General features: G+C 34.9%; 5 protein-coding genes and 2 pseudogenes across 5 annotated transcripts; 6 read left to right on the top strand and 1 right to left on the bottom strand.

The window, feature by feature from the left end:
- Positions 1–15306: 15306 nt before the first annotated feature.
- Positions 15307–16268, top strand: LOC131409063 (olfactory receptor 52A1-like; annotated as a pseudogene).
- Positions 16269–16391: 123 nt separating this feature from the next.
- On the top strand, positions 16392–39309 carry LOC131409062 (olfactory receptor 52A1-like). The gene is made up of 2 exons (XM_058546263.1): positions 16392–16462; positions 38343–39309. Exons 1-2 carry the CDS (start codon positions 16392–16394, stop codon positions 39307–39309), a joined length of 1038 nt encoding a protein of 345 aa, XP_058402246.1.
- Positions 39310–54721: 15412 nt separating this feature from the next.
- Positions 54722–55686, top strand: LOC131408028 (olfactory receptor 52A5-like; annotated as a pseudogene).
- A 7099-nt stretch (positions 55687–62785) lies between these two features.
- LOC131409061 (olfactory receptor 51V1-like) lies at positions 62786–63742 on the bottom strand. Its single transcript, XM_058546262.1, has one exon. The coding sequence runs from the start codon at positions 63740–63742 to the stop codon at positions 62786–62788; it is 957 nt and encodes a 318-aa protein (XP_058402245.1).
- Positions 63743–79343: 15601 nt separating this feature from the next.
- LOC131408027 (olfactory receptor 51V1-like) lies at positions 79344–80288 on the top strand. The gene has a single exon (XM_058544597.1). It carries the CDS (start codon positions 79344–79346, stop codon positions 80286–80288), a length of 945 nt encoding a protein of 314 aa, XP_058400580.1.
- An 11888-nt stretch (positions 80289–92176) lies between these two features.
- LOC131408025 (olfactory receptor 52P1-like) lies at positions 92177–93129 on the top strand. Its single transcript, XM_058544596.1, is given in 2 exon segments — positions 92177–92891; positions 92894–93129. Coding segments are annotated over 2 exon segments (951 nt in total).
- An 11996-nt stretch (positions 93130–105125) lies between these two features.
- Positions 105126–106079, top strand: LOC131408024 (olfactory receptor 52P1-like). Its single transcript, XM_058544595.1, has one exon. The coding sequence runs from the start codon at positions 105126–105128 to the stop codon at positions 106077–106079; it is 954 nt and encodes a 317-aa protein (XP_058400578.1).
- Positions 106080–109871: the final 3792 nt, after the last annotated feature.

The raw sequence follows: 109871 nt of genomic DNA, 5'->3' as shown, positions 1-109871 counted from the left end.
TAGAGCTTGCTTTCTGGCAACTTTTGGACCTACATAGAAACAAAATTGCAGAAAACAACACTTGATTCCAGGTAACTTCCATGGACCATGTAACACTTCAATATTGTTAACTGCTAATCCAACCAACAGCTATAATTCTGGCTCTGTCTCGTTTTCCAACATATGCTGGCGAATATATATTTTGACTTATTTGAAATCACTTATAATCTTTTGTCTACTTTCTCTGAAATACAAATGCATATAAAAGTTATATAACATCAGTAATACCAATATCAGCAACACAAAAGTATATGACATAAACCAAAGTTTATAAACATTGAGCAATTTGATTAGGAAAGAATACACAAAAAGATTGCTAGAAAAGAATTAGGCATATCACAGGTAAACTTTTTTAGCCAACAAAAATTGATCAGAACTTAAATAGAAAACGTTTTTTCAGAGACACATTTTAACGATATTACCCAATTTGAGTTTTACCCAAATTTGGAGGTTTAAGTTCCAGAATTGAACACATAGACAAATAAATCCCTGCATTTAGAAATTGCCTAGTGTGAGTATCTCTACTACAGGACCTGTGCCTTATCTACACTTGTATCAATGTTATATTACACAATGCCTAAGACTTCTTAGGACCTCACTAAAAATGAAATTGAACAATGAACAATTCATATATTTCTTTGCTGTTTTTCATTGGTATTCAAAAGCAGAACATCTGGAAATTTTAAGCTAATAATGAAGCATCAACTTACAGAAAATCTGCATAGTAGAGATTACCCCAATTTACCCCAATATTATTAAGTAGATGAGTTGAATGAATCATTCCATAATCTTGAAATAAAGAATGAGCCAAACATAAAACTAGAGTATGAGAAACTAACTCCTAAAACAAGGATTTCAGATCTTTCTTCACTCTTTTCTGTTCTTCTGCTCACACACTTTTATCCTCTTCTAGGGTGCTGCATCAATAGAGATCAAGTTTACATTTTGCTCATCTAAACTTCAAGTCCAATATGATGATTCTTAAAAAGAACAAATTATACAGGGAGAGACAACTTAATCTCTAATTTTGGCCTGATGCACAGTCAGGGAAAGAAATAACCTGAGAAAACATCTGACTACAAAAAAAGAAAGATGCTGTATCAATCAAATGTAGAGGTAGAAGATAATTTTGGAAAAGAGAATCTCGTTGAATAAAGCATGAGTCATAATATCCATAGTTTTCAATAAAATTTATGTAAGCATCAACTATATGATGTAATATGTGAAAAATATGATGAAAGAAGAAATAAATCAACATGTTAATGAATAGTCAGATATATGTAAAATATATAAGTGGCTGAGTAGAAAATAAAAGACCCAAATATATATTTTCTACACAAATTCACAATAGGTTTAAGGACACACGTAGACTGAAAGTTAAGAGACAGAAAAAGGTATTCTGTGACAATGGTAGATAAAAGAGAGTAGGAGTGGCCATATTTATAACAAGAAAAACCCAGACTTTTAGTCAAAACGGTCACAAAAAGCAAAGAAGGATATTATATAATATTTAAAGGAAGAATTTACCAGAAAAATATAATAATTATAAACATGTATATCACATAGAAGAGCACCTGAATATAAGAAGTAAATATTAATAAAAATAAAGGGAGAAACAGACAGCAACAGAAAAATAGTAGGAGAGTTCAATACCCTGCTTTCAATAACGGATAGAACACCCAGACAGAAGGTGAATGGGAAACTGAGGACTGGAACATTATAGACCAAATGGACCTTACAGACATATACAGAACATTCCACCCAACAGCATCAGAATATACATTTTTTTCAAGCATATGGGAAACATTTTCCAGGACAGATAAGATCTGTGGTCACAGAACAAATTATAAAAATTTAAAAACTGAAATAATAGCAAATATCTTTTCTGACTACATTTGAATCAAGGTAAAAATAAATAGCAGAAGAAAATCTAGAATAGTCACAAATATATGGAAATTAAACAACACACTCTTGAAGGTTAAATGAGCACGCTTCGCTGTTGGCAGCCTGGGGTTCTGATCCCGGACACGCACCGACGCACTGCTTGTCAGGCCATGCTGTGGCGGGGTCCCACATAAAGTGGAGGAAGATGGGCATGGATGTTAGCTCAGGGCCAGTCTTCCTCAGCAAGAAAGAGGAGGATTGGCATGGATGTTAGCTCTGGGCTGATCTTCCTCGCAAAAAATATATATATATATATTCCTTAAAAAAAAAAAAAGAAAAGAAAAAATCAAAAGGGCAATTGGACAATCTCTTGAGACTACTGAAATGAAAACATAACATACTAAATCCTGTGTGATGCAGGAAAAGCAGTACTAAGACAAAAGTTTACAGCAATAAAAGTCAGTACTAAAAAATAAAAAAAATCTCAAAAGATAATCTAACTTTGCACCATGGAATTAGAAATACGAGAATGAACTAACCCCAAATTAGCAGAAGATGAAATAAGAGTAGAGCATAAATAAACAACATAGAGAATAGAAAAACTATAGAAAAATTCAACAGAAATAAGATTTGATTTTTGAAAAGATTAACAAAGCTGACATAACTTTAACTAAACTAAAAAAAAATAGGGAGAAGATTCAAGTAAATAAAATCACAAATGAAAGAGGAGACATTACAAATGATACAACAGAGACACAAAGAATCACAAGAGACTACGATGAACAATTATATGCCAACAAATTTGATAGCCTACAAGAAATGGATAAATTCCTATAAACACACAACCTACCAAAACTGAATCATGAAGTAATAGAATATCTGAAGAGGTCTATTAATTATAAGGAGATTGAATTAGTAGTCAAATCCACCTAACAAAGGAAAACACAGGACCAGATGGTGAATTCTACGAAGCATTTAAAGAATTGACTCCAATTCTTCTCCAACTCTTCCAAAAAATTGAAGAGGGAACTCTTCCAAACTCATTTATGAAGCCAGCATTACCCTAAAACCAAGACACTACAAGAAAAGAAAATTACAGGCCAATATCCATGATGAACAGAGATACAAAAATCCTCAACAATACATACACGAATTCAACAGCACATTAAAAATATCTTGCGGCATGACCAAGTGTGATTCATCCCTGGGCTGTAAGGAGGGTTCATCTTACACAAATCAATAAATGTGATACACTAAATTAACAGAATGGAGGTAAAAAATCACATGCAACAGAAGCAGAGAAATCATTTGACAAAATTCAACATCATTTCATGAAAAAAACTCTCAACAAATTAGTTATAGAAGGAATGCACTTCACTATAATAAAGCATTATATGAGAAGCCCTCAGCTAACATCATACTCAATGGTAAAAAAATGAAAAGCTCTTTTCCACAAAGATTGAGAACAAGAAAAGGATGCCCACTCTTGCCACTTACATGCAACATAGTGCTAGAAGTCCTATGTAGAGCAATTTAGCAAGAAATATAAATAAAAGGAATCCAAATCAAAAAGAAAGAAGTAAAATTATCTCTATGCACAGATGACATAATCTTATATGTAGAAAATCCTGAAGATTCCACAAAACAAACTGTTGGAACTAATAAACAAATTCTGCAAAGTCGCAAGATATAAACTCATCCTACAAAAATCAGTTGTGTTTCTATATGCTAAAAACAAACAATCTGAAAAAGAAATTTAAAAAATGGCCATTTACAACAGCATCAAAAAGAATAAAAGTCTTAGGAATAAACTTAATCAAGGAGTGAAAAGACTTGTACACTAACACTATAAAACATTTCTGAAAGAAATTGAATTATACACAAATAAAGAAGAAAAAAAATCTCATGTTCATGGATTGGAAGAATTAATATTCTTAAAATGTCCATACTTTCCAAAGTAACCTGTAGATTCAATGCTATCCCTATCAAAATCCCAAGTGAATTTTTGCAAAATTGAATAAACTATCCTAAAATTCCTATGGAACCACGAATGACCCTGAATAGCTAAAGCATTCCTGACAATGAAGAACAAGGTGGAAACATCACACTTTGTGACTTCAAAACATATTATAAAACTACAGTAGTAAAAACTATGTACCATGGGCATAAGGACAGACATATAGACCAATAGAACAGAATAGAGAGCACAGAAATAAACCCATGTATATAAGGTCAAATGTCCTTTAACAACAGTGCTAGGGCTACACAATTGTGAAAAGATAGTTTCTTCAACATATGGTGTTAGGAAAACTGAATAGCCACAGGCAAAAAAATGAAATCGAACATTTATCTTATACCAAACATAAAACTCCACTCAAAATAGATTAAAGACAAACTCAAAACCTGAAACAATAGAACTTCTAGGAGAAAAGCTTCATAACAATCGTCTTGTCAATGAGTTCTTGGATGTGAACCTAAAAGCAAAAAAAACAAACAAAAAATCTGATTAAAAACTGGCCAAAGAACTTGAATAGACATTTCTCTAAAGAAGACATACAGATGACTAACAGATGTATGAAAAGATGCTAAACATCACTAATCATCAGGTAAATGCAAATCAAACTCACAATGAGATAACGCGCATCCCTTAGTGTGGTCACTATAGAAAAAGAAAAAGAAAAAAAAGAAAACAAAAGAAAAAAACAAACAAGTAACAAGTGTTGGCAAGAAAATGGAGAAATTGGAACTCTTGCGCACTGTTGATGGATATGTGTTCTGGTGCATATTATTATTGTATATCACATTATTGTTATATTATATATCATACATTATGATATGTAATGTACATATACATCATATCAGTGTACATATTAAATATCCTATACATTAGTGTACATATTATATGTTAGTGAGTGTACATATTAGTTAGTGTACATATTATATATATTATTATATATCATATTATTCAGCAATAGCACTTCTGGGTTTTTATCCAAAAGAATTGAAAATAGAATCTCAAAGAGATTTTGCATTCTCATGTTCCTTGCAGCATTATTCACAACAAACAATAGAGGGAAACAACCTAAATAACCATGAAGAGATGAACACATAAAGAAAATGTGGTATATACATACAATGGAATATGATTCAGCCTTAAAAAAGACGCATAGTCTGTCATATGCTGATATATAGTTGAATCTTTAGGATGTTATAGTAAACAATATCAGCCAATCAGAGAAGCTTGATTCCACTTAGATGAGGTATATCCAGTAGTCACATTCAAAGAAACAGAAAGTAGAATGACACATACCAGAAGATGGAGGGTGAGAGAAAAAAGGAGTTGTTTTTGTATGAGTATAGAGATTCAGTCATGCAAGATGAGACAGTGGTAGAGATCTGCTGTACAACAATGTGCATATAGTTAACCATACAAAACAGTAGACTTAATATTTTGCTAAAAAGGTTGATTTTATGTTATATGTTTTTTTTTTACCACATTAAAAAAAGAAGTGAGGATAGTCATTTCCCTTGAAGAAATAACAGAGGTAAAACCAATGAATCATCAAAATAGTAATTAGTAATTTTATTGGGCACACACCCATAGATAGTTTGCACACCAGGAGCACTGAAACCAAAAGATGAAATGAGGCCCCGGGGAATGTTATGATACAGCAGTTTACATAGTGAGAAAGCACTGGCTGTATATTCTTCACAGTGATTGGTTATAATATTAGAATTCTCTTAAATGATGGGGAATTGGTCAGTGGTTACCTCATATCAACTTTGGAAAAGAGTTCAAGTTTTGCTTATGATTTCCAGAGGCATAAGGAAGAAATGGTCAAGCTGGTCCTGCAAAATAAGCTAAACAAAGCTTTGTTTGCATGACTAAATTGTTTTTGTCTTCTCAGAGAACTTCTTTCAAGGTGGGTCTCTCTTTGTTTTTTATTTTAATGACTATAAAGGAATATGGGCGGAGGAGGTTGCTGCTAGGGTGAAGGTAATATTATATTCCTCAATGAGGTGGTTACATATTTCTGTCTACCTGTAAAAATTATCTGAGCTGTACAACATGTGATTTTGCATGTATACTAGGCTTCAATAAAACTTTTTAAAATGTTGGGTAAATAATTGCTCAAAAACAAAATAAAAAGAGAAAAGAAAAAAAATACTGAGGAGCTGTGGCTTATTAAATCATTCCGAAGAGACGTGATTGTTAAATGCACTGCGTGATCCTGATTGGATTCTGGGCAAGAAAAAACGTAGCTGGAAAATTCATTCTTTGGACTATTGTCTAACTTTGAATATGGACTGTAGATCAGGTTATACTATTATTTCAATGCCAAGTGTTCTGGTCTGGTTATGATAAGACAGTTAGGCAATAGAATATATTTTTGTTGGTAAATATACATGGAAATGTTTAGGAGTAAAGGGACATATTTTCAACTTATTCATAAACACGTCAGAAAAAAATTATCTATCTATATATCAAATGATAAAGCAAAATGGGCAAAATCCAGTGTAAACAATTAGTGAATATGAGTCAATGTTATAAACTGGTTACTTGAACTATTCTGCAAAATTCTGTACATTTAAAATTATATCCATAAAAATGTTTTTTTAAATGTACTCTTCTTAGGGGCCGGCCCCATAGCTCAGCAGTTAAGTGTGCAGGATCCGCTACTGGCGGCCCGGGTTCGGATCCCGGGCGTGCACCAACTCACCGCTTGTCTGGCCATGTTGAGGCGGCATCCCACATACAGCAACTAGAAGGATGTGCAACTATGACATACAACTATCTACTGGGGCTTTGGGGAGAAAAAGGAGAAGGATTGGCAATAGATGTTAGCTCAGGGCTGATCTTCCTCACAAAAAAAAAAAAGTACTCTTCTTAAAAATATCCTAAATTCAGAAAAGGATACAATTATTCACTTATTGACCAATCTAAATATATAGTCATTTACTTTTGATTGGCCAGTACTATATACCAACTCAATCACTGACTCCTAGTCATTATCTTCAATAATTCTCAAATATGATCCCTCTACTCTATTTGTTATTACTTATTTCCATTTTCAATATTTCATCAGAAATTATGAGAAATAAAATAGATTTTCCATCTTTCATTTATTAGAATTTCTTATATATGTCTTACTTCAGAAATCTACTAAAGTTAGTATTCTAAATTTAAAACTTAGTATCTCATTTCCATATATTATGTTATTTGTTTTCAGAGTGCTTTAAATTTCTTGCATTTTCTACAGAGGACCTGCTTAATATATCTGTATACTGTTCTTTTCATTATTTATACAAACACATGTACGGTTTTGCTTTCTTAACTGCTATCCAGCTTTTAGAATTTAGTAAGTTATGTCCTTTAACTTACAAACTTTGGCCATTTCCCTTGTTTTTTCTACACCTCTCTTAAAAGCTTTCATGGCAGGTATCACATGTCCTCCCATTTTTTCCTTATGTAACTGTTTCCTCCACATGGACCACATGTTTAATTTAGCTGTATGCTCATCACCTACATAGTACATGACATATTTTAATGATCAATATATATGGAATGAAAGAATGAGAGGATAAATACATACGAAAATTTTTACCAAAATTTGTATAATAAGCATTCATTCTAACAATAGGATTATTTACGTATATTCTAAATTAGAGAGACATATGGAAGAAGACGTGTTCCAAGTTCAAATAACTTAATCATGCAATATTTTAATATTTCTAGAATAAATTTCACAGACCCTGATAGTAATAGCTGAATATCCTAATTTTAAGTTCAAAAAGATCAATATTTAAAGTCATCAATCTATTTGACAAAGCTGTATACAGTGTAACATACTAAGTGATTTACCTAGATTAGGAGAATTTCACCCAGAGAGCAAATATATGAAACCATTATCAGTATTCTCTACATGGTGCAGATATGGAAATGGAAACATAGAGAAGTCAAGGATCATGCCCCAAATCACAGAGTAAATCAGTGGCAGAATCTGGATTCAAAACCATACAATTCAATTCAAAACTCATTCTTTAATCAACTGTGTTATAAGTGGTCCCATAATTTAAAATTCAAATCCAACTTCAAAATTGGAATACAAAGAATATCAGGCAATTACATAAACCATTTTCTTCTTTGAGATTCATAAGGACACAATTTTCTTACCTCTATTTTCTCTAATTCTAGTCATGTAATGATGATATCTAAATATTTCTTCAAGAGAATCTTCATGAAACGAGTCTCCACTTGACATCAGTCTAGTTGTGAGGACATTGTCTTCTACTTAACCCACACCCATCAGAAATATCATTTAAGATCCTGTGGGTCAAAATTTGTTTCCTATGGATATTATACAAAAATGTTAAAAACAGCAACTAAATTTTATTTGTTGTATTTTATGACATATTATTCATTTTAAGTTTAGTTCTTAGATGTGATGCCTTAAATCCACTCTTAGGATCTCACCAAGAATCGGCCTCACCTCATCATTATTTTTGTATACAGCAGTTTAGACTAGTTTATGCTGCAATAACGAATAGCCCTCAAGTCTCAGTGGACTAAAACATAAAATTTCTCTCTCTTTCGTGCTACTTTTACAATGCGGGTGGAAGATGGATGGAGTTATGCTCCCTACAATTATCACAGAGAGAAGTTAAAAGAGCGTCTTACTATTTCAATGTGAAGGTCTTAGATTAGACACTGCAAGTAGAAAAAAATATAGAGAATGAATACCAGAATTTTAATGCTTCTACCTATAAGTGACACATCAATTATGCTTACATTTACTTATGCAAAGGAAGTTAAAAAGCCACAGATTTAGAGATGTAAAGAAGAGAACAGAAGAGAAGGAAACAAAGAAATGCTGATAAAGAGCAGCAATTTGTCACACAGGTTTAGAGTCACTCTGCTATCTTGTCACCAGAATACAGCCTGACTAGATAGAACTCTGAATATGATGTGATATTTCAAGCTATCATTCCTGTTATCTCTGCTTTACCTCCAATTTGGTCAGTACTGTTCTTCCAGTGAAACTGGACGCATGACAATTAAGTAGTCCCAGTATCTTATTCATTGATTGTTCTAAGCATGAGTGCAAGTATTCCATCAATTTCCAGCAGGAAAAGAGAAAATACTATGTCAGAAATTCATTGAATTTGAGTGCAAAATGAGATGCTATCAGTGGCACAGGGAGAACATGATGCCAAAATAATGTTTATCATCCAAATCTGAAAGGCTCAGGAAAAAAAAATCTAAAATGCTTTAGGGTCAAAATATTACAAAAAATGAAACAAACTAAATATTAATCAAAAGAGGCTAGGAAAGACTGAAGCAAACAAAGAGACTTGTTTGAAGAAGGTAGGGACTATGCAGGTCTAGCCAACTTTTATCTTTTAGGAATAACATCCACTGTTACTGTATTTTCAAAAGAAACCAGATATCCAAAATCTTAGCCTATTTTGAACAATACCGTTAGGATTGGGTAAAAATCTTGCATAGGCTAACGTTTTTATATCTCTTGGGTAAATACGAGGAGCGAGATTGCAGGATCATATGCTATATGTAAGGTTAATGTAAAGTCCATACCATTTTACATTCCTGTCAGTAGTATATGAGGGTTCTAGATATTCTTCATTATCACCAATAATTTACAATCTCAGTCTTTAAATTCCATGTATTGTAATTAGTGTGTAGTTACATCTCATTGCAATTTTGTTTTGTATTCTCTAACGACTAAAGACGCTGAAACTCTTCTCATGTGCTTACACTTCATTTGTATTTTTTTTTATATTTATGGGAAGTAACTACAAATATTTCATGCATTTTTTTTAGAAATATTCCCAAATATTTCTGTATACACTAAGCGTTTCTGGCTCTATATGTATTTTAGTTAATTTTTCCGTCAAAGTTTTCCAGTTTGGGATGATAAGCATAATTTTAGAATTATGCTGTCTTCCATGCCATTGATATCATCTCATGGTAGGCAAAAGATTTGAAGAGTTAATAAACAAAAATTTTAGAAATACATTGAATTTGTCTTTTTTATTGTTATAACTTATTTTATACATTGTAGATATAAATAATTGACTAGATATATGTTTTACAAATATTTTCTCTCAGTCTGTGGCTTTATTTTAATCTTCTTAATATCATCTTTGAAGAACAAATATTTTTGTGTGGTGAAGTCTAATTTATCAATTTATTTTTCTTGGTTTATGCTGATTGGTCGTTTCCAAGATATCTTTGCCTAATACCAGGTCAGAAAAAACCGTTGTGTTTTCTTTCACTGATTTTACAATTTTAGATCTTACATTTAGGTCTATAATCCATTTCAAGTTAATTTTTCTTTAGGAACAAGGATGATTTTTTTTAAAATGTATATCCAGTTGTTTCAACACTATTTATGGAAGAGACTATTCTTTCTCCATTGAATTACCTTAACATTGTTCTTGAGAATCAATTGATTTTATATGTGGGCATTAATTTCTTAACTCTATATTCCCTGTGATTTGTCAGTGAATGCTACATTCACTGACATGTGATTTTCTTAATGTGAGTCATTTCATGACTGTGGTTTTGTTAAAATAAGAGATGGACAGAAAATAGGTCTAATTGATTTTACTCTGCTAAAGGCCGAGATTGCCAGATTGATGCATGCTTCGTAATGAATATTTATCTAAATGTTTGGTAAACAAATTAGAATTGATGACATTTACTTTGGAAAATATTCAGTAGTCTAATGAAAAAAAGAAAGACCGAAAAAAAGAAAAGAAATAAGAAAATATGTAGGTATTAATCTAGGTAGGAGTTATTTCCAAATGTTACAATAAAGTGGAAAAAACATTGTTTACCCATCCTGGAGCTAGATGAAGTGCTCCAAGAAAGTTCAGTAGACAGAATTACAAGCAAGTCTGTATAGATTTGTAAGTGCTGGCTCTCCAGGACCAGTTCAACTGACCTCGTCTTATTAGACGAGTAATGAAGAATTGCCTTTCAGAAAATCTGCACAGTCATATAGCCAGAGCATGTGCAGAGGTAGAAATCTTGACCTAAAATGATAATGGAACCAAAGATTCTCCTGCTCACAGAACCAAAGGACAGGGACATGAACGGAACTTACAAGTCGGACTCCTATCAGAATCAAGGGGTCCATCGTTACGCAAGATTCAGTGTTAAAATTCCTTCTGCACCTTACCATAAATGCTCAGAACCTCAGCATAGGTGTTTGGAACCCCATCATAAATGTTTAGAACCTTACCATAAATGCTTGAAGCCCACCCATCAAAACCTGTCTCCCCAGCATTTCCGCATTCTAGCCTGTTCTTCCTAACCTCTTAAATTTTGCCTCGAATCCTGAATCTGGGAGACTGATCTGAGAGCACATGCCCCCTGTCTCCCTGAAGACTGATCTCACAGTATAAAGCTGATCTATTTTCCCAAAGGGTGATGCCGTAATTAATTGTCTTGTCTTTGCACATTGGGCAAGAGAACCTCCATGTTGTGCGGTAACAGATTGAGGGTGAAAAGGAACCAAGGAAACATTTAGGAGCACCAAAATTTAAATACAACCAATGGAAGAGAAAAAGAGAAAGGAAATAAAATGGAAATCTAGTCCAAAATGTTAGTGAGTCGAGAATAGGCTGAAGGTTGACTCAGATGCCAAGCTGACCCCTGAATCAATTCTATTTGACATGAATTGTTACCGTTGTTTCTCTCTCCTTCACAGAGGAAATTCTGGAAAGGGTACTTAGGATCCCTTTTCTTTTCAACCTTATCTCTTATTCACCTGAAGTCCATTGTGAACGTACTCCATCTCACTGAATGTGTTTTTCCTAAAATTGCCAAGGTTTCAACACTATAATAAGTACCTCTTAAAGTTATCTATGTTCAAGAAAGTCTGGAAATCAGGTGAAAAATGTCAAGGAGTAAGGTATCATATGCATAAGCCTTTCTTAGAACTTATCATTTGTTCTCATGGTAAAAGATACACTAATTCATCTCCTCATTTCTAAAAGTTAGAAGGCATACATATATCATTTATTGTCTTTCCATGAAGAGAACGTGGCAAAATTTCTTCACATATATGAAGCATATAACAACTGCTTTTAAAAGGAACAGAGGAAGAAAAGAAAAAAAAAGGGAGAAAAATATAAAGGGAGAGAGGGAGAAATATTAGTCAAATGAGCAACAACTTGCTCAAAGCTCAATATAGTAGGATTTAGAAATGTCCATCCAAATTGGTCATTCTAAGAATTTTACTGAATTTACAAAAATAGCTTCAAGGAAATAAAAAACTGAAGAATGAGACTATGTAGAAATTATATGTAAATGTGTGATAAAAGAGCAATTTTGAATACAATTTTTCTTTCCAGATGTGTCTTAGTGAAAGGAAAGGCAAAAGGATATTTATTTAAATAGAATTCATTGGCAGAGGAACATGTCTATTTTTAAGATGACTTCAGTTTTTTGCAAATGAGGACAGCAGAAAAGGAACTCAGCTTATAAAAAGAAAACTTGTGTATATTAATTTCTCTGCACTTAGCCTGTGGGGAAAGAGAAAAGAGAAGAGAAAGGAGATTTCTGTAACTGTAGAAAAGATTTCAGAGATATTAGATGTGGATGAACCTGAGAGGGCTTAATTAAAATCTGCTGGGTCCCTGGTGTTTTGACTAATGGCTGGGAAATCACTCTTTTTTGTTCATAACTCCTCCTTCTCCACACATTCGCCAGGGAACATTAAAACTGGTGGATAGCAGCTTTCTTCTCCAATTCGAGCTCAATAAATTTATCTGTGCCACAGAATAATACAGACCTTCCTGTGAGTTTTATTGGAGGATGAAAACACAAACATAATCTCAGACAGACTTACAGAAAAACGTGTCTGTATTGCAGAGACAGACAATAAAATGCTATCCCAGAGACATCCATATATTGGCAGATGGTCCCACCTCTAAATAGATGAAGGTTCCTGCATTGACTGGGTGCTGTTATACAGGGTGCAGACAGAAGAAGAGGCATTGCAGAACACAAAATGCAAAGGAGTGAGACTGGAATCTCAGGAGGAGAAAAGAGTTGATGAGCGATAAACGATGAGTGTTTGTGATATGAAGAAATGACTGTCATCTTCAGGTTCCCTGTAAGAGCAGAACCGGCTCTCGGTAACAATTGGCAAGTAAGTTTCATTATCCCAAGTTTACCCCCACAATGTTTTATTACCAGCTTTACCCTCAATAATCACTCCATCCCATCAGCCCTGTATTCACTGATGTACTTCCACCTCTATCCCACTATCTACGCCTGTGGGATAATGTTCAAATGTCAGCTCCTTACTCTTGAATAAGTCACACACTGTGATTGTTCTTAGATGATTCTTATTCTAATTCTGATTTTTTTTTATTGATGTTTTAATGGTTTCTAACATTGTGAAATTTTGGGTTGTACATTTTTGTTTGTCCATCACCATATATATGACTCCCTTCACCCCTTGTGCCCACCCCCCACCCCCACTGCCCCTGGTAACCACAGTCCAGTTTTCTCTGTCCATGTTTTGGTTTATATTCCACATATGAGTGAGATCATACAGTGTTTGTCTTTCTCTTTCTGGCTTAACTAATTCTGATTATTTTTGAAGAAGAAAAACTTTACTCCTATTAGAGCCAGCGATCTATTGATTGGGGAGTCACATAATCAAGCCTGGGGAGCAAACCTGTGGAAACCAAAGAATTCGTTGCCTGACTTGTCTATCCTAAATAAGTCAGCTGATAGAGCCTTCCTGTCATGAAATGACCCCTGCTGATCTGACTATTTCACTTGAGGTTTAGCAGCATAAACCACAGCTGCTTCCTGAGTTACTGGCATATTTGGTGACATTCAGTATATGTTTAGCTGATCATGACCTTGCTGACATAAAGCAACTTTCTTGATGAGTCTATGGAAGAATGAAATAACCCAACCCTTTTTTCACTGACACACAAACATTTGTCTAAAGTACAGCTTGAGAATTTTTTGCTTCAATATTTCAATTATTAAAAAGTAATGATTTTGATTAGATCAACTTTCATATAAGGCATAAGAGCCTTAGTTTACAAAAAATTCAGTCCTCAGTGAATTGAGAGGTGATTAAATTTTCTTCATATGCAACAAAGCCCTCTCCTAAATCATTTCTGGTATTCCAAGGTCTGTCCTCTGTCTTCTCTTTCTAGTTCTATATTTGACTCCTTTTAAGGGACCTGTCCTTTCACCCTTTATTTTCTATTAATTTCTTATGTCTGAGCTTACAAACTTATCCAAGTGTTCCAGGTGATCTATAGTGCATTAAAGATTAATGAGCCTAAATGGGCCAAATCTCATCCTAATTGGACCTCTGAACAGTTTAAACACAAGAAACTAGTCTATATTCTGCTAAGTTACCCATTTACCCATTTTTCTATGTCCTGTAGTCATCACAAATGGATCCTTTTGCCCCCTAGGCATAACTGCTGCCTCCTAGAGATCCCTCCCTTTTAGGTACTCTGTAATGTGTATTACAGAATTTCAGCTATTTTGTGGACACAACTAATTTTCAGGATTTCAGCCGTTAGAAATATAGGCAAAATAAAATACGGCTTTACCAGAAGTGTAAAAAGTAGCAAGGAAGTTTGACCCAGATCAGCAAAAGTACATGCATTTGAATGATATTTTTGGAAGCTCTTCCTTCACATTCTTTCAAAAGGATATCCAGTCTAACATAGATATATAGATACATATATATATATAATGTATATATATTATGTTACATAGATCATATAGATATATAAATATTTAATCCTCATCGAAGTTGACAATTTCTGTCTCTATTCTCTTTCACAGGGAGTCTTGTATACTAATATACTGGTCAGACGCTAAGAATGTGGCAGTCCAAACCTATAGTTCTTGACATAGAAACAATTAGGAATAATAGCATACAAGAGGAGTAGCTGGAATGGGGAATATGGAGAGATTCACCCAACTCTGATTAAAATGCAATTTCCAAGAAAAATAAACAAGTCTAATAATTTGGACCATAGATCCACAAGAGAGATAACAGAGGGGTCAGCAGTTAATTCCCTTACCCAGGTGATGTTGCTGGTTCTAATGCAGTAGACCTGCCATACACAGAACATCCTATTGTGGTACAAGGCTTGTGAATACTCTTCCAGAAAACAGTGAAGTGTCTCTAAAGACCTCTATTCCTTTCAAAATAAGAATGAGATGGATAATATAGTCTTAGAGTTCTACCAAAATCAGATAGACTCAATATAATGACTTTGGAGAAAAATATGTGTTAGAAGAGGAACAGTAGCACTGACTATGTAACTTCTTTCATTGGGATCAGGAGGCCCAAAGACACTATATCCATGTCCAACATCGCAGTCTTCATGCCTTCTGTGCTGACACTAATCGGGATCCCAGGCCTAGAGTCTGTGCAGTGCTGGATTGGGATCCTATTCTCTGTCATGTATCTCATTGCTATGACTGGAAATTCCTTGCTTCTGATCATCATTATGTCAGAGCCCAGCATCCATGAGCCCATGTACATTTTCCTAGGCCTGCTAGGAATAACGGATATTGCACTTAGTAGCAGCATTGTGACCAAGATGCTTGGAATCTTCTGGTTTCATATTGCAGAGATTCATTTTGATTCCTGCTTGATTCAAATGTGCTTCATCCACACATTTCAGGGCATGGAGTCAGGCATCCTGCTGGCCATGGCTCTGGACCTTTATGTGGCCATCTGTTACCCACTAAGACATGCTTCCATCTTCACCCACCAATTAGTCGCCCAAATAGGGGCTGTAGTGACACTCAGGGCTATCATTCTAGTAGCCCCAAGCCTACTATTGATAAATAAGTGTCGTTTTCAATTTTATCACACAACAGTCATCTCCCACTCCTACTGTGAGCACATGGCCATTGTGAAACTGGCTGCAGGAAACGTCCAGGTCAACAAAATCTGTGGTTTGTTTGTAGCCTTCACTGTTGCAGGTTTCGACCTTATTTTGATCACCTTGTTCTATGTACAGATATTTGTCACAGTTTTTCGTTTGCCCCAGAAGGAAGTCAGGTTGAAAGCCTTCAGTACTTGCATTGCTCACATCTGTATCTTCCTCCAGTTCCACCTCCTTGCCTTCTTCTCCTTCTTCACACACAGGTTTGGTTCTCATGTCCTCCCTTTTATCCATATCCTCTTTTCCAGCTTCTACTTGCTGGGGGCGTGGGGGTCCCTCCATTTGTCAATCCACTCGTCTATGGTGCAAAGACCAAGCAAATCTGTGTATGTATAGTAAAAAATTCTGTTCATAAAATCCACTTTGATTAATATCTCCATGCCTTCCTCTTTATGCAATAGCAACAGTCTCTCAAAACTAAATGAAATTTTAAAAATTCACGTTATTCGAGATGCTTGAGTTTCCTATTTAATTGTTTCGTGAAATTTTCCAGCATGTTCAGTGATTTTCAGTTTATCATAGCCCATGATAACTATCAGTCAATGGGGTTGTGGATCCTATCTTGGTAATGAGATTGAGAACGGCAGAAAGAGCAAAATAGTGAACATACATCCTTTCCTTTTCTCTTTCGTTTTTTAGTCCATCATTGAGCTTCCTCATCTAAGAATCCTTCTCCAGAAGGTCACAATTTACTATGTGTCTCTCAACAAATGTAAATGCACCCAAGGCTTATTGTTCTAGATGTCTAGGTAATCAATGAAGACTAGTGTTGAATGTGTTTCTTGATGTTCCGAGCATCTTAAAAAAATAAATCATTCCGCCGTCCCCGTGGCTTAGTGGTTAGGTGCACACACTCTGCTGCTGGTGGCTTGGGTTCGGATCCCCGGTGCACACTGACGCACCGCTTGTCCTGCTATGCTGAGGCGGCGTCCCACATACAGCAACTAGAAGGATGTGCAACTATGACATATAACTATCTACTGGGGGCTTGGGCTTGGGGGAGAAAAAAGGGAAAAAAAGGAGGAGGATTGGCAATAGATGTTAGCTCAGGGCCGGTCTTCCTCAGCAAAAAGAGGAGGATTGGCGTGGATGTTAGCTCAGGGCTGATCTTCCTCACAAAACAATAAATAAATAAATAAATAAATCAGAGGAAGAGTATCTTAATCATATTTTATCCTTTAGGTTTTTCTAAACCCCCAAAACTAGAAATTCCTTTAGTGATCTAATGTAACAATAAAATCTAAAAATTTCACTACATTTCCAGGGTCATTCAGGGAGTTACAGGCACAAAAATCACGAAAACTCAGTGTTCCATTTTACACATCAATACTTTTTCTGCTAGCTCCTCCATTTTCTTCTTTATTCATTCATCATGTGTTGTCACAAACCTATAATATTATAAATATTATGCTAGAAAATAGCGGCATAGTGGTAGATTTGACACACTGGTTAAGTTCATGAGTTTTAGCCTTATATTTCTGAAAAAGAGAGTCAGGAAAATGAGACAGATGTATTGTGGTATGCATGGACTTTTGAGGTTAGCAAAGAGAATGAAGCACTGAATCTAACTGAAAGCAGCAGTCAAGAGACATATTTGTTTTGTTTCCTATTTTCGTTAGGAAGTCTGAATCTTGAGGAATGGTGAATGAGTGATCAAGTAAGTAAGGACCCACCATGCCAGGTAGGCTATAGAGGAGATTTAAACTGGAGAATGTGGTTTTAGGTGACTGCACAGTTTTTTGGTTTTTCTTTCAATGTGAGGTACAATACGGAAAGACAAGGAAAATACGAATAACAAGAATGGCCACGGACGCTGTGCAAAGTTGTTGAACGTTATTCTGAAAGCTATATTATGTCACTGGGGAATTTTTCTATATAAGAAAGGCATGGGTTGTTTTTGAGTGTGTGTGTGTGTGTGTGTGTGTGTGTGTGTTTCTGTGTATGTATGTATCTACTTGGGCATGAGGCAGCATATCTTCTCAGTAGATACTATAGACATATAGCATAGACATTATGTTTTTAAATAAGTTAAGGCTATTATATTAATGAAGAGATGTGGAGTTTTCTCTAAGATTAATGACTTGAGAACTTAAGGATAGGAAATTGCTTCTAAAAACCTCAGATCATAGATCACGTATTTAAAGAATTGCGGAAAAGATGCAAACATGTGCAGATGTCCATACTTTGAGTTCTGAGATTAAATCACTGTGTAAGAAATATTGGACTGCATGTGAAATAGATGATGGGTACTCTGGCTGGTTTTATGAACTGTGCTTTATTACATATCTATGACTGCTGAGGATGACTAATTGTAAATCTGGACAATATCTTGGGGCATCTTTTGAGACTGTTTTAAATATCAATATTTATTAGATACAATTAGATTGGATTACTAATAGGGGTTCTTGTTCTTAGATAATATACTTTTGGGGAGACTAAAGCTAAAATAGTGTCAGAGGTAATTTCTTATTGTTCTAACCAGGGTTATGCAAACTTTTATGTAAAGGGCCAAACAAATAGCCATGCTGTCTATCCTCCCAGATGCACATCTGAGGTGAACAACTCTGATGCATCTCGATAGAGCAACAGTGTAACTTGTTTCTCACAGTGAGCTTCTTTGACCAGGCTATTTGAGATGGAATCAACCAACATCTAAGAATAAGAGTAGTCACTACACACGAGAGAAGAGCCCAATGCAGGCGAAGTTCTATCTGAATATCTGAGGATTGCCCATGAATAATAAATATTTATATTTGAATAAACTAACTCTAAAATAATGGTAAAAACATGGGATTCGGATTCAAATGCCTAAGCTGATAGTCCCTCTCCAACCCAAATTTATGAATTTATGAATTTATGAAAGTTGCAGAACTTGCTGAGCCTCTGTGTAATCATCACTAAATTGGTATCTCATGAGTGGCTATGAGGATAAGACATGATAATGCAAATGCAGGGCTTGTATTTTTCTTATATAGTTATCATTAATTTTTACTTTACATCCTAATAACATTAGATCCCATGAATTATTTTAAAGCTTTTAGGAGGATGAGGAGGAAAATAAAACAAAGATGAGGAGGCAACTTTTAAGGAAATACTTGATAGACTAACTTGTGATCAGTAATTTTACCTTTTACTGTACATACTGCCCATCTGCTGGATGGCTCTGTTCTCCACTCCTACACTTGGCTTCCCAGTGTGTTTTTTTTTTTTCAAGCAGCACATGATTTTTAGTATAATTTTCCTTTTTTTATTAAAATCAATATTACTATGTGACATTTATCTAAATTGCTTTGTCCATAGAAATCACTGAGACTAATTGTTTTTCAAAATGTATATCTCTTTTTACGATGTTGCTATAAATGAGAAAATCACAAAGACAGACCACAAAATTTCACATAAAAACAAATTTAGTACTAAGAAAGGTGTCTTATGTCTTAATGTTTATACCTCAAACCACTTGTAAAGCCCTAGAATAACAGAAAATACTTTCACTTAAATAAACATTGAAAGCAAACTTATCTTTTGAAATATTTAAGTAAAAATATTTTTTTTCAATCAACTATAGTAAGAAAATCAGAAAAGCCACAAATACATGGAGATTAAACAAAATGCTACTGAACAACGACTGAGTTAACGAAGAAACCAAAGAAGAAATCAAAAAATACCTGGAGACAAATGAAAATGAAAATACGACATGCCAGAATTTATGGGATACAGCAAAAGCGGTTCTAAGAGGGAAGTTTATAGCGATACAGGCCTATCTCAACAAACAAGAAAAATCTCAAATAAACAATCTAACAATGCGCCTAAAGGAACTAGAAAAAGAAGAACAAACAAAGCCCAAAATCAGTAGAAGAAGGGAAATAATAAAAAACAGAGCAAAAATAAATGAAATAGAGACCAAAAAAACAATAGAAAAAATTAATAAAACCAAGAGCTGGTTCCTTGAAAAGATCAATAAAATAGACAAACCTTTAGCTAGACTCACCAAGAAAAAAAGAGAGAAGGCACAAATAAGTAAAATCAGAAATGAAAGAGGAGAAGTTGCAACAGACACCTCAGAAATACAAAAGATTATAAGAGAATACTATGAAAAGCTATATGCCAACCAATTCGACAATCTGGAAGAAATGGATAAATTCTTAGAATCATACAACCTTCCAAAACTGGATCAAGAAGAAGTAGAGAATTTGAATAGACCAATCACCAGTAAGGAGATCGAAACAGTAATCAAAAACCTCCCCAAAAATAAAAGTCCAGGACCAGACGGCTTCCCTGGTGAATTCTACCAAACATTCAAAGAAGACTTAATACCTATCCTTCTCAAACTCTTCCAAAAATTTGAGGAGAGGGGGAAACTCCCTAACTCATTCTACAAAGCTGACATTACCCTGATACCAAAACCAGACAAGGACAAGAAAAAAAAGAAAATTACAGGCCAATATCACTGATGAACATCGATGCGAAAATCCTCAACAAAATACTAGCAAATCGCATACAACAATACGTTAAAAAGATTATACACCATGATCAAGTGGGATTTATTCCAGGTATGCAGGGATGGTTTAACATTCGCAAATCAATCAACGTAATACACCACATTAATAAAATGAAGAATAAAAATCACATGATCATCTCAATAGATGCAGAGAAAGCATGTGACAAGATACAGCATCCATTTATGATAAAAACTCTGAATAAAATGGGTATAGAAGGAAAGTAACTCAACATAATAAAGACCATATATGACAAACCCACAGCTAATATCATCCTCAATGGTGAAAAACTGAAAGCTATCCCTCTAAGAACAGGAACCAGACAAGGATGCCCACTGTCACCACTCCTATTTAACATAGTATTGGAAGTCCTAGCCAGAGCAATCAAGCAAGAGAAAGAAATAAAAGGGATCCAAATTGGAAAGGAAGAAGTGAAACTGTCACTATTTGCAGATGACATGATTTTATTTATAGAAAATCCTAAAGAATCCACCAGAAAACTTTTAGAAGTAATAAACGAATATGGTAAAGTTGCAGGATACAAAATCAACATACAAAAATCTGTTGCATTTCTGTACACTAACAACGAAGTAGCAGAAAGAGAAATTAAGAATACCATCCCATTTACAATTGCAAAAAAAAGAATGAAATACCTAGGAATAAACTTAACCAAAGACGTGAAAGATCTGTACACCGAAAACTATAAAACATTTCTGAAAGAAATTGAAGAAGACACAAAGAAATGGAAAGATATTCCGTGCTCTTGGATTGGAAGAATTAACATAGTTCAGATGTCCATACTTACTAAAGCCTAAATCCCTAAAGGGATTCAATGCAATCCCTATCAAAGTTCCAACAACATTTTTCACAGAAATAGAACAAAGAATCCTAAAATTTATATGGAACAACAAAAGACCCCGAATAGCTAAAGGAATCCTGAGAAAAAAGAACAAAGCTGGAGCTATCACACTTCCTGATTTCAAAATATACTACAAAGCTATAGTAACCAAAACAGCATGGTACTGGCACAAAAACAGACACACAGATCAATGGAATAGAATCGAAAGCCCAGAAATAAACCCACACATCTATGGACAGCTAATCTTTGACAAAGGAGCCAAAACATACAATGGGGAAAAGAATGTCTCTTCAACAAATGGTGTTGGGAAAACTGGATAGCCACATGAAAAAAAATGAAAGTAGACCCTTACCTTACACCATGCACAAAAATTAACTCCAAATGGATTAAAGACTTGAATGTAAGACCTGAAACTATGAAACTTCTAGAAGAAAACATAGGCAGTTCGCTCTTCCACATCGGTCTTAGCAACATCTTTTCAAACACCACATCTGACCGGGCAAGAGAAACAATAGAAAAAATAAACAAATGGGACTACATCATACTAAAAAGCTTCTGCACAGCAAAGGAAACCATCAACAAAACGAAAAGACAACCTAACAATTGGGAGAAGATATTTGCAAACCATACATCTGATAAGGGCTTAATCTCCAAAATATATAAAGAACTCATGCATCTCAACATCAAATAAACTACCAACCCAATTAAAAAATGGGCAAAAGACCTGAACAGACATTTCTCCAAAGAAGATATACAGATGGCCAACAGACACATGAAAAGATGTTCAAAATCACTAACTATCAGGGAAATGCAAATCAAAACTACAATGAGATATCACCTCATGCCCGTCAGAATGGCTATAATTAACAAGACAGGAAACAATATGTGTTGGAGAGGATGTGGAGAAAAGAGAACTCTCATACACTGCTGGTGAGAGTGCAAACTGGTGCAGCCACTATGGAAAACAGTATGGAGATTCCTCAAAAAATCAAGGATAGAACTACCATATGATCCAGCTATTCCACTGCTGGGTATTTATCCAAAGAACTTGAAAACACCAATTTGCAAAGGTACATGCACCCCTGTGTTCATTGCAGCGTTATTCACAATAGCCAAGACTTGGAAGCAACCTAAGTACCCATCAAGGGACGAATGGATAAAGAAGCTGTGGTATATATACACAATGGAATACTACTCAGCCATAAGAAACGATGAAATCCAGCCATTTGTGACAACATGGATGGACATTGAGGGTATAATGCAAAGTGAAATAAGTCAGAGGGAGAAGGTCAAATACCGTATGATTTCCTTCATTAAGTAGTAGATAATAACGACAATAAACAAACACATAGGGACAGAGAGTGGATTGGTGGTTACCAGAGGGGAAGGGGGGAGGGAGGAGGGTGAAAGGGATAATTCGGCTCATGTGTGTGGGGATCGGTTGTAATTAGTATTTTGGTGGTGAACATGATGTAGTCCATGCAGAAATAGAAGTACAATGATGTACACCTGAAATTTTTACAATGTTATAAACCAATGTTACTGCAATAAACAAAAAATTAAAAAAAAAAAGAAATAGAAAAAAAACAATGAAGTATAGTTCATGTGACAACATGGATTAACCTTGAAAGCATTACACTGAGTGAAAGAAGCCAGACACAGGCCACATATTGTATGATTCCATTTATATGAAATGTCCAGAAAAGGTGAATCTATAAAGACGTTAAGTACACTAGTGGTTGCCTAGGCCTGGGGGGAGGGGAGAATGGAGAGTGACTGATAATGGGTATGAGGTTTCTATTTGTAGTGATGAAAATATTCTTAACTTAGATTGTGGCAATGACTATACAACTCTGAATATACTGAAAACTAATGACATGTACACTTGAAATGGAAGAATTTTATGGCATGTGAATTATATCTCAATAAAAATGTTTAAAAACATTAAAAAAATAAATAAATAAATAAAATAAAAAATATATATATTTTTTTTCAAATTTTCGTTACAGTCTAGCCTTTTAATTAGTTATTTTATATGAAAAGGCAACTCTGAGAAAGTAATGTATACACTTGCTATACATTGAAATGTGTCCCCCCAAAATTTATATGTTGAAACCTTGACTCCCATTGTGATGGTAATTGGAGATGGAACCTTTGAAGGAAAATTAGGTTTAGGTGAGTTCATAAGAGTAGGGCCCACAAGATAGGATTAGTGACCTCATAAAAGGAGACACCAGAGAGCTTTCTCTCTCTTTTCCTACCATGTGAGGACACAGCAAGAAGGTGGATATTTATAAGGCAAAATGAGAGCTGTCACCAGAAACTGACCATGTTGGCACCTTCATTTTGGACTTCTAGACTTCAGAACTATTACAAAATAAATTTCTGTGTTTAAGCCCCACCTAACTGATGGTATTTTGTTATAGCAGCCAGAGCCACCTAAAAAATCTACATACTTTTATTGTAAACAAAAAATACTGAGAATATTGCAATAAATGCATGCATTGTTACAAAAATAAAGGCATACTAAATTGAATGGCAAAACAAAAGAAAGAACCAGAGGAGGGATAATAACAAGAAGCAGAATAGGAAGCCCCAGACCCTTCTTACTCTCACACTGACACTGACTCAACAATCCCTGAATCTAAGTGCTGACAGCAAAGGTTGCCAGGTTGGGAGCCACTGATAACAAAAGCAATGGTTGGGACCAGCATGGACTCTCTCTCCTGTGTCCTCCCCCACCCCAATTCAGTTTGGAAGGAGCTGGAGAAAACCCAAACTCCTTTCTTCTCTCCAATAGAGGCAAAGTATTGGTGACAGTGTCCAGGATATGGATTTTTGGGAGACTTCCAAAGGCACTGGTTTCTGTCTCACTTCTTTTGGAGCCCTGATGGAAGCTGGTATAGTCAAGATGCCTGGGGACTGCAGAGAAAAAAAGAGCTCAGTAGCTTTCTGCTGCTCCAGAGAACCTGCAGTACCACACATTTGCCAGATGGAAAGGAGATTATAAATTCCTGACAAAAGAAACACTCTAATCCCTCTGAGTATTTACATCTAGAAATACAGAGAAGACATATCCACAGAAACATTTGAGAGGCCCCCAGAATCCTTAACCAGGCTGATTGGTGAAGATTATTCCCAGTACAAAGCCAGTCCATAAAGATTGGAAGAGATGGCTGTGTTTTTCAAGGGCATAGATCCCAGCACAAAGTCACAAGTCACATAGAGAAACAGAAAAGCCTGTCTCGATCAAAGGAAGAAAACAAATCTCCAAAAATCAATCCTAAAGAGTCAGGGTTTTATGAATTAGCTTACAAAGAGTTGAAAATAACCGTCATAAAAATGCTTGATGACCTAACAACACACAAGCAACACGAGAACACTAGCAGAGATAGAAAATATAAAACAATATCAAACAAGGGGCCTCCGAGTGGCATAGTGGTTAAGTGGGTGTCCTCTGCTGCGGCGGCCAGGGTTTTGGATCCTGGGCTCGCACCGACACACCGCTTGTCAAGCCATGCTGTGGCGGCCTCCTATATAAAGTGGAGGAAAATGGGCATGGATGTTAGCCCAGGGCCAGTCTTCCTCAGCAAAAAGAGGAGGATTGGCAACAGATGTTAGTGCAGGACTAATCTTCCTCACACACACAAAAAAATATATCAAACAGAAATTTTGGAGCTAAAGAGTATAGTAACTGAGTTGAAAAAATTCACTACAGGAGTTTAACATCTCACTTGATCAAACATAAGAGAAAATCACTGAACTCAAAAAAAGTCTATTTTTTTTCAATCGAGATATAATTTACATAACATAAATTTCACCCTTTAAAGTATACAAGTCCCTGTTTTTTAGTATATTCAAAAATTGTGTAACCATCACTACTACCTAATTCCAGAACACTTACAGCACCTCGATAAAGATATCCCATGGACATGAGCAGTCACTCCAGATTCTGTTCTTTGCCCTGTTTATGATAACCATTAATCTGCTTTCTGTCTCTATCCATTTGACTATTTTAGTGGTTTCATGAAAGTGGATCTTACAATACTTGGACTTTTATGTCTGACTTCTTTCACATAGCATAAAATTTTCAATATTCATCCATGTTGCAGAGGAACTTCATTGCAGATGTACAATCAGAACTTCATTTCTTTGCATATCTGTATGATATTCCATTGCATGAATGTACCTGAGTCTACTCTGACACCTGGCAGGTCAGACTATGGCCATATGAGCTTTTTCATGATCCTTCTCTTCTCTGCATGGTAAGGACTCTCACCTTAATTCAGACAATTCTACAAATAATATAGGTATGGCCAGGCACTTCTATTTTATATTTTCCACTTTCATTTACAAATATTTCTTGTTGCTTGATGAATTCTATCAACCATTTTGAAGATTGAATTCAAGAAGATTGAAAAATACAAAGTATCTTTTCTGGTTACAATACAATGAAATAAATAAATAGCAGAAGAAATCAATAGTAGAAGAAAAACTAGAATAGTCACAAATATGTGGAAATTCAACAACACGCTCTTGAAGAACTAACGAGTCATGGTTCAAAGAAAAAATTAAAAGGGTAATTGGAAAATCTCTTGAGACCACTGAAATGAAAAGACAACATACTAAACCCTATGGGATGCAGCAAAAGCAGTAGTAAGACAGAAGTTTACAGTAATAAATATTTGCATTAAAAAAGAAAAAAATCTCAAAAAATAATCTAACTTGGCACCAAGGAATTAGAAAAAGGATGACAAACTAACCCCAAACTAGCAGAAGATGAAATAAGAGTAGAGCAGACATAAACAACATACAGAATAGATAAACAATAGAAAAATTCAACAGAAGTAATATTGATTTCTGAAAAGATTCACAAAGTTGACAAACCTTTAGCTAAATGGAAAAAAATAGAGAGAAGATTCAAACAAATAAAATCACAAATCAAAGAGAAAGCATTACAACTCATACCACAGAAACAAAGAATTGTAAAAGACTATGATAAATAATTATATGCCAACACATATGATAACCTACAAGAAAGGGATAAATTCCTAGATACACACAACCTACCAAGACAGAATCATGAAGTAATAGAATATCTGAAAAGGTCTATTAACTATAGGGAGATTGAATTAGTCATCAAATCCACCCAACAAAGAAAAACACAGGACCAGATGGATTCAATTGTGAATTCTACCAAGCATTTAAAGAATTGACTCCAATTCTTCTCAAATTCTTCCAAACAGTTTAAGAGGGACCTCTTCCAAATTAATTTATGAGGCCAGCATTACCCCGAAACCAAGGCACTACAAGAAAAGAAAATTACAGGCCAATATCCATAGTGAATATAGATACAAAAATCCTCAACATTATATAAGTAAATTGAATTCAAGAGCAAGTTAAAAAGATCATGCACCATGATCAAGAGTGATTCATCTGTGGGTTGCAAGGAGGAGTCAACGTACACAAATCAATAAATGTGATACACTATATTAACAGAACGAAAGGAAAAAATCATATGATCATCTCAACAGAAGCAGAGAAAGCATTTGACAAAGTTCAACATCATTTCATGATAAAAACTCGCAACAAATTAGTTATAGAAGGAATGAACGTCACTATAATAAAGCCTTAGACGTGAAGCCCACAGCTAACATCATACTCAACGGTAATAAAATGAAAAGCTTTTTTTCACTAAGATCAAGAACAAGACAAAAACTCCCCCTTTTCTCATTTACATGCAACATAATGCTGTTAGACCTAAGTAGAGCAATTTGGCAAGAAATATAAATAAGAAGCATCCAAATGAAAAAGAAAAAAGTAAAATTATCTCTGTGCACAGATGACATGATCTTATATGTAGAAAATCCTGAAGATTCCACAAAACAAACTGTTAGAACTAATAAACAAATTCTGCAATGTCACAAGATATAAACTCATCCTACCAAACGCAGTTGTGTTTCTATATGCTAAAAACAAATTATATGAAGAAGAAATTTTAAAAAATCCCATTTACAATAGCATCAAAAAGAATACAAGTCTTAGGAACAAACTTAACAATGGACTCAAAAGACCTGTACGCTAAAACTACAAAACATTTCTGAAAGAAATTAAATCATACACAAATAAAGAAGAAAAAATCTCATGTTCATGGACTGGAATAATTCATATTCTTAAAATGTCCATACATTTCAAAGTAATCTACAGATTCAATGCAATCTCTATCAAAATGTCAAGTGAATTTTTTGCAAAATTGAATAAACTATCCTAAAATTCTTATGGAACCACAAATGACCCTGAATAGCTAAGACATTTTGACAATGAAGAACAAGCTGGGGGCATCACACTTTGTGACTTCAAAACACATTACAAAGCTACAGTGATTGAAACTATATGGCACTGACATAAAGACAGACATATAGACCAATGGAACAGAATAGAGAGCCCAAAAGTAAACCCATGTGTATAATGTCAAATGGTCTTTAACAATGGTACTAAGGCTACTCAATTGGGAAAAGACAGTCTCTTCAACATATTGTGCTATGAAAACTGAATAGCCACAGGCAAAATAATGAAATTGGACACCTATTTTACACTATACAAAAAATTCCACTCAAAATAGGTTAAACTTTAAATGTAAAACCTGGAACTACAAAACTCCTAAGAGAAATTATAGAGGAAATCTTCATAACAATAGTCTTGGCAGTGATTTCGTTGATATGACATCAAAAGCACAAGCAACAAAAGGAGAAATAGACTACTGAGACTACATCAAACTAAAAAGTTTTCGCACAGCAAAGGAAAAAGTCAATGGAGTGAAAAGACAATCCACAGAATGGGAGTAAATACATGCAAACCAAATATTTGAGAAATGGTTAGTATAAAAAATATATAAGGAACTACTACAAGTTAATAGCAAAAAACACAGATAAAAACTGGACCAAGGACTTGAATTTCTGTAAAGAAGGCATACCAATGACCAACAGATATATGAAAAGATGCTAAATATCCCTAATCATCAGAGAAATGCAAATTAAACTCACAATGAACTACCTCACATCTGTTAAGATGGTCATTATAAAATAAAAAAAAAAAAGCAAACAAATACAAGGAAGAAGTAAAAGTGTGGCCAGGAATATGGAGAAATCAGAACCCTTGTGGACTGTTGAAAGAAATGTTTTCTGCTACAGTTCCCATGGAAAGCAGCATGGAGTTTCCTCAAAAAATTAAAAATAGAAATATCATATTATTCCACAATAGTACTTCTGGGTATTTATCCAAAAGAATTGAAAACAGGATCTCAAAGATATATTGCATTCCCATGTTCACTGCAACATTATTCACAATAGCCAATAAGTGGAAACAACATAAATAACCATGAAGAGATTAATGAATAAAGAAAATGTGGTATATGTATACAATGGTATATCATTGAGCCTTTAAAAAGAAGGAAATCCTGTCACACGCTACAATATATATATGAATCTTTAGGACATTATTGGAGATGAAATCAGCCAAGTAGAGAAGCATGATTCCACTTATATGAGGTATCTAAAGTAGTTCAATTCATAGAAACAGAAAGTAGAATGGTCGTTACCAGAAGATGGACGGAGAGAGAAAAATGTCGTTGTTTTTCTGTGAGAATAGAGATTCAATTAAGCAAGACGAAAAAGAGATCTGCTGTACAACAATGTGCATATGGTTAAGAATACTGTACAGTACACATAATTTTGTTAAGAAGGTAGTATTTATGTTGTGTGTGTGTGTGTGTTTTTTTACCACAGTAAGAAAAGAAGTGAGGATAGTCATTTCCCTTGAAGAAATTATGACTGTGTCAAAATTACAGACATAACAGAAATAAAACCAACGAATCACTGAAATAATAATTAGTAAAAGTCTATTGGGCACACAGCAAAACACAGTTTACAATCCAGGAGCACTCAATCCAAAACATGGAATGAGGTTTAGAGGTATATTGTTATAAAGCATTTTATATAGTGAGAAACCACTATTTATGCTCCACAGTGATTGGTTACGATATTAGAATTTTCTTAAACGACAGAGAATTGGTCAGTGGTTATCTCACATCATCTTGGAAAGAAGTTCAAGTTTTGCTTACAATTTCCAGGGCATAAGCAGAAAATGACCAGGTGAAGTTGGTCTTGAAAAATAAGCTAAATAAAGCTTTATTTGTATGACTAAATTGGTTTTGTCTGCTCAGGGAACTTTCAAGGTTAGTCTCTCTTTGTTTTTGATTTCAACAGCTGTAAAGCAATATGGGCAGAGGAGGTTGCCACTAGGGTGCAAGTAATGCTATGTTCCTCAATGAGGTGGTTACATATTTATGTCTACCTTATGAAAATTAGTTAATCTGTACAACATGTGATTTTTTAATGTGTTAGACTTCAATAAAAGTTTTTAAAATATTATTTAGTAATTGCTCAGAAACAAAACAAAAAAGAAAGAGAGAAGAAAAAGAAATACTAGGGAGCCGTTACAGATTAAAAGTTTCTGGGCTGGCCCCGTGGCTTAGCGGTTAAGTGCGCGCGCTCCGCTGCTGGCGGCCCAGGTTCGGAACCGGGCGTTCACCGACGCGCCGCTTCTCCGGCCATGCTGAGGCTGCGTCCCACATACAGCAACTAGAAGGATGTGCAGCTATGACATACAACTATCTACTGGGGCTTTGGGGGAAAAAAATAAATAAGTAAAGTTAAAAAAAAAAAAAAGAATCATAATTTAAGTTCAAAAAAAAAAAAGTTTCTGAAGAGACATGAATATTAAATGCACTGCATGATCCTGGATTGGATTCCTGGCAAGAAAAAACGAAGCCAAGAATTCCTTTGTTGAGTATTGTCTAACTTTGGACTGTAGATAAAGTTATAATATTATTTCAATGCTAAGTATCCTGATCTTGGTTACAACAAGATAGTTATGCAGTAGAATATCCTTTTCCTTGGTAAATACACATACAGATATTTAGGAGTAAAGGGGCACCATGTCTTCACCTTACTCATAAACAGTTCAGAAAGAAAATTATCATTTATTGAACGATAAAGCAAAATGGTCAAAACCCAGTATACACAATTTGTGAATATGGGTCAATGTTATAAAGGGGTTTCTTGAGCTATTCTTAGAGAGTTCTGTACATTTAAACATATATTCATATAAAAAGTATTTTAAAAAGTACTGTTCTTGCAAATTTTCTCAGAAAGGGTTAAATTATTCACTCACTTGACCAATCCAAAAATATAGCCATCTGCTTCTGATTGGCCAGCACTCTACACCAACTCAATCACCAAGTCATAGTGATTGTGTCCAATAGTTCCCAAATATGATCATTCTTCTCTATTAGTTATTACTTATTCCCATTGTCTATCTTTCATAAGAATTTATGATGAATAAAATATATTTTCCACCCTTCATTTATTAGCATTTCTTTTATATGTTCTACTTCAGAAAGTTACTGAAGTTAGCATTTTAAATTTAAAACACAGTCTCTCACCACCATATATTATGTGTTGTTTTCAGAGTGCTTTACATTTCTTGCATTTTCTACAGAAAATAAGCTGCTCGATGCATGTGTATACTGTTCTTTCTATTATGTACACAATCATGTGTACTGTTTTGCTTGTCTAACTGCTATTCTGCTGTTAGAATTTACTTAGGTGTGTCCTTTAATTAAGGAACATTGGCCATTACCCTCATTTTTTCTATACCCCTCCTAAAAGCTTTCATAGCACGTATGACACTACCACCCACTTTTTCTTTAGGTAACTGCTTCCTCCACGTGGATCACATGTCTCTTTTATCTGTGTGCTCACGACCTACATAGGACATGACATATTTTCACAATAAATATATATGGAATGAAGGAATGAGAGGATAAATACTTACAAAAATTTTGACCCAAATTTGTATAATAAGTATTCCTCCTCACAATAGGATTATTTACATATTTTCTAAATTAAAAGGACGTATGGAAGAAGAGGTGTTCCAAGCTCACATAACTTAATCACATAATATTTTAATATTCCCAGAAATAGTTTCTCAACACCTCATATTAATAGCTTGATATTCTGAGTTCAAAACCTCAATGATTAAAGTTATAAACTTATGTGACAAGAGCTCTATACAGTGTACTATACTAAGTGATTTAAACAGATTATGATCATTTCATGCATAGACCAAATATATGAAGCCACTATCAGTATTTTCTACGTGGTGCTGATATGGAAATGGAAACAGTGAGAAATCAAGTATCACGCCCCGAATCACCAAGTTAGTGACAGAATCTGGATTCAAAACTAGACAATCCAATGTAAAAACTCATTTTTTAATCAACCATATTATAAGTGGTCCCATAACTTAAAAATTCAAATCCAATTTCAAAATTGAAATCTGAAGAATCTCAGGCAATTATATAAACAATTTTCTTCTTTGGGAATCATAATGACACAATTTTTTTACCTCTGATTCCTCTAATTCTAGTCAGGTAATGATGATATCTAATTGTTTCTTCTGAGAATCTTTGTAAAATGCGTGTCCACTTGACACCAGTCTAGCTACAAAGAGATTATCTTCTACTTGACTGCCATAGCATCAGAAATATCATCTAAGATCCTGTGGGTCAAAATTGGTTTCTCATGGTTTTGAGAAAGAAATACTAAAAACAGCAACTAAATATTATTTATTGCATTATATGACGTATTATTCATTCTAACTTTAGTTTCTAGATGTGATGGACTGAATCTCCTCTTAGGATCTCACCAAGAATCTGCCTCATCTCCTTGTTGTTGTTGTATACAGCAGTTTAGGCTAGTTTACACTGCAGTAACAAATAGCCCTCAAATCTCAATGGATTAAAACATAAAATTTCTCTTTCGCTACATTTACAATGTGGGTAGAGGGTGGAGGTTGGAGTTATGCTCCATAAACGTATCACAGGGAGAAGTTGACAGAGCATCTCACCATTTCAATATGAAGCTCTCAGATTAGATACTGCAAGTGAAAGAAAAAACATGGAGAATAAATACTAGAATTTGAATGTTTCCACCTACGAGTGACACATCAATTCTGCTTACATCTACTCATGCAAATAATGTTAAAAAGCCACAAATTTATAGATGTAAAGAAGAGAACAGAAGAGCAGGGAACCAAGAAAATACTGATAAACAGCACCAAGGTTTATCACACAGGTTTAGAGTCAGCCAGCTGTTATCATCAGAGTACAGCCTGATCAGATAAAAATCTCTGAATAGATATGACATTTCAAGCTATCATTCCTGTTATCTCTGTTTTTTCTCTGATTCAATCAGTACTATTCTTCCTATGAAACTGGAAGTGTTACTACCCAACATGGGGCCTTCTGCTCGCCGCAAGACATGCCAATAGTCAAGAGGCAAGGTGGTAGAAGAAAAAGGACTTTTTTACCACAGCTTGCTAGCAAGAGGGAAGATGACCAACTCATGTCCAAAAGAACCATCTTAAGGGGGCATGAAATCTTACAGCAGTTATATAGGCCATTGGGTTATTGGGGAGGCGGTTGGGAATGTGGATCTTCTGGTGTTACAGACTGGAAGTACTGCACCAGTTCTTTCAGTTTTCACTGATGATGGCTATCAGCATAGACTCTCTGTTCAGGAGTTATCACATTCGTGAGGAACTCAGAAAAACAAAATTATCATCTTATCGCAGCTGGGATGTACATGCACAAGCAGGGGTCGTAAAATCTGCAAAGCAGTTAGATCTCCTGGGAGGGTGCATATCCAGTTCTGTTAGTTTGTCAGAGGTCAAACAAAGTTACAATAGAGTTTTTCTTTTCTACAATATGGCTTGAGCCTTTATCAGAAGCATGACAATTAAATAGTGTCAGTCTCTTATTTATTGATTAGTCTATTCATGGGTGCACATACTCTATCAATTTCTGACAGGAAAAGAGGAAACACTGCTTCAGAAATTCGTCAGAATTGATTGCAACATGAGATGCTATCAGTGGTACAGGGACAACATGAGGCCAAAATTATGTTTTTCATCCAAATCTGAAAAGCCAGGAGAAAAAATAAATCTAAAATACTTATAGGGCCAGAAATATTACAAAAACAAAACAAACTAGATATTAACCAACAGAAACTAATGAAGGCTGAAGCAAACCAAAGAGAGTTTTCCCTATATGATGAAGACAGAAATTGTGCAGCTCCCGCCAATTTATATCTTTTAGGAATAGAAGTCTAGTGTTACGCTATTTTCAAAAGAAATCGCTTATCTAAAATTTTAGGCAATTATGAAAATACTTTTATGATTATTGGGGTAAAAATCTTGCATAGGCTCACATTTTTATTTCTCTTGGATAAATACTCAGAGTGAGATTGCTGGGTCGTGTGCTATGTGTAAGGTTAACTTTTAAACCAAATTTCAAACTGCTCTCTAAAGTGGCCATACAATTTTACATTCCTATCAGCAGTGCATGAGAGTTCTAGATGTTCCTCATTATCACTAATAATTGACAATCTCAGTCTGTAAATTTCATCTATTGTAGTTGGTGTGTGGTTACATCTGATTATGATTTTAATTTGCATTCTCTAATGACTAAAGATGCTGAGACTCTTTTCATGTGCTTATGCTCCATTTGTATCTTTTTTTGTATGTATATTAAGTAACCTCTGATCTTTCACACATTGTTTTAGAACTATTTCTAAATCACCTAATTATTTCTGGCTCTTTATGTATTTTTTATTTTGTGAAGTTTAATTTGTCAATTTGTTTTGCTTGGTTTATGCTTTTTGGAACTTTCTAAGAAATCTTTGCCTAATACAAGCTCACAAAAAATGTGATTTTTTTTCTAGCTATTTTATACTTTTAGATCTTACATTTAGGTTTCTAATCCATTTCAAGTTATTTTTTTTTTTTTTTGGTGGGGGAAAGGTTGATTTTTTAAAAATAGATATCCAGTTGTGTCAGCATTGCTTGGAGAAAGGACTTTTCTTTCTCCATCGAGTTACCTTGATATTGTTTTTGAGAATCAGTAGATTTTATATGTGGGCATTACTTTCTTGACTATATTCCCTACGATTTGTCAGTAGATGTAGCAGTCACTGACATGTGATTCTCGTAACATGAGTCGCTTTATGATTGGAACTTTGTTAAAATAAGAGAGGGACAGAAAATAAGTCTAATTGATTTTACTCTACTAAGACCTAGATTGCCAGACTGATGTATGCTTCATAATTAATACATATCTATATTTTTGGTAAAGAAATTACAAGTGATTGATTGCCTTCTACTTGAACAATATTTAGTAGCCTAATTAAAAAAAGAAAGAAAGGAAAAACTAAAATAAATAAAGGAAATATGTAGGTATTGATCTAGGTATGAAGATATTATCAAATGTTACAACGAAGTGGAAAAAAATTGGTTACCCATCCTGGAGCTAAATGAAGTGACCAGAGAGAGTTCAGTAGATAGAATTACACACAAATCCACATAGTTTGAGGGTGAAAAGGACCCAGGATAGAACTTTGGGGGGCACCAAAATTTAAATACAGTCAGTGGAAGAGAAGAAGGGGAGGGAACCAAAATGGTAAACTAGTCTAAGTTGTTTGCTGGTGACTCAAGAATAAACTGAAGATTAGCTTAGATGCCAATCCAACCTCTGAATCAATTCCATTCCATATGAATCAGTACTATTGTTTCTCTCTCCTTCACAGAAGAAATTCTGGGAAGAGTATTTAGAGTCTCGTCTTTTCATCCTTATCTCATATTCTCCTAAAATTCATTGTGAATGCCTTTCTCCATCTCACTGAAAATATTTTTCCTGAAATTGCCAATGTCTCAACATTACATCCAGTACCTCTTAAGGGTAGCTACATACGAGAAATCTGGAAATCAGGTGAAAAATGTCAAAGAAAAGGGTACCAAATTCATAAGTCATTCTTAGAAGTTATCATTTGTTCTCATGATAAAATATATACTAACTCGTGTCCCCAAATTTCTAAATATTTGTAGGCATACATATATCATATCAATTTCTGTCTTTCCATCAAGAGCAAGTGGCAAAATTTCTTCACACATATGAGGCTTATGACAACTGCTTTTAGAAGGAAAAGAGGAAGAGAAGAAAAGAAAAGGAAGAGAAGTATAAAGGGAGGGAGGGAGAAATATTATTAAATGTGCAACAACTTGCTCAAAGCCCAATATGGTAAGATTCAGAAATGTCCATTCTAATTGATCATTCTGAGAATATTATTGAATTTACAAAAGTAGCTTCAATGAAATAAAAAGCTAAAGAATGAGGCTACAGGAAAATGAGATGTAACTGTGTGATAAAAGAGTAACTTTGAATACAGAGTTTTCTGTCCAGAAGTGTCTTAGTGAAGGGTAAGGACACAAAGATATTTATTTAAATAGAATTCATTGACAGAGGAACATGTCTACCTTCAAGAGGACTAGATTTTTTTGCAAATGGGGACAGCAGACAAGGAACTCAGCTTATAAAAGAAAACATGCATATATTAATTTCTCTGCATTTGGCCTGTAGAGGAATGGAAAGGAGGAGAGAAAGGAGATTTCGGTAAATTGTGAAAAAGATTTCAGACATGTTAGGCGTGGATGAACCTATGAGGGCTTAATTAAAATATCCTGAATGCCTGGTGTGTTTGGCTACTGGTGAGGAAATCACTCCTTCCATGTCGATAACTCCTCCTTCTCCACATATTCACCAGGGAACATTAAAACTGGTGGCTAGCAGATTTCTTCTCCAATTTGAGCTCAATAAATTGACCTGTGCCCCATTTCTGTGAGTTTTGTTGGAGGATGAAGGCACAAACATAATCTCAGACAGACTTACAGAAGAAAGTGTCTATATTGCAGAGACAGACAACAAAAGGCTATCCCAGAGGGTCCATATATTGGCAGATGGCCCCAGCACCAAATGGCTTAGGGTTCATGCATTGACTGGGTGCTGTTACACAGGGTGCAGATAGAGGAGAGCATTGCAGAACAAAAAGTGCAAAGAAATGAGACTGGAACCTCAGGAGGAGAAAAGAGTTGATAAGTGATGAGTGATGAGTATTAGTGATATGAAGAACTGATAATCCTCTTCAGGTATCCTGTAAGAGCAGAGCTGGCTCCCAACAACAATTGGTGAGTAAGTCTAATTATTCCCAAGTTTACCCCATAATGTTTTATCACCAGCTTTTGCAACAATAATTACTCCATCCCACCAGCGCTGTGCTCACTGATGTACTTCCAGCTCCATCCCACAATCTATACCTGTGGGATAATGCTCACATGTCAGCTCCTTACTCTTGTATAAGTCAGACACTGTGATTGTTCTTCAAGGATTTCTATTCTAACTCTGATTATCTTTGACGAAGTAAAACTTTACCCCTATTAGAAAGAGTCGCTGATCTATGGGTTGGGGAGTCACAGAATTAAGCATGGGGAGCAAACCTGTAGAAATCAAAGAACTTTGTTGACTGACTGGTCTCTCCTACATGTGTCAGTTTATAGAGCATTCCTGTCATGAAATGACCCCTGCTGAGTTGGTTCTTTCACTTGAGGTTTAGCAGCATAAATCACAGCTGCTTCCTGCATTACAGGCATACTTGGTGACATTCAGTATATGTTTAGCTGACAATGACCTTAAAGACATAAAGCAACTTTCTCAGAGCGTCTATGAAAGAATAAAATAACCTAACCCTATTTTACTGAAAAACAACCATTTCTCTAATGTACAGCTTGAGAATTTTTTGCTTTAATATTTTAATTATTGTAAATAATAATTTTGATCAGAGAAGAGCATTCAGATATGGCATAAGAGCCCAGGTTTTCAGAAAATTCAGTTCTCAGTGATGTGAGAGGTGATTTAATTTTCTTCAGTTGCCAGATAGCCCTCTCCAGAATCATTTGTGATATCCCAAGGTCTATCCTCTATCTTCTGTTTCTATTCTATACCTGACACTTTTTAAGCAACCTGTCGTTTCACATTTTATTTTCTATTAATTTCTTATGCCTAAGTTCACAAAAGGATTCAAACGTTCCAGATGATCTATAGTTCATTAAGGATTAATAAGCCTAAATGGGCCAAATCTCATCTAATGGTAGCTCTGAACAGTTTAAACCCAAGAAACTAACCTCTATTCTGACTAAGTCACTCTTTTATCCATTTTCTTACGTCCTATAGTCATCACGAATGTGTCCTCTTGATGCTAGGCATTGATGCTGAAGATTTCCTTGCCTCACAGAAATCCCCGTTCTCTACGTTTTCTGTCTCGTGTATTACAGAAATTCAGCTATTTTATGCACACAACTAATTTTAAGAATTTCAGCTGTTAGAAACACAGGCAAATTAAAATACAGTTTCACTAGAAAAATAAAATTAGCAAGGAACTTTGACCCAGATCATCAAAAGTACTTGGATTTGAATGATCTTTTCTGAAAGTTCTTCCTTCACATTCTTTTGAAAGAGCAACATCTTACACAGATATTTAGATACATATAGTAATCATGTATATATATTATGTTATATAGGTTATATATATATATATTATGATCTTTAGTGTCAATTGTTTTTATTTCTATTCTCTCTCACAGGGAGACTTTTACTAATAAACTGGTCAGACCTAAGAATTTCCTGGTCCAAACTGACACCTCCTGACTTAGAGACTATTGGAAATAATGGCATACCGGAGGAGTAGCCGGAAGGTGGGATTTGAAGAGATTTATCAAACTTTGATTAAAATACAATTTCCAAACAAAATAAACAAGTCTAAATTTTCGTCCACAGCTCTAGAAAGGAAATAACAGACAGGTCAGCAGTTAATTCTCTTACTCAGGTGATTTTGTTGGTTCTAATGCAGTTGGCCTGCCGTGCACATAGCATTTTATTGTGGTACAGTGCTTGGGGATGCCTTTCCTGAAAACACTGATATGTTTCTATGGATCTCTTTTCCCTTCAAAACACGAATGAGATGGATAATATAATCTTAGAGTTCTACCAAAATCAGATAGACTGAATATAACTACTTTGGAGAAAAACAGGAAGTAGAAGAGGAGCAATAGCCCCAATTTTGTAACTTTTTCATTTGCATCAGGAGGTCCAAAGACTCTATATCCATGTCCAACCTCACAGTCTTCATGCCTTCTGTGTTGACACTAATAGGGATCCCAGGCCTAGAGTCTGTGCAGTGCTGGGTTGGGATCCCATTCTGTGTCATGTATCTCATTGCTATGATTGGAAATTCCTTGGTTCTGTTGATCATTATGTCAGAGTGCAGCCTCCATGAACCCATGTACATTTTCCTAGGCCTGCTGGGAATAACGGATATTGTACTTAGTAGCAGCATTGTGCCCAAGATGCTTGGAATCTTCTGGTTTCATATTGCAGAGATTTATTTTGATTCTTGCTTGATTCAAATGTGCTTCATCCACACATTTCAGTGCATGGAGTCAGGCATTCTGCTGGCCATGGCTCTGGACCGTTATGTGGCCATCTGTTATCCACTAAGACATGCTTCCATCTTCACCCACCAGTTAGTCGCCCAAATAGGGGCTGTAGTGACACTCAGGGCTATCATTCTAGTAGCTCCAAACCTACTATTGATAAAGTGCCGTTTTCAATTTTATCACACAACAGTCATCTCCCACTCCTACTGTGAGCACATGGCCATTGTGAAATTGGCCGCAGAAAATGTCCAGGTCAACAAAATCTATGGTTTGTTTGTGGCCTTCACTGTTGCAGGGTTCGATGTCATATTCATCACCTTGTCCTATGTACAGATATTTATCACAGTTTTTCATTTGCCCCAGAAGGAAGCTAGGTTGAAAGCTTTCAATACTTGCATTGCTCACATCTGTGTCTTCCTCCAGTTGTATCTACTTTCCTTCTTCTCCTTCTTCACACACAGGTTTGGTTCTCAAATCCCTCCTTATATCCATATCCTCTTTTCCAGCTTATACTTGCTGGTCCCTCCATTTCTCAATCCAATTATCTGTGGTGCAAAGACCAAGCAGATCCGTGTTCATATGGTCAAAATGTTCTCTTCAGAAAATCCACCTTGATTAATACCTTCATGCCTTCCTATTTATGTGATAGCAACAGTCTCTCAAAACTAAATAAAATAACAAAAATTCCACATTATTTTATATGCTTGAGTTTTCTATTTAATTGTTTGCGAAATTTGCCTGCACGTTAGGTTATTTTCAGATCACCATAGCCCATGACAACTGTCAGTCAATGCGGTTGTGGATCCTACCTGTGTAATGAGAATGAGAAAGGTACTAAGAGCAAAATAGTGAACATATGTTGTTTCCTTTTGTTGTTTATTTTTCAGTCCCCAGTTGTGCTTCCTCCTTTAAGAATTCCTCTCCAGAACGATTCATGAATTAATATGCATCTCTCACTGAATTTAAATGTACCTAAGACTTATTGTTCTAGGTGTTCCAGGTACTCTTGAAAACAGGTTATTGACTGTTTTTCTTCATCCCCAAGTCATCTTAAAAAAAAAATCAAGTGAAGTGCATCTTAAACATGTTCTATCCAAAAAACAGAAAAACAAACAAACAAAAGCCTTTACGTATCTAATGAGACAATAAAGTCTAACAATTTCAGTACCTTTCCAGGGTCATTCAGGGAGTTACAGACACAAGAATCATGAAAAATCAAGCGTTCCATTTTACACATCAATACTTTTTCTGCTACCTCCACCATTTACTTCTTTATTAATTCATCAAGTGTTATCAAAAACCTACAATATTACAAATATTATGCTAAAGAATAGTGGTATAGGGCTAAATTTGACACATTGCTTAAGTTTCATGAGTTTTTAGCCTTATATTTCTGAAAAGAGAGTCAAGAAAATGAGAGAGAAGTGTAGTGGTATCCATGGATTGTGGACTTAGCAAAGAAAATGAAGCATGAAATCTAACTGAGAGCAGCAGTCAGAGAGTTATATTTGTTTTGCTTCTATTTTAATTAGGAAGTCTGATTCTTGAGAAATGATGAATGAGTGGTCAAGTAAGTAAGGACATGCCGTGCCAGGTAGATAATAGAGGAGACTTAAACTACAGAATGTGGTTTAAGGCAACTGCATAGTTTTTTTTTTTTTCCTTCAATGTAAGGTACAACTTGGTGAGACAAGGAAAATACTAAGAATGACCATGGACATTATGCAAAGTCGTTGAACTTTGTGCAGAAAGCGATAATGTGTCACTGGAGAGTTTGTCTCTATAGGAAATGTGCGTGTTCCTTGTGTGCGTGCATGTGTGTATCTACTTGGTCACGTTGCAGCATATCTTCTCAGTGGATCTAAAACATGCTGCTTTTAAATAAGTCAAAGCTATTACATTAATGAAGAAGTGCAGTGTTTTGTCTAAGATTAATGACTGGAGAACTTAAGGCTAGTGGATTGTTCCTGAAAACCTCAGCTCATAGATCATTTTTTAAATGATTATGCAAAATATGCATATACGTGAAGACATCCATACTATGACTCATGAGATTAAAATCACTGCATATGTAAGAAATATTGCACTGCATGTCTCATAGATGGTGGACATTGTCGATGGTTTTATGGACTGGGCCTTATCACATATTTATGACTGCTGAGAATCACTATTTATAAATCCAGAGTTAACCTGAGACATCTTCTGAGACTCTTTTAAATGTCGATATTTATTAGATATGATTAGATTGGATTACCAATAGAGGTTGTTATTCTTAGATAACAATTTACTCAGGAATAAAACTACAAAGCATCGGAGGTAGTTTCTTAGTCTTTTAGTCAGAGTTCAGCAAACTTTCGTGTAAAGGGCCAAACAAATAGCTTATGATTTGTGGGCAAAGAGGCAATTCAAGAATATTATGGAGATATTTATATTACAAGAGAGAAATCATAAAAATTTTGATGAAATTAAATAAATAATAAAATTAATAATCATAATCATAAATGTGTAGTTTTTCTGTGAAGGTCGACTAATTAGAAGAATGGAATTCATTTTTTTCTGGAGGATAACATTCTGCTTAAGTGGGGCTGAAAGTCAGATTTTCCATATCATCAAATTTATTGCAAAAGTTCATCTGTACAAACCATTCTTAGCTAGTGGGCTATACAAAAATAGGCAGCAGGCCAGCTTAAGGTGGTCCACTATAATTCTAAGCTTATTTGGAGAAGTTTGAAATATGTCTAAAAATTACTAGTTCTTGCAGTCATCCTGAAAATATATGGGAATGCCAAACCAGAATGGAGACATGATGTGAAACTAGAAAGTATTTACACCATCTTCAATTGTCAACATCCCATAAGACATCTCGTCTAGAGTTGAGATTATTCAAACACTGTGGTCTTCAAATTACTAAAACCAGTTCCCAACTGAGACCTACAGATGGAAAATAGAAAAAAAAGTGTCATTGTAAGTACAAGAGGATAACCAGGACTCTCTACACTCCCCCACACTTGGACCGAGACATCAATAAAATAAATTCTTGAACATAACATTTCTTACAGAAAATATATTTTGTAAATTATAATTTTAATGATTTCCAGAAGTTTCAAAATTAATCTTCAAAGATATTGCATCAATTTCAACAATGACTAATATCACTTGTTTGAATTCTCAAAACGCTGGTTAATATTGACGTTTTTACTTTTGACAGTCTGATAGGTGAACTATCATTCTCCTTATAATTAGCATTTAACAGAATGAAATAATTTTGCTGACTTTTTTCCATTTGTATATCCATTCTGTGAAGTATTTTATTCTTTTTCTTTGATCATTTTTCTAATTCGTGTCCATTTTATTTTATTTGAGTTTAAAATCTCATGATAAACATTGACGTAATATTTCCAAGGGCTTTATTCCCTTTATTCCTCAGGACTTCACAAGAGATCTAGAATAGTCCGTGAGTATTTTCTAGCAGTAATGATTTTAGACAACGAAAGAGGTCTTCAAGATAATGAGTTTTGACCCATCAGGGCTGCAGTTGATTCTTGTCACTCTCGATGTTGGATTTCAGGTGAAGGAGCAACAATGCATTGACTCTTCTGGCTTTTTGCAGCCCGTTACCTAAAGGTTCAATTTGGGAAGAATAACTTGCAACATCTAGAACATCTCCACTCTTTTTCTTCTTGGTAGAAAATTGCCCGTAGGCTGCAGGCTTTTTGTGTTGACTCTCCTGGAATAGTCTCTACTCCTATATGGGAATGCTGTTCTGACATCCGCATTACACTCACATGATGGTTAAATCAGCCTCATTTGAGATTTAGTTAGCAGTCTCATTTGGCTTTCATACTAAGGTATTTTCTTACATTTGAACGGTATTAAAAATATAGATGACCTTTTGTCTTCTATCTACTACTGCTAAGTATAATTTCTAAAATTTACTAGAATCTGTATTAGTCAGAATTCTCTAGATAAAAAATAGAAACAATAGGATGTATATATACAAGTCTTTCTCTCTCTCCTCCCAATAGTAATAGTAATAAACCTAAATATAGAACTAAATAAAAGCTTCTAGGAAGAAAAAAATGGAATATCTGTATGACTTAAGGATAGGCGAATATCTCCTTAGACAGAAAACTAGAGACATCATCTTTTTAACAATTTTTAATTCAACAAAAGTATAGTTTTGAGAAAATTAATAAGCAATACACAGACTGTGAGATGCTTCTATATGTATACTGACAAAAGATGTGAATCTAAATTATATAAATAACCTTTACAAGTCCATAAAAAAAGGCAAAAAATAATAAAATATTTGATCAAACACCCAATAAATCTTTAAATATCAAAAACATTTTGGTGACTAAAATAAGCTGAACAGTTCATACTTTAATGATTATATTTATAAGATGCTCTAGAAGAGACAAAATCAATCTAAGGAGATAAATATGAAAAAGGGATTTCTTCTTCAGCAGGGGCGGGAGGTGGCAAACATTGATTGAGGAGGGGCATGATGAGGGAACTTAGTGGAGTGATGGAAATGCTCTACATCTTGGTAGAATTGCAAGTAACACATTTGTCAAAGTAGAAGCTTAACATTTACACATTTCACTGTATGTAAACCTTTCTTTAGGAAAAATGTATAGTATGAACAAATATTGAACATCTGTTATATTTACTTTTCATAGTGATATCGAAATTTGGAGACTACTTATTGTATGCTTTAGGCTTAAATAAATGAGAAAAAATAATGAGGATGATGGAAGATAGTTTTCATACTGTTGAAGAAAACAGTTGCTGATACGGAAATAGAAGAGACTAGAATGAGCATTGAGGGTGTGGATTCTGATTGGAATTACGAGTATGGATTCATTATTTTTAGGAGAAAGATACATGCCTATGTACAAATAAACATAACTATACAATTGTATATTTCTGTGTGTGTGTACACACTTATTTCTCTACATATATTTTCGAGCTCTGTCCACTGATACGAACCAAAAGCTATGACAAATCAGTAGCAATGATAACTCTTATGCCTAGAGCTTGGTTTCTCAATAACTTTGTTCAGTAAGAGAGACCAGCTCTCTTTGGAAAAATTTCTGCTTCTAGGGCTTGAGCTGGGAAAGGATAAAATAAGTTGAGACCATAACATTGTGCTAGAAAGTAAGGAAGTGTTCAAATATGATTGGGACATATCAAAATGACACAAGATCTGGTTTTGAAAAGGCTCTCTCAGGCCAAATTTAAGAAGTATTAAGCATTAAAATAAATAATAATAGTAATAGATTATAACTCATTGGATAAATCAGATTCTGTGAGTCCACATAGATATGAATAAAGCAACACATGATTTACGGGTTGAAGGGAAAGTTCTTCCTTATAGTACAATGTCAATAAATAAATATAAAAAGTATGATAGATTTAGACATCAAAATAATGATAAAACTAAGAGGTGAAAGTTTGATGAGGAGCAGGTTATTTACACAGTGTCAAAGTATCTCCTCACAAATTATTATGAATCACAAAAGGAAAATAGAAAAATTACAATGAAGAAACCAGGATGACATCCCATTAACCCAGTGAGTAGAAGTAACCTCATTTGTATTAGAACACACAGGCATCATATGCTTCCTGATAAGTGAACAAAGAAAGTCCATATTATCTGTGTAATTTTAAACACAAGCAACTAAAAAAATGCACATTACCTGAAATTAATAATGAGGAAACATCAAAAAAAACAAAGATGATTATTCTAAATAATAAACATCTAGTCTTTCAAAAGTTTCACAATGAAGAAAGAACAAAAGTCAAAAACGCAAAAACGCCGTGGCAGGCAGCCTCCTGGCAGAATTTTGCCTGCAGGCAACCAGTTGGAGCTTCTGCTGACAATAATCGATTTGGAGCAGCAGTGCTCCTGGTTGAGTCAAGCAGAGTAAGTTCACAACAAAATGTACAGCCAAGTTGTTGGGTAAAAATATTGGGCATATTCACTATTTGAATGTTGAAATTCATCAACCAAGAAAATTTATTTTAGCTCTCTTAATGATAGCAGACATTCAGGAGGAGGTAGTCCTCTAATTCTCTTTGTCTTTTTTTTTTAACAAAAGGATATTCATCCACTTAATCAAAATAATCATAATAATGATCCCATTATTGGTTTATGTTGATAACAAGAGAAAGTAAAACATAATCTCTTTTATCTCCATCTGAAATGGATCAAAATACCATCTTATCCATCATGTTTCTGGCAGGAATATTGTGAAGAATCCATATGCATTAGAAAGGTACCTGACTCATCTTGGTTTTTTAAACGCCTTAATTTAGCCATTCTTCAATATGAACTCCCTTACTGATTGATAGACAGCAGTATTGGGGAACCAAATCAATTTAAGGGAGAAATGATTGATTTCAATCTTACTTAAAGGTCAAAGCAAATATTTCCAGAAAAATGACCCATGGGGAAATGATCTTTCAGAATGGCTTTCTATGGCTCAATTTTTTGCAGAGCTGACTGCAGCATTTAATTTTTTCTACAATATTAAATTAACAAATGGGTTTTAAACACGTGATATTTTAAAAACTGTAAAGATTTTCTTCAAATTGGATTAAAATAAATCCTAGCCAAGTTAGCACACATTGATGCTTCTATACTACCCCTTAAAAATAAATAGGTAATTAGCTAAATAAGTAAATTTGCAGGAAAAGAAAAACATCTGTTAACATAGAACTTTCCTTATCCTCACCATTACCTCTACTTAAATTTTTTTGCAAGAGTCTAGACCAATGCTGTTCAATACCATAGTTACTAGACACATGGCACTATCTAAATTTAAATACAAATTTATTGAAATTAAATAAAATTAAAATTAAAATATCTGTTCCTCAGTGTCTTATAAGCCATATCTCAAGTGTTCAACAGCCACATGTGTTAATGGATATAGTGTTGGACTGCACATGCACAGAACATTTCTTTTTCTGAGGGGGATCATATTGGCTTACAACATTTGTAAATATCAGGTTTACATCACTATATTTCAGTTTCTGTATAGACTGTATCATGCTCAACATCAACACTCCAGTTTTTATCTGTTACCACATATATGTGCCCCTTTACCCCTTTCGCCCACCCCCCACCCTCTTCTCCTCTAGTAACCACTAATCTATTTTCCTTCTCTCTGTTTGGTTATCTTCCACATCTTAGTGAATTCTTATGGTATTTTTCTTTCTTTATCTGACTTATTTGGCTCAGCATAATACTTTCAAGGTCCATCCATGTTGTAAATGAAACAATTTTGTCTTTTTCACGGCTGGGTGGTATTCCGTTGTATACATATACCATATCTTCCTCATCTATTCACTGATTGTTGGGCACTTGGGTTGCTTCCATGTCTCGGCTATTGGGAATAATGCTGTGAACATAGTGGTGCATATATCGTTTTGAATTATTGACTTCAAATTCTTTGGATAAATACTCAGCAGTGGGATAGCTGAATCTTGTGGTATCTTTGTTTTTAATTTTTTGAGAAATTGCCATACTGTTTTCCACAGTGGCTGCACAAGTTTGCATTCCCACCAGCAGTGTATGAGGATTCCCTTTCCTTTACATCCTCTCTAACACATGTTATTTCTTATCTTGTTAATTATAGCCATTTGGATGGGTGTGATGTGATATCTCATTGTAGTTTTGATTTGCATTTCCCTAATAATTAGTGATGTTGAACATCTCTTCATATGCCTGTTGGCCATCTGTATTATCTTCTTTGGAAAAATGATGGTTCATTATCCTCTGTCCCTTTTCTGATTGGACTGTTCGTTTATTTGTTGTAGGGCTGTATGAGTTCTTTATATATTTTCAAATTAACCCTTTGTTGGATATGTGGTATGTAAATGTTTTCTCCTAGTTGGTGGGCTGTCTTTTGTTTTGTTGATGGTTTCCTTTGCCTTGCAGAAGCCTTATAGTCTGAGGTAGTCCCATTTGTTTATTTTTTCCTTTATTTCCCTTGCCAGAGTAGACATGGGATGCAGGGATGGTTCAACATCCACAAATTAATCAACGTGATACACCACATTAACAAAATGAAGAATAAAAATCACATGATTATCTCAATAGATGCAGAGAAAGATACAGCATCCATTTATGATAAAAGTTTGTGATAAAAACTTTAAATAAAATGGATATAGAAGGAAAACACCTCAACATAATAAAGGCCATATATGACAAACCCACAGCTAATATCATTCTCAATGGTGAAAAACTGAAAGCTAGCCCTTTAAGAACAGGAATTTGACAAGGATGCCCACTTTCACCACTTCTATTTAACATAGTATTAGAAGTCCTAACCAGAGCAATCAGGCAAGAAAAAGAAATAAAAGGGATCCAAATTGGAAAGGAGGAAGTGAAACTGTCACTATCTGCAGATGACCTGATTTTATATATAGAAAACCCTAAAGAAGCCACTAAAAAATTTTTAGAAATAACCAATGAATACAGTAAATTTGCAGGATACAAAATAAACATACAAAAATCAGTTGCGTTTCTATACACTAATGAGGAAGCAGCAGAAAGAGAAACCAAGGATACAATCCCACTTACAATTGCAACAAAAAGAATAAAATACCTGGGAATAAATTTAACCAAAGAGGTGAAAGATCTGTACATGGTAAACTATAAGACATTGTTGAAAGAAATCGAAGAAGACACAAAGAAATGGAGATATATTCCATGCTCTTGGATTGGAAGAATTAACATAGTTAAGATGTCCATACTTCCTAAAGCAATCTATAGATCCAATACAATGCCTATCAAAGTTCCAACAACATTTTTCACAGAAATAGAACAAAGAACTTTTTGTTCTATAAATCTAAAATCTATATGGAACAACAAAAGACCCCGAATAGCTAAAGGAATCCTGAGAAAAAAGAACAAAGCTGGAGGTATCACACTCCCTGATTTCAAAATATACTATAAAGCTATAGTAACCAAAACAGCATGGAACTGGAACAAAACCAGACACAGAGCTCAATGGAATAGAATCGAGAGCCCAGAAATAAACCAACATATCTATGGACAGCTAATTTTTGACAAAGGAGCCAAGAACATACAATAGAGAAAGGAAAGTCTCTTCAACTAATGGTGCCCAGAAAACTGGACAGCCACATGCAAAAAAAATGATAGCAGACCATTATCTTACACTATTCATGAAAATTAACTCCAAATGGATTAAAGACTTGAATGTAAGACCTGAAACTATGAAACGTCTAGAAGAAAACATAGGAAGTGCGCTCTTCAACATTGACCTTAGCAACATATTTTCAACTACCGGATCTGATTAGGCAGGAGAGACTATAGAATAAATAAACAAAGGGACTACATCAAACTAAAAAGCTACTGCACAGCAAAAGAAACCATCAACAAAATGAAAAGACAACCTAACAATCGGGAGAAGATATTTGCAAACCATACATCTCATAAGGGGTTAATCTCCAAAATTTATAAAGAACTCATACATCTCAACAACAAATAAACTAACAATCCAATTAAAAAATGGGCAAAAGATCTGAACACACATATCTCCAAAGAAGATATACAGATGGCCAAGAGGCACATGAAAAGATGTTCAACATCATTAATTCTCAGGGAAATGCAAATCAAAACTACAATGAGATATCACCTCACGCCCGTCAGAATGGCTATAACCAACAAAACAGGAAGCAGCAGGTGTTGGAGAGGATGTGGAGAGAAGTGAACTCTCATACACTGCTGGTGGGAGTGCAAACTGGTGCAGCCACTATGCGGAACAGTATGGGGATTCCTCAAAAATTAAGGATAGAACTACCATACGATGCAGCTATTCCACCGCTGGGTATTTATCCAAAGAACATGAAAACACGAATGGGTAAAGATACATGCACCCCTGTGTTCATTGCAGCGTTATTCACAATAGCAGAGAATTGGAAGCAACCTAAGTGCCCATCAACGGACTAATGGATAAAGATGTGGTATATATACACAATGGAATACTACTCAGCCATAAGAAATAATGGAATCCAGCCATTTGCGACAACATAGGTGGACATTGAGGGTATTAGGCTAAGCTAAATAAGTCAGAGGGAGAAGGTCAAATACCATACGATCTCACTCATAATTAGAAGAAAAAAACAACAAGAAATAAACACAGTGAGACAGAGATTGGATTGATGGTTACCAGAGAGGAAGGGGGAGGGAGGAGGGCAAAAGAGATGATTAGGTACATGTGTGTGGTGATGGATTGTAATTAGTATTTGGGTGGTGAACATGATGTAATCTATGAAGAAATAGAAGTATAATGATGTACACCTGAAATTTATAGAATATTGTAAACCAGTGTTACCTCAATTAAAAAAAAGGGAAAAAAGAGTCAATCATATATCCAATTTTTTGAATTGTCAAGGGTTGCCTATGGGACCAGTTTCTGTCTTGCCTGAATCCAAGTGCTGACAGGAAAGGTGCCAAGTTGGGGGCCACTGAGAACAAAAGCCATGGTTTGGACTAGCAAGCACTCACTCTCCATGGTATCCCCCCCACCAATAATTCAGTGTGGAAAGAGCAGGAGGCTTGTGTTCTTACTTATATCTAAATCTGCCTTCACTATCTCTAGAGATGGTTTTTCAGAGCACAACACTATCCCTCCTGTCCTCTCTGCTGAACAAACCCTGCCAGTCTACTGTAATAACCTTCATATGAGTGGGAGAACCTGGTCCAGCTGATTTCCGGCCAGTTCCCAGTCAGCACCTAGATCTATTTGGCATTTTGGTTGCCTTTTGGTATCCTTTCTAGGACAAATTTTTTCCATGCTACAGATCCAGGAACATGTAAACTTTTTAAGATATAAAGAAGGCCTGTCCCAAAATTGAGGCTACGTACACAGTCACTGAGGATCTGTTCCACTCCCAGGTTTCAAGTCCCCTTCAACTGGGGGCTCCAGCAAATTAGATAGAGTCCAGTGTAGCAAGTAACCTCCTGTAGCAACTAGGAGGTTGAGATATGTGTCACATTGACATATGCCCTCTCTATGAGGCAATGAACATTTCTAAATGAGAGACTTACTCCAAGAGGCTTGAAATGGGAGCTTGCAGGAATTGCCTTAGTTAAAGATGGACAAACAAACATCATATTCCAGGAATCAGACAGATCTGAGTTTCTGCACTGGCCTTCCATCAACTTCCTGCATACTCCTGGGGTGTCATTTCCTCTTCTTTAAAATGGGGCTCGCAGTACCACCTGATAGACCTGTTGTGAGGAATAGGTGAGAAAACGCTCACCAAGCACTCACCGAGCATGTAGTACAGATCCTGGCTGCAAATGCATCTCCCATATTCAGGGCCAGGTGTGAATACCCCCGGAATTAAGATCTAGAAAAACATGACTACAGGATCAAATGCTGAGAGGCAGAAATGAATGGAGCAGGAGGCCAGAATTGCTGCAGAGCTGGTTCCTCTAGCCTGAACAAGGCCAAAGTCTGGGCAGAACTGTGTGTTGGGAAGCGTGCTACGTGGGACAACAGAATCCTCTGGTGGTCTTTTATTTATTTAATCATTTAGCTTTGTTGAGTCATAATTCAGATACTATAAAATATGTCATTTTTAAGTGTGCATAGTAGTTGTTAGTGTACTCTAGAGACTGTACAACCATCACCACTATGAAATTCCAGAATATTTTCATCATCCTAAAAAGAAACTCATCCTCATTAACAGTCACTCCCCATTACCTCCATCACCTCACCCTAGTCTTGGCAACCACTAATCCAATTTGTGTCTCTATGGATTTGCCTTTCTACAGGATTTATGTAAATAAAACAAGCAGTCTGTGGCCTTTTGTATCTGGCTTCTTTTGCTTAATATAATATTCTCAAGGTTCATCCCTGTACCAGGTATCAGCACTGCATTCCTTTGTATGGCTAAGTAATAGTCCATTGCATGGATATTTTTGTTTATCTATTCATCAGTTGAGGGTCATTTGGATTGTTTCTACTTTTCGGCTACCCTTAGCCATCATTAAAAAAGCATCACTAAAGGGCCCACCTGAGGTTATTTGTCATCAGTTTAAAAGAAGTCCAGTCAGCATTCTTATGTATTTTTCTTCAGTCATATTGTTTGCAGGGCAGAAGGTGGATACAAAGTGGATATTTTGATTCAGTCAGGTATCAGGTGAAATATGACAAGAGAGGGGCAAAGGAGTTGGGTATATAGCAGGCAATCACAGTAAGATGGAATATGAACTATGAAAGGAATGAAAGACAGTGGAAGTAGGGTAAGATCAACTAATTATATGTACCTCATCGTGTTAAAGTATTGTTGAAATCAGAATAAGAGTCAGTAATCTGGTAAAAACATAAGAAAACACATTGGAACTAATAATCACCAGCTATAGAACCTCTATTACCTCTGGAAGGATGGTGGGAAATGCTGTTGAGGTTGGGTAAAGTGTGATTCAATTATATTGATACTTCTCTCAGTAAACAACTGATGTGTAATATGGATTTTCAGTTATTATGCTTAATTTCTTTTTTGTGTATCTTTTATTATATGATACTTTTGACAAAAAAGAAATATGAATGTATTCCTGATGTAGTACTTGGCAAACGAGTTAATTTAACATAGTATATGCAGTGCTTTTATACTCAGAATAAAAATATCTCCTAATGTGTGGTGATTTCTTTAATAAATATTTATTAATATGATTCTATGTTTTGAGACCTGTGATTGGAATTTGGACAAGGCAATAACCATAAAGATATAGCCCTGTTTCTTACATTCAAAAGTACATTCCATGCATAAGCATCATATTTGTGGAATTTTTTTAACTTAAATTAAAAGAACAGTATGTCCAACATTCATATGTATTACGTTAATTACGGTATTTCTCCTTGACAAAATATTATGACCCTGATAAAGAGATTTTGGATATTTTTCATAAACTGTTAAAATGACTATAATATAATATAAAATAAAAGCAATATAGCTCATGTAACTGTTAAAAAAATAACCAATGAAAACTACTAAAGGGCAGTGTACCAAAAGATTAATAATATCTGACATTGGGTAAGATTATGGGTATATTTGTCCCTCTTTTCTACATTAATTAATTTTTATAGAATAAGAAAGTAAAAGCTGAAATGTACATGTATTTTAAATTAAACTATATATTAAAGATATTTGAGAGTATAGAAGTTCCTATGATCAAGAGGTTGTTGGAAAAGTCTATCATCTCCTTCTCTAGAAAGAACTATCTTTCATCATCCCTTGTCTTTGTAGACAGGAAATATATCATCTGTGCATTGTTGATTTTTCCCCTTTTTCTTAGCCTTCCTACTTAAAGAGCTTACTATACAATAAGCTCCGTCCTCCCTACCACTTCCAAATACACTCCCCCTAGGATCACTGAACTACATCTGGAAATCCTTTGAATATCCATGGGACGGTCAAGAGTAAATAAGTATAATAAGAAGAGGCTATTATTTGTTTTGTTTCCAATTTTCTTTCCTGAAAAAACAAGGGATAAAGCAGGCCAATTTGCTCAGGCAAGGAATGGAGTTCAATGCTATGCACTCCCCACTTTGAGTTACATTTCTCTGTCATTCGTGTGAGAACAAGAGGAATCCCAATCTCTGATGCTGTGAGAGACACAATTGGACTGCTGCCTGAGAAGATGCTTCAGCACTGCCGTCTGCTGGCGGGACTAGATATATGAGGTCCCCTGGGAATTAAGAGGCTAGTCCCAAGAAATGGTAGCTGCTCCTCGGGCCCTAAACCTCCTTTTTTGCCCTAGAGAGTAAAAAAAAATCTCTCAGGATTTATAAGAGGCTGATGAAGTTTGGTCAGTAGGGAGAATTATGTTAGAAAACACAAATCTTCCACAGCTGGGACCAGAAAACAGCAACCTTCTCCTGTGCCAGTCACTTCCCACAGCTGTTTTTGCATACTGAGTAAGTGGATACTTAGAAATGTGCACCAGGTCAAATTGAGATTAAATTATATATGTCGAAGTACAAACACAAGTACCACCAAGGCATGTAGACTCCAGGAACAAAATTCAGAATAATAAAAATAAAGAATGTAAATATATTTTTCATAGCGTCTGACTTGGAAGTTCTAGGAACTACAATTCAAGAAAAGTCATGATAAACTGGAGACCTGCTTTGGAAGACTGAGAGGTTAAGGGCAGTTAGCAGCATGCTGGTGGAGAAACTGGGTAGACCTGCAGATGTTTCACTTGAAGGAGAGAGGATCATGAGAGATTCGAATCTTTGTGCTATTCTTTCTGAAAATATACAATTCAAAAGCGGGGACAGTGGTTACAGGGCATGTGTTGCTTCAGTATAAGGAGGTATTTCTGAGAGTGAGAATTGTACAGTAATTAGACAGACAGGCGTGGAAAGGCATCAACATACATATAGTCAGCTGCCAGGAACCCATACTAAAGAATCCTATTTTGGGGGTGTGATTTGTAGAATAATCTCCAAAACATTCCAAATTTAAAATTTTTGAGCAGAAACTAAGATTGTTGGGGACCAGGGAAGAACACAGAGTAATATTTGGAAGTGATGACTTGATTCATGGAGAAATGTTTTGGAATGCTTAGGACAACAACACAAAAAACTGGTAGATCAGCTTGATTGAGACTTAATCACTTAGGCAACCTCTCTGCTGTCACTTTAAAAAACTATTCATTGAAGTACACTCTTATCGGCCCTAAAACTGAATTATAGTTTGTTGCTGCTATTCAGTGACTGGAAAGTGTGAAGTGTTCCCGGGAACAATCTGTGTGTTGCAATGAGAATTTTGTTTTGGAGCCTTCTCTTTCTGTCTCTGCTGCCCCCCAAGACGCTTCCACCTGAATGTACCTATGTGTTTTATCAATTATTCTCCACATACTATCTTGGACGATTCTTGAAGAGACCCACTCTCTCATATTTGTCTTGTGTCAGCTTTTGTGAAAGATAAAAATTAGAACTTTCTACTTCCCTTCAGCAGTAAGTAGCGCTGATTTCTATATAAGGAGTATGTCTGCCAACACTGCCTGCATATGGAGACCTAGGCTCCCAGCCTCATTCACTAAACCTTACCTCTTCCCACTTGAGCATCTTCCTCAGTGCTCTCCTGGTGAAACACCCAAGGTCTCTCTCCTCCTACACCAGGTACACTTTAATCTTTTTAGTTTTTATTAACTAATATTTTCACACTGTCCTTACTCTCTAATGAGTGGAAAAGAGACTGTCTGAGCAGTGGGAGCTTTTCTAACTGAGGAATTTATATACAAGTCTTGTTTCCTGAATCAGAATTGCCATGGTAATATACAAAACTATGCAACTGCCATTGTCTGTCTGGATGAAGTCTGGGTCCTAAAGCAATGTCATATTCGAAAATTCCTTGGTGAGAAGGAAGTTCAAGGTGAAGGGAGGTCATTTTATTAGTGGAGTCATAATCCTAGAAAGGGGCCTTCTACTGACATTTTATCAAAGAAGTGTTGGTGTGTTTTGGAGAAATATCCAGCCCTGCTAAAGTTAATGGAAGGTAAAGACAAAAGAGAAAGTGGGGAGGAGAGAAAATGAGTACAGTAGATTTTGGTGTTTCTCTGTCTAAAGTATCATTCCAATGACTTCTCTTTTTTTTTTTTTTTCCTGATTTCCTTGACGAGATTAGAAGAAGAAACAAAAGAGGGAGTGGGCGAGGAAGGAGGACACCACTAAGCAGCCTGATCATGTGGACCCCTTCACAGGCATGGTGTCCAGTTACTCAGTTTTCACGCTGTGGATATCACTGAGTGTGGGTGGATGATTTTGCTAAAGTGTATACTGTTGAACCTTTCTGTGGGTCTCCATATTGTCATTTTCTCCTTCATTTAAAAAAATGATAAGTAAGCTGATGAAGTTGATTCCCCTATTTCTGTCATTCAATAATTGTGCGACTGAAAGAGAATAGGGTATATTAGAGCACAGAAGATCACAGTCTTACAGACTTGCTTGCTTGCTAAGAAAGCCCCTGAACTGCCATGTCTATTACAAATGGCACTGTGTTCATGCCCTCTGTGCTGACCTTTATTGGGATCCCTGGTCTGGAAACTGTACAGTGTTGGATTGGGATTCCATTCTGTGCTAAGTACATCATTGCTTTCATAGGAAATTCCTATCTCTTTGATAGGAAATTTTGATCATCATCAAATCTGAACCCAGTCTCCATGAGCCTATGTATATCTTCCTGGCCATGTTGGGAGCCACAGACATTGCACTTAGCACCAGCATTGTCCCCAAGATGCTTGGAATATTTTGGTTTCACTTGCCAGAGATCTATTCTGATGCTTGCCTATTTCAGATGTGGCTTATCCACACATTTCAGGGTATTGAATCAGGAGTCCTGCTGGCCATGGCTCTGGACCGCTATATAGCAATCTATTATCCTCTGAGGCATGCTACCGTATTCACTCAACAACTAGTCACTCATGTTGGAGTTGGGGTGACATTGTAGCCTGCCATTCTGGTAAATCCATGTCTATTGCTCATTAAGTGCCTTCTGAAACTTTACCAAACAAGGTTAATATCCTACACTTAGTGTGAACACATGGCCCTTGTGAAGCTTGCCACCGAAGATGTGTACATCAATAAATTCTATGGTCTCCTTGGAGCTTTTATCATTGGTGGCCTTGACTTCATTTTGACCACCCTCTCCTATATACAAATATTTATCACTGTCTTTCACCTGCCCCAGAAAGAGGCATGTCTTAAGACATTTAATACTTGTATTCCCCACATATGTGTCTTCTTCCAATTTTATCTCCTTGCTTTTTTCTCCTTTTTTACTCACAGATCTGGGTCTTATATCCCATCATATATACATATCACTTTGTCCAACCTTTATCTACTGGTTCCACCTTTCCTCAACCCCTTTGTCTATGGGGTAAAGACCAAGTACATCCGAGATAAGGCAGTAAAAATGTTCTGTTACAAAGACCAGGCTTGACATTTGATGGAAATATCTCCCTCTATGGATTTAATGGCTCCTCTATTGAGCATATGTGTTCTTAATATCCAGTCAATGGTTTGGAGTATCATCATGCTTGATGAATAAGTTAATAAAAATATAAATGAGTGCATTAAAAATTTCCACAGTTTATTGACCTTAGGTCAAAAGGCTGTTAGAAGAAATTAAGAAAAATAGAAGAGCAAATAAGGTACTGAAAGACTAAATGCTTAACTATAGGAAGAGTCAGAATACATGACTCTCATCGTCACCTCAGGCCAGGTCTGGGTGGAATTGACAAATGTAGAGATCCTTCTGCAGATCATAGTAGAATGTAATACTTACGTTGATTCTTTTATACTCAGAGCACCAAGATCAACCTCCTTTATGTAATATACAAGTCCTTCTACATTGTTTCTCCAATTATTCTAAAATCTTCTTTAATGTTTACTTTGTCTCATTAAAATCAACCCCCTGAATATGCCTTTTTGTTAAATATAATCTGAACTTTATCTGAAATAAATGTCTATAAATATCCCCTTCTTTTTTTTTTTTTTTTTGAGGAAGATCAGCCCCAAGCTAACATCCATGCTAATCCTCCTCTTTTTGCTGAGGAAACATCTATAGCCAATCCTCCTACTTTTTTTTCCCCCCAAAACCCTAGTAGATAGTTGTATGCCATAGTTGCACATCCCTCTACTTGCTGTATGTGGGACGCCGCCTGAGCATGGTCAGAGAAGCGGTGCGTCAGTGCGCGCCTGGGATCTGAACCCGGGCCACCAGTAGCAGAGCGCGCCCATTTAATGGCTAAGCCACGGGGCCGGCCCTATCCCCTTCTTCTTGAAGCCTGTCCCTATTAAGTAATTCATGCTATAATCAAATTGGTGAATCTCATGACATAAAATATGTTTGCTCCAAAAATCTAGGACTAGGTTGTAAAATACTGTGCTTAATTTTTTACGTTCTTAAGTGTTCTTTTAGTTTCTTCATTTGTATACAAAGCAATTTGAGAAAATCTCTGGTATTTGTTTTTTTTTTTTAATGAATGTGAAGGCAAGTTTTAGACTTACTGTAGGCAATATTTTTTCTAAAGGTTTGTTCAATCATTTTCCCGATTTAACAAACAATAATGGTTTGACGTAAGAGGGAGGGAGACCTAAGAAACTTGGACAGGAATTCTGGAGGCTAGAATCCTCAATCTATTTGTTTCCCAAGGTTTTTAATTTTTTTTAACATAAAATTTATTTTGTCTTGCGTTAAGATGCACATATACTAACAATAATATTTCATAAAGTAACTTCATTTTGCAAGCCCATTATAAATGAGGGAAAATATTCAAATTTTTGCCAAGAATATTTGATAGAAAAAGCAGATTCCAATATGGTAGGAAAATAATCATTGAAGAAGTTAGTTATGTGAATGAGTTCTGGAGTTAAAATGAGCTTGGTTCAAAATTTTATTTTTCCACATCCTAACTATATGCATTGGAAAACAATTTATTTTCACAAATTTAGCTGCCTAATGTCTAAATATGGAAGAATAACTTATATCTCACTGGGAACTATAGATAGTGGTTCTCATAGTGTACATGATATAATGGATATGTTTATGTAATGCCCTTCACATGGGGCTTGGTAACTGGTAAGGACTCAGAGATTATTACGGTCATCATCATCATCATCATTATCATGAAAACCCTCATCACTGCTGTTGTGCTTGAGTAGAAATATTGGGCCACTACTTTTTAAATAGTTTATTAATATCACCCTAAAATGCAATTTAAAAATATAAATTTAAGGTTTATTTCATGCCCCAGTCTATGGTCACTTTTTGTTGACCTGTACTTGTTGAATGAAGTATTATTTATATATCTGTATCTGTATATAGATACATATACATTTGTTTGTGTAGAGTTAAGTTTGTTCATTTTATTTGATTTTACCATTTATAACCTTACATTTGCTTGATTGTCTTTTCAGCTTTTGATAAATGTGTTAATATGTCCCGCCTTGAATGTGGATCAGTCTATTTCTTCTGTTAGAGCTGCTGATTTTTTGATTTGTGTATTTTTAAGCAATGAGAGTTAGACACTTCCATTTGTTGACCACACAAAGATTTCAAGTTAATATGTCTTCCTAGTTGCTTGAACTTTTTATCACGGTGAAATATTTCTCTTTCTCTAGTAGTGCATGCTGCCTTAAAGTCTCAGTTTTGTTATTTTCTAGTAATCTTTCTACTGGCTCACTAATCCTGTCTTCTCTGTAATTCTGTTTTTCTGAATTATTAGGTTTAGTTATTGTAGTTTTATAATGTCCACCTGATTCATTCTATCTCTCTCTCTCTTTACTTTTATTTTAATTTTTAGCATATTCTATTTCTCTGGTGAAATCTCTTTCATTTTTCTATATTTATGTATGTATGTATTTAGTTCCCATCTGTTGCTTTATTTCTTGAATATGTTAAACTTCATTACTTGAAAATCTTTGACTGCTAATTATAATAAATACAAGAAATACAGGTGGGTCTGTTTCTGTTGATTGTTCTTCTACTCGTTTTTGAACTCATGTTCCTGTCTCTTGCCATGCCTAGTAATTTCTGATTGAGTGTCAGACATTATGTATAAAATATTATGAAGCCAGAGAAAGTTATATTTTCCTCCAGTGATAGTTCACCTCTTGCTCTGTGATAAGCCCCGTCAGGATTTATCAACTTAATCTAATCGAGGATTTAGCTGAGTTGGCGCTTATTCTACCACTTTATTGGCCAGTGGCAGTCTTGCATCTAAGGCTTCGCCTGCTAGGGCTTTCAACTGTGAGCTAGGTGTACAGTTCACACCCTGGACTCTGAGACTTGCCTTGGCAAGACAGCCAAAAACTCCTTCTTTATTTTTGAATTGCTTGCTTTTTTGGCTTCCCTTTCCATGCAGTTTCAGAGTTTAGCAGATGTGTAAAAACTAGCCCATTGTCAGCCTTAGGTCTGGGTTCCTCCTCTCTCACCTGAAGTGAGATTCTTATATTGCCTACTTTGTTCTTTCACGCCCTGCCAGAATTCCAAGTCTCTGTTTTTCTGACCCTCAGAATTAGTTTCCTGCCAGGAAAATTTGTTTTCTTGGCCTCTTGCCTCATCCCCAGAAGTAGCAGATGGCTCTCGGCAAATGTGGCTTCAGAAAGTAAGCTTTCTCTGTCCTCTGAAATCCTCCTCTCTGTAGTCTTATTGCTTCAGAGTGTCTCTGATGCTTTTAACTTCTTTTTTATGTACTTTATTTACTTGTTCATTGGGTGAACATTTGCCTCTAGTCTCTCCTTTCTGTTCCTCTTGACTGAATTATAATTAAATTTTATACACAAAACACTTTTTATTTACCTTATTTTTCCCTTTTTAATACATTTCTTGTTATTTTTAGAAAACGGCCCATCACGAATTTTATATAGGGCCTTTAATATATATGAAATTGTGATGCCTATGTTTATGAAAAATCAATTAACAAGTTAAAATTATGCTATATCCCATGAAAAGTTCATACAATGCTCTCCTTTGGATAAGTAGAAATTTATTTAAATTGAAACAATGCCGTTTATTGTATAAAACCCAAACTATGTAAAATGCTTCTTCTTCTGTCCTCTCTCTGTGCTCCCTCATTAAACTGATATGTGTGATATTCAGGTTTTTTAATATCTGAAAATATGTAGAATTATTTTAAATAAAAATGAGATCGTATCATGAATATCGTTCTATAGCAGTTTTTCAGCTACTGATATAATAATCCAGACAGCTCTCTAAATTACAACTTTTGGACTTTTTTTCATTTTTAAAATGCCCATGACATTGAATATTATAGAATTAACATAATTCAATTAATTTTTTCTCTAAATAGACATTTGTTCAGACATATCAATGATGTAATAAACATTTGTGTGTGTGTGTATATATATATCTTTTATAGCTGTGCTGTATATGCGTATACATATATTTATATATATACATTCCATTTTCATTATTTGCTACAGTTGTGTTCTGTGAAGTCACTGCAAACACTGTATTAGTAAATTCTGAACCATTTATCCTCTGGAGAAATACAGCATTAAGTTTCTTTGAGCCTCTGGTCACATTTTCATCAGTCAGTTAATACATAACCTTTGTGTGTGTGTGTTTCTGTTTAAAGACACATTTTGATATATATTAAACACCTTTAATTTATATTTCTTACAAATAGTGAATTACATGCAGTGTTTCATTGTAATAAAACACTAGCTGAGAAGGGTTTAACATTTTCCTGACCCTGAGTCACGTGTCTGTAAATTTCTTCGAATTTCACCCTCACAACAGTGCTGTCCACTACACTTTATTTAATCGATCATCATCTCATGTATCCACAAATTTCGCCACTTTTCCATTGCTTCATCACACACTGTAGATGTTACTTTAGCACTTGTTGGGGCAGCCTCATACCCGGGATGGGAAATTTCCTCTTCCTTTTTCTGGATGCACAGTAGTTTTGATTTCTTAACATTGAACTCACAGACAACAATGATGTAACTCTAGACTAAAGGAAGCTTATCTAACACATGTATTTTCTCCATAAGGCACATCACAGCCTTGTGTTTAGGAACACTAGACAGCACTCCGACATTATGCTTGGGGGCCATTTTAAACAATGAAATCACCAACAAAAAGCACAAAAATGAGAAAAATATAGCATTAAATAGATGGCAAAAGAGGATACTCACTTATAGTATAAGAGCTGAAACAAGAAGGCAGAATGTCACATTTTCCAACCTCAGCTGAGAGCATGTGTGTTGGGCAACTCAAATTTTTTGCTGCTCTGTGCATGTCACTAATGATAGTGAAAGTATCATGGGTATTGATTTGGGGTTTCCTAAAAATTTTAACAATTAGGTGAATTCACGAATACAGAATCTGAGAATAATGAGGATCAACTATATATACATATAAATGTATACATAAATACAAATATACATATATAGATATATATCCAAACATATACACATAATGAATTAAAGCTAATTTCTAATTATAAGTTTTCACTTGAGTTATAACTTAATAAAAATAAGGTATGAATGTGTAAACACAGCATTTTTGCCTTTGACTTTCATAAATCACTTTTATTCAAAATCTTTCCTTTTTGCTATCCTTCACTTGGTTTCTTTTCGATCTAACGTGTCTTCTAGTCAGTTTTTAGAATAAAGAAATTGAGCAGACACCTTATGAGATTTTATAGAAGCTTGACTATTAGAAAACTTCTTCTTTTCTTAGAAATATTTATGGAGAATAAAAAACTCAACTTACACAAAATTTAAAGTTCCCAAAATCCATTTTACTGTTGTGTAAAATGCAGATAATAATATCCCTTGGCTAACTCAGAGAGTGATTCATACTTCTAAATCTGACTCATAATACCCATAAAGCATTTTGTTTAACGAAAACCTTAATGTATATATGATAGGGACCATTTATATTATCATCATTAATCAACATCACAGTTGAATGTGAAGGTTCCTTCCTGCCCCTATTTCTCAAATTCCCCAAGCAAAGAGGAGTAATACATTGTGTAATTCTTCACTGTAACTAGAACAGGTTAATTACCAATGATTTGCAAATAGGATCTTTAGGAAATGGGCTACCAGGAGAAGAATGGGACTGACAGGGGAGAAAGGTGTCCTGAAATAAAGAAATGCCATTACAGGGAGTTCTAAAGGCAGGAAACAATCAAGGGAAAGTTATCTGACAGGGCGGAGCTGTTTAGGCAGTCTGAGCTGTAGGGATGTGCATGGAGGGTGAATGGCGACAGTTCCGAAAGGCAAGAGTCACAAATATAAACTCAGAGTCTTTGAATTCAAAAGAAAAACCAATCATAGTTTTCTAATAACAAACCAATAAAAGACAAACTAAAAGATAACAACTCAAACTTCAATTCCCAAAATTGAATATTTTTATATTCTTTAGAATATTGTTGATGAAACTTTATATGTTTGAAGGCGAATGTGTGACAATCTGCTTCCTCTAGTCTACGTAGCTTAACAGCAGTAAGGCTATGCTGATAACTCTGCTCCTCCAGCCACGGCTGGTACATAACCATGAGTAAATGACAATATTCAAAGAAAGAAAAAAAAAATCTTAAGACTGATACCATGGTTTTTCTTAACTTTTTTTTTAACTGGGAGAGAAGTCAATATTATTTTAAAAAGCAAGGACCCAAAAAATTTACACCTGCATTTGATGATTGAGTTGAATTCCCTAATTTTGTCTATGAAGAGGATAAGACAGAAATGGAACATGTGCTCAAAAGTTTCTCAAAACCACAATTTTATTACAAGTTTAACTACTAATGTGTCACTTAATATCTTTGTGTCTCAGCATCCTCTCCTAAAAATGAAGGAACTGATCAAAGCATCTTAAAATTCCACGTACGCTGACACCAAGATGAGAGTCAATTGACAAGTCTCATGAGCAACCTAAATTATTCTGTATTCATTACAATGTACAAATGTATGTATTTGGGGTGTGGGGTAGGGTATGAAGAGATGTGATAGCTGACTCAGTGTCATTGTTCACCAAAACTTTTGCATTAAGCTATGTAATCTAATCTACCAATATCATACATTCTATTAGATGAAAGAGGATCAGGTCTCCAGACACTTTTGTTCAATTATAGGTAGAAGAGGTATGAATGATCTCAAGAGAGTCAACTTGTGACACATGATAATAATATGTAAAAGCTGCTTGTCTCATACATAGAAAATGTACACATATAACAGTGACATGCAAAAATAAAATCACACTCTGAACTAGAATTCAAACAGTATGGATGGTACTAAAAATTTAGTAATTATCCAGGCAAATGCTCATTGGCACACTATGGAATGTAATTCACTTTAGTTAACATGCTTAATTTTAACATAAGGAAATAAGATCAGTAATGCTTTCTCTGCCTATTTTTCTGGCTTTGGAAAACTAAATTAGAAAATGACTATAATATGTCTTTAACCTCTTAAGTATCATATATCCATTTATTATTACTGCTACAAATCATTACTAGTCATTCCTCTTGCAAATACTACCCTCCCTTCCCTAAAACATATTAAACTTCTAGTACTCGGTTTTGTTTGGTGAACCATCTCTGGATCCTGCTACGGATTTGTTGGGTCTTGACGCTGTAGATGATGGGGTTCATCAAAGGTGGGAAAAGAATATAGATGTTGCCCATGAGGACATGGACCGCAGGAGACAGGTGCTTCCCAAAGCGATGCACCATAGTCAGACCAATGATTGGGATGTAGAAAACCAAGACTGCGCAGATGTGGGAGACACAAGTCTGCAAGGCCTTGAGTCTCTCCTCCCGGGATGCAATAGTCAAGACTGAGTGCAAGATCAAGATGTAGGAGATGAGAATCAGCACTGAATCCAACAACAGTGTGCAGATCACCAGGGCTAAGGCATAGAAGCTGTTGAAGCGGATGTCAGAGCAGGCTAGCCGGAGTAGATCCTGGTGCAGGCAGAAAGAGTGGGAGAGAATGTGGGGACGGCAGTAATGGAAGAACTTTAGGCGGACAATGGGAGCAGTAATGAACAGGAAACTCCTCCCTAAAATGGCCATACCAATGCTGATGATTCTGGTATTGGTGAGAATGGATGCATATCTCAGAGAATAGCAAATTGCAATAAAGCGATCAAAGGCCATGGCAAGAAGGACTCCAGACTCCATGCACGATAGACCATGAACAAAGAAGGTTTGAGCAATGCAGACATCCAGACTAATCTCCTGGCTGAGCCCCCACAGGAGTCCCAGCACCGTGTGCACTGTGGACAGCCCCATGCACAGGTCAGTGAGGGCCAGCATGGCCAGGAAGTAGAACATGGGCTCATGCAGGCTTGGCTCAGTGTGGATCACATGGAGCACTAGGCAGTTCCCTGAGAGGACCATAGTGTAGATACAAGAGAAGGGGATGGAGAGCCAGGGGTATTCGCATTCCAGGCCAGGGAAACCCGTAAGGAGAAAGGTGGAGTTACTGATTTTGGAATCAGGTAGAACAGACATGGATCTATAAAGACAGAAACCTCTAAAGGAAAAATGTATGTAACAGTTGATTAAGATTCATATGTATTTTCTACTGACAATGTAAAGTCAGAAATAACAGCTATAAGAACAATTAGATTAGTACAATAGCTCCTTAGACGTAAGACCAGTGTTTGTATTTTTCAGAAGCTGAATTTGCCCTAAAATAGCGACTAAATTAATTTTACATATAAATTAACTACATATGAAACCTCCTTGTTATTAGATCATTGGCTTCATCAAGAGAATCAGTTCCACGTCCACAATGTCACCAACACTTTCCACCTCAGTGCTTCATATTACAGATAGCTCAGAAAAATGGTTTTGGGCATATGAAGGTATAATAATGAAGTTTAAGGATACAAACTAGAAAAGGAAAACACATTCAGGTTGTTCACATTTAAAGGCTGGTGAAATAACTTGAAAATCACTGCTGTGGGGTACAAGATTAAACTCTGCCTGTTACATAAGACACTAAATCATTTATAGAAGTTATTTATCAGTCACATTGTCCATTCTAACATCTATATTTCAGGGACTTGAAGCACAATTGTCACTCACAGCAGACATATTCTTGCCAATCTTGAAAATGGATCTGGCTCTTCTTTCTTTTGTGACAGTGGCATTGAAATTCTAGGAGAAGCAAGATTTATGCAGTATAGGAGTCATTGGGGTAAATCCTGGATCCTGGGAGATGCTCAGAATGAGTGATGCAATATATAGGGCCTCTGCTCCTTTGGGAGAATGAGGGAAAACCCATGGGCAATGTCTGGATAGCAGACTTGCCACTCCACCAAGTTTTGAATATTCTCAGAAGTGCAAGTTTATAAAAATAATTTTTTCATTCTGGAAGGTTTCGAAATGAGCATTGGACAGAGAGATCTGGAAACCTCAGACTGGTCTTTACATTTTATTTGAATGGCAGCAGATATATCTTATGTAAAACAGGATACTGTTATTAACATAAAGTTTCATTTTATTTTCCTTCATTTAGCTATAAGTTATCCCTCTCTTTTTTGAACTCATGGATTAAGTATTCCAAAGAATTTATGTGTTGGCAAATATAAGCATAGTTTATAAGTCATATACTTTTGTGATAAAGTTGACAACATTATTATTGCTGAGCATTTTTTAGCATTTAGTGTGTGCTAGGAATCTCAGCATTATATAATTCTCATAACTAGAGTATTTTTGTTATCTAAGTTAATTGCCTGAATTATTTGAGGATCATATCTTTTATTTTAATAGGTAGTAGAGCATAGAGATAAATAATGTGCTTATAAAGTCTGATTTTCTGAATTGGAAACCCTTTTCCAACACTTCTGAGTTCTGTGTCTTTGGGCAAGACAATGTATCAATTTTCTCTTCCAAAATGGGGAGAATAATACTATCTATTTCATAAGATTGTCCTGACAATTACATTAGATGAATATGTAAAGCATTTAGAATAGTGAAAGACACAGAGAAAACACTTCATAAAAGTAAATTGCTAGCATTTCCATTTTAGAGATGAAGAAACTGAGATTAGAATGGCCCTATTTAATAAGGTTTCCATGAACCACGAGGGGCTATTGAGTACTTGAAATGTTGCAAGTCTAAGTTGAGCTGTTATATAAGTATAAGTACATACTGGATTAAAGTCTTAGTGTGGAAAAAATGATTTAAAATAACTCTTCAGTAAAGTTTATATTGACCACCTGTTGACATAATATTTTAGATATTTTAGGTTAAATACAATATTAAAATTAGTTTCACCTGATTTTTTTTTTTTTTAATTAGAACATTGGAAACTTCATGTGGTGTCTCACATTGTATTTCTATGGGATAACACGATTTACAGATATGTATCTGGAAATTTTCCCAAGATTGTAAAGCTAAAATAGATTTAATATTGTTCCAAACATTTTTATGCATCCTTTGTCCCTAAGTGCATAATCTCTCTACCTTAGAAATAGAGAAAGGAAGGAAATAACAAAGATCGGAGCAGAAATAAATAAAATAGAGATGAGAAAAACAATAGAAAAGATCAATGAAACTAAGAGTTGTTTTTATAAAAAAGATAAACAAAATTGACAAAACTTTAGCTAGACAAACTAAGAAAAAAGAGAGAGGACATAAATAAATAAAATCAGAAACGAAAGAGGAGACATTACAACTGATACCATAGAAATACAAAGAATCATGAGAGACTGCTATGAACAATTATATACCAACAAACTGGATAACCTAGAAGAAATGAATAAACTCATAGAAATGTATAGCCTACCAAAACTGACTCATGAAAAAACAGAAAATCTGAATAGACCAATAATGAGTAAGGAGATTGAATCAATAATTCAAAACCTCCCAACACAGAAAATCTCAGAACCAGTTGATTTGACTGGTGAATTGTACCAAACATTTACTAAAGAAGATTTAACGTCGATCCTCAAACTCTTCAAAACTGAAGTACTAAGAATACTCTCAAACTCGTTTTACAAGGCCAGCCTTACCCTGATACCAAAGCCAGATAACAACACTAAAAGAAAAAAAATTACAGACCAATATTCCTGATGCATAGATGTAAAACGTCTCAACAAAATATTAGCATACTTAATTAAACAGCCCATTAAATGATCAAATGGGATTTATCCCTGGGAAGCAAGAATGGCTCATCATATGAAAATCAATCAATGTGACACACCACATTAATAAAATAAAAGATAAAAATTATATGATCATTTCAGTAGATGCAGAAAAAGCATCTGACAAAATACAACATCTTTTCATGATAAAAAAAACACCCTCAAGAAATTGAGTATTGAAGGAACATAGCTCAACACAATAAAAGCTATATCTGACGAAGTGACAGCCAACATGATACTGAAAGGTGAGAGGTTGAAAGCTTTTCTTGCAACATCAGAAACAAAACAAGGGTGCCCACTCTCATCATGCCTATTCACATAGCACTGGAAATCCTAGCCAGAGCACTCAGGCAAGAAAAAGCATCCAAATAGGAGAGGAAGAAGTAAAATTGTCTTTGCTTGCATATGATATCATTTTATGTATAGAGAACCCTAAAGACTCCACTAAAAAACTGCTAGAACTAATCAACAAATTCCATAGATTGCAGGATACAAAGTCAACATATGAAAACAGATGCATTTCTAAACACTAACAACAAAACATCTGAAAAACAAATAAATAAAACAATCCCATTCACAACAGCATCAAAAACAATAAAATGCTGAGGAATAAATTTAACCAAGGATGTGAAAGCTTTGTACACTGAAAACTATAAGACTCTGATGAAAGCAATTGAAGAAGACACACGTAAATGGAAAAATATCTTATATTCAAGGATCAGAAAAATTAACATTGTTATAATGTCTATATTACTCAAAGATATCTATAGATTCAATGCAATCCCTTCCTAAATTCCAAAGATATTTTTCACAGAAATAGAGAAAACAATCCTAAAATTTTTAAGGAGCCCCAAAATACCTCAAAAAGCCAAAACAATCCTGAGAAAGAAATACAAAGCCAGAGGCAGCACACTTCTTTTGATTTTAAACTATATTACAAAGCTATAGTAACCAACAATTGTTGTACTGGCTTAAAAACAAACATATAAACCAATGGAACAAAATAGAGAGTCCAGAAATAAATCTTCACGTATATGATCAACTAATATTTGCCAAGGGAACCAAGAACACTCAATGGGGAACGATAGTCTCTTCAACAAAATGTGTTGGGAAAACTGTATAACCACATTCAGAAGAATGAAATTGGACCCGTATCTTAGATCCCTCCCAAAAATGAACTTGAAGTGGGTTAAAAATTTAAACATGAGAACTGAAACCATAAAATCCTAAAAGAAAACATAGGGAAAAAGCTCTTTGACATTGGTCTTGGTAATGACTTTTCTGGATATGACACCAAAAGCACAAGCAACAAAAGCAAAAATATATAAGTGGGACTACCTCAAACTAAAAAGCTTCTGCAAAGCAGGAAAAAAACAACCAACAAAAGGAAAAGGCAACCTACAGAATCAGAAAAAATATTTGCAAATCATATATCTCATAAAGGGTTAATATCCAAGACATATAAAGAAATGATACAACTTAATAGCAAAAAAAAAAGAAAAAAAATCCTTGATTAAAAATGGGCAAAGAAACTGAATAGATATTTTTCCAAAGAAGGCATACAAATGGTCAACATGGACATGAAAAAGTGCTTGACCTTACTAATATCAGGGAAATGCAAATCAAAACCATAATCAGATATCACCTCACTCACACCTGTCAGAATGGCTATCATCAAAAAGATAAGTGATAACAAGGGTTGGCAAGGACATAGAGAAAAGAGAACACTTGTGCACTGTTGGTGGGAATATAAATTGGTATAACCACTATGGAAAACAGCATTGAGGTTGCCCAAAAAGCAAAAATAGAACAACCATATGATCCATCAATCCCACTTCTGGGTTTATGTTTAAAGGAAATGAAAACAGGATCTTAAAGAGATATCTGCATTCCCATATTCATTGCAGTTTTATTCACAATAGCCAAGACAAAGAAAGAAACTAAGTGTTAGTCAAGGGATGAATGGAGAAAGAAGATGTGGTATATATATATATGTATATATACATATATATACACACACATTGTGTGTATATATATGTACACAATGAAATATTATTCATCTATGAGAAAGAAAGAAATCCTTCCATTGGTGACAATGTGGACAAACCTTGAAGACATTACGCTAAGTGAAATGTCAGACAGAGAAAGCAAAATACTGTATGATATCACTTACAGGTGGAATCTGAAGAAACCAAACTCATAGAAACAGAGGTAGAGTGTTGGTTCCCAGGGAATAGAGGGTGAGGGAAATGGTCAAAGGGTAGAGTTATAAGATTAACAAGTTTTGGGGATCTAATGTACAGCATGTTGATTATAGCTAATAGCTAACACTGTATTTTATACTTGAAAGTTGCTAAGAGACTAGATCTTGAATGTTCTCACCACAAGAAAGAAATGATAATTATGTGACAGGAAAGAGATGTTAGCTAATGCTATGGTGGTAATCATTCTGAAATATATGAATGTATCAAATCAACATGTTGTATACGTTAAACTTAGAACAATGTTATATGTTAATTATATCTCAATAAATTTGAGGGAAAAATAAACAATAAAGTGTGTGATTGGTGAAAAGGAGTTGCTTGCAAACAGTGAGGTCACTGGAGCAACAGAAGAAACAAAGTGTCTCCTCTGGTAGCTGATTATAGTTGAATGGCCTGATTTGTTAAGAAAATGGATGTGATAGAGTGAATATCTTGAACACACCAATGATCTTGAAAACAAATAGAGCTAACAAACAAGATATTTTTTAATCTCATTTTAAAGTCTAGAGAGAACTTCTGAAACCGTTAAATCTCATGCCATAGAAGCATCAAGCACAGAAAGTTGATAACTATACTGGTTACGGTGATCAGTCCTAATGATCACCGGAAAATAGTGATGCTATTACACAACGAGGTGGGAAGGAGCATGCCTGAAACCCAGACATTTTCTAGGATGACTCTCAGAATTTGTGTGTCTGGGAGTAAATTGTTAATGGAAAGTAACCCCAACCCGATATTGACAGGATGCTATTCACACAGTCCTGAAAATAATGCTAGCTCATCTCTTCAGAAAATCACAACCAACTTAAACACTTGCTAAGGGGAAAAGGAATTTGAATGAGTAGTTGAAGAAAGAAATTAAAATAATAATTAGAGCCATGGGACCCCTTGCAAAAACAGGTGTGGTAGTAGTTTTACATTTTAAATTAACTTTTAATTGAATAATAGATTTAGATTTACATAATAGTTGTAAAGATAGTACAGACAGCTCCCATAAACCCCATCCAGTTTCCCCTATTATTCAGATTTATTATTAATATAGCATATTTCACACAATTAATGAAACAACAGTGATTCATTATTATTAACCAAAGTCTATGCTTTATTTAGATTTAGTTAGACTTTACCTAATGTCCTTTTACTGTTCCAGGATCCCATTCAGGATACTAGATTACATTTAGTCGTCATGTCTCCTTAGGGTCCTTGTGTCTGTGACATTTTCTCAGACCTGACTTGTTTTTGATGACTTTGACAGTTTTGAGGAATAGCGGCGAGATATTTTGTAGAATATCCCTCAATTTTGGTTTGTCTCATGTATTTCTTATGATTAGTCTATGATTGTGGGTTTCTGCCAGGAAGACCCAGATGTACGTTGCCATTCCAATCATATCATATCAATGCTACATACCGTCAACGTGACTTAATACTGTTCATGTTAATCTTGATCGACTGGCAAATGTATTGTTTTTTAGATTTCTGTATTATAAAATTATTCTTTTTTTAATCTTCCTTTCCATACTGTAGTCTCTGAAAGAAAATCACTGATTCAATCATTTTTATATTATTGTGGACCCATGTATATTTAACTATATTTTGAGTTATAACATAATACTGTTACCACCCAAGGGTAGGGTGGTTGTCTGCCCACCACAAGACATGTCAATAGTCAAGAGGCGAGGAGGTAGGAGATAAAGGACTTTTTACTACAGCTTGCTAGCAAGGGGGAAGATGGCCCACTAATGTCCAAAAGAACCATCTTACAGAATAAAGACTACAGGCCAGTTATATAGGGGGCTGTTCTCTGAGCGGGGGAGGCAGCTGGTCTCTGGGTGGGGGCATCCATCTGATCTCTGGGTGGGGGCAGACATCTGGTCTCAGTTCATGATAGTCTTTTGCTTTACTGCATATGCATCAGAAACCAGAGCAACGCCCTATGCCCTGATCTTTCAATCGTTATTGATGATAGCTATCTGTATAGACTATCTGCCTGGGGGTCATCACGTTCCTAAGGAACTCAAAAGGACAAAGTTATCAACTTATACCAACTGGGAGGGGCCATAAAATCTACAGAACATGTCTGGGTTAGTTAATCAGAGGTCATTCAAAGTTATAATAGGGTTTCTTTTCTACAATGTGACTTCACTTATGTCAACCTTGTGTTGAGCCAGTATCCATACTACTTTATTTTATTGTTTGTGTTGTTTCGTATGGCCATTGACATCTCTTTTAGCTGGCTTCCATGTCCCTTTGTTATACTTCCATCATTGTGTGTTTATTTGTTTGTTTGTTTGTTTTAGCACTTGTTACTTTCTAGCAGTAAGAATGCTCTAAGTTCATCTTGATTATTTCTTGTCCTAGAATCCAAGTCCTAAAACTAAACATTTCTCCAAAGAGCCCCTGTTCATCTTATTGGAGAATGTTATTAGAAATCATGGTCTGGGTGCTGGGTAGGCTTGTTGTTAGTGGGGTATTTTTGCTTCCAGGCTCTCTTGGATGACAGAGCAAGAAAATATATATATATATCCTAACCAGAGTACATAGAAATATCCATAAATATTTCCATATATATCTATCTTCCTTATATTAAGCTACACATGAGTTCATACTTAAAGTCTATGAAACTAATCCGTTACCACATGGATCATTCAGTCTTCAACTTTGCTTGTCTATAACCTTGGACTACAACAGTGAGAAATCTGGTTCCCACTATACATGAACCATTTACTTAGTTGTTCAATTCCAGCATCAATGTATAAGGTTTTGAAATTGTTAACCCTTACTCTCATAGGAAACAGGTATACAGTGTTTATCTGTAGGTCTTCTGCCTTTAGTCTTCGACTCCCCTCATTTCCAAAGTTACTTCAGTCAGTACGTTTTCCCTCACCCACTTCAGTGAGGTGGTTTCATATATTTGTATTACAGTTAGATTTTTTGTCATAGTCTGTGTTCCTTCCTGAGATCCTTCAACTTTTTAAATAATTGTTAAATTTTGCATCCATTAAAGTTTACTCTTTCTGTTGGGCTTTCGTAAGTACTCTTCCTAAAAAGAATATTTGTATTTCAGCTTTTTCATCTGTAATCCACTATTATACTGGAACCCTGTTTGGGTGATGGTAGGGTGTGGGGAAGGAAAGCTCTCTATAATCCTCCAATTAAATCTCAATCTTTTCGTGGCTCTTTGGTTCAGGGCTTTACTTTCACAAGTGTTTCTCCAGTTGTATAGCTTTTCTCTGAGCTCAGTGTTCCCAGTCTCTTTTCCTGAAGCCCTGACACCTATTGACTAGGGTTTTTTTCCCCTATTAGGTGACATAGAAAGGCTGGAGATGGCTAGAGTTGGAAGGATTCCTTTCTCCCATTTGAGATGAGGCTCTGACATAATCTTTTATAGGAAGAGTAGGCCTTTGTTATGGAAAAGACTCTGAACACTGATTATTCTTCCCCTCCTCCTTGTAGAGCCAACAGTAAGACCTTTCTCAGATCTTCCCTAAGAGAACCCAATAGGTTTCCTGGAAATATATCACACAAAATATGTGTCCCCCACCCCAAGATGTGGCCCCCAGGAGTCTCTCCCTCAGCTACCAACAATTCTTCAAACTTACCATTTAATTGTTTCTTCTTGTTTATGGTTGCAGAATCTCTTGCTCCAGACAAGCAGATATCAGCTATGTCTCTCTCAATGTTCCTGTCTCCAAGGATTTTTAGACTGTAGTTTTCCTTGTGACCTCAGTTCTCTGATGGGCCTAAGTAAAGTTGTTGATTTTCAGTTTGTCCAACCTTTTCTTGTAAGAACAGGAGTGAGTGATGACTTTCATGTGTTTGTATAATGGAGATGAAACTGGAACTTGATAGTAGTTGTTGATACACAAGTATTTGTATATATAAACCAACTATTTTTCTTCTCTCATCTTCCATCTACTATTCTAAGAGGCAAGTTGTGATAATAGTAGTTAACCTAATATCACAGTATTTAAGCTATTGAACATCAAGGAAGAAGTGTAATAAGCTGAAAGAGAAATGAACAAAGATAAATAAGGCTTTGTGTTTCCCTTTTGCTGACAGAATGAGCATTTTTTAGTTCAAACCAAGCAGTACAATGGATATTTCCATAAAATAAGCATAATGTAGGTGGTAATTTCATTCATAAATTAGAGCTAAAATGTGTGGGTGGACTGAGCTAAATTGTTATTTTTTCTTACAATTTAGACATTTTTAAACAGTTTATTTTAAAATAATTTTAAATTTACAAGAAAAATTCCAAAAATAGTAGTGTTCTCTAATACATTTTATCCAGAATTCTCTGATGTAAAATGTTACATAACCATGTTACATTTATCAAAATTAACATTGGTACAGTATTAGTGACAGAACTACAGACTCTATTTCGAGTTCCCTAGTTTTTCCACTAGCATCCGTTTTCTGATTCAAGAGTCAATCCAGAATACCGCATTTCATTTGGTGATCACATCTCCTTCATCTCCTCTAATCTGTGACATAATTCTTTCTTTTTCCTCATCTTTCTTTGCCTTTACATTTTTGAACTCTACTGGTAAGCTATCTTGTAGGCTGTCTCTCTGCAGTCTGTCTGTCTGTCTTTTGTTTGTCTAATGTTTTTTCATGATCAGAATTTCTGTTTTCATGATTAGATTCATGATTACACTGAGGTTATTTATTTGGGGTAAAAAATGCCAAAGAGGAAACATGCCCTTCTTATAACATCAAATCATAGGGTACATGATATCAACATGACTAAATTAGGATAATGTTAACATTAATCACTTTGTAAGGTGATGTTTTTCAGGTTTCACTGCTATAAAGTCTTATTTTCCATTTCCACATTTTTGAATTATTAATTTTTAACTCTGCATTACTGCATTACTGTCTAATTCTAATTACTCCTCAGCATTGCAGAGGAAAAAACAAAAACAAAACTCAGAAAGAACATTTCTCTGATTCCCTTCACCTGTTTAGTTCCCAGTTAAAGTCTTCCCATGAGAAGAATTTGTAGGAGATTTGGACAAGAGGTCACAGAGGTCAGATGTGGTGAATTCACAGATTTCTTTGTGATTGCTATCTTCTCAGTTCTCTCCATGAACTTAAAATTTGCAGTAATGAGGCTAGATATGATATTTTTTCTGAGTTTTCTGTGACTTCTCATTTTGTATTCATAGTGGCCAGAAACATTAGCTCTCAGAATTCTCTCTAAATTGTAGCTTATTCACAGATTCATCTAAACTGCAATTCCTTCATTAAATCTCTTTTTTTGTAACACTTTTAGTGCTTCTGTTTTTCTAAATGATCCCAGAATGAATAAATAGCTGAAAAGATAAAGAAATTTGCCATAAAACTTTAATAATATGAAAACTATCTTTATATATACATTAAAACTAATTTTAGGGGCTGGCCCCATGGCCTAGTGGTTAAGTGCATGCACTCCACTGCTGGTGGCCTGGGTTCAGATCCCAGGTGCACATTGACACACCACTTGTCAGGCCATGCTGTGGAGGCGTCCCACATAAAGTGGAGGAAGATCAGCACGGATGTTAGCTCAGGGCCAGTCTTCCTCAGCAAAAAGAGGAGGATTGGCATGGATGTCAGCTCAGGGCTGATCTTCCTCACACACACACAAAAAAACGAATTTTAATATATGAAACTATTAAAATTAAAAATTTAGAAATGAAATATATAATATCTAAAATTAGATATCAAAGAACACAAAGTAGATATCAATGTTTACCAGCAAAGCAAACACAACAAAAGAGATGATAGAAAATATCCAAACTGAAGCAAGATAAAATAGGAATGAAAACTCCACACAAGAACATGGAAGACATGTAGAACAACGTAAAGAACCTTAAAATGCATGTAATTGAATTTCCCAAAGAACAGAAGAAGAGTGAACAGCAGCTCTATTTGAAAAAAAACCCAATCATTTTAATTTTGTTTATTTTTTTAATAATTTTGTTTATTTATTTTTTTCCCCCAGAGCCCCAGTACATAGTTGTATGTCACAGCTACACATCCTTCTAGTTGCTGTATGTGGGCCGCGGCCTCAGCATGGCCAGAGAAGCGGTGTGTCGGTGTATGCCCGGGATCTGAACTCGGGCCGCCAGCAGTGGAGCGTGCGCACTTAACCGCTAAGCCGTGGGGCCGGCCCTCATTGTTTTCTGAAATTGAAGACAAACCTCAACCGCAAATTCAGGAAACTGCAAATCCCAAAAGGGGTAAACACAAAGCAAAACAGACTTTGGTTCGTCATAATAACATTGTTGAAAACCAAATACGACTCTCCTTAAGGAGCTTTAATTAGTTGTTAGAATTTTTCATTGTTATCTCAATGTATCAAAATTCTTCAAATTTTTTCCCCTTTGATTTTTCCATATTAACTCCTAGATTTCTTCAGCTCTAAATTCTCTTTCCTAATTTTTTCTTCAGTGATATCTAATTTTTTAACTTATTCCTTGTGTCTTTATTTTCAAAATGTACATTTTTATTCATTGGAGTTCTATATGGATGTTAAAAAAATCTATGTGTTTATTATTTGTTTTCTCTTTCCTTGATAATATTTATCAGTGTTAATACCTAGGGCTCTAAGCCAGATTGTTAAAGTTCAAATACCAGCTCTTCTATTTACTGTATGACTGGTATTTGGCAAAATAGTCTCCAGGTGTCATATTTTCCCTATACATAAAATGACATAACAGTACATATCTGATAGGGTTAGAGAAAAGAATAAATGAACATATGTAGAAATGTGCCTGATGCATATCCTGTACTATTCTTTAATTTTTTGTGTGTGTGTGTGTGAAGAAGATCGGCCCTGAGCTACCACCTGCCAAGCCTCCTCTTTTTGCTGAGGAAGACTGGCCCCTGGGCTAACATCCATGCCCATCTTCCTCCACTTTATATGGGATGCCGCCACAGCATGGCGCAAAAAACGATGCATCAGTGTGCGCCTGGGATCCGAACCAGTGAACCCCAGACCGCCACAGCGGAGCGCGTGCACTTAACTGCTTGTGCCACTGGGCCGGCCCCAATATTCTGTACTATTTAGTATCATCTAAAATACTTTTAAATGGTTCTTTCATTTTTTACATACAAACATTGTTTATATTTATATATATATGTGTATATACACACACACACACATATATATGTATCAACATTGCTCTGCATCTGATAATTCAAACATATCACAAGTGCATTTCTGCTGGATGTAGTTTTTCCTGCTTGTCACACCTACTACCTCTTTGTATATTTTTTTGAGAATTTTAACTTTGGACTTCTTAAATTTCTTATTTTACGGAAATTTTTAAGCTCTGAAATTAAAATTAAAGGGAGTTTCTCAAGAGAAGATCTAAGTGCTCAGGGACTTGATCAGTTTGTAATTACTTTAGCTTTTTTTTTCAGACAGTAACACACTACAAATATGTGTTTGTAAATTTTCAGTAGTAATATTTGTACTGTTTTCTCTTCACCCAGTGCTATGGCAGAAGAAAAGGAATTTTAGTTGTAGTCCGCTGTAGGAGGGAGAGGAGCAGGTTCTTTTCTAGTTCACTGTCACAATGTGAGATTAGCTCTTTGGAGAGCCATATTTGTTTCAGGGATGACCCCTTCTTTGGCCGTGGCCAACATGAGTTGGTATATTCTACACATTTACTTAAGTCTTTAATTTCTCTTGATAATATTGTGCAGTTTTAAGTGTAGATATATATCATTCATTAAGTGAATTTCTAGATCTTTGCTTGTTAGTTTGTTTTTTATAAGAGATTGATTTGTAAAGGATATTCCTAACTAAAAACATAAAATAAAATAAAATGGACTAGATAAATATGAAGGTGAATAGTTGAGATTATTTTCTGATTTTGTTACTGTGAACATTTTTTTTTCCATTAAGAACGAATTAATCGGGGAAAAAATTAACTTAAAGAAAATTTACAGGGTAGCAAAAGGGAAAGCACATATACCTTGCTTCAGATAAAACCGAGTATGAATTAGAGACCTGTTCTATAAAATTATATGATTTTAACCTCAATTATATTTTCAGAGTATAGGTCTCTTCTATAAAACAAGGCTGATAATAATTAACTTACATGTAATTGTGAATCTCTGACCACACACGTATGAACTGCCTGCCTCATAAAGTTCCTCCGAACTATTAGAATTTATTAATACTTATAAATTATTAAATTATTAATATTCTATTATTCAATTCCGTAGTTCAATATATTTAGTTTAGCAGAAATGGCCCTAGCGTACATTTAAATCTCAAATATAATTATAATCTTCATTTTCTCTTATCCCACTCATTTGAAAATCTCAAACAATATTAGCTATTATAACTACACAATGTCATCTCTTTTGTTATCATTAAGGGTTCGAAACATTTTACAAAATATTATTTCCTCATTCTGATATAGAAAGAAGATATAGAAAGAAATTAAATTAAAAACATAGGGATAGTGGCTGATATGGAAATAGTGAATAATTTTAAATATTAAATCCTAAAATGTAATAAAAATTGCATTTATAACAAAAAATGCATCATTTGTGTACCATTATCCTTTAGTGTCAGATAATATGAGATCTCAGATTATTTGATGTTCAGTATAATTGTGTTAAAAATGTGAAAGGAGTTGAAATGGAGATAAAGCTGAGAATAGTTAGGAAAGGACATAGGGAGTCCATTTAAAGGGAATGTTCAAAGCCTTCCCAAAGTTTCCTCTAACCCAGGTCATCTGTTTCCTGTGTTTGACCTGAGCAAGTTACTTAACTTTTCTGTGCTTCAGATTTCTCATCTGAGTGTTGGGATAAAAATGATCCTTCACAATTTTCATAATAAAATTAGTTTATGTATTTAAGTGCTTGGAATTATTCCTAGTAAATAAAAAAAAATCAATAATGTGTATTTTTGTTAGAAACACTACTAATTTTAAAAATCTATTGCTGTCTTTTTTACTCATTTATGACTAAAATAAGTTTATAATTGGATTGATTATGGTATTTACTAATCTGTATTGGTCATTAAACATTGGGATAACCTTTTATTAAATATAAAATGTTATATAATGCAAACTTAGTAGACAGTGGAATTTATAATTTAATAAAGTATAAATGCTATTTTCTTGTGATTATTGCTATTATCCTTATATTCTGAAAAGAGCATTGTCTAGCAAAAGTTCTAAACCTTGTTGACAGCAGATTTTGGAATCTGATATTTGGTACAAAATTTATTACCTTTTAATGATAATAAAAGTGATAACATTATAGAATGATACTTGTTAATGTTTAATTTAGTGTTTTAATGAGCATATAATAAGGAAACTGGGAGACTATAATTAGATTTGAGCTATGAATGTGCAAGGGTAATTTTTTTCTGAACAAGATTATATTTATTGCCTTTGATGGTGTGGATAAGTCTAGATAAAAATCAAGATTTTTCTAGATTTCTAGAAAAACGATTATTCTAACCTTTTTCATGGTTGGAAAAATATCAGTTCTGGTAGGTGGAATAAGACATACAAATCTAGCAAAATTTCTCTGCAGAAAGTGTATAGTTAACCTGTTTATGGCATTCTTTAGTGGTTCTTGAACAACATTACGATATCCACAACTGTCATATCTATCATCCAAGTGATAGAATGTGTTTGATGTGCAGGAAAGGAAAACATCACTTCCAAATTAATATTGGAAAAATCAAGGGACAGTTCACTTCAGTTCATATGTGAGGATTAATGTGTGCTGAGGGAGAACCAGTGAAGATGAAACTGAAGACAGAGCTGAGTAGGTAAGAGAATGAGCATTGGAGTCCAGCTGCGTGGGTTCAGATCTTCACCATTTACTGGCTATATGATGTTAACAAGTTACTTAACCTCTCTTGAACTCAATTCACTCCTCTGAAAAGCAGGGCTCATAATAGCACCTATTGCTTGGAGTTGGTGTAAGGCTTAAGTTACCTAATATTTTTTAAATGCCTAGAACAGTGATTGAGCAGTCCAAAACATCAAATGGACTACGTGTTTGCTAAATAAAACAATTGCATTGCCCACGGATAATCCCAGATTGCAGCCAGATAATAGTTGTTTCATCATTCTTTTAAAAATATGAACAGAATATCCCTAGTGACATGAGGTCAATTTATACCCTTGAGCCTGCTTCCTGATATTATAAAGGACAGCCCTCTAGCTCCCTCTTAAGGCAAGAACTTAACAAGATACAATTTACTTTCTTGGCAGCAGAGAAACAAATATATCTGAGTTTTCACAATTGAGTTGAAACTTGAGCAGGGATTGTTGGATTGAAGAGACAGACTGAATCACAGGATGTATGAAAAGGTTCTCTGAAGGTGAAGGGTAGCTACTTTTCATATTGACGTTAAAAGATTAATATACATTTTGGGAATCAAATCCTATCATGATCTCTAATAGCTTGAGAAAAAACTAAATCTATTTAGATCACTTTTACCTTTCTCTACCTTCAATGTTCACCAGGTAGAAATAGAACAAGATTTTAAGTGTGGAAATGTACTTGGATAAGGAATGTGAACAACAGTAAATATTGTTTTTGATCTAATCTAAAGGATTCTGTGTTACGTGATATGCCAAAAAAGTGGTCCTGTATGAGAAAACAAGTTGTGTGAAAGTTATCTACGAAATGGACATAATTTCTGACTCATAGAGAGAGGACCTCGAATTATCCATGCCTGCTTTTCCTGCTTATGACATCAATTCCTCAACCTTTCTCCTAACAGGCTTCCCTGGCCTGGAACGGGAATACCCCTTGCTCTCCATCCCCTTCTCTTGTATCTACACTATGGTCCTCTCAGGGAACTGCCTGGTGCTCCACGTGATCCATACTGAGCCAAGCCTGCATGAGCCCATGTTCTACTTCCTGGCCATGCTGGCCCTCCCTGACCTGTGCATGCGGCTGTCCACAGTGCACACGGTGCTGGGGATCCTGTGGGGGCTCAGCCAGGAGGTCAGCCTGGATGCCTGCATTGCTCAAACTTACTTTATCCACGGTCTGTCCCTCACAGAGTCTGGTGTCCTTCTTGCCATGGCTTTCGATCATTTTACAGCAATCTGTAATCCTCTGAGATATACATCCATACTAACCAATGTCAGAATCATCAAAATTGGGCTGGGGATTTTAGTCAGGAGTTTTATGTTCATCATTGCTCCCATAACCCGCCTCAAGTTTTTCCACTACTGCCATTCCCATGTCCTCTCCCACTCTTTCTGCCTTCACCAGGACCTGCTGAGACTAGCATGTTCTGACATCCGCTTCAACAGTTTCTATGCCTTGGCTCTGGTGATTTGTACCCTTTTGTTTGATTCCATGTTAATTCTTATATCCTACGCTCTGATCCTGCATTCTGTCTTGGCTATTGCATCCTGGGAGGGGAGACTCAAGTCCTTGCAGACCTGTGTTTCCCGTATCTGTGCTGTCCTGGTTTTCTATATCCCAATAATCGGCCTGACCATGGTACACCGCTTTGGGAAGCACTTCTCTCCTGTGGTTCAGGTCCTCATGGGCAGCATCTACATCATCTTCCCACCCCTGATGAACTCCATCATCTACAGTGTGAAGACTCAGCAGATCTGCAGCAGGATTCAGGAGTGGTTCTCCATGAAGAGGAAGTGAAACTCTTTAAATTAAATAGGCATAAGTGGTGTAGATGCAGAAAACTTTAGGCAAGGAGAGAGAAGGAATACATTTATCTAAGGAAGTTAAAAATAAGGCAATTGAACATTAAGACTTTTTATGATCTGCCATTAGTTAACAGATTTATAAGTATCAAGAATGGTCATAAAATCTGTGTTTTTCAATTCAAGTATAATGTTGGAAGTTAATGATAATAGAATCATTCAGCACATGTCCTTATCATTTCTCTCTAGGAAAAGAAAATATGTAAAATTGTCCAGAAAAATTTAACTTGCAAGAAATATCCACAGAAGAGTCCTCCAAATGCACAGTTTATATCAATCAATGGAGTGAGTTTTATCACGACTTGGTATGGTTAACTTGATCAATATAGAAGTTACAATTGGTCTCTAACCTTAAATGATGTTTTCAGACTGGTTAGTAGTTTGCTGTTGAGCCATTCCGAAGTATCATCACCCTTCTCTTTTCACTAATCTATCAAATGACAACTTGTTTCTTGCTTCTCAGAAGAACTTCTATCACTATCTTTTACATATCTATAAATTACTACCAACTTTACAATTTTAATTCCAGACTTACAGAAATTGATGTCCTTTACTGTTCAGAATAAATGCTCCACTTATCTGCTTTATTGGGTCTTCTTTTATCTTTTCTGGACTTAATAAATATCAGCAAGGCAAGACTTTTTTGTGGAGTCATTTCATACTGATGAATAAAACATGTATTACTTAATAATTAATGTGAGGTCAGATTACTACCCATTTGGGAAAGTAATAAAACCTACTCTGTACTGCAAATCCTGTGGAATTGTCATTCATGAGGATCTTCAAAGGGAGAAGAAATTGTTATCTTTTTTATCTCTAGCAACAAATCACCTTCATCATTCTCATTCTCATCATCGAATTACGAAAAAATACAAACGTGTGCTACTAGATAAAGCTAATCTTGACTACTTTGTGGAACACTGCCCATGAATTACTGAGAGCAAACTTAGCAAACATTTCATCTCCTTAAAGGATTTCTCCAAATATTCCAATTCAAAGTCATCTCCCCTATTCCATATGGGAGATTCTGAACCATTAATCTCATGACTCAGTATTTTTAGCATGTATTGCTAAGAAGCGGTGCTGTTTGGACGTAAATGTAAAATATATTAAGATATATGAATATATATAAGGCAAGCTGACTGGTAGCAAATATGTAAATATTTAAATTTATAGCTCTTAGATTCCAATCTTAATCAGAAAATGTATAAAATAGAGATAGAAAATGTGGTGAAGAACTATATCTAGGGAAAATGTGGGTTTGTTATTAGATTCCTTTGGAGTCCTTACCTATATTTTGAAATTAAGGAATTGAAAAATCACAAATGATGTAGTGGAGTGATAATAAAAATAACTTTCAATCTTCAAGGGTAATATGACATCCAGTTCACAACACCATATTGGCCCTTTTTCCAACTTCCCATTAAAATGCATTTAAACGTATATCAAAGGTAAGAGATTACAACAACTTTAAAATAAGAAAATATAGTCAATTGATTTAAAACTTGGAAATTATTTCCATAATGTAAATGAAGATACATTGTAAATGAAGCTGACTTAAATCACACAGTTAACGATTAATGCCTCTTTACTTTGTGAACTGAATAAAATCACTAACCTGAATCTAATTAGGGAAGAGATTTTTGTTCCATCCGACTTATAATCAAAGCAATGGAGCTTGAAACAGCAGTGATTGCATATAAGAATAGATTTTTCATAGATTGTTGTCATAATTCCCTTTAATGTATAGAAAAAGTTAAGAATTTCCACTGTAGTATGATAATTTAATATTATTTCCCTATTTGTTAGTTACTGAAATGAGTCAAAAATTAAGACCTTCATATGTGACAGAAGAAGGTAAAATTCTTATTTACTTGATACTTACTATAAATGTAAAACTCAAGAATTTTTCTCTAACAATTTGTTAAAATTAGAAGCATTCAGCAAGCAGCACATTCTAAAAATGTCTTTATTTACACTTAAAAATACCATTAGAAAGTAAAATAGAATGACAGATCCTATTCACAAATGCAGCACTCATAGATGTAAAAGTGCATAAACACACATAGAAATCATTAACACTCTGATAGGCAGCTGTAAGAGCGTTCACTGGAGGAAATAGAAACACATTCTTCATCCTATTCAACTATATCTGTCCTCCTAAAACAATCCTACATTTTCATTGTGACTAAACAAATGACAACACCTTTAACTTAAAAAAATTTTTAAGGCATCCTATGGAAGATTAAAAGTGAGAGAAATAGAAAAATTTAAAAAAACATTTCAAGTAATGCTTGGGAGTAGTTTTTAAAATAAATAAAATATATTATAAAGCAATAATATTTTATACAATAGGATATATGTACAAAGAATATCCACACATGTTATTAAAACAGAATATTAGGTGCAGAAATAACATTAGATACATAGGAAAAATAAACAATAAATTTAATGAATATTTGGTGACATACAAATCATTTGAAAAATATGGATTATTTAATAGCCATTTGGGAAATTTAAAGCTAAATCTATACCTAATTTTTTAACCCAAATATAAATATTACAATATTGCAAAATAATTTATACCTAGATCAATATTATATACATAAAAATGAAACTATAAAATTAAGAAAAAACTGTTCTTTACAAATATTTTTGAGTAAGTTATACCTTCCAAATGAGAGGAAATGAGAGTTCATAACATAAGAATCAAATCACTGACATACATACACACATGAATATAAAGACCCATAAAAATAATAAGAAATATCAAAGTCAAAATATTTGCCATTCAAAACAAGAATTAGTTTACTTAGGCAAAGCATTCTCATAAATTAATACGACAAAACACAAAATAAACCGTACTTAGAAAATAAATTGAAATGGTCAATAAATATTAAAAGATGTTCACTATAATTTAAAATGAAATAACCACAAAATTTAAAATAACATGCTAAATACAATTTCATATTTGGTATACAATTGGAAAAATAAAATATGACTGCCAGGATAAAGTGTTGCTGAGAGTATAAAGTAATAAGGAGACTTTAATATATGCTTTTAATATGGATGTAAGTTAGAAAAATATTTTTGTAGGTAAACACATTAATGCTATCCAAATATTAAATCATCACACACGTTAACACTAAAATTTCTTATTTAGGTTACATGGGGAATTGTTGAGATGTCTACTATTCTATAACTTCCATACCTTTGGGTGTTGTTAGCTAATATTTATTAATTTTATAACAATAACATTGTTAAGATGTAACCTTTATTTTAAAAATTGTGTCAAAAAAAGACATTTAACATTATTTCCCAAAATTTTTACAAGATGTTTAAATATGATAACCTCTAAAATTCACTTTTTTGTTGCTCTGAATTTATTCTCAATTTCCCTGATAACAAATTGTAACAACAAAAAGAAGGCAGAATATGGCTTTAGTGAGTTACAAAACACTTCTAAACATCAGTAAATCTTGGCTGAATTAATTTTAAGATTACTCGTTCTCAACAGAATTCCTCAAGAAAGCAAGCTGAACTTGAGGTTCAGGAAACAATTTGTGGAGAGATGGCCATGTTTTTCTCTCTGAGCTTTAAGAAAGTCAAAGGAATAGCTTTGAAATTTGAGACAAGATTTTCTGCCATGGTAAACATCACAGAATATTTAGATATGGTTAGCAAGTATCGCTTTTGATGTAAACTTTAAATTCTGTTTTCATTTCAGCTCACAAGCTGGTTGTGTCTAAATGTCAGTCAAGAAAAGTACTAGCGAGCCAGCCCTGGTGGCCTAGTGGGTCAAGTTTGAAGCTCACAGCTTCGGCGGCCCAGGTTCACTTCCTGGTCAAGGAACCACACCACCTGTCTGTCAGTTGCCGCGCTGTGGCTGCAGCTCACATAGAAGAACTAGAACAACTTACAACTAGGATATACAACCATTCACTGGGGCTTTGGGGAGTTAAAAAATAAAAAGAAGATTGGCAACAGATAGCTCAGGGCAAAACTCTCCCTGCAAAATAAAAAAGAAAGAAAGAAAGAAAGAAAAATACTAGCTCTCTGTGGCTCACAACATAAACTGGTAGAATTATATGGTGACTTACATGAAACCAAACTCAGATTTAATTATAATCAAGACCAATTTATTTCAATCAAAGTTATAATTGTCCTAAAATGTCTTAATTCCTGTCATTCCCTAACAACTCCATATCACTTATTCAAAATGATGTTAGTGCCATGGACATAAAGGTAGGCTGTTACGTTTATTTTAAAGTCAAATTGTTAGCAGGGCCCAGAGACCCGTAACTTTCATTTCAGGGAACATTCACATTGTTCCCAGGAGGAATAACTATAGTTGGATAGGTGGATAAGTCGATGTGGAACTGAATGTTGTGGAGAATATGAAAGAGAATTACTTCTAGGCACTTCCAAAGTCATTTGAAGTTAATAGCATTGCCTTACAAATAGAAAAGAGCAAGACAGTGAAGGAATGTATGAGTCGTGTATTTTTAAGGAAGACTCAAAATCAATAATAAAAATAATGAATGAGTTAAATCATCTACTTTACATGAGAAAAAATCACAAATGACGTAAAGGTGATTGTATAGCATATAAAAGGATGCTCAAATGCATTAGTAATAAGAGAAATGCAATATCTGAAACATGAATATTTAAATTACCATTTAATTATGATATTCGACCAGAAAATATCAGAGGCTTAAAATCCAGAGATACAAAATGTGTGATAACTTATGAACTGCTGATAATAGAGAGGAAAATATATCTGAGCCTGCGAGTACATGAGCACATGTGACTATGGTGAGAAGAATTACGAAGTAACTAGACATATGAAAATTGTGTCACAGTAAGATGACACAAAGGCAAAGGAATAACAAAATGGAGATCTGGAAATAGCCTGAATTTTCAGATCTTGGTGACCTTATTGTTTTATGAGCTCCATATTAATTTTCACACTATATGTCTACCCTAAACTTATTTGCACTTCTTGTTCTTCTTCTTTTTCTTTTTTATCTTGTGAGGAAGATCAGCCCTGAGCTAACATCCATGCCAATCCTCCTTTTTTTGCTGAGGAAGACCAGCCCTAAGCTAACATCTATTGCACTTCTTGGTCTTCTTACAGCATTCTCTATAGGCTGAACATTTGATTAACAGTCAAGTAACACTGGACATTATAGGTCTGTCTCTAGAGACTGCATTCTCCAAGATAGAAACAGATGAGTTCTATCCACAAACCAGCTCTGGGGAGTCACAATATTATGTGTCTGCCCTGGTGTTAATTATGTCTGTACATAGTTCTGGCACAATTTTGTTTTCCCTCCATGTTTATGTCTCCTATGTGTATAATCTGGGGACGTCTGGGCCTTCCAAAATCTGATGTGACTCCTGAGCATCATAATATCCCATTACAAGGCAACCATAGCTACCAAGTTGTCCACAGAGGCCCCAATGCCCCAAAAACCATCACCGTCATATATTTTAACCATTCCCAGTAAGTGGCTTTGTCTGGACACTGCAATGGAAGACAATCATTTGAGGATTTAGAGAGGGCAACAATTCATGTTATCATATGAGGTATTATTTCAGATGAAGCAAGTGGAAGTCAAGGAGGAAAGGAAGATTTCTAGATAGAGAAATAATAATACATATTTATAAGAGACATAAGTAGTGTTTGAGTGATATGATTTGGGACTAGAGAATTGGAAGAGAATATTCTCAGAGGTTGGAAAAAAAGCACTGATTCAGTATCTTTCTTTTTATGCAATAATCTAAGAAATTTCTATTACAGCATGGCTTCTGGTTATATAACTCATGGTAGTCACAATGTTGAAGGAATATATTCTAAAAAAGCAACTGAAGAAAACCAAGAGTAGAAAGTGATTATGGAGATACTGGCCATCTCTGGAGGGTCAGAAGCTTGAGAGGCAGGATGAAAACCTGTGAAATACTTAGACTGTAGGGGAATGTAAATTCACTTAGAATTTATTAAGAGCTTACTGGGTTTCAGTATCTTCTTTTTTATCACACTCACAGTCTCATGAAGGAGATGAACATGAAAATAAATAGACAATTCAGTCTATTTCTATAATCTCCTTAGTTTTTAGGCAATCATTGACCTACTTTGTAAAAGCAGTCTTGGTAATAAATTAATGTCAAGAAATAGGAAATTTTCAACTTTCTTTCAGGAAATATGTGAGATAGGGCTGAGATAAGTGGAGACCAACAAAACATTAGTGAGTTTGTTTTAAAGTCAGTGCAATTAACTAAGAGAAATATGCAGTGGTGAGGGAGAGGTTTAAATTTAAGAGGACACAGATTACTGATATTGTGAATCTGTCTGAAAGTAGATGACTGGTTTAGAGCATACATGGTGGATAATGAACTATGGAGATGGGGAAGGATTCCTTCTCTTCTGTCTGGATGGAGGTGGTAAAGATGAGTATACATTTAAGAATAGGAATTTTTATGGAATTTATAATTCTTAAAAATTTTCCCTGTTAAGCAGCAATATCTAATATAAAGATAAGGTAGTAAGTGTAGTTTAATTGAATCTATTAATAGCTTACATTTGTTGAGCGTTCACTATGTCCCAGCTACTTTTCTAAATGCAAACTCTTATTTATATTAATATGTTTTTATTTACATGAATATTCTTGTTTAATTTTTATAGAAATGATTTGAATGAGAACTCATTTTGTTATTTCCATGATAGGTATAAAGAAACAAAAGTGCCAAGAGGTTACACGATTTCTAGGAGGTAGAAATCAAATACTCATTAAGTAGCATAGCTAGAATTTCTACCTAGGGAATGCTATTCATTGAGTATTGCTTCTCATAATAATAGCTAACACTTATTACGTGCTTACTACGTGCCAGGTGGCAAACTAAACATTTCATGTATATTGGGTTATACAATCTTCAGAACAACACAATAAAGTAAAATATATTTTTATTACCCACATTTTAGTGTTAGGAAAACTGAGATATAATTTAAGTGATACTAATTTCCAGTAGTGTTCAACAGCCCAGATGCAGAAGCAAAATAGTTGAATATAATGTTAATGAGTTGCGAAATAGATAAGAAAAAATGAAAATGGGATAAGATATTTGAGTGTGCTGATGAGTAAAAATTGAAGTGATGTTTCAGAAAGTGTGTTTATCTAGAGAGAAGGGATTTATGATAGTGTTCGCATATGGGAGAATAGGAGGCTGTACTCATGGTGCAGTCTTTTGGAATTTAAGTTCAGAGTGAGCACAGTTATAGATGATGATAAATGTGTGTGTGATGATATATAGTGTAGTGAAATTCATGGTTGGAGGAAGGAAAATTGGAATACTGAATGGCTAGTGGGGTAGAAAGTGTTCATACATATATATTTCAAAGTCATCTATTAATATAATAGTAATGCAAGTGGAATTATAAAATATAAGCCAAATGACAAAGTCTTCAGTGAAGATGGGTTTGAGATCTAACTATTTTTAGACATCAAAAGTGGTGAGTGGGTGGTATGAAAGTATAATGAAATGAAAAATAACAGGGCAAGTGGTGAGGCTCGTGAACACTCTCTGGATCAAAGCAATTTAAGAGAAGGATATATTTAAGAAAATAGCTTTTTCTTTTCCTTTAATTCCTCTTCTCTTCTTTCTTTCCTTTTTTTAAGGTGGGAGAACAGGATAGAATTTTGTGGATGAAGCTGAAGCTGTAGACGTGAGTTAAGTTGTCTTTCTTTTCTACGTCTTTTTTGTTGGGAAAAATAAATTGTTATTATTTTTCAAAATATAGCTAAGCTTTTCTTCAAACCCAAAAACAATTTAAGGGGATGAAAATATAAATTTGGCACACATAAATTCTTGGTCTTTACTACTTTAATATACTTGATTTATTCCTTGAATGGTAGCAAAATTTGGAACAATAATAGCTTCTGGAAAGAACTAAAACAAAATGCAGGATAACATATACATTAGCACATTCATTTATGAACAGAAGAAAGGAAGTTTGGACTTATGTCTGTCACTCAAAAATGTAGTCATGGAATGTTGTTCTCAATGTCTCAAAATAATTCCCTCTGTACTCATTTAGGATTCAGCACACAGGGGTCATTTGGAGGTAATCTTACACCCTCCACACTGTGCTGCTTTATAGAAGGAAGCACAGTATTGATGAGAATTAAGAGAACATACTATTCTTGATTAGACTGGAGGATGAATGAATTTGCTGATGAAGGGATATTTAGGAATTCTAGAACCACCACTTTCCCCGTTTGCTGACATAGAACATAAGATGCTCTCATGATTCAAAGCAACATTTACACTACCGTAATGTGCGATATTATCAGGCATAAAGAATGTCTCATTTAACATCAAATCACTGACAGTTTAGTTACTTCCACTGCATCAAGAAAAGACTAAAATACTGGAGACATAAAGTCTCTAAGATATGTTCCTTTCATTTCAAGTTTTATATAATAGTAGAGTACTTAGAGCAAGTAAATGAATAGTTACCAAAAGATGTAATATTTGTGCTCATCAATGTGTGTAAAAGTTATGAGTATTGCAAAGGAAAGGTCATTAACTGTTTGAAGTGGACAGCCTAGACTTTAGAGAGAGAATGTTCATTAGGGAACAAAAAGATAAGTAGAAATTTACCAAGCAGACAAGGGAAAGCAGAATCAAGTTCAAGGGTAAAGTAAGTTTAACTTTACAGAATAGTAAAACCATGTAATATGATCCCAGAGCTGCTAGAAGTTCTGGAACACACTGAAGGGAGGTCACGGCAAGACTGCGGGCTGGAGAGAGGTTGGCAAAGGTTATAGAGTGAATTAACTTTTTTTTTAATAAAAGGGTGTTTTTAATGGTAAGATTTTAAGCAAACTAATCACATTTGACTTTTGAAGGATAGCTGATGATATGAGAAAATGGAACTTTATAAGGAAAACCAAGAAACAGGAGAAATACTTAGGAGGCTACAGCATAGACTATGTGGGAGTTAATGAATATTGTAGCTAAAGCAGATGGAGATGGATAAGATGTGCTATATTTGATGAATAGCAAATCATTCCATTTAGTAAGATTTAATGGCTGCTTGCTTGCGTTATTAAAGTTACAAAGACAGAGGAGTCAAGGGTAACTCTGAGATTTTTGATGTAAATGACAGTGTGACTGTTGTTGCCAGCAAATGAGATACAATCAGATGGTAGGGGAGCTTTGAAGAAAAATAGTGAGTATTGTTTGGGATATCTTGAAGTGAGATTATTTAAGAAATTGTATAAACATATATATTTAATTCATAACAGAGAGTATAGAAAGCCTCATGCGTTCTGTTAGCACCATGCTCTCTGAAGTAGCAGATTCCAGACAAGGGACTCTGCTAACTGACCCAGATGCAAGTAAAATACCAAAGCCACAGTGGCAGAAGGAACACTGCATCTGGATGTTTTAGAAGCAGATACAATGACAGACCAAAGGAAAGCTAGGTGGGTGTGGGCAGATGTTCTGACTTCCTTGGCAATCTGTCTGCTGAATATAAAGTAATGAACAATCTAATAGATTTCATTCAAAACAGACCTAAGAGAAGATTGAGGAGACTCTCTAGAAGGCCATGCCTTTGGAGTTGTTCTCTGCAATTCCCTGTGTTACATGTTCAAGTACCCTGAAGCGAGCTTAGTCCCTCTTTAAGTCAAAGCTGCTTAACATCTTTCTCTTAGTATTATCTTATAAGTAAATTTATTGACAATTAAAGGCTTATATTTGTTAATAAGTACATGTATATATCACAAGGCAATTAAGCTTATTTTTTATCCTAAGTAATTTTCTCATAGAGAAATCATGTTTATAGTTGTAGGTGTATAGTTTTGCTTGCTGTACACCTTGTTCTCTTGCCAAAATCTCTTAAGCTTTTGGTTCTTCCAAAAAGAGGAAAGATCATGTAACACGGAAAAATATCAAATACTCTTTTTCTTAAATTTAAAAACCTTTGATATTTTAAACATTCAGTACTCTTAGTTTCTTGCCTCAAGTTCTTATCTGTGTCTGGGGTTCTAGGACTCACCTGTGATATAGCAGTTCCCTAACTCTGGGTTTCAGAATTCTGGATAAGATTTAAAATCTGAGGTCTTCTGAAATATTTTTAATGACTGATTCAAATTTGAATTCTCACTTTCTAACAAGGAAACATCTCAGATACTTATTCATGTAGGCCCAGAACAGCATATTTTAATAGGAGAATGCACATATCATAACCAGAAAGTTTTTCTCTACACAGATAGTATTTGGAAATTCAAACAGAGGCATTGTTAGTAGGGGTATTTATTAATATTTATTGAGCTTTTATATCAATGGAGTTTAAGAGCAGGAATCTAGATATTAGGAGCAACTAGAGACTTCTTAAAAAGGCATGTTATGAAAAATGGGGTGCGCATTCTAGAATTATGATACTAGAAGGAAACGGGATACCGGGTAGGTTAGAGGCTAGTTATCAGAACAAAAGGGCAAGGTCAGAGCAAGACTCCTGGGAAGATACTTGTGGTCCTGAGACCTAGAGGACTGGATTGTAGTTGCTTTGCTCTTCACTGCCATTAGGCAGGATGGATACTAAAGTCAGAGGCAAGGTGAGGACTCAGGAGTGAGCAGAACACCAACTGGGCTTACATTTTCCCATTAGCTGCAAATGTGTTCATTTACAGCAATGTTTTAGTTATCTGAAAGAATGAAGACAGAAAATTTTCAAAAAAATTTTGGAGAGGGTGTAGCTAACTTATTTGCAAACTTTTGTTTTCACCACTTAAAATGCTAAATTAGTTTACACGTAAATCTTTTAAAAACAAATTATGTATGGTAAAGTTACAGGATGTTGAATAAAGTTAAGGTTTCTTGAATGGCTCAGAAAAGCGAGTTCATCCTTGAAATATAGTATATGCTTAACAAAATTGGATGGATTAACAAATGTAGTCACATAAGTAGCAATTGTCTTTGAATTACATAGAAAGTCCAAGTTGTGAAGATATAACCATTGCGAAAACCCTATATCTAGAGAATATGCATTTAAACTTCTACAAGCTGATTTGCATTGTTCTACTGTTTTCAGCTGATATTCCTCATTTTAAAGATATTCTTCTAATATCCTGTTCATCTTCTGATTATCTTTAAGACCTTTTCTGCAATAAGAATACATTAACCTTGGGTGAGGGTAGGAGTTTATTATTTTTAGTAATAACAAGAATTTTGCTTACATTAAAGCTGCTTGGATTTCTTATTCTGCATTCCTGATTATTTGTTAAATTGTTTATGCCCTAGTATATTATTAAAGTTACAATTGCCTTTTGTATAACCTGCTAATTATTGTGTATGTACATGTATGTATGTGTCTGTATGTGTATTTCTGTATATATTTCCACACTTAACCAAAAATACCCTGAGAACAGTGGCCTTTGCCTTCTTAAGACTGTCTATGTCACACAACCCAGAAAAATCCTAGACACACAGAAGCAGAAATTTTATCACTACGTACTTACTTAGTAGATAATAAAAATGAAAGGGTAGAGTAGAATAAAACTGCATAGAGAAGACAAAATTTTAAAATAACTTAATTCAATCTTTTTCTTTTCAGGTGAAGATAATGTGTTCAAAATGGTGAAGTGATTTACCCAAGGGCTTATGGAAATTTTAGAGAAAAACCAGCTCTTCAGAGAGGCTATTACATGGTGTCTGAAATCTTCATATAGAGGACCATGGAAGAATCACTCTGTCATCCTGATTTCTGCCCATAGGGGATTAGCATGTGTACGAGCATGTGAAGTCTCCAGTTTTAACATGGCAGACAATGCTACACATCGCTACATCTCATCTCTCTTCCTGGTTGGTATTCCTGGTTTACAAGGTTTTCACTTCTGGATCAGCATCCCTGTCTGCCTCCTGTTTGCCCTGACCCTGCTGGGAAACAGTGTAATCATCATTACCATCAGGTTAGAGCCAAGCCTGCACCAGCCTATGTATTTCTTCCTTTGCATGCTGGCAATGAATGACATGGCTCTTGCCTCTTCCACAGCCCCCAAGATGCTTGGTATCTTCTGGTTGGATGCACATTGGATTGACTTTGATATCTGCCTAGTACAGTTGTATTTCATCCACACATTTTGCATAATTGAGTCAGCCCTCCTAGTTGCCATGGCCTTTGACCACTATATAGCAATTTGCATCCCACTGCGTTATACCACGATCCTGACAACACCAATGGTCATTAAAATGGGTCTATTTGGTGTGACTCGGGCTATCCTTTTGGTTTTGCCAGGTCCTCTTCTTATTAAGAGGCTACCATATTACACCAACTATGTCATCAATCATGCCTATTGTGAGCACATGGCTGTGGTGAAGTTAGCCAGTGCCAACACTCTGATTAGCAGAGCATATGGAATCTCTGTGGCCCTCTCAGTGATGGTATTGGACCTAGGGCTCATAGCCATATCCTATATCAAAATCCTCCAGGCAGTCTTCCGGCTCTCATCCCAGAATGCCCGTTTTAAAACACTGGGACCTGTCCTGACCACGTCTGCACTATACTTGTCTCTTACACACCTGCACTGTTCAGCTTCCTAACTCACCGCATTGGCAAGAAGGTACCTCCAAGTGTCCATATAATTTTTGCAAGTTTGTACCTCCTGGTGCCTCCCACAGTCAATCCCCTGGTGTATGGTGTCAAGACCAAGCAGATTCGTGACCAAGTGGTTGGTCTCTTCTTCCCAAATAAGAAAATTTCTGAAGACTAAAATTTATAAGTGCCAGTGCAAATCGATATAACATGCTTCTTAAAATCATGGCTACATTGATGAATAACTCAAATCTAGTCTCCAACTGTTCTTTCTGGATTCTTTTATGCCTTAGCAGGAATATTTGATGCTTTACATTTACTTTTTAAAATATTTATATTTTCAGTTCACTTCTATTTGAAATAAAACCAAGTCAGAATGTTATCAAAGAGTGCCATACAGAAAACATTTGTTGATGTAAGTAATCCATAATCAACCTATAAATCAAAGTTGGGGTGAGTTTATTATGAGCCAACTTTTGAGGACCATAGCTCTGGGCCTTCCTTCCCTAAGGAAGGAAGGGCACCAAAGAAGTGGGGTGTACAGAGCGGCTATATACAGTCAAAGAGCATGTATCACATATGATTGCAATGTCCCTTTTACAATAGCCACAAGATCCCCCTACCAGATTGCTCTGCCAGAATAGCTATTGATGAACACAGCAGGGAGTAGGTCTGCTGTCTGGATGGGCATGGCTGGGGTCAGGTCTTTTGTCTGGAGCAGGATGGTCGCAGGATGAGTGCAGCAATCAAATCCTAGCCTAGGGAGAAATACTTATCCTTAAGGAAATGCCAATGTGGGGGAAGTTGCATCCTTATCTTAATGGCATTTACTCTTCTCTTTGGGACATGGTAAAGCAGATACACATTGCATGTTTGAAGGTGACAGGGCCTGTTGGAAAAACAAATTCAGGCCAAATTAGTTTTACTCCAAATGGCTTCCTCATATGTTCAAATATATCACATGGCTTGCCATTTATTTATCACATTTAATATGTTTCACCAATTATTTTTATGTTATTATTTTCAATGTAATTTAAAATGCCATTATTTAAATATTATTTTACATCATATCTCGAATGTGAAATAGCTAAACAAGTATTATAATAATATAAAAACTCTCAGTTCATTTGGTCAGGTTGATTCTTGAAAATATTTTTACCAATTCACAATAACCACATGTTTTTATTTCTATTAACTAGTATGTCTTTAAGAAAACTTTAATCCTAGTTTTTATTACCTAAAATATGCATATATGAGCCATAACTTCAGCAAGCTGGCTTCAGTCTAGACATCCAATAAGGCAAATAATAGCTTTCTGTGGCTCACAACATAACCTGGAATAATTACATTGTGACTACGGTAAAACCAAAAAGATTTAATCATAACCAAGAGAAATTTCTTTTCATTAAACCATTAATTGACCACAATACTGTGATTCCAATCAATCCTTAACATGTCTATATAACTTACTCAGCTTGATGGTAGCACAATGAGCTTAAAAATTAAAAATTACATTCATTTTACACCGAGTCATTACCATGGCTTGTGGCCCATAGCTTCCATTGCAGAGAACATTCACAGTTATTCCCAGGAGGGATAACTTCATCTGGATAGAGCAACACTGCTTGGTGGTTAACAATGCAATCTCTTTCCACAGAATGCTTAGGTTTAAAAGCTGGCACCACTACTTCTTAGTTGTGTGTCTTTGGACTTGTTCTTAAACTGGTAAGTGCCTCAGTTCTCTTATCTAAAAGTAAGACATTATAAAGATGCATTTCAGAAGATTAACACAAGGATTAAATCATTCAGCACAAAATATGCTTAGAATAGGTTTTGGAACTTCATATGCACTATATAAGAGCTGGGTGTTAATTTTTTAGCTCCTGAAAGTAAGAGGATTTTTTTCAGACATAGTTGTCAATAAGTAAACATAAAGAAATCACTGGGACTGGCCCCATGGCTTACCGGTTAAGTGCGCGCGCTCCGCTGCTGGCGGCCCGGCTTCGGATCCCGGGTGTGCACTGATGCACCACTTCTCTGACCATGCTGAGGCCACGTGCCACATACAGCAACTAGAAGAATGTGCAATTATGACATACAACTATCTACTGCGGCTTTGGGGAAAAAAAAAAGGAGGAGGATTGGCAATAGCTGTTAGCTCAGGGCCAGTCTTCCTCAGCAAAACGAGGAGGATTGGCATGGATGTTAGCTCAGGGCTGATCTTCCTCACACACACACAAAAAAAGAAACCAGTAATACACATCAGTCTGTGCATGTTTAGTTGAAAAAACTTAAAAACATGTAAAAATAGAGAAAAAAGTAAAAGGGCTGAAAACAACATAATGGGTCCAAATAGAGTAAACTAAGGGCATAGAACAATAAAGATGACAGGGTGTTTGAAATACGCCTTTATATTCTGCAGTCTATTTGTTTATTCTTGTCCAGGGCCCTAAGTAGGAATTCAAAGCTTGTAATCATTCAATTTGGGTATTTAATTTCAGTTAACATATTAACCATTCCCTTTATGGGTTTCTCACAAATCATCTTCTGTTTTCACACATTACCTTGGCACCTCAGTTTCAACGGGCACCGGGAACTGACTTGAAAGGCTGCCTTCTCCAAAAGAGAAACAGATGAGGTCTGTTCACTCAAAGGGTCTCAGGAGGTGTATCATAGTGCAGGTGCTCCACGAGTCACCAATGCCACTCTGGACACGTCCTTACCACAGGCTTGCCTCATCTCTCCTTTGTCTTCCAAAAGTAAGCCATGGACTTTGATTTCCTCTGTATTTTAGAAAATTCCTTTAGAAAGCATTCTTCCACATCATTTTTATTCATATACAGTTTACAGCTTTATATTCGACAATCTCATATGCTGACAATAAGTGTCTGAAATCAGACACTAGCTATGGTAAAGGGAATGGTGAATTTGTGGACACTCTGTTTCACTTTATCATGATCTGAAATATATCAGTTAAAGAGATTAATAAAAATTGATGAAATAATATTGGAAAAAATCTTTTGTTTAAGCTAAGATTAGCTACTATTAATAATAAACATTTATTACAGTGGCTTTGAATAATTTATCACATACATAATACAATGTAGGTGTTCCTACATATTTTAGCTTAGGAACACTTGCTTTTTCCTTCTTGTGGATCTGCCATTCTAACAGAACTTAAAATACTCTGTTTTTAGCACATCAATAAAAGACAATGTGTGGAGAACTCTTAGCCTCTTTCAAAAGGTATTGCCTGAAAGAAACATACATTACTTCTTCTCAGGTCACAGCTAAATTGATGGGGATATGACTAGGAAATGTTTTTCATAACTATTCATCCAATTTTCAGGGCAAAATACACATTTTAATTGTATAGCTACCAATTTCTTTTCTAGGTAGACTTGTAAATAAACAAATTCTACTGTATATTTAAAAGAAAGTAGAATATCGAGAGCAGAGAGGAACAAACAAATAAACTCAAGAATAAAATACTTACTAGAGATGATACTCTTTAACTCCTTATTTGTATAAAACATAATTTTAAAAACATCTATTCTAATATTTGAAGGAATCAGTACTTTGGTAAGTGTCGTGAAGGTAAATAATTACATAGAATCATGTTATGTAAACCTGAAAATAAGCTTTGAAAGGATCAAACCAATCTCCTAGCAAAATCAATTCCCTGACAGAACAAAAGTCACAAATCTTTCAAAGAAGATAGCAAAATCTAAATTTTCATTATTGTAACTTTCATAATTTCCAGCATAAAACAAAAATTGCTAAATACACAAAGAAAGATGTAAATGAGGTACATAACCAGGAGGAGAAAAAAATCAATTAAAAACTTCCAGGAATCTCAGATATTTCGATGTTCAAATCATAAAGCATAAATTTTGGAATTAGCAGACATAACTTATGAATATGATAATGAATTAAAGAAAGAGATGATTATAGTGAGTGAATAGATGGAGAATCACTGCAGAGAAATGGGAAATATAAAAAGTAAAAAATTATAATTATAGAATTGAAAAGTACCAATCTGAACTAAATATCTCACTTGATAGGCTTAATATTGTTAGATACTGAAGAAGAAATGTTTAGCGTAATTGGAGATTAAGCATTAGAAATTCTTCTAATAGAACTGAAGAAAATAAAAGTCTAAAAATGTATAGATGAATACAGCCTCAGGTATGTCTGGGACAATACCAAGATGTCTATGTGATATTGAGCAGAAAATTATTTGAAGATAATAAAATTTGAGGGAAAATTATAACCCATAAATTCAAAAGGGTCAACAAATGACAAGAAGAATAAATATAAAGAAATCCATAATTCTATATATGATACTCAAATAGATGACAGTTAAAGATAATGATAAAATCTTAATGCACTCAGAGAAAAAAAAGGTAAATTATGGTTTAGTAACGTCCCGGTTATAGTTCTACCCTCAGCTTTGGGACTCTCTTTGTACTGCTCCTCAGAGAGGGTTATGTTTTGAAGCTCTTTTGGCTGTACTCCACTGTCATTATACTAGAGACTTGTTGATGAAGTGGTAGCATGTGGGGAATGAGAAGTATTTTATGATCCTCAGAGTAAATCTCAGTCTTTCACTGGGCCTCTGTCTCTGGAGACTAGCTTTCACAATTGTTTCTGTGTCTCTTGCGTGGGTATAGTTTTTTTTTTTTTTCCCCTTCTTCTCTGTATTCCCTGCTTTGGATACAGTGATCCCAATCGAGTTACTTGATGCCCTATCCTCTCTTGACTATAATTTTTTTCCCACTAAGTGAGATAGGAAAGGTAGAGAGGGATGGAGTGGGCTGAAATTCCTGACTCCTAGATGAGATAAGGTCTCAGTATTGTCCTCTGGCTAAGACTTTTCCCCAGGAGAGAAGTTTTTTTATGGAGAGGGTTCTGGGAGAGTTTCACAATGACTAATCTTCCTCTCCCTCTTCCAGGGCCAAAAGGGGATATTGCTTTGATTCTAACATTGAGAATCAATTGAGGTTTCTAGAAGAAAAGCCTATGTAGTGTACCGGACACCTTTGAATGAAACCAACAGACCTTGTCATGCTCACGATAATCTATATTTAGTCTTCAGCAACTCATCAAATTTAATAGTGAAGTAAGTGTTCTTACTGCCATAACTTCAAATGGCCTCTGCTCCAAGCAAATGGATATTGTGTTCTATAGCTCTCTGGATGTGCTTGTCTCTCTATACCTTAGGGTGATGATTTGCCCTGTAACCTCAGTTCTATGATGGCTTCAAGGAAAGCCATTGATTTTCAGTTTGTCTAGCTTTTACTGGTAAGAACAGGAGTGACAATTCTCAGCTCTTTTCATGTCAGAGCTGAACTAGAAGTAACCAAACAATTTTTTTACAAAAATCAATTAGTAATTAAATCAAGAAATAATAATATTTTCAACAAATGGTATCAGAACAATTAGACATGCATGTACAAAAAAAAAAAAAATGAACCTCAACCTAATTTCACACTTTCTAAATAATTTCACTGAAAATTTCACTCATAGATCTAAAAGCAAAATGTTAAATAACAATAATAATACTTTTAAAATAAAACATAGGATAACTCTTTATAACCTGAGGATAGTCAAACATTTCTTATGCATGAAACCAATATATATATAAATTGTACTTCACCAAAATTAAAAACTTCTGATTTGAGAAACACATTGCTAAAAAAAAAAAATAATAAAAGACTAGCTGCAGCCTAAGAGAAAATATTTGCCAATCACTTTTTCTAGAATATATCAAGAATTGTCAAAATTCAACAATTAGAAAACAGATAACACTTTTAAAAAAATACACAAGAAGCTTAAATAGATATTACCCCAAAGAGGATATGAGGTAAATAAGCACATGAAAATATTTTCAACATAATTAGCCATAGAAGAAATGTAAATTAAAGCCATGATGATATAGGAGCAGTCACCTAATAGAATGGCTAAAAAAAAAGAGGGAAAAGACAAATATCAAGTGCTATCAAGTTTGTGGAGGAGCTGGAACTTTTTTACATTGCTAATAAGAATGTGAAATTATATAAGCACTCTCGAAAACAGTTTGACAGTTCCTTGTAAAGTCAGATACACACTTCCTATATAGTCCAGAAATCCCACTCCTGGGTAACCAAAGAAAAATAAAAATGTACGTTCATTCAAAATCTGCACATGGATGAATATAGTAGCCATATGCATAATTGCCTAGAAGTGGAAATAACCCAAATGTTCTTCAGTGAGTGAATGGATGAACAAATTATAGTAAATCCATACAATGGAATACTACTTTGCAATAAAAAGGAACTAGCGTTGATTTATAAAACAATTTGGATGAATCTCAAAGACATCCAGTGAAAGAATCCCGTGTCCAAACGTTATATATTGTATTATTTCATTCATGTGATGTTTTTGAAAAGACAGTGTTGGTGTTGCAGAACAGGTCAGTGTCTGCCAGTGTTTATGGGTCAGGGTAGATTGTCACTATAAAGAGAGAGCACAGAGATTTTTGGAATGATGAGATTTTTTTGACATGACGATGGAAATTAGATGAATCTATACATGTGTCAACCCTTATAATATTGTATATTAAAAGAAAAAAGTGAACTTAACTTTATGACGACTTTTTAAAAAATAAAAATTTACAGGTAGGTTAAAAGTAAAAAAAGAAATGGCAAAAAGAACACAAAGGGCTATCCATAAAAAGGATGGAATTGATGTATTATTATAGGCAAGTGTAAATCAAGACTAAGAGTATTACAAGACATAAAGACAGACAGTGTTTAATCATAAAGGTGAGTATTCATCAATAAGGCACTATAATCCTAAAAGTGTTTTTATCTAATAATTGATTTTCAAAATTCATGGGACTAAAACAGAAACAAAGGCAGAAATAGAAAAAACAACAATTATCAGTGGAGATTTTAACATTCTTCTTTCAGTAACTGATATAATAAGAAGAAGCAATGGTATAGAATTTTGAACAAAGCTCTCTATCAACTTAATCTACTGGCGATTGAGAGAGCACAACAATAAACAAACATATAAAGTACATTATTTTTACGTTCCGGGTCCAAAAACCAAAATAGACAACTTGGCAATGTTATAAAGAAATAAAAAGAAATATAATGTGTAAAAATTGAATGAGAAGAAAGCATGCTGCCATTTATGTATAATATGCTATTTTTTCTAGCAAAACCAACTAAGGCATAGGCAAAATGTTATAATAAATATGAGAGTTTAACAATTATTTTTGAGGAGAGATCAGCTTTAAAAACCATATATATTTAACAACATATAATTTTAAATTATGATTTAAAACAGATTCTATTTTTAATAGAAATAAACGTTATAAAGTACTAGAAATTAGCTAAAAATATTAAATATCTCTACAGATAATTTTTATGTTAATTTAACAGACATAGAAATGATCCAAATTAATAAAATTGTTTTAATGTTCTCTTCTTATTCACAAATTCAATGCAATACAAACTAATATTTCAGTTGCATTTTTTTTTAGAAACTTGATAACCTACTCTAAAATTATATGGAAAATTAAATGTTCATAGATGGAAAATTCACTTTTGAAAAGTAAAAGCCAGACACACTACCAAGACGTGGTAATAAAATGTTAGATACATATAGGCTCTAAAATGTAAGTAGAACCATAAAAAAAAAACTAGACAGTGTACACACATCCATTTATATACAAAAATTTAATGCATATTTAGGAGGGCATCACAAAATAACGGACAAATTGCAGACATATTTTAGGTGGTTCTGATAAAATTGGCTCATTATATAAAGCAAATAAATAAAACTGAATCTCCATCTAATATCATACAGAAAGAATGATGGACTCCAAATAAATGAAAGATCAAAAGGTTAAATTAAAGTTATGAAGTAGAAGGTAATGGAGGAAGATAGCTGTGAAATAAGTTTGAGGAAAGACAAAAAAATTCCAAAAGCACAAAAATGTACTGTAAAATTTACGTGACTTTAAGTCAAATGAAAGATTTCTTTAGAACGGACACCATAGACTAAGGTAACAGATCAATTGGGAGGAGATATTTGCAATCATTGGCAAGATTTAGATTAAAATATCTGAGAAACATCTGCGAATCCATGTGAAAAATGCAGAATCTCCAATAGAAAACTGAAGAGTAACAACAATCAATTTACAGGAGAGAAAAATCAGCAAAAAATTCTCCAATATATGGGTAAGTGTTCAAACTGTTTAGTAATGAGGAAAGTAGAAATTAAAAAATACCAAAATACTATTTAAGCCTCTATATTAGATTAAACAAAATAGAAAGCTTAAAATTGCCTGAAAGATAAGGAAATAAAGAAATATGATCACTTATTGCACAGCTGCAGGACAAGTTCAGCCATAGTGGAGAGCTATCCAGATTCACTAACTCTGAAAACACGTGAGCCTGTAAATGGATACGAGCACAGGTTTATAGGGAGAAGAAATGTGAAATAACTGGATATGTGGAAACTGTGCCTCAGTAAGATCACACAAGGGAAAAAGGATAACACAATGGAGATCACGGAATATCCTGAGCTACCTTTACACTTCCAGATGACTTTAATTTTCCTGAGGCATGTGAGAATTCAATAATAGTCATTCTGGAAACAAGGTCTGTAATTTCCCCCTTCTCTTGATTGTCAGATAGTTTGCCCATACTAAATTGATTTGCTCTGTTTAGTCTTCTTACAGATTTCTCCAGTGAACTACATATTTGATTATCTTCTCAGGCATCTCATTTGACTGGGCATCATGGGACAGTCTTTCAAGACTGTATTCTCCAAAGGAGAAACACGAGTATTTTCTGCATACAAACTCTGAGGAGTTTACCATGTTAACACAGCTATTCTGGAGGGACGTTGTTACTGTTTTGTGCTTAGTCCTGGCACAATCATTTTTTCCCTTCAATCTTGTCTCCTAAGGGACCCATCAGCCTTCAAACCAGAGGGAACCCCTAAGCATTGCAATAGCCCTTTACAAAGCAACCATAGCTACCAACTTAACCACAGAGTCCTCACTGCTCCAGCGGCAATCACTATTATATTGTGTAACTATTCCTACGTATGCATATTGGCCTATATGCTGCAGTGGAAAAGCATCATTTGAGGATTTGAAGAGAATAATAGCTATTTTTTATTACCATCTACTATATATTATGATTTGTTAGATAGAATTCAAGGTAAAGCAGGTGAAAGAATTCAAGGTAAAGCAGGTGAAAGTAAAATGAGAAAGGAAGATTTGTAAACATAGTGATGTTATAGATGTATAAGAGACATTATGATGGGTTTTTGGGTAACTTGATTCAGTAGCAGAGAAGAGGAAACAAATAAAATCCTAAACATGTATATATGTGTGTATATATATATATATATATTTTTTTTCTGGTCAGTATCTTACTGTTTATGGAAGAACACCTTGGAAATTTCCGCTACAGGGCACTTTCTGGTTATGTAACTCATAACCAGAAACACTTTTGAAAGAACACATTCTAAGAAGACAGTTGAAATAAATGAAGGGTAGAAAATAACTATGAAAATACTGACCATCTCTGGTGGGTCAGAAGCCTTGGTAGCAAGATAAAAATCTGTGAAATCCTTAAGAGATTGTAGAGGATGTAGAGAAACATCTGATCTTTCCTTAGAATCTACTGAGAATTTATTGAGATTAGGTACCTTCATTTGAGTGTTCACAGTCCGATGAAGGAAACTGACATGAGAAGAGTTCTAACAGAAATAGAAACTGAATGGCTGCTTGATTGAATGATGTATTAGACATAAACAGATAGAGAAAGCAAGGATAATTCTGAGATTTCCTAATTTCATGGCTAGGTGACTGTTGTTGCCAGCCAACAAGATACAATCACATGGAAGAGAATGAGAAAACTTACTGAATTTAGTTTGGAGTATCTTTACGTGCTATTATTATAATACCTTAATATAAAATACACAATGCGTTCAAGAAAGACTGTGTAGAAAATGCCATGGTATTTCATTAGAGTCCTCTACTCTGAAGTGGCAGATTCCAGACAAGGGGCAATGCTGACTCACTCAGAACCAATCAAAATATCAAAGCCCAAAGGTGTCAGAAGGAACAAAGTACTTATATGTTTCAGAAACAGATGGAATGATAGAGCCAACAGAAAATTGGAGAGCTCTGGGCAGGTATTCCAACTGCTCTGGCAGACTATCTGCTGAAGATAATATAAAGAATGACCTCATCAAAACAAATGGATTTGTCCAAATTTCTTTCAAAATAAAAGCCTGGGAGAAGACAAAGAAGACTTTTTGGGTGTGAGGGGTGACTGTACAAGCAGACCATTTCCTCCCCTTGAATGTGCCACATTCTAGGGCTCTGACAGGAAGCCTCCCTCTTTTAAGGGGAAATCACTTTACTTCTCTTCCCTTGGTATTGATTAGACATGTTATCATCCTATACATAAATTTATTGAAAACTATAAGATGATTTTTAAATATTTGCCTATATTTACCAAGAGCAATTATGCTTGTTTGTAATCATAAGTAATGTGTCCAGCTAAAATATATATCTGTATTTCTAGGTGGGTGAGCCTCTTGTATGTTTGATTCTCCCAAAAGCAGACATAAGAATGGAACTCGGGAAACCAAGTTTCCAAGTGGAAAATGATCATCTGAGTAATTGCAAAGAGGAAAACTTTCACAAATACTTAAAAATCTTTCATACTTTGAGTGTTCAATATTTGAGATTATGTCTAAAGTTCTTATCTCTCTGAGGTTATAGGCTTCATTCGTTATGTAGTGATTTCCACAATTCAGTTTCTGTATTGTGGTTAAAGTTTAAATTCTAAATTTGTCTGAAATATTTTATGACTGATTTGATATTTTTGAATTCCTTCCAAGGAAACACCTCAGACACTTAATCACAATAGCCCAGAGTAGCATATGTTTAATAGTAGATTGTAGATACCATACCAGACAGTTTTTTCCCCACACAGATATTATTTACACATCCACACAAGGAATCATTGCCATTAGGAATATTTATCAACATATCTTGAGCTTTCACATCCGTGCCGTTCAGGACAAGGAATTGAGATGCAGAAGTAATTATAAATTAAAAAGAATGTTAAGAAGAGTGGAGTGCATATTTCAGAATTATGGTACTAGGTAGAAACTGGATGCTAGGAAGAAGGATAGAGGTCAGTTATCAAAACTAAAGGATGTGCTCAGAACAAGAGTCATAAGAAACTCCTCTTGGTGTTAAGACCAAAAGGGCTGAATTGTACTTGCTTTGGTCTTCACCATCATTAGGCAGGATGGACGCCAGAACCAGAGGTGGGTCTGTCTGCAGCAGAGAGTCATGGCTTTACAGAAAATAGACTGGGATTATTAGCAACAAATGTGCTTATTTGCCACAACTTTAAATCATTCAACAGCATGAAAATATAAAATCTGCCATTTTTTTTTCTGTTTATGTTGTATTATACTGTCTATCTTCAGATCTTCTTAAGGAGTTAATCTAAAATAGGAACAAATTTGCTTTTGATTGACGACAATACATTTATTGTTTTAAAGTTTTATAAGCTTTGTTCTTATGTTTTAGAGTTAGGAGATCTTATTCTGAATTCCTGATTATTTTGGTATGCTCTCTATGGATAAGAGTATTGTTAAAATGATAGCATTTGAAATACTTGTAAATTATTATGCATGTGTTCATGCATGTTTATCCTTACTTGATCCCAATTTCCTTGAAAAGACACTTTGACTTTTTTCTAAAATTATTTATAGCACAAAATTCACCATTGGCTTTGACACAATGATGAATTTATTATATTACTAACTGATCCTCCACTAAGAAATAAATATTACAGAGTAGAAATGAACAAAATTCTAAAACTCAGAAAAAATACCTGAAATAAATGAACCCAATCTTTTTATTTGCAGGTGAAGATGCTGGGACTAAGACTGTTGAAGTGGCTTACCTGATGATTGACAGTGGTTTAGGAGGAGTCAGTCCTTCAAGTCGGCTATTATATGGTGTGTCTGAATTCCCCACATGCAGGGCCATAGAAGAATCACTCTGTCATCCCGCTTTCTGCCCATAGGGGATTTGACTGACTGCTTTGTATCTGAGCATTCAATTTACTGAGTTTTAACATGGCAGACAATGCTACACATCACTACATCTCATCTCTCTTCCTCGTTGGTATTCCTGGTTTGCAAAATTTTCACTGCTGGATCAGCATCCCTGTCTGCTTCCTGTTTGCCTTGACCCTGCTGGGAAACAGTGTAATCATCATTACCATCAGGTTAGAGCCAAGTCTCCACCAGCCTATGTATTTCTTCCTTTGCATGCTGGCAATGAATGACATGGCTCTTGCCTCTTCCACAGCCCCCAAGATGCTTGGCATCTTCTGGTTGGATGCTCACAGGTTTGACTTTAATATCTGCCTAGCACAAATGTACTTTATCCACACATTTTGCATAATTGAGTCAGCCCTCCTAGTTGCCATGGCCTTTGACCGCTATGTAGCTATTTGCATCCCATTGCGTTATACCACCATCCTGACAACACCAATGGTCATTAAAATGGGTCTAGCTGGTGTGACTCGAGCTGTTCTTATGGTTTTGCCCTGTCCTCTTCTCATTAAGAGGCTACCATATTACACCAACTATGTCATCAATCATGCCTATTGTGAGCACATGGCTGTGGTGAAGTTAGCCAGTGCCAACACTCTGATTAGCAGAGCATATGGAATCTCTGTGGCCCTCTCAGTGATGGTATTGGACCTAGGGCTCATAGGCACATCCTATATCAAAATCCTCCAGGCAGTCTTCCGGCTCTCTTCCCAGAATGCCCGCTCTAAAGCTCTGGGCACCTGTGCTGCCCACATCTGCACTATACTTGTCTCCTACACACCTGCACTGTTTAGCTTCCTAACTCACCGCATTGGCAAGAAGGTACCTCCAAGTGTCCATATAATTTTTGCAACTTTGTACCTCCTGGTGCCTCCCACAGTCAATCCCCTGGTGTATGGTGTCAAGACCAAGCAGATTCATGACCGACTGGTTGGTCTGTTTTTCCCAAATAAAAAAATTTCTGAAAATTAAAATATTTAAATACAAACCCATGTTGGTAGAATCTGTTTTATGAAGTCATGGTAATTAACAATAGGTGCAAAATTGTCCCCCACATACATACTATTTCTCAATTCACCTATGCCTTTCAGCAGGGAAACTTGTTGCTGTGCATTTATTTTTTTTCTCTATCTATTTCCAATTTTTTATATTTTCTCTTTCTTTCTTTTAGAAATAAAAGAATGCCTCTTCATGGGAAGCTTTCAGTATTGTTGGCAATAATTGTTATTTATTACTGAAATTATTTCATATTCTATATTTATCAATAGTATTTCGTAGTATCTACAAATGTGACATGACTAAGCTAATTATTGAAACAATTGAAAACTTCTCAATACTTTGGGTGAGGCAATTTACAAAAACAGGGTTTTTTTTTTCATTTTGAATTGTTATATGATCTGTTTAAGAATTCTGGAGTAAAACAATCATTATTTTCAAGTTTCTTTTTACTTGTTATGAGTGATAATAATAGTTTAACATTCAAATAATGATCACTATTTATCTGTTTACTAAGGGTCTTACATGCATTTATTCCTTTAGTCCACAGAACTATACTGTGAGATAGGTGTTATTATTATTCTCATTTTATCAGTTAGGGAACCGAGACACAGAGAGGTTATGTAAGTTGTACAACGTAACTCACTCAGGAAGTGGCAGTGTAGAATTTGAATCCAGGGACTCTTGCTTTAGAACACATGCTCTTTGCCATGCTATATTGTCCATTGTCCACCAAGACAGAATTCTTACACTTATTATTCACTTTAAGAATGTGGAAACATTTCTCTAAATGTTTTATGGTTTATTCTTTTACATCTGCTCTTCTTTTAGATATTGTGGTAGATTTTTTGAGTCTCTCTCAAGCCCCCCTCCCTCCAACCCCCCTCCAACCCCTTATAAAGTTTATTAAATATTTTGGCAAACCTCCAAGCAAAAGTTGCTTCTATTTTACTAGAGAAATGTCCAATAAATGCAGCCCAGTAAGATTATGACTATGATTTCCAGACTTGAGTGAAACTTGAACGGTCTGAAAATCCTACCTATCCACATGCAGTTCCCTTTTTTTTTACCTTCAGAGAATATCATTTTTGGTAACTTTCATTAAGTGCTGCAATTAAAAACAATTTACTTTTTAATCAAGAATATGAATTGCATTATGCATGGAGCACAGAGGAAACTACTTTGGACATATCTATAAATGCTCTGTGCCAAGCATCCTTTTACTTTTTGATCATTTCATGGGATGAGGGTTCATTGAGTTGGAAATTGGTGACTTTGACCAAGGTTGGTAAATATTTTTCAAATATTTAATGGACATCTGTGTGTTTTCAAATGAATTAGCTCCTCAAAACTTTGGCTTTTTATGTATTTCTGGTATAGCTATACTCTTGTTTGTTAATGACCATATGTGTATCTTACTAACTTTTGTATATCTTATATTGAAAACAGTTGTGTTTCCTCACAATAATGTAATTCTTCCACTTATTCAATGAGTATATCTTGAGTGACTTTATCAGATATTTTAGAGCTAGACTTCTGGGGAGAGAAAAGTCAGGTTCAAATACTGCTTTCATCACTAATAGCTGAGTGAATTTTATTTTTAACTTTGTAAATTTTGCATTGCGTCTTTGATTAAATGTAGAAACTAGTTTTTATACTTTATAGTGTGAGAGTAAGATTAAATGAGATAACAAATGAAACACAATTATCACAATAGTCTACAAAATCTTCCATACATACTATTGTCAGTGCCATGATAGGCATTTGGAATATGATGATCAATTAGCAACGATATGTTTCTAAATGCCTAAATAGAGATCCCAACTGAATATATCTACCAGAAGATCCTATTTCTTTATTCAACAGGTCCCAATGTAGACATTTCACACTTATTCACCCACCCACACCATCCTACAAAATTTCTTATCTCAGGGAATAATAAACCAATCACCAAAATCATTGAAAGAGAATCAGTTAATGCCATAGAGTATTTATTAAATGTCAAATATACACCAAAAATATATGAAAAAGTGGTAAAAAAATGAATTAAGTAAAAAAAAAATTCCAGCATCTAGCCCAGATAATGTGGAAAAAGATAAACTCAATGTAATAGAGTTCAAAAATTGTGTAGATGATTATAGAACACCAAAAATAACACTGTGTTCATGAAAAATTTCTGATTAAGGCATATTGGAGGAAATACCAAGAAAAGACTGAGTTGAATCTTGAAGAGCGATGATAATATTGCCAGGTTACAGGGCAAGGGTTTCCAAGTAGGGGGAACATTACAGTGGAAGTGAGTAGACGTAGTAAGAAAAGTGAAAATACATCCAGAAGATAGTGATGTCATAAAAAACAAAGGATAATAAAGCTTCAAGGAAAAACATAATTAGAAAAGTAGGAGGAACACCCAATAAAGAAAGATCTGGTTTGTGGCACCATGAAGGTCATTGGTCACCTTGGGAAATAAAGGACAGTGCAATGGGAATGTTGGAAGGCCTATACAATCTTATACACAATGAAGGACCTTGGCTCCAAGTGATAAATCTAGTCCAAAACCTGAACTTGTGTAATTAAATGGTTAGCCTCATTTTGCACTTATAGAGCTAACACTACTTTTGGTCAACTCCACAGAATATGAATATGTCAGGCCCATGGGACAACCTACAGCACACAGACTAAATTCAGCTTACTGCCTTTTCCTATAAATAAAGATTTATTGGAGAACCACCATGTCCATTAATTATCCATGTATTGTCTGTGGAAGCTTTTACCCTATGGCGTCAAAGCTGAATGAATAGAACAAAGTTCACATGGTCAAAAAAGCATAAAACATTTACTTTCGTTCTCTTTACATAAATGTTGGCTGATCTATAATTTAGACCAACAATTCACTACATTATAATGTCTTAGTCATTACATTCTTATACAGTTGTCTTTATTGACCTGCCTTTAAGTTTTAAACCTTCTATCAAAATTTTCTATAAGAACCATGTTATAAAAGCCACAAAAACATTTAAAGTTAAACTCTTGGTAAGGTATAGGTCTACTTGATCATTCAGTGTTTTCTAGACCTGCACATTCATGTGTGAAATTTATTTATTTTTGTGTGGGGAAGATTAGCCCTGAGCTAACATCCAATGCCAATCCTCCTCTTTTTGCTGAGGAAAACCGGTCCTGGGCTAACATCCATGCCCATCTTCCTCTACTTTATATGGGACGCCACCACAGCATGGCCTGACAAGTGGTGCATCGGTGGACACCTGGGATTTAAACCTGCGAACTCCGGGCCACCGAAGTGGAGCACGTGAACTTAACTGCTGTGCCATCGGGGCAGCCCCATGTGTGAAATTTGTTTTATAGTTTAGTTGCAAGAACACACAAAAAATTTCAATGACCAAAATGGGCATATTTAATATAGGAACAAAGTGTCTCCTTTGAGGGATTAATAGTTTTTCCCTTTAATGGATAGCAAATGACTATTTGCTTTAAAATTCATTATACTTAGATATCAGATCTTAGCCCCAACAAAGTAAATATGTAAACAACTAATAGGGATATATTTATTTATTTCATCTATTGTCCACAGAAATTTTATAATTATGGTTCAAATATATCTATATCTATTTATCTAAATCTATCTATCATATCTATATCTATAGACATAAATATATGTAGTAAGCTATCTAGGTATTTAGCAGGAAAATTGGGATTAAAATACATACAATAATTTTGGTTTCAGTTCTGTCATCTAAAAAGTTTGGAAGT

Source organism: Diceros bicornis, chromosome 7, assembly GCF_020826845.1.
Source record: "Diceros bicornis minor isolate mBicDic1 chromosome 7, mDicBic1.mat.cur, whole genome shotgun sequence".
NCBI classification, from domain to species: domain Eukaryota; kingdom Metazoa; phylum Chordata; class Mammalia; order Perissodactyla; family Rhinocerotidae; genus Diceros; species Diceros bicornis.
This window is presented reverse-complemented; position numbering and strand designations above follow the sequence as displayed.

Coding starts and splice junctions, on each gene's coding strand:
- LOC131409062 (XM_058546263.1), top strand. CDS start 16,392: ATGTTCAGTGATTTTCAGTTTATCATAGCCCATGATAACTATCAGTCA. Junction 16,463..38,342: donor GGGTTGTGGATCCTATCTTG/GTAATGAGATTG, acceptor CATTTGCATCAG/GAGGTCCAAAGACTCTATAT.
- LOC131409061 (XM_058546262.1), bottom strand. CDS start 63,742: ATGTCTGTTCTACCTGATTCCAAAATCAGTAACTCCACCTTTCTCCTT.
- LOC131408024 (XM_058544595.1), top strand. CDS start 105,126: ATGGCAGACAATGCTACACATCACTACATCTCATCTCTCTTCCTCGTT.
- LOC131408027 (XM_058544597.1), top strand. CDS start 79,344: ATGCCTGCTTTTCCTGCTTATGACATCAATTCCTCAACCTTTCTCCTA.